Below are 122,809 nucleotides of genomic sequence, written 5' to 3' on the forward strand. Positions count from 1 at the left end.
TGATAAGGGGATAGAATGTTTTACATTTATAATGAGAAAATGTTTGTTTCATTCAAACGGTTTAATAACATTTAATCTAAATTTTGGATGTGGATAAAACAGGTCATTTGAAACATGACTAATGGGATTATTAATAATGCATTATTATCATTATTATGTATATTGATTTACCTTTAGCGAATATAATGTCTGCTTTTCTGACCAAAACATCACCAGTCCCAGTGGTGTCACCATTGCTTGTTTAAATGTTCACTCAAGTTTATTCGGTTCTCAACAATCTAAAACTGTAAAATATAAAAACTATCAAAATATTACGATTTATCAGTCAATCGATTTGCGAATCATTGACGTTTAGAGAAAAAATCAGAAGTTCCAAATTTGTTATCCCTTGCAGAGCCTAACTGCTGTTTTTGAGGCCTAATGATAAAGATTATTCTGAATAAAACCCGTAGTTCACCCCTCGTCATTTACCGTTTTCAAACCACACTTCTCATCCTGCTCACCTTCAGGATCTGAGCACTGTTCACCCCAGGCTAACTTTCTAAACCCCAAATTCATCTCAGATTTCTGTGGATTTTATCGGCACACTCATTGTTCTCTGCACTCTGGCTGCATTCAGGCTTTATCATGTTAAAGCCTCTCCTCAGATCTGAGTTATCGCCTTTGCTCTCAATCATCCTCGCGCCTCAAAACTTTATCCCTGCATCAGGACTTTGGCAGCCTGAATCAACGCTCAGCCGAGGAAGCAGCAGCGATTTATAAATCATCTTCAGTTTTTAATCAGGTTTATAACGCATGAGCGTTTGTAATTTTTTCTCCTCAAATGGCTCCCTATATTTCCAAGTGGCATTTTACATCAACTCCAGGAGAAAGTTGATGCCTTCAGCCTTCAGAGCCCATTAACTTTTGTCATTAGGTTTTCTTTAACTTCATGAATATATTAGGTTTCAAACCAGCTGCTCTGGCCGGCACATGCTCTTAGTCAAGGTTAGCTTGTGCTCATTTGGGTAAAATTAATCATTTTGATGTATCGTTTAGAATTGACTGCTTCCATGGGACTTGTGTGACTGGAGTAACAAAGCAACTTGCCATTAGCAATTCTCCAGCTGTGTATTAGCAGGGCGTTCACCTTTAAGACCGTCCTCATATGTGTTGAATACCTGATTTAAATGGACAAATCTCCAGCTCCATAGACTTTGTTTCCAGACTTCATGTATTAAAACACTTATTTTAAAAGTAAACAGCATTCTGTGTGATAAAAGGAAAGCAAAGCATCACATTTAAAATTTAAAATCTAAATCTGAAAACTGCACTAACTGCCTTTTATTTCTTTATGTCAACACATAACTTACACCTTTTTGCATTTATTAACTTGCAATGTTACAAATGCTAAATTGTCAGTGCTCATCACTAATTTGTCTGACAGCTGCCTGTTGCTTACCACATAGCCTACATAGTGTGAGTTTAATAGATCTACTGTAAACACTGGTGACATACTCGCCCTTTTTATCGCCAACTCTTTTCATAATACACACAGTTGTCGAATCAGCTGTTTATGTAAAATTATTACTAGTGTACTTTTTTATAGAGTACTCTGCACTCTGTATACACTGACACAATATTAATATGAGATAGTAAAAGAAAGAAAAAATAGACATACATTCAATGCAACTGTCATTTTTCTATGTTATCTAATGCAACTCAAACACCAAAAGCTCAGTCAGAGACTCGGGTGTGTTACCCCAGCAGCTCATGATGTAGCCTCAAGCCTGCAGATTTGAGCAGTTAGCGATGTGGTTGTGTTAACCTCACTTCTTCTAACTCCACAACCTTCAGATTTCACTTTCAAAATAGCCTTCAGGCCCACCTGATGCTGACTTAAGTGCCATCACTTAAGAGCTATTTTAAAATACTCCACAATATCTATAAAAATCCTCCCAGAGTGGAGCATGCATCTGAAACTTTCTATATTAAGCACTTTGGTAGAAACCAAAGTGAGGTGAACAGAGAGCACTGAGATAGAGACACAGTTATTCTCCTCACAAGTTATTCTCCTCACAAGTTGTCAGCCTCACAACTTGTGAGGCTGACCACAAGTTGTTCACTCTATTGTGTATCCTTGTATGATCCTGTAGATGCGGCGCACCATGCAGCAGCCAGGGCCGCTCCTCTGAACGGTTTCTGTGGCAGACTTGACATATCGAGGTTGGCAGGTTTGTTTCCTCCCTCTTTCTCAGAACTGGTCTTTGGTTGTGCCCCTCAGGCTGCGGCCCAGCACAAGGGTTCCTATTGTCAAGACCTAATCCAGGGGCTACACAGCTTTAGCAACATGGTGGGATAAAAGCCCATCAAACCACTGCTTTATGGGGGCAAATCTTTCCTAATCCCTCGCTTTATCTAAACAAAAGGAGAGAAACAAGAGGATAGAAAGAAATTGTGCAGACACAGGGCAAGACCGGGAGCTAAGATGCAAAGAAGTAGTTTCACTGGAGAAGCTAACCATTTTTGACAGGCTTTCACTAAAAGACTGACAAAAAACAGACACCAGGATTCCAAAAAGGGCTGTACAGGGTTTTTTTCTTTTCGAAAGTTAAGCTTTAAGATCCTTAGAGGGATATGTTGAAATTAGCTAGATTAAATGCAAAAACCTTAACTATTAAGAGTACTTGGCAGGGGACACCTGTCAGATGGGGACGCTATAAAAATTTGTTCTCGGTTTGCTCGGTTGATGTAAACAAGCGACAACTGTGTGATCTTGAACCTATTCTTTTGCGCTTTTCTCAGACTGCGAAAAGGGAGTATGGGAATTTCTCTTTCCCGCCTCACACACTGCTTAAAACCCCCCAGCTCCATCACACCGACTGGGCGTTTCAAACCATGAAGTATTTACCTTTAAGAACCGAAGTCAGAGAGAATGTATTTCATTTAATGTGTATGGCTTCTTGAGCAGACACTAAAATACAGCAACAAATTAATATTTTTATTCAAAGCCCGTTTTTTAGTTTATCTGCAACATCATTGAAATGGCTACTCATGAATTCCTGAAACTTACATCTTGACATATACATATATATATATATATATATATATATATATATATCGATACGGACATATATGTGTGTGTGTGTGTGTGTGTGTGTGTGTGTGTGTGTGTGTGTGTGTGTGTGTGTGTGTGTGTGTGTGTGTGAGAGAGAGTGTCGGGGGCAAATCCCCTGACCCCATTTCATGTCTGCTGCCAGTTCCAATTTCTATCTTTGCTCTGTGGCAACTCGCTTCGAATCCCAAGTGTCGCATCTGCAAATGACTGTGAGTTAGAGGCTCCATTTTCTGCCACAGCCAAGATGCTCCACAAGAGGACCATTTGGAGCCCGGCGGTCACAGAGCCGAGCAAAGATTGAGAGCAAGCCAGTTCTGGCTCTATGTACATAAACCACGACAGCCGGGGGGCTTTCAATGTCCCGCTCGCTCTCTCAGGTACATGAACAGAAACACGGTGACATACATAATTCACCACCTGACAGTAAATACACTGCCCTCATCCACACACACAACGATGTTCAGGCTTTCGAGCACAAACTATTTTACGCACATTATATTCCTTATTTTTATTTGACTGCCTGCCCCCTGCTGGCCTGTGTTGTTGCCTCTCGAATGGGGTAATTAAGAGATAATGGCTGGGGATGTTCATCAGGGACTGAGTGATTAGTGATTCATTACATGAGCTTAGAACGAGGAATAAGAGAGGAGGGAAGTGGCTGGTCTTGGGTGGGTGGGTTGGGTGGGAATACTGAAACAGCCTGACAAATTGCCGATGGATTTACCCAGTGTAATTAACTATCACCGAGGGAAAGGGCTGGGACTTGGGATATCAGTAACCTACATGGAGCCATCATACGGAGGGGAAATCTCACCTGCCAGCACCTCCACAGCTCACATATTTATACAGTGTCTCACTACTTTTTTAGTGATTCACAGAATTGTAAAGAATTGTTATTTCCCCAAATATGTGCTGCTTCGGTATCTGTATAGCCTGTAGCAGCTGGGTATTTTCCACCTGAGAAAACTGAGTAAAAACTACAATGGGATCATGCTACCCATGATGCCAGTGAGTGGTCATATTGTACCCATCTTTCAATACATTATTTGTTCAGATACTAGATAAAGATACTTAATATGGAGATAAAGCAATGCATTACACAGCTGAAACCATGACACTGATATTGCTTGAAGGAGAACTTCTTTGTGAGTAGGGAGTCATTTATGTCATGTTTTTAATTTAGTAAAACCCGTTCACGTAAGGATGCATTCAAAAGTGGATGTGTTCTGACACGCCATTTTGATTTAACCGTAAGTTTTCATGACTGAAGGTTTGAAAAATCTTCCCACTGGTAAACAGGTGGATGGACATTTGTGGTTTTTCCTGCTGCAGCACGTGTCTCTCAGATAACGTTTTTCCAAGGTGTGGATGTCAAAGGTGAAAACAACACCAGTAACATTGTTACATTCTGCTCTGTGATTCTCTGATTTTGACTTATAACCTTTAAACTGTGAACTATGACAGGCCATTAGAGAATCGGTTAACCAACACAAGAATCTGAACAATACTAATTTTCTATAGTCAAAGAGTATTTTGTTTATAATATGTTATGGAAATATGTTGTCGAGTTACAATGCTGTCTCCTTAGATTCGTATTTATATACAGTACTAGAAATATACAAGAACAAATGAGAACATAACCTTGATAGCGTTGTGGGTAGTGTTTTCCCCTCTTGAGTCAAATGAAATGCTTATGAACATCTGTAAAAACAGTTTTGTGTTCTGCAGATAGTTCTGTAAATACATGGACAGACATCATGAGCATCACAGCCAAGCAAGAAACACGCACAACACTCTACAGTTGTGTAGCTGTGACCAAAACTCAATAATCTGAGGGTGTGGTCGAACCCTTGAGTACTGAGTTTGTATGTTATAATGTAACCATGACTACTGAGTCATATATCAAAAATGCCAGCAGGTTTGCAAAAACCGGCACACAAATTCAATCCAAACTGCTAAAACATTTTTCTTTATTTGAGTCTGTTGATTTTTAATGCATATATACATTTAGTGCTATGTTCAGTAGAAATAAAATAAGAAATAAAATTCTATTCTTTGCATGGCACACACACACGTGTTGCTTCCATCCACTTCTTGACTGTAATGCTAGTATAAAGTAGGAAAGTCTATATTCCTGTCTTCATAGTCCTTCCAAAGCCTGCCTCCCATCCAGGAGTAATCCTCTCTGGTCCATATCAGCCTCACAAAGCAGCACTCACTTACATGGAGAACTTGGTTTTCTCTGTCTGTTTTATCTGATTTGGAAGCACTTAGAAACAGCTCTAAGTCTTTCCTCGATTAAAGGGATGGGGAGAAAAAAAACTCAGCCGGTGTGATAACCACTTCCCTTATACAAGCTACCGCTCAACATCCAACATCTGTCTATTGTTGTTAAATCTGCTTTAAAGCATCTGCGGGTCATCTGGATTCAAACATTTAGTGAATTGAGGCTCATCTGTTGAGCTTATATCACTCTTGAGTTGCTTTCCTCTCCTCTTTACTAGTGAGAGTCCCTCACGAGAATAACGGCTCTGTTTCAAACACCTCTTGAAAGTCTCTACCTAACGACTAATAACTGAGCAGTAATAGCGTATCTGTATGTGTGCAGAATATACCGTTTTTATTAACAGCACTTATTTTTGCTTACTCACAGCTCCTCACTTATCAGCTTGCAGAGAGTGCAAAGAGTGCAGCACACTGGACTTGTTAAGTCAAGCTCTTTCCCCATAAGCTTTATTATATAGTGTTTTATGAAATGAGCATAAGGGATTGTTTTATTGTTATTTCATAATCTGGATTTATGCCTTGTTCGGCCAAAAGCCTTCTTAGAAAGGCTTTGGATTGCCATCAGGACACAGCGACATCCAGCATTAACCCACTGAGTGTCCACAGGGATGCCAACTGAACATGACCACTTACACTGGAGTGAGACAGACTTTGGCAAGAAGAGAAGAGACAATGGTTTAAACTTTGTGGCTAATTATATTTTAATATTTCTCTGTTTGCTCTGAAGGTATAATATATATATATTCACAGTTCCTGTGAATAATTTTTTAATATCCACAGGAATAGAGGTAACAATAAAAGAGCTAAGGAAAATTTAAAGTGTAGATTTTGTCACATTAAACTACCCTTAATTACTGTGTTCCAACAATGGGCAGTAAAGACGGCATAATATTTTATTGGGTTACCTGCAGATCAGCAGGCCTGCTCCCAGACATTTGCCTTCTAATTACAGTCTGGTGCAAAGGCTGCTGCAGAGATAGCAAGCCAGTGTGGAAATAAGTGCTTAAGAAATTACAGTGTGACATGGCCTGAGGCCATCAATCTCTCTGCAGGGAGGCTGCAGTGGACCACTTAACTTACCTGCACACACAGATTGCACCAATCAGGGATGTATGAAGAACACTCACTGCAACACTAAAGTGGTTGAGGTGAGACAGAAAGAGTAAGAATGAAATGAAAGGGCACAAAACATCAACAAATTTTCAAGCATCGGGACATATCGGGTACAAATGGGGAGAGAGGGGCTTTAAGAATAATAAGGTTTCTTGCTGGGCCCAACTGGCCATGTAAAGAGTCGGGCCATCCTGGCTGTCAGATGGCGACTGAGCAGAAACCACAGGAGTGAGAGCCGCAGTCTTCTTGTTAGATAATCCCTCAAGCACACATCGCTCACGGGGGGAGGCCTGAAATAAAGAGGCCATGGATATCTACACATGTTTATCTGTTTCTAATTAGCTGATTCCCAAACTGGAACGTGAGCATGAGAAAACTAAAACATTGGCATGAAGAGGATGCCTTTTTTCAAAATACCTTAAAATAATTTCTCACTTTTTTTTTTATCTCAAGAAATAAACACTTCACAGTGGGACCGACTGTGATGGTTTATGCATGTATTTATTACGACGTGTGTTTTGAGTGCGTTTTCTTGCCTCAGGGTCTTGCATATTATTCACACACACACACACACAAGTATCAGAAGAGCCCTTTGGCAGAGATCTGACTCACATGAATATGAATGAGGAGGTAACACACAGGGGAAAGCTGGAGAATCTGATGACAGTGCAGGAAAAGACCAGAGCATCTACGGGGATGTATGACTTCTCAGCCGGGCCACTGATATGATAAAGTGGCTGAATTTGAATAAATGTGTGTGTGGGTGTGTGCGCCGTGCCTCTGAGCGGGTCCCATCAGATGGATATGAATAATGTATCGATAGCCAGCCCCCTGTGATAGTCCATACAATCCCGCCTGTGTGTGTTGTGTTTAGCCTGCCCAGCTGGCAGGGTCACAGGGGATGCACACACATTATGTCACAGTCCCTGGAGAGGTGTGGGTGCATGTTCCCTTTTCATCATCAATCAGCAGAGCAAACTGTTTAACAACAACAAAGAGGCAGTTAAGAGGCCCCTCAGTTCATGCCAGAAGTGGTGATAATTACCCAAACATGAAGTTGTCAGTCTTCTCCCTCTTCAGCTTCTCTCTGCATCTGCCCCTTTGTGTGCCGAGTCAGGCGTGACTCACTCACAAGTGAGACAGACAGTAATTGGTGAGATTGATTTTTAAAAGCTTATTCATTTGACCTGCCCCTTGTCCATATGGAGCATTTTCTATAAGCTTGATAAATGCCTCAATACATTTCCACGTGCTCTTTGCTTCCCAGAGGTTTTTTTCCACTTTGCAAAACAAATTTAAATCTCTGCGGTTAGCTGTTTTCTGTGCAATCACCCATTTCTGCTAAAAGGAGCAGTCAAACACACCCCCTGTCAAAGGTCTGCTTAAAGATGCCAAATGCATTACACTCCCAGATCTGCCTCCACTTGTGTGTTTGCTCATCTTTCGACATGTTCCACATAGTGACTAACTTGTTTTCACTCTCAGTCTTAGTCCCTTGCAAAAAACAGACGCAAACAGAAATCAAAGAAGAATCATTTGTTAAAAAACTATGAACGAAAATTCATCGTCTAATGTGTTTGGATGTAAAGTTGATAAAAACAATTTTTTATTTGGTAAAAAGCAGGTTTTTATAAGTGAAAGTGGGGAAATTGCCTCAGTAGTGATATCATTTTGTTACAGGCACCAGATTTTGTACATATAGTTATGTTTCTTCTGATTAAAGAAGTGTTTAAACGATTCATATTTAGTCTATTTGTAGCTATCTCGGTTGCTCTTTTCAGCAGTGTGTCTTTTGTCCCGTCTGCCGCCGCTCACACCCAGCTTGGTTGTGGCAGATGGCTGCTCCTCTTTGAGTCTGGTTCTGCTGGAGGTCTCTTCCTGTTAAAAAGGAGTTTTTCCTTCCCACTGTCGCCAAATGCTTGCTCATGAGAGATTGTCTGCTTGCTGGGGGTTTCTCTCTTTGATTGTAGCATCTTTTTCTTACAATACAAAGCCACTTGAGGCGATTATTGTGAGTTGGTGCTATATTAATAAAACTCAATTGAACTAAATTATACTATATATATTATAATATATATAAATGTGTGGCTCAAGCTAAATGCTCCACTGTTTTCTGGTCGTCAGTCTTCTACAGAGCAATGTGTATCTATTTACTACTACTTGAATTAAGTGATTTAAACAGAAAAAATCTCAAAATTATCTTTGATGTAAAATAAAAGGCATAAAAGATTGAAGTGACCCCTTTAAAGTCATATATACTCAGGTTTGCTTTGTTTTCCCCCACAGTACTTCACCAAAACACTTGCACAACTTGAACACAGTGTTAGGAGCAATTTAAAGATCATAGAGAAACAAGCACCCTCGTGATCTCTGCCCTTTGGAGCGCTTGGCCCTCGATTGATTTCTGAATTTTGCTGCCTTCAACACATGATTATGTGTTAGCAACAGTAAAGAAACTCCCTGTTTTGACAGTGTACAGTAAAAGACAAAGCACAGGAGCTGAAGAAGAAACGAAAAAGGAAAGATAATGGATATTTAACTGTATACCACCTGACAAAGAAATAACACCTTATAATATTAATCTATTTTTGTCTTTTTTTACTGTACAGCTGTGATTTTTGTTGATGTTGCGTACAAGTGCGGCTTTACTTAAATTGTAACAGATGACTTTATTTGCACTGAAAATTTTTGCAAAGGCAGACTTGAGAAACGTGCTCTCACAGAGTTGTATAGCCTTGAAACACAGAAACTAATCCATGGTATTGATCAGTGTGTTTCATATTGGCCCCTGTAATCCATCAAGCTAACAAGCTGGGATAGGCCTAATTTATATCATCTGAAAGGTGTAATCAAAGATGAATGAACCCTAGTGTGATAGAAATGTGCGCTGGGTCATAATTTCTACCACTGTGAGTAATGGTAGGAAGGGATAAACACAACGGCCGCTGTGGAAAATAGGTAGAAATAAACCCAAGGTTTGTAAAGCCCTGCTGAGCGTGCATGTGTGGCTGACTTTTTTCTACCACCACCTCTGAAAAACTTTTTTAAAATGAGCATCCTAGTATACAAAGTAAAGCATGAACTGGCCATAACATAAAAAGTGAGTGTATATATATTTATGGATAAGCAAACTTTACTTCTCTGGAATAGCCTACTTCATCTGGGGCTTTCACCTCAGCCAGGCTTATTCAACCCGACCTGAAGTGTTGTCACCAACGCAGCCAACAAAGCTGTAATAATTTAAACTCCTGATGAATTTTGAGCACTTTATGGCAATGTACTCTTTACAGTAATCAAACGCATGAGCCAGTCAAACAGCTCCAGTTTCCCCTAATGGTTCCCTTTATAATAAAACCCAAAGGTACAAAAATACTTGTACAACATGTAAAATAGTTATTTTTTTATTTTATTTTACATGCACCAAATATATTTCTTTATGTATTTATCGGTGTTTGTATCTTATTCTGTATAATCTAAAGTAGCACACAACATAAAATTTACTTAAATTTTTTTTAAACGATACAATAACACCTTTAGGGAGAAAATGTAAGGAGATGACACATATCTACAGTCATCTGCTGTGAATTATTTGAATGTAAATGTTGCCAAAAGCTTCAATAATATCTTTATCCACTGTACAACAAGGATGCTCATGTACATGGCTGACCCGGAGGGTAAAAGATGGCAGTGAGAGAGCCTCAAGCGGCTGCGGAGAGGTAGAGAGAGTAGCAGTAAATATATGTGTAAATATATATAAATGTTTCCTTTTAAAAAGCCACTTAAGAACTCCAACCCTTTAAATAAGGCCAGGAATAATCTGTTTCCTCCTTTGCGGTAGATCCAGCAGGGATTTGCAGAAACATTCGGCAGTGACACAGATCTACATAATCATTTTAAGTTTCTACCCGCTCCTTCCAATGATTCTCCTGCTGTCACTTTAGATACCGCTAAAACTGATTTGGGCTCCCTAATCTCCCAGTATTTCTTAGACTTTAAAAATCTCTAATATTATAAGGAGATTATTTCATTTATAATTGATTGAGTGCATTTGCTGTAGTGCCACTTCAAAGTTGCTGAATTAAAGATGCATTTAAGAAGCCTGGTGCCGGGCGTTGTGAGTCGCAGGGTGGGGTGTGAGGTTATGATGGAGAAGAGGATGGCGGAGGGGGTTTGGGAACAGTGGAGGTGGCGGTGGGGGGGAGGAGGCTTGTGTCTTCTGGGTGGCTGATCCATGGAGATTTCTTAAAAATTGGCTCTTGCAAAGCACCGCGCTTGGAGAAGGCATGAAGGGACGCTACCAGTGGCAGCCCACCAGCCGTGGCAGCAATCTGTCTGAGGTGCCTCTCGTTACATTTGCTTCCTCAGAGATACGGCATCAAGTCCTGTCCATCCTCAGAGTTCTTCTAAGAACACATCAAGAGGATGATTCTCAGGTGAAGTCCGCTTTACCTGTAAGAGATTTTACCTAAATATCTTCCTTTTCTCTCAAGTGAAACCACTTGGGAAGGCCAAAAAAGTGTCTGTTTTTCAAAAGCCTTTTTGCTTAAGCTCTATCTTTGGATTTCCCAGCACACACGACCCTAAAATCTTCACAGGCCCAGGCTGAAATATGAAGTCCCCTGATTCCTCCATCTGCCCCTTTTCCAAGCTGAGTAGGGCTCCCACCTCCTCATTGGCTTACCAATACCACTGGTCTTCATTAAGGCAGAGAAAGAGATAGAGAGTCTTTAAAGAAAATCCTCCCCAGCCCGAAAGAACAGGACGAAGATATGGCCTATTGGAGAGCTCAGGTCTATTGGAGTGCTTAGTTCTGACTAAATGAATCTTGACAGTGAGGAGGATGCTCTCCTCCTGCCCAGTATTGTACCAGCCAATATGTGCCCCCCCCCCCACATCAAGCTGCCTTAGACGCTCTGACTCCCCCTCCCCGACTTTCTCCAGCACCACCACGGCCCAACCAGATCATAATCCTCTTAACGCTTTGCCTTATTAACCACTCATCTAAATGACATGAAAGCAACCGGCTGGAGTGGAGAGGGGAGAGGAAAAAAAGTAAATTATTTCCATTGGAATAAAGTCCTGGCCCTTTCACCATACAGTACTTTGTATTTCACATTTGATTATGTGACAAGTGTATCTAAGTCTGCTCGGGGCTCAAGAGAAATGTATTTTGGAGCCCATCAAGCAAAGCAAATTTAAAAGAGGGTCCGACGTGCTCCGTGATTGTACATGCTCACACACAAGCTGCTACACACACACACACACACACATACACACACCCCTAAATTGAATTCCAATTAAGACCCAGATGATGAATAAATGGATGATCCATTTGGCTCACTCTTTCAATTGCAGAAACTGTGAAATACTGATCCCTCTTACCCCCCGAGGAATCCACTCATTAGGCTCCACTTCTAAATTAAGAATTTACCTCTATTTGCCCCCTTGCCCTTTATCATCAACCCGCCTATACAACCTGGTGAACCTTTATATTACTCAATACCAGCACCTGTAAATGAATTCTTGGTTCAACCATCTGACCCAGTTTTGGCTTCAGAGGTAATAGAGGTTTGTCCCTCTGTGCATTCTGACCAAAGCTTAAGGATAACTAACCATGTGGAAATTACTTGCAGTCACAGAGCTGCACACACACACACACACACACACACACACACACACACACACACACACACACACACACGCAAGCCAACTCTTGGCTGACATATTGCAATCAATATATGAAGTCCTTAGGTCAACTTCATATTTCACTTCATATTTCAGTGCGTGTTCTTTACACCACTTAATACACTACATATTACAAGTGTATGTTCTTCTTAAAAACAAATATATATATATCTTCTGACTACATTTATTGACAGTTTTATAAAAGGCTTTAGGCTGTTTCAGCTGGTTCTTTAAGCACTTTTTCCAGCCATGACTGTAACGGTCAATTCAATTCAATTTAGTTTTATTTATAAAACACCAAATCACAACAACAGTCACTTTAAGGCGCTTTATATTGTAAAGTAAAGACCCTAAAATAATAGAGAGAAAGCCCAACAATCAAATGACCCCTTATGAGCAAGCACTTTGTGACAGTGGGGACAAAAAACTCCCTTTTAATAGGAAGAAACCTGCAGCACAACCAGGCTCAGGGAGGTGCAAAGATCTGCAGAGACCGGTTGAGGGTGATGGGAGGAAGATAGGACAAAAGACACACTGTGGAAGAGAGCCAGAGATTAACAATAACTAATGATTAAATACAGAGTTTTGTTTAAACACAAAGAGAGGGAAAGAGGAGAGTCCTGGTCCTGGGTCTATGAACCAGAGGTTGTGTTTGGACTCTGGCTTATTATTATTACTCTGTTTTGTTTATTATCCGAGTGTTGATAGTGTGAGTTCTTGTTTTAGTGCTTCTTGGTTTCTTTAGTTTAGTTCTTATGCTTTTGCGTGTTTTTGTTACTGATTCCTGGATTTTTAGGTTATCCCTGCTTTTCCTGTGTTTCCCGTTAAGTTTCTGTGTAACATCCTTTGTTAACTACTTCCTGTGTATTCTGATAGCGTATTAAATTGAAGTCCTGAATACTGGATCTGAATCTTACCATTGTGATTCATGACAATAACAAGGAGCTGTTTCCAAATAATTTTCACGTTGTCTTCAAAGTGAATTGGTGGCTTTCAATATTTTGTTCACGACGCGTTGCTGTGTAAAGTTGATACAGATTCAAGAACTATTCCCAGTAGTCACAGAATTAAGTTTGCCTCATCATCAGACAAAGATAACTGCAGTTCAGTAGCAGTCACCAAAAGTCCTTGTGTTATTCACTAATCTCATGTTGTAAATGTAATTACTTAAATGTGAAAAAACAATGTTAATTAGATCAATCAGAAGGAAATCAATAAAAAAAAATCTTAATTTGATTCGCAAACAACAGGCAGAGTTTTAAATATCTGGGGAAAATAAAGCTTCTCGTGTTAAATAAAAGAAACCTGCATATTCTCTAGCAGCTGTCCAGGTTTAAAATTCCTCATACACTTCCTGCCTGCTAAGCCAGTGTGTGGACTATATTATCGTGACTGTGACAGAATCTCACACCATGACCATACATGACACTGCAAGGCCCGAGTCCGTGTTCAGCCAGAATGAACATTCCCGTCATGTCATCAATGGGCAATAAGTAATATATTATATTATTTGATTGCCTCAACTCCCACAGGACGCTAAAAAAAAGTGCTCCCCTCAAATATCATAAAATGCAGAGAGAATATACACGTTGAAATAAATATTGTACACCACTCAGAAAATTGATTTAACAGCTCCTCAGACTTTTCCTCCATTCTCTGTTGCTATCACTCGGGCACTTTTCAGCATGAAATGCAGAGCACTGGTCTGTGTTTGGACCTGCTAAGATAAAACGGAGTTCAAATTCGCCTTTTCATTTTCTCCCCTAAGTGAACACCATACTTCTGTTAAGTTGCCTAAAGACACCATGTCCAGGGGCTTTGTAAGGTCTGTTTGGTTTCCCCACATCTTGTTTTCTTATGGCTCCTCAGCACTCTAAGTCCTTTCAGGGAGTTTATGAGGGCCTGCCTTGTGGAGAGAAAGATCTGGCTATGTTTGCTTTGGGAATAGTCTCCTGACAGGGTGCTAAAGGAGCATGTCAGAGCACGGGTCCCAAAGTGTTTGGGTAAAGAGAGCCGCTACCTCTTGCCACTGAGGAATCCGCCCTTCTTCGGTAATCTGTCACACCTCCTTCCAAATAAAATGGCTCAGAGATTTTCACAGAAGTCTGTCAGGGTTAATATTTACCCCGTGCCCTTTGGTCAAGAGGGAGAGAGAGACAGAGGGATGGAGAGAGTAGGAGTTTTTTACAGGTAGTCCTCACAACAACACAGTTTATCAGGCATTTTTTTATTCTAATGACCAGATAGAATTATGGTTTATGCTGTTAAAATTGACTAAACGTTATATAAAAGGAAATACTGGCATCTAATATGCCTTTACAGAGTTCACATTTCTACACTTAAAATTTAAACCTGGATTCAAATGGTCATTTTTTAGCTAAACATCATGACTGAAAGCTAACCTGACTCTCCCAAACAACAATAACACCCACCCAACAGCATGTGACATCTCATTTTGTTAATTAGTGCAAAAGTAAAGCATGAAAACTACGATTTATTTCTGCCGATAACACACCATAAAACCACAAACTGTCATTCTCACTCTTTGATTTTGTACCTGCATACCAAAGAGCGATCTTTAGGGAGCTAGAAGGTGAATACACTGGACACTGGCAATGTACTGGTATTATTTTTTGTGGATAGACGATTTTAAAACTCCCTTGTATAAGTTCCTCTGTTTTTTTTTTCTGTCTGACTGTCACAGCCTGTCAAACACGTGTGGCGGTGGATGAATTGGGGGAGGAGCTGCAAGAGGGTACAGGAAGAAGGAGCAAGTGGGACGTAGGGGAGGAGGCAGGGGGATTTAGCATGGCCTGTCGGAGGGCTAATTCCTGTGCTGGCGTTGGAGCTCCTCAGCTCCGCCATGGCTCAGATATTCAGATTTGGGCTGGGCTGCCATGTGGGCTCTGAGATACTCTGCAACCGGCTCCTCCCCCGCTCTATTCAGGGCCTGCGAGAAGCCTAGGGATGGCGTTAAAAAAGGAGATTAAGTTTCCTCCAGAGAGCAAAGCTCCTTAAGGGGGTATCTGTGTGCCTCTCAGCCGCCTGGTCAGTGAAGGATGCGTGAGGGGGGCCTCGCCATGAACTCCGCTGAGACAGTGGAGGGTGGCAGGGCGGGATGACACGCAAGAGGTGGGGTAAAGAAACCGAGGGAGGCTGACCTGACTCGCACCCCATAACTCCCACCACTCTGACCCTAAATCCTGGCTCAAATCCTGCTCAAATCCTGGTATCAAATCTGATTCACAGGTTTGGTGATAGCTGAAAGAATCCCCTGATAAATGATGGTATCAGTTCAAAGGATTTGATTTGTCTGGCTTTTACTAGGTAATCATGTCATTTCAGAGTAGATCTCAAAAGTTTGCTGAGCATCTCCAGTAGGGTTGGGCAATATAGCCTCAAAATTATTTCACAAAATTTTTAAAGGAAATTTGCTGTAATGATACCGATACTAATCCTGAAAAATACAGAAAAATGTTTTATTGGGGAAAGCAGCTTTCAGGTAGCAGCTTTTACTAGTGCAAACAAAGGACATTTTCCATCTTTTTCCAACTAATTCAAAGTGTGGATCTATTGCCATAAGATAGAAGCAGCAGCAGCATCATAGTGTAACAGCAGTGAGACAGTATATATCAAATTAAATACAAAGGTAGCGCATTTAGGGTTTTACCTAAAATTTTCTAAGTATAACATAACTGTTTAACACTTTAATAATAACAGTGACTAAAGTAACTTAATTTTGTAACTCGTGATCTGCATAACAGTTATTAAATAAATTAAATTCAATATTTTCTACCTTAAAGCCAATGGGTGTCATATACTTCACCAAACAATATGTAAACACATCAGCGATGGAGTCATATGGAGTGCGGTTAGCGAGTGCTCCCACGTTGCTCAGCTGAGCTGACGGTGTATGTGACAGTGTCCTTTTGCTTCGAGTACTGAAGCAAGTTTGTTGTTTCCACTTTTAGTGGTTTCTTGAATATTTTGCAAAGTACTCTCCTTTGTTGGAGGTGTGACCTCTCACTCTCACTCACTGACATGCAGCTCTCACTCTCAGACATGGTTGGGCTTGTGTTATGGCATTCGTATATCACTGATGTTACAATGTGATACTTTTTATTACATACAGATTTATGCCAGCATTATCGAGGAGATACAGTATCTCTTTATGTAAAGGCCTCTGTCATTGTTAGACCTTTAAAACTGCTCTGTAAGTGTAGTAGATACAATTTGTAACTGAGACTAAACGCTAAAACACACAATATGTTTGTGCACAAAGAATAAGCTAAATGTCAAAACGATAAAGTAGAACCTTTCTTTTTGATGGATGGATGCATGGATTGTGTCAGAATCACTCGAGCATCTGTACTTCAGATATAATCATTCAAGACCACATTTATAGGCATCTCCAATTTAGAAGTAAAAGAAATGAAATCTTCCCTTCAAAAGGCTGCGATTCATCCCTTTGAATGTAAAATTGCATTAAACATCCCTGTAGTTGATTAGCATCAATGCAGACAGGGTGGAAAAAAAGGAAAAATCTAATGGTTTCTTCATCTTTGCAGCATAGCAGGGCTGAAAAAGCCTTATCTGCTCCATTCAGCAGTGGTCTCTCCTGGGAAGGGAGAATCACTGTGCTGTGGGACTGTCAGGTCCTGCCAACAGACGTAATGGGCCCTAATTCCACTTTAATGCAGTCTAAATGAAGTGTCACAGGAAGATTGATCTGGTGAGGGCGTTGTCTTGATGAAGGTTGTTCTGGTGAGTGGGTGTCTCAGTGGACATCTGGTTACTCTCTGCAATGCCCCAAGGGCCTCATCTGAAACCTGCAGAGGAACCTGTCATGCTATGCATGCTTATGTGCATAATTGTACATTCAAATATAGTTGAAATTCTGTAATGTAGTCAAAATGAGAGAGTATTTTTCTCGATAAATGCTAGCAGATGAAGGGACTCATCTGTCCTGTCTCTAATGTTTTGAAAATCGTCTAATATTTGCTCAGCTCCTTTTCATGAAGGTACATTTTTCGTCATGTTCTGTTGTCTGACAGGTGCATAGGCCGGATAATGCTGCCAGTGGGAGACTTTGCAGGAAGCTTAAATACAACCAGTCCTCCTACTGTACATATCTAAAACCCCATTTTACTCCTTTCCATTAATAATTCTTGTCCATAGAAAAGGATTTTACTCACTGTCAAGTTTAAACTGCTACTTTTCCTGTATGTAGCGTATTAGGCTAATCATGCAGTAATTCTCATTCCTCTATGCCTGTCAAAAATGTATATTTAGCTGGGCAGCCAGTTTTGACACGATCAGTTTTTCTTGTTTTTAATCTTTATAGTGGAGGTCCTAGTCAGGTGAAATGATTCACAGATGTTATTGTTTATTTCTGTTGGTACATTTTTATCTTTTGGGCCTAATGGTAAGGGAAACATTTTTGACACATAGTAAAAAATATTTAAAATTGATGAATTATGAAGAACAATAATCATCTTGCACCTGCACACATATATATACCTAGTCCCCATAGAGCATTACCAGGATATCAGATTACGTAATTTTATTGAACTTGGGGAATCTATTTGTTTTTAAAATATTCTGAAGGTTTTGTTCAGAATTTATTTTGCTTTTCTTTATTATAACACAGTCCATTTTCACTTGACCCTAATGATTTGATGTACAGCTTTAAATAACGCCTATAGTTCCTATTTGATGTTTAAATCCCGTTCCTGCGGTGGTAATATTTAGTCACGAGGCTCACAGTACCAGACACACTTCCTTCAGTTAAAGTAGTCCTCTACAGTTAATTGAACTCCAAAAACGATATCTCATGGAGTCAGGGTTGGAGAGCAGGATTGCAACAAGCATGCCAGTTTGTTAGTAAGTGTGTGCAAGAACACGTCAATTTTATTTATTTTTTAAACTGTGCATACTTTGTGTGTATAACTTCGGCATTAGAAGCAGCGGGGCACGGGATGAGCTTCCCAGGTGACCCAGAAGACTGCAGCAAGTGTGTCAGTGTCAGTTTGATTAACTCTAATACCAGGGCTTTTGGCACATGTGGTCAGGTTAATGAAACTCAGTGAGAAGGCACTTTCTCCTGGTTCCCTCCCTGCCAGGAAGCTGTGGGTGACGGGATGAGGTTCAGTAGCTCACCCCGTTTCTCCCTCAGCAGCCTCCCTCTCCACCAACGGGGCGGTCCGATACCCTCTTTAGGTGCCAGAGCTGTTGAGATGTATGACTCTTCAGCTGTACATCCTACCTTCTTCATCATATCCTGCTGATTTTCAATAACCCCTTCAATTTATACTCCACTGATGAGATCATCTGTTTGGTTCTGTTTGCTATGGGGAAATATCAAATATAAAGTTAAGGACATTTAACAAAGAAGACTTCTTTTTTCTCCTTTTTTAATGGTTTTCTCCACATTAACTAGAGAGAAAACTTGATTTTAGAGATGTACATGTGGATTACTCGAATCCTGAAAACTTCCTGCTTCAGAAATTATACCAGTAAAATATTTTTCAAACACTCACACTTGTTTAAGGTTTTCTTGGGGTTGCAGAGGTTATCATGACAACTATTCTCCAAAACCTCAAAGTGTTTCTCCTTGCTCTCTCTTTCTTCAGTGACAGAGAAGTAGGGCACACCGGAGAATAAGCAACACAATTGGAAGGCATCCTGTCGCTTTAAGAGGGGGACCCATCTAATCTCTCCCTATCCACTCAGGCCCTGGATTTATAAATTTCCTGCAATCTCGATACTCAAAGCTGTCTTGATTTTGAGAGTGTGTGTGTGTGTGTGTGTGTGTGTGTGTGTGTGTGTGTGTGTGTGTCTCCTTGTGAGAGAGGAAGTTTAGGACTGGCAAGAGGTACTATTGGGGGGTTGTGGTTTGTTTGTGCTGTCCTTTAGAAAAAGAGCTTACGGGTTCAGCAGAAGAAACGCGGGGAGCTAATGTGAAGATTTAGGACTTTCTCCGAGGCTTGGCCTCTTCTAAGCTGTGTTTGCTTGAGCCGTTTGTGGGGTCCTGCTCACACTAAACCCAGATTAATATTCCCCCCATATCCAACCAGCCCAGACACCGGCTCCCGGCCTCCCTGTCCCCCCCCTTTTCCCTGCCTTTTCTGGCCGTGATCGTCTCCCTTCGCTAATCCAAGTCCGCTGCCTCTCATCTTCCTCTTTATCTCGTCTAAGTAAGCACCTTTCTCACGGCTTCCTTCCACGAGGGGGAAGCAGCAGGAGGAGCATAAATATGTTTTTTCCCTATCACTCCTCATTGCTCACTGACCTCTCTAGAGGTGTTATTATCAGAGTGACTGCTAAGCCCTGAGATTGCTTTTAGTCAGGTTCACCAGGGGAAAGTAAGGCTGGCTTTAATGGCTCTGCATTGGTTTACATGCCACCCAAAAAACACAGAAAGCGTTCTACTTATTGTATCAGGCAATTATTTCCAACACTTATGAAACAATTTACCCAAATAAAAAAGAAATTTATATCCTAACTCCCCTAAATTCTACCTTTGTTTTATTCATGTGGCATCCCAGTTTGCACATTTACCCTTCTGCAAATGCCTCGTGCAAAAATGCTGAGCGTTACTGCTATTTTCCAAAGCTAAATGCTGCTTTGTATCAAGTGTGGACCAATTTATAACTGATATTTTGCACAAAAACAGCAAGTTAGTGACACTTTACTAGTGGTTTCCAAGACTCTTCTTCTCCTCACTTTTTTATTTTTGTTTCTGTCCTTCTTCTTGTTCCCTTTCTTGCATCTGGATAAAGATTGAGGGAAGAATAACAAACGCATTTTGAGCCGAGAGAAAAGGAGATGAATTTGGCGTGCTAAACAGGCAGGCTAAACCCATTACCTAAGTGTTCTTTATCTTCCCCTATGCTTTTGTTGTTTAATCAGCTTTGTATCTCTCTAAATCCTGGATTGAGATAACAAACAAATGGATGAGCTCAATGTGCAGAGTAAGAAAGCCTTTTTGCTGGCACCTTTCAGCATCAGAGACTATCCCGGTGCTGCACAGTGGTCAGAAAGAAAAAAAAGAAAAGAAGAAAAAACAACTTTGTTAGATTCTTTGATTTTTGAACCGGGCCAACGTCAAGTTCTCCATAAAATTATCTTCTGTGCTGCCTTCTTGCTGTTTGGGAATAGCCTTCGGAAGAGGGGGAATGGGGAAGTAAATCTCAAGCTCCCAGATTTGCAATCTTCAGCCACAATTTGTGTCTCCTTCTTCTACATAAGAAAAGACGGATTCTAGATTATCTCTGGCAGTCAAAGCCAGGGAGAGTCAAAGACTCTTTGAATACAGATGGCCATTTTCTGCCAATATGGTTGCATTTGTCGTTCTAAGAGTGATCTGTGGGTCTCTGTGAATATGGTTTATTTCTGTTTCTCTCATTTTATGTTGACCACAGAAGCTTAAAGGTGATAGTAAACTTAAAAACAAATCAAAGTGATTCTTCTTCATTTTTAGGATCATTTGTCTTTGATTAACACGTTAATAGGTTTTTTTTGTGTGTTTATTATATTCTGTTCACAGTCTGTTTAGGTACTGGTCAATCATCTGGCTTTTGTAATATTTAGTTCATTCCTTTTCGCTCTCTTTAGTTACATCAAGCCAGTCATGTCTCAGTGTTTGTTTACCCTTTCCCTGCATAAAGTTGTATGTCTTGAGTCTGGGTATCTGTGTTGATGTTTCCTGTCTGATTTTGATAGTCCCTCATCTTGTGTGTGTGATGTTCTGCTTTGCTTCCCTTGGTTCATTAGTGGATTCTATTCAGCTGTGTACCTCAGGTGTTTCCACTCTTCAGTTTTCCTCATATATCCTCTCGTGCTTTGTGCTGCATCTTTCCTCTGTAGTGTCTAGTTCCAAGTTCCCGGTTCATGCCTTTCTAGTCCAGAGTTTTATATTTTAGTTCTTGTGAATTCCAGCAATAAAACAGTTTTTTGATTTAACATTTTGTCTCCAGATTCCTGCATTAGCGCTAAACAGCAAAACAACTACGAGTTACTCTTAAAGTTTGATCTGGAATAGCTGCCTTTGATAACCTGTCGTCAATGTGGAAGAAAAAGAAAACATTTATGTAACAGTAAGTGTTTATGTCTTATATGTCTCAACTAAGATGTGATTTCCTTTTTTTATTTATAATTTATTATCATTATCATTGCATTTACCTAACAAAGTGAGTTCCTGGTTCAGTTCTGGGAGGGGACACAAATCCCTTTGGGGCTACGTCAGGAAGGGTATCCAAAAAAAACCCCAAACTGCCAGATCAAACATTTGGCACTGCCCCCTGCAGGAACACCTTGGAATGACAATGTGGCCATTAAATATTACAGTGAATGCAACATTCTGAGGAAGGTTTTGGTTGATATCTGAATTATTCTCACCGTGGATTCTGTTCCTCGTGCACAGTCATGGTAATGCTAACAAAGTGGTGTTGCAGAAGGAAAATGCAAATGTGCTTAACTCACATTTTCATTTGACTCTTGACCCTTATTTTATTTTATTAACCTTTATTTAACCAGGAAGATCCCATTGAGATTAAAAACCTCTTTTTCAAGGGAGACCTGGCCAAGATAGGCAGCAGCAAGTGTCTCACAGTTACAGAAATTACTCAATTAAACACAGGCAGCAACAACACACATGCAAAAATAAATGAAAAAATTAAAATTCAATTCAATAAAATTCAATAAAGTTCAAATAAAAATAAAAAATCAGTTAAAATGACAATCAATCTAATTGAAACAGTTGCATGTTATGGACTTAGCCTCAAGGATACTTAGTTTAGATTTAAAAGCACTTAATGAAATTAATTCAGTCATTTTCCAGTCGTTCTGCAGTTTGTTCCAAGCCAAGGGTGCTAAATGGACAAAAGCTCTTTTACCAAATTCAGTTCAGGCAAATGGAACAGAAAGCAACAAGTAACCAAGCGGACGAAGAGAATACCGACCAGCATGTTTCATTACAAGCAGGGAACATATATAAGAAGGCAGCAACCCAAGTATCGCCTTATATATAAAACTGTATAAATGAGAGTTCCTCCGACTTACCAAAGCAGGCCATCCTACCTGAGAGTATAACTCACAGTGGTGAATCTGAAATTTACGGTTAGTGATGAACCTCAGAGAAGCATGATACACAGTATCAACCATTCGAAGACATTGAGCTGAAGCATTCATATATAGAATATCACCATAATCCAGCACAGGCAAGAATGTTGCAGCAACAAGCCGCTTCTTTGTATTAAAAGAGAAACACAACTTATTTTGAAAATAAAATCTCAGTTTTAACTTCAGATTTCCCTTAAAAACGCAATGTGTTTTTGCAGATCAATTCAGCAACCACCAAGACCCACAAGCAATACTGCATTACTTGTTTCGAGAGCTCGGAAGTTCCTCAGAGTGACACCCAAACTCATCTTTGAAAGAAAAAGAAAACATGCACAGAAACAATTCTGTTCAGACCAGTGAAAGTGATGATCAGAGTGGGTGCAGGCGACCTCAATGTGCATCTCACAGTTGAATTCCCCCAGGGTAGAGGGGCTCATCGCCCTGTCTTGTTTCCCCCATCAGCTACACACAAACACACACACGGACACACACATGCACAGAGTCTTGGCATTCTGAGGGAAATAGCCCTCATTTATTATTGCCACACTCCCTCGACTCGTCCCCTCGGTTCAGCGGGTGCGCCGCCAAAGCACGTCTTCCACCGCCAATGTCACACAATTACCTCTTAACTGCTCAAACAAATAGAGCGACCCAGAGAGTGACATCAAATCAAAACTGTCACAGGTGATTGAGTCTAGTCATCAAGGCAGCCCGCCCGCTACCTGTCAGGAGAGTGTGGGAATGAAAGGGAAAGGGAGAGAAGAGGCGGAATGTGATAGCTGCCTTATAATAGACCCCTAATAATGTATAAACACCCCCTCTCTCACTCTCTCTCTCTCTCTCTTTTTTTGCTGTACTCATATTAAAGTTGGGAACAGAGTGCACGATGCCCTCCTTTTCAGCCTCTTGGGACTCAGGATGGAGAGAAATGGTGGTGAATGGAGTAATGATAGGGAAAATGATAGAGGGGAGATTGAAATTTCCATCCGCTCTGAACCATGCCGGCTCTGCTCCTGAAAAGACATTGGCTGCTAATGGGGTTAGATCACACGCATGAGAGTTTGAGGGCTGAGTGATGTTAGCTCTTGATGCTCAAGACGCAGCTAAAAATAAATAAATAAAATCAAATCAAAAGTAAAACTCCCTTTAGATTTGGTCATTGGGTGATAGTAGCCAGACCACAGATTCAGCCAAACTCTTTGGGTTTCACTCTGCGCAGGAAATCACAGGTGGATCCAGAAAACAACCAGGTGCAAAGGACACAGACAGGCAAATGATACAGGAGGGGGAAAAAACACCAAACTAAAGAGCATGAGCAAAGGGTTGAGCAAGAGCAAGCCAAGGGGACATTAGCTATATGATGATGTTGTCAATGTCTGATGTAAATTCGAGAATGACACAGTCAACAGACATGGTTGGCTGCTCACTGCAGCAACGCGCCGGGGCTGTGACACTGACAAATGGAATATTTCACCGGACTTAATCAGAGGAAATGGGGTTTGGTCTGCAGGTGACACAAGTCCCGCTCCAGTGCTTACAAAAAGAAAACTGATTTCTTGCTTTGAGACACCCATCATTTCTGTATATTTCTGTCTTTCTCTTACTGTTTTCCTGTCATTCCAAGAGATGCTTTACCATGAGTGCGCAATATAAGTAGTTTTAATGAATGATGAAACTGTACAAACGAGCTCAAGCAAGAGTATAATAGACATAAAGTGTGCAATTCTGTTGACTGTTAATAGCACTGCAGCAAAAGTAGGAAAGAAAAAAAAGCTTAGAGGCTGTAGTCTAACAACACCATGCTAACAGGTATTGCTGCATGTTTACTATATTCAGGTTAACATGCAAACTAGTGCTAAGCGCTAACTGGCAAAAATAAAGATTTTGTGGTATGCGTCAAGTAAGATTTTTCCGTAAATAAGAGAGTAATTTGATCATAGTTGACATGCTTATAGCCACTTTATTAAGTACACCTCTTCAATTGCTTATCAGTGCAAATGTCCCGATAATCACCCAGTCACATGGAAGCAACTCAATGCATTTAGAGACGTAGACGAGGTCAAGACGACCTGCTGGAGCTCAAACCTAGAATCAGAATGGGAAAGAGAGGTGTGACATGCATGTGAACGTGGCATAGCTGTTGGTGTCAAATGGGCTGGTCTGAGTATTTCAGAAACTGCTGATCTGCTGGGATTTACCTGCACAACCATCTCCAGGGTTTACATAGATTGGTCCAAAAAGGAGAAAATATCAAATGAACAGCAGTTTTCCGGGTGAAAATGCCTTGTTGATGCCACAGGTCAAATAAAAATGGACAGACTGGGTCAATCTGATAGGAACAGTAACTCATGTAACCATTCTTTACAACCAAGCAAGAGCGTCTCTGAATGAAACCTTGAAGCAGATGGGCTACAAGAGCAGAAGACCACCAGCTAAGTACAAGAAACTGAGGCCACAATTAAAATGATCTACTAGAAGATCTTTTTATAAGTGCCTCGTCTGACAAGCAGAATTTAGCACAAACAACATGAAAGCATAAACCCATCCTGTCTTGTATCCATTGTTCAGGCTGCTGCTGATGGTGTAATGGTGTGGCTATATTCTTTGATAAACCTGAGTATTTTTTTTTTTTCTTCTTTTTAAAGAAGAAAAGAAGAAAACCTGAGTATTTTTGCTGGCATCCCTCTGTTACACACTAATGACTTCTTCCAGCATAATACACCATGTCTTGTGATGGAACAATAGATTCACATTATAGATGCACAGCTGACAAATCTGCAGCAACTGTGTGATGCTATCATGTCAATATGCACCAAAATCTCTGTGGAATGTTTCCAGCAACTTGTTGAATTTATGTCATAAAAACAAATACTAGGAAAGTGTAATTAATGAAATAACTTTAAATAAGATGTGAAAACGACCGCCTAGATACCATTCATTGATTTACAAATTCAACCTAAAACCTCAGTTTTTAGCATTATGGTTGTTGTCATCTTGTGAAACGTGAAGTGAGTTTATTTTGGGAAGAGGGGTCATCAGCAAATTCTGCCAAGTTTGGTTATTAAGTTGTATCAACAGACTGTAGGGGCACATCATAGAGATACAGAGCATATACCTGAGCATTGTTGATAAGTAACATACAAATAAAATATTCGAATTTCACTCATCAAAGCTGGATCACAGATTCTTGGATGGTCTAGTAATAAAGTGAAATACAAAGCAAATCATATTATATATCATATTTAGGTATGTTGAAGCCTAGCACACTCAAAGTGAGAAATTAGTACTGTAAATGTATTAATAATGCTAAAGCAACTCAAGGTTCTTGCAAGCATCTTCTCAGACAGAATGCTAATGCTAAGCTAGCCAAGAATCCAGAGGGATAATTTAAAGCTGAGTGCTTGCCTCAGCAGGCAGACCCTGAACACCAGTTTGAATCTTTGCTATGTGTTGTCAGCATTGTGTTCATACCTAAAAACTAAAGAAAGATCTCGTGTGTGTCCTCATTACGAGAGGGATTTGTGTTGGTGCATGGACTGTAGCTTCTAGGTTTAGGCCGTTTCTCAATTCTCAAGTACGCGAGTACGTACTCGCGTTCTCGGCGAGTACGTACTGGCCGAGAACGCACGGGAGTACGGACTCGCCGAGAACGCGAGCACGGACTCGTGATTTGTACAATTGGAACACCAGCGTACGTGATGATGTCACAGGTCCGGAGTTTTTACTGCCGTCCCCTCTTAATTTAACTGTGAGTAACATGTTATGAAGCTTAACTTTAATCACAGCCAAACCAGTTTACTCAGGAACAAATAAAACACTGAAATAAACCAAACATTAACATTTAGAAGTGATCTACGTGACTTATATATCATTGTTAACCTCAGTAGTGAAACCTCTATTAATAAAAATAGTGTACATGTACATACGTGTACATACCTTAATAAAAACAAGCAGGTGAGATGTTAGAACGCTTTTATTTCTATTCTAGTGGACACTCAATACTATAGACAGCTGCTGGGGTTTCTTTAACCTGAGTAGTGAGAAGTCCGCGAGCAGGGGGGGGTTGAAAACGATGTGCCGGGAGTCCGCTGTTGAGTTTTGGACGAAATGCATTCTGGGATATTTAGCTGTACCAAGTCCACACCGATGCATGCTCGATAAAACGGGCGGATCGAGAACACATCCGGGACTTTTTCGCGTTCTCGGCTTGATGCGTACTTCGAATTGGAACAGTACTTGGTCTCCGACTGATGACGTATCACGAGTACACGAGAACGCAAGTACGCACAAGTACGCATATTGAGAAACGCCCTTAACTGATAATCATGTGACTGTGCGTCTCAGGTCATTTTACAGAGTAACAAGAAAGTAATGAAATGAGTAGTTTAATTAATTATTTTCTCCTAGCTTGCAATTATGTAACATTCTAAATCGCTTTCAAGAAGAGTAATACATTGTTTTCTTGAGTAACAACCCCAGCACTGATAGGCATACACCTCAATAGCCTCAAGTGGCCATTTGAGAAAACGCAGCTTCTGGCATTTCTGGAATAATTGTAATTTTTCAGCTCTACTTGAATTAGACAGCTGCAGGTGCTAAATATTAAGTCAGGGGATTACCAAAGTCATTATCTTTGGTCCTCCATAACGTCCAAACAAAACCTTCAGAGAAAACAGTTGAAACGTCTTAAAGCTGCTGAGATACTCCAGTCAAAGACGCAGCGTCCTAAAGCCGTGCTAAACACTTGTGGCTTGTGGCTTGAACAGTTGTGGCTACACAACATAGTACAATAACATTGTGTTCTGACATATTGTGTTTTGCTTCTGTCACTGTGCCGCAGGTTACCACAGAGTTGCATAGGAGCAGTGATTGATTTCCCTGCTTAGAAAGTGGGGAGAGTAGACAGCACATGGCTGCTGCACAAGTAAGAGAGCAACGTGAGGGCAAGAGAAGAAGAAGAAACAATAAAGAGAAGTTGTTGGTTTTTTAACTTCCTGCAGGCGACTTTGTTGTCTGAATAAGAACAGCACAAAGTTAGCATCAGAATTCATGCCATGCGAGACTCTTGCTCACAATTAGCCTTATATAAAATTGCCACCCAGAAAGCAACAAAAAAAAAGCTGACATCCATCTCCTAACTCCTTTGTTTCCAGGACACAGCATGGCAGTGCCACCAGAAGCTGCATGTGGCTTTGAGACTGGTGATTTGGTGCCTCAAGTCCAGCAGTCCCATGTAGGGTATGAATCACAGCAAGGGGCGGCTGCCCTGTCACAGCGGCTACAGATCAATGATAATTACCACCTTGACATGAGTACGCTTATTACTGAACAGGATCAGGGACAGGGGCCCGAGTTGTGGTGGCCGTAGGGCCCAATCGATAGTCCCGGAATAATGGCTCTCTGGGGCCCTAGATTGGACTTTGCCACTAAACAAGCCATTACAGCTGCACGCATGACAGCTTAGGTCTAGATATGCGTCCTAACTCTCCTTCTCCTGAAGGCTTCTCTCTCAGAGCTCGCCTCACTATGGCTCCCACATGCCTCAGTACTCAATCTTGTCATGGACTGTTATGGGCAGGCGAGACACATGCCTCTGGCTTTGAGACGTGTTAACCAGAAGTGAGTGATTATGGGAAGCATGCTGCTACAACACAATGTGCTCCTGTGCAACACACCAGAGAAAGGGGCCTTGCAGTGTGACCTGATGATTGCCACTGAGTACCGAGATCAAACACAGCTGCACCGGAGTGTGTCTACATGTGCATACCAACACACACGCACAAACAAAATACACCACAGACACAAGCAAACACATCAGTGCGTATAAGCGATGCTGATCCGTCTATGGCAGCCCTCATCTTCTTTTCTCTTTGATTTTTACCATTTCCCTCCTCCAGATCCCTTGTTTTTTTTTTCCTCTCCTTTTTTAATCCGGTCATACCTGTAATCGGGCTCTGCGACAGGAAACTTCAGAGAATCAATTAGTCCTCGCCTCATCCGGGAGCCAAGACGATTCCTCTCGACTTGAGCCGCAAACTCCTTCTATCAGGAGTCATTCTGCCTGCCTAACACCCAGACTCCTCTCTCCTGAGCCCGGATAGGTTTGACTCTAAGCCTCTAAAACGTTGACAACCCAAAGCGCCTTTCTCTCGACAAGCCCTAACCGCCTGCCTCACCCCGGCCCCTTCTCCTCTTTCTAACCGTCATTGCTACTAAATAAAGAAGGATTTGGGGTTTTTTTCTCCACAGCAGAACTGTGATAATAGTGCTGCGTTATGGTGCTTCATCCACAATTTAATAAACAGTCCCTTTTACAAAAAAATCCCAACTACATTTTATGCTAGAGTTTGATAAGACTGGAGAAGCTGGTGACTCCGGGCCTTCCTTTGTGCTATCAAAGTTAGCCACTAAAGAGGCAGTGTTGTTTGACGGTGTTGTTTTTAAAATGCCGCCACATGGCATAAAGGAAAATGCAAACCTGGGACTCTGCCGGCTACAGTGGGCCCTTGAGTGGAGTATGGAACAAACAGAACACTGAGGGGTCAGATTTAATACCCCCGCCCCTGCCTTTTGTATTCAGATTAAAGACTAAGGAGGATTTGCAGGAGCCTAGAGTCTCTTGTTTAAAGACTGTGTTCTCCACTTAACCTGCAATTTACCTGTCACTTAAACCAGCAGCAGCAATCATCCACACCTCTGGAAGTGAAAGGAGCTGTTGTTTTTCTCTTGGTTTTTTCACAACTCTGAAGAAAGGCTTTGTGCTCACTCGATCCACTAAAAGTGGCATAATGAATCCTCTGACAGATGCTGATTAAAGGAGCAGCGGCATTTTGTGAAAGATAGGTAATGCTTTGGAAATCAACACAAATGAGATTGCCGCTTGCACACACATAACTCACACGCACACACCTCTACTTCTAATAAACCAGAAATCACTTCTTCACCAGCTGGACTGTTCTGATGAGGTTGACTTCACTGTGTACTCTCTGGAGTGCCATGAAAGAGATGCCTGCAGGACACGACGCAGAAACACACTGGGAAGCCTTTTGACTTGATTTGTATTGCCAAGCTTTCTCATCTGCTCCAGTGAAAAATCCTGCCATGGAAACCTGACCTTCTTTTTCCCTCCATAACCCTCTCACAGAGGCCAAGCATGATTCATCTCCCCCAGACCAAGTCCGGGAAAGAATGAAACTGCCGTCATCTTTCTACCCCACCTCATCCATTTCATCCTCTCCTGTGAGTTGTCTTGCCCTCCGCTGGACGGCCATAATGCCCTTCTAAATCTTCCTCCTGAACAGAACTAGCAAGGTCCACAGCAGCACTAAAGTGGACCATTCGTTTTCACAGCACAGCCAAAAGGAGTAATGGGAGTGATGTTGAGACATTATCAGTCACTCACGGGCTGCCAAAGCTCTGTGAGTCACTTCTGCCCCCTTTTTTTCCAAACTACCGTGTGCAGATGCCCACCAAACTGCCTCGCTCTTGATGGAGCTTTACACAAGTCTTTGATACGTCCCTTAATCTCCACTAAACTATCCCACTGGTTTTAACACCCTTACGCATTAGCCTATGTCTTATAACTTAAGAGTTTATCGTTATGCACTAAATTTAGACGCCCTTACTTAAGACTCAAGGCAGCTTGGAAGCTGTGTGCATACAGCGTGCAAAATTATAAACCTTCTAACTTAACAAAGAAACTTAACAAAGAAAATGGAAAATGTTCATTGTTTTCGAAATCACTACCTTCTGTAATTGAGCCATAACAGATTTGGAAAATCATCTGGATGCTGGAGATGATTTTCCACTCGGTCTGTAAAGACATTTAAAGGAAATTTAAAGGGAAGTAAATCTCTCTTAGTAAGCCCGAAGGGAAGGGCAAACCCGAAAACAAAAGCCACTCGTCTAGTGAAACCTTCTTCCTGATTTCCTTGTGTTAAAGAGGATCACCATGTGGTGCAATTTATTTTTAGAACGTTTCCCGTCCTGTTCTTTCCTTTTCCTCATTCCATTCCCTCTTTCTCGAAGAAGTCAGTTTTCTCCGGTGCCCGTGAGAGTTGCCTTCGTTATTTGGTGGGAACCCACCTGTCCGCCTACACATCAAACCCATCCCCGGTGGGCTTCTGTGTTAAATTCCGAAGTTAAAACCCATTACCGAGCTATCAGCCCACTCGTAATGCTGTCTAACGACCTCATTTCCCTAAGTGTCGGCCCTGTCACTCAGCAGAGACCCTGTCAGCACGGCCTCCCGTGTCCGAGGGTCCCGGCTGCTCTCAGGGCATCACCGCCACTGCCACTGCACGCACCTCAACTCAGCCCATCCTCATCAAAAACAGGATAGAACGCTCAATCTCTAAAAATATGTCAAGGCAAAGTGACTGGGGACACAGGGGGTAAGAGACTTTGGAATGAAAGTGCTGGGTATTTCATTTACCATATCCACTCTATTAGTCGGAGCGGCACAGTCAATCAGAGCCCCATTTTGATTCGAAGGGAGTCAGGGGAGTGAATTGGGACACGGCAAAATGGCTGACGGTCACAGCGTGGCTATTCCTGCTCAGCCGAAATCAGTTTTAGGAGTTGGTGTGTATAAAATGGATTATTACCATACGGATCCAACACATCGCTGCCCGTCCTTGTTAACTCAGGAGGACGCAATGAGCAGGCGCAGTGAGCACAGTGATGAGAGGGGGGTAAGGTTGAGGCTGAGAGGGTCGAAGCCGTAGGTGTAAGTGTGCGTCCGTGTGTGTGTGATTGTGCTGTCTGCTCACTGTCTCCTCTCCAGGTCTCCTAGTGTTCCTTTCTGTGAAAAGATTTGGTAAGTATGGACCGGGGCCCCTAGGCCACACAGGCTCTGCCCTTCTTTTAGGAGTGGATAATTGACTCCTTTTCCTCCTTATAATTCATTGCTTGCATATGCCAGCTAATACAGCAGCTGAAAACTGCACTGGCCCTCATCTCCCTCGACACACACACGCACACGCGCACACACATCGCTGCCCAGAGGAATGAGCGACGGTGGAGACACTGAGCATAAAAAATGGGGATGACAAATGGCAGCACTTCTAGATCTATGAATGAATTATGTCTTCTAAATACCTTGAGCAGAGGCAACTGTCAGCCGTCATCTACACTAATCTGGGACAAAATATGACCAGCTCCACATTAAAAACGGAAAGAGCAGGGCTGCTAGAGAATGAGGCGAGAAATGAACGTGCAATCAGGCCATTAAAATGTGGTGTCTGATTCAGCTTTGGTGGACATTTGCACATTTATCATGAGATGGAAATATCCCCCCTCCCCTTTGTCATTTTAATGCAGTCCCTTCCATTCAAATAGATTAGGATTATGCCAACAGGACAGAGATATCATTTGTTTTACAATAGCAGAGTCAGCACTCACACCAGTCATTAGGAATTAGAAGAAGGCGGCCGCTGTTTGGAGGGACAGTTCGCAAACTGAAAAGAAGGATAAAATTAATGGCACTTCATCTTCAGAGGTGGGATATATTAAACACCCCGTTTCCCCCAACAACAGAAGTGGGATGGAAAGACAAATGGCTTATGCAAGATGGAGGAGGAAACTATTTATGAGCTGTAACAAGTTCGGTGTGTATGAGACACACTGGGTCACTCACCTGGTGATGATTATGTTCACAGAAGGATGCAAAGACACGGTAACCTTGCTATTGTTCTAGCTTCCTGTTATCTGGGAATGTAGTGTATTACCTGTGGGAAATGCATTTTTACAGGCAGCAGCTCTGAGACAACCTGGACGTGGTTCAGAGCCACAGGAGGATCACAGGAGGCCCAAGGACGATGCAGTACAGCCACCAACAGGAAAGCACAGACAGAGGCCGTGGTGCATTCATGGTCCACACACTGTGAATGTGAGAAAAAATAATAATAACTGTGACCACCCATCCAGTGTAATGAAAAGTTCATTATGTTACTAACATGATAACAATATTCTATATTGATTAAAGAAAAAAATCAGCAGTTGGATGGAGTATTTAATTAAAAATAAAGCCTATCGCATTTTATTTATTGGTTTTTAAAGTTTTTTTTTTTTTGCTTGATTCATTTTCTTTATTTCACATTAAACAAATGTGTGAATTAGCAGATTATGCCGTTATGCTTTTAAAATCCAAGCTCTCAAACATGTTTTGTACTGAATTACTTTGTTCCACACAAAGAGGCACAAGAAAAAGATGCAAAAAGAAATCTATGAAAAATGCAGATGAAGGCGTATACAGGCATTAAATGTAAACGTTAGACTTCTGCTATAAATAATTTCACTGTTAGACTGTTAAGATTCAAAGTAAGCGGAGAGAAACTCTGTGGGGATGATACTGACTTTAAATTTTAAATTTTCTGAAAAGGTGCAGTTTAAAACTTCTGCAACACGGACCATTTGGTTTTTTTATTCATACTTGCCCATTACGTTAATATTAGAACGAGACTGTCTTAATTCTGCGGTATTCATTTTGCTAGGTTGAGGACACTTTAATTATGTTCTTCTGGGGTACAAACTAGAAAAAGCGTCAAATTCTTACACTATTTAGAGTTAAATTTTACTTATTACTAATTAAATGTTCTTCACCACCACATTAATCCGAATGACCACCCACCCCTCCAAAAAAAGAAGAAGAAGAAGAAAGAAAGGTTAGTGTACCTTGGATGGTTATCGCACACAGAAACACGGTGAGAACGACGATACTGCCCTCTAGTGTCCCAAAAGAACATTGCATCCCATACTTATACATACAAAAGGCAATAAAAGGAAAGTCCCATCACTTGCTTAGTATATAGCAAAGAATTACTTGGAGAAGTTTTATACAGACTTAATACTTACCGATGAGTCAAAAGATTCAGGGTCTGGGCACAGCAGCACTCTATGTTCGTCCCATGACTTGGAGTAACTATTAAGAAGAGAATAGCAGATAATTTATCACTACACACAGTACAGCTGCTGGCCACAATGCTAGGTTTAGAGTGGATATACGTAATTATTGCATCTGCATTACTGCATTTATCAGCGCTGATTGGTACTCGATCTGGGAAAACGTGCAGATTAGATGTTCGATATAAAAAATATGAGGGCATATTTAAGTGGAAATAAACAGTTTTTCCAACCGTAAAAAATATATTACCAAGAAGCATTGTTACAAAAAGGAAAAATCGCTCAGACTTCCATACGTTTTGCCCCATGTTTATAAAGCAGTGATATATACTGCTTTTCATCCACAGGGTGGAGTCATGAGATCAGATATATCTCCCAGCTGAGCCGAACTCTTTTTAAGCTGATTTTAACTTTGAATCAAGCAATGAACATTCAATTTGAACCATTGCTCAAATTAAACAAACTTGCTACTCTTTAGGTAAATTGTATCCACTTTGGCTAGACTCTGCTTGTATCTCTGTATCCAGAGATAAAAACTGTCAGACATCAATTTTAATGCGGTGAAAGATGATGAGACGATTACTCACTTTTATTTGAATTTTCTTATTTAATATGCTAGCCGTGGTAGGTTTTTTGAGTAGGGAAATATTTTACAGCAATGTTCCTGCAGCAGTGCGTTGATGTGTAGAAAATACATGAAAATAAATATTAAAGTGTTTAATATTTGAATTAAAGAATAAAAAGTAAATGTCAAGATGTTTTGTGCTTGTGTGGAGGAGGAGAGACATGAGATCGTTTACTGTGGAAAAAGTGAAAAAAGACATCAAAGTATCATGAGTAAAAATTAAAATATGTCTGTTGGCTGATATATTGCTTTAAAGGGCATTACACTGTTATTAATGATGATGTATCATTACAGTGCGTAAGTAATATTCTGGTGAAAACAATTAAATGGTTTACTTCAGTGGCTAACGGACCCCAAAGTGTCATTCTTGACTTTTATGATTAGGCTTTACAGGTAGCTGCAAACTTTTTATAGCTTTGCAAAGACAGCTAATTTACAAATAATATATTACCATCAGTTCAACTAGAATAGATTAAAGCTACTTTATAGGTTATTGAGTTTGCATTACTCTTAAATTAAAGTTTAGAGTTGTGGCACGATTGCTCCATTTTTCTAACAAAATAAATTGTTTGCTTTTATGAATAAAACTCATTTTGTTTCTGCTTTACTTGATTTTCTCTCAAACGTCACCCTTTGTGTTAGACAGGGAGTGGGGTGCTCCTTGAGATGATCTTGACCTGTGTCCAGTACAGACAATAAATAATTCCTATTCCTGGAGGCTTCTGTGGGAATACTTCCACTATTATGATCCCAGTGACACCACAGGTCAGAGAAAATTTCCAGTCATTGCTTAGCCTCAGAGCCTGCTTCATGTTCCAGCGTGCCTCAGAAAGCTGCCTGCCATTTACTGCACACTGTGCTCTGGCTCGAGGCTTAGAAATGCCTCGATCCTGAACAGAGAGAATAAGACCAGAGCACCAAACTGGAAATGCACATTCCTGCAAGCCTTCCTAATAACAACAAAAAGAAGATGTAAAGAGAAACTCCACGTGTTACAGTAAAAAGGAGCAGCTGCAAGAGAGTAGTTCAATTTAATTACATTTTATTTATATAGGACAAATTCACAAAAACACTTGCCTTGGTGCTTTATAATGCAAGTTACAGACTACAGTATTCGATAGAAAACAACAATCAGACAACCACCTATGATCCAGCACTTGGCAACAAGGATGGACAATTGGTTATACACAATGGGAGTAAGACCTGGTACACAGGAGGCTTATCTGGTGGTGGTTAGGGTTAGAGATGCTAAGTATTTTGTTAAAGTGACCAGGATGGACAAGATTAGAAGTGAGTATATCAGAGGGACAGCGGTTTGGAAACAAACGTAGAGAGGTGAGGCTGAGATGCTAGGGATAGGCTGGGATGGAGGCAGATGATCTGCTATAGATTAGAGATGGCACGATACCACTTTTTTATGTCCGATACCGATACCGATATCATAAATTTGGATATCTGCCGATACCGATATTAATCCGATATAGTGTGTTTTTTAATCAATAAAACTGTTTTTTTTAATATCTTGCTGCATTTTGTATAAGTTCATACTCAAGTTTAAATAAACAACAACACTAAAGCTATTCTGTTATACCTGTATGTAAAAAATACACTGCACCCAAAATATATCATAGTTCAGCAATACTGATCAATCTAATAAACTTAAACCTACTCCATCCTTCCTATTCTGGTATTTTAAAGAGTACTTAGCAGAAATATTAAGCAACCTAACTAATAGGGTTGCAAACTCCCAGCAAAAAAAAAAAAAAAAGGGAATCACCACCCACCCTCCACCTCATGATGCTTAATCGACGTAATCAACTTTAATTTGATGCAGTGTGGAAAAAATGCACAGAAATAAATTATTTTTCAAGAATAATTAAATATATTCAACATCTTTCTTCTACAGAATTGCAGACTGCACAGATGGTACTTTCCCAAAGGAAAAAGTACTATAGCTTACTAGGGTATATTAGACTTAACAGTTACTATATACAGTAATGGACTTCTATACATTTTACATCAGATTAAAACTTTGGGTGTAAGATTCAGATAATTATTTATTAAAAGCTAGACATTTTAAATGAGAATAAGAAAGATAAGTATGTCTTTGTGCCCCCTTTTCCCTGTTAATGCCCTATCGGCCCCCTTGGCTAAACTTTGCTAGATCCGCCCCTGCACAGTTACCAGCCGTCAGCTACGTAGAAAAGGATCCTGGTCTAGAAAGTAATATTAAATAAATTCTAACAACAGCTTATCAAGGTTAAACGTGCTGCTGTTGTTCAGCTGCTGGTTTCCTCTTTCTGGTGCAAAGTGGGCCAAAAACAAAGAAGAGAGACGGACTCGCGACAGAAAAGCCGATCAGCTGATCATTAATCAGTTTCACGATTGAAGTAGCAGCAAGAGAGGGAGAGAGAGAGAAGAGGCTCCATATATCGGTTGTTAAGCTTAACGTAGGTACGCTTTACAAACATTCAGAGATGAACTTACACACTTGCTTTACTTCTCTCTGGGATAACTTCCTCGGAGATGAAATGCTGGATTGCTAGCGAGGCTACAAATAAACACAGCCGCTCTATCACGTGAGCACACTGCTTCGACGTGCTACGGTTACAAGCCGAGTTACGTCGTGTCGCAAGTTTTGTGAGGTGCTTTTTTGATATTTAATGGATCGGATTACATTTTTTAATTTCTCGCCGATATCCGATCCAGTAATTTAGGTCAGTATCGGACCGATACCGATACTTAATATCGGATCGGTCCATCTCTACTATAGATATTCCTAAAGCAGCCAGCCAAAAGAAGAAAATGATATCTATGGATTAAACAAGTTCAGATGTGCCTTGGAATGGTGATTTGTTCAGGGTTTAGCCCAGCTCTCATCCATGATAGTGGGGTTAGGATCAAGTCTGGATGAATGGATGGAAGTATTTTTTTTTTTTAGATAAAAATTGCTCAGTTACATTAACCTTTGCTGAGTTAAACCCAGCCCTGCACTAAATTAATCCCGCTGTGCCATTCTTCAGAGCAGCATGACCTCATTACTAGTTGAGCTGGGGTTGCCAAGACATGTCACCTTCTTTACAGAAACGAGTCATTGAATAACTACAGACACCCACACAGCCTGCCTGTATCCACTCAAAAAACACTGCAATAACAGTGGGCGTTGGCCACTGTGTTATCTTTTCCTGTGGTTTGATTGTGTGAGGGGATCACGCTGTGTTTGAGGACAGCTGATGTAAAATGATGAGTAAACAGGGCTTTCGCATTTGCTGGCAGCTGTTGGGTCAGACGCCAAATGATGGGCAACGTAGCCGTTTGTACAGTCCCTGCTGGGGTTACTCAGATAACAAATGACTTATCATCACAGCCTGTGCATCTTTCTCATTTAGCCTGACATAAATGCTACTGCAGTTCCAGTGGCTTTGTTTCTGTGTATTCTTCACAAAGGGGGTCAGTAGAAGAATTATTTATTATAATTTGCTCAAGATAATATCCTTAATAGTTTTAGTGAGCTGTCTGAACAGATACACTATATACTTCTATTCAAGTAAAGAGTTATCTATATTTATAAAATATACAGGGGTCCAAGCATGTATTAGCACCTGTAGTAATCACGCACAACGACACAAGTAGAGAAATTCACAAAACACTCCTGAATCTATTTTAACACAGCTCAAGCTTACACCATCACTCAAAGCAGCTGGTGCAGGAAATAAGAAGAAGAAAGAAAAGTTATGTTGAAGTGTGTAGAAAAGCTGTGACTGCATTCACCCGGCTTACACAGGTGCAGCTTTTATAACTCAGAGTAGCTTGCCTGGATGCTTTGATCCTCCTTCACAAAGGTGGCAAGCACTAACCAAAGTCAATCCATAGGAAATTAATACACAATGAATACACAATAACTAGATGTGTTCTACAACAAGAACTACATAAAACAGGCACTTGGATTACGGTATCATCTCCTTCCCTGTTTCATTTCCTGGAAAGATAATGTACATCCTGGGACAGGGCAGTAAAAGTACAACTTCCTGAAACACACTGAATAATTATCAGGGAGTTTGCACAATACATTTACTCTTACAGGCTGAGTCTGCAGGCCTTTTCACTCTTGCATCATATTACCACGCCACCATTCTAGTTACTTAAGCCATGTGTTATTTGAGTTTACCAACTTTGGGATAAATAAAGTACGACTTAGCTTATAACTTATAGTAGCAATTAATCCTGGCAGTCACGCCAGACATATTTATCCAGCAGTGTAAACAGAACAAAGTCCATGCTATGTAGTGATCTGATCAGGCAGTGTCTGTGTGGAAGTGCTCTCCCTGCAGTCGGAGCTCAGAGCGGGTTTATCTCCAATAACACCAGTGCCACAGGTCTCTGATCTGTGCTGCTCAGTGGCTTCATCCTGACAGGAAGGCAGGGCAGTGGCTTCCCCTTGGATGGAGCTGGATTTGTGAGATGAGCTAGGGGAGTTGGTGGGGCTGAGCTGGACAGCTGTTGTGTCCTGAAGCGTGTGCTCGCTTGTCTCCATCTCAAAAGCAACTGCCCCCATCCTCATCAGTGCCCATTTCTCACCTCCTTTGGCCTTATGGGCAGTGTGGGCTTGAGGTCTCCTGCTGATGACACAGCAGGCTGTAAAGAAAGCCAGCGCGATGAGTAAAAGAAGAGGCCCAATGAAGATGGGAGGATTGCTTGTAGGGATGAAGGTACCAAAGGCAAAAGCTCCCACCAGGGTGATGTTGATGCCAGCCAGCATGATGCACAGCCCACAGGCGCAGCACAGGGCTGGAGAGGGCAGGCTCTGGTGCCTCAGAGCATGCTGCTCAGGGGTCTTCTTGGGAGCAGATGAACTGGAGTTTTTTTCAGGTAGCACCATGTCTCAGGAGATCTCAGAGAAGCTGTTGATCAGATAAATGGCTGCAAATAGATCATTTGATCTCTTTAGAAAGAGAGGCTGAAAAGTAACATGACACATTTTAGAAGCAGTGCAAATGTTTTAAAGCCTTTTCATTCTTCTAATATTTAACTCTGGCAACTTTTTTCTTCCAAAGTAATTTCTTAGTTGTTAAAAAAACTGTAAGCATTCCCGTCTAATTAAACGCATTAGTTATGAGACTTTAAACCTGAACAATATTAAAGCGCGGACACAATTCACCTAAGGTAACAACGCTGATAACGCCAAGTGAGAATCTGCAAATATAAAAACACAGTCTTGTTATCTCGCCGATGGTCCACAGACACACACACAAACCTGAAAGCAACACTTGCTGCAAAATTGTTCTGCACCATTCTGTGTCGCTTACCTTAAATCGGACACATGACTCTGGCCGTTTGGGCGCTTTGTCCGTCTGTCATGTTGCACAGGAGCCGCGGGTGTGATCTGCTCCTCCTGCAGGTGAACAGCGGAGTGATCTGCAGCTGATGCACTGCTGAATATCGGCCACTGGCTGCGCTGTGGAGCTGCTTCAAACAATCCCAATCACAGCCATTACCCTCTGAAGTGCTTAAGCTTCTAACGTGTCACATTCAAGGTGCTCTCGGGAAAAGTGGAAACACACCACTGCACTCCTACATCTATCTGATGTTTATTTCCTTAAATCTAAGAATGGGAAAAGTTTGTGAAACCTGGGGGTTATTAAAGTGTAAAAAAAGAAAAAAGGCTCAAGATTATGGCCTCACTCCTCTTTCTCCTTTGCTTTTCAAAGAAGTCTTAGCAAGGACACAGCATCTGTTTCTTACCAGTGTGTGTACAGGTTATTCACCATCTCCTGTCCCCTCCTCATCTGTTTAGTCCAAAACAATGAGTTGTTACCATTTATCACTCCTGACTGAAATAAATCTTTGTAAACTAAAGCACATCTGCTGCAGTGAAAACAAAAATCCATTTGCTCACGTCTCGTGAACAAGACCTTTGAGTGCACAACACAGTAATATTGTCTTGATGTAACACAGCTTAGACAAGAGGAGCTTTTTATTGAGAACACAACATGCCAGTGAAAATACGCTCTACACATGAGAGCTTTATGCATAGGACCCCATATGAGCTTTGACACATTTCAGAGGGACTCTATAATCGCATACCAATTACTGCATCTCATTCTAGGCCATTTCAAGTAGACAGAGGGAAACAAACAGCTTCTTTTATGATTCATACTAGAAGTGTGGGGGCTTTAACATAGCAAGCAGTTGTTTCCTAACATGTGTATTCATTCTGAGCAAATCTCCATCAATTCATGCCAGCCTATGAAGGCCCTTAGTTGCTATAGGGATGGGTTGTCCATGGCAACAGTGTGAAATAAGGGAATGAGTTAGTACTGGCACATAAACTTTGTAAGGTACGGTAAACAGGAGCCTTTGGAGATCCCATTCAAACACAGTCTAAATTATAAGACAACATAAAGAAAAAGTAGCTTCTTCTAAAAACAAAATAAAAATTAAAAAATCAAAGAGTATCAGAAAGAATTCTCAGTTCGTCCATAACAGTTTCCATTGGCACAGACACAAAATCAAAAAACACAGGGACAATTAAAAAAATATTTTTTAACAGTTTTATAAACTCACTTCACAGAATGGAATCACGTATCTCACTAGTGTAACATAAACTATTCTCTAATCCCTTTAAACCAGCCATGCAGGGCTTGTAACAGGTAGATTACACAGATACCATCAACAAGTGCTTGTGATGCAAATCTAGAACACGGAAAGGCTTATCCACTGCTAAATGTTTCTACTCACTGTCAACCGCTTTCCCTCCCAGTGACACTTATCTGAAGCAGCAAAAGATCTCTCGCAGTCCCTTTCTACTTTTTTTAAGCAACACCATTTGCTTTAGCTGCAGCTCTCTTGAGGACTGGCAAACCCAGTCACTGCTGGTTGATCTAAACCAGCATGCCAGCCCAGGAATCAGGAACACTACAAAATACAGAGACCATACCTGCTGCTCATAGGGTGAATAATCTTTGTGTGTACACATTAACATTATATATAAAAGTCCCACGGTTCAGCTTTAAGTCTCATGAACTGCATAAAACAAATGCATTTTTCACATTTCAAGTAATTTAGACTTAAAAATATATATAAGATCACTAAGACAATAAGAAATTAAGCAAAACCTCTTGGAATAATCTGCATCACAACACCAAACATGACCTCCAATAAGAAGTTATAGCAAAAGCACTGAAAAGATAAATACTATTTTTAAGTGTCAAATTCATATCATTGGTGAAGCTTTAAAAACACAAGAACCTCCCATTCTGGGCAAACTAAATAAGATATTTATTTTAAAGTACATCAGTGCTGCAGGTAGCTTGTATTGACATGAAAGAAAGAAAAAATAAAACTTTAAGATCCAGTCTCACTCCATAAATTTCTGCAACCTCCAGCCACACTCTCAGGTAGTCATGAAGACACAGCTCGACAAGAGTCAACAGGTAAAACGGGAAAGGCCCAGTTTAAGTGTTGTCTGTTTTATCACTTAAATCACATACATTCACACATAAAAATCATATGTATATAAAAAAAGAAAAGAAAACATGCTTTAAAAAAGCAACAACAAAAAAAAAATCCCTTTTCTTTAGTCACTAAAAAGCTTTCAAATAAAATAACTAATTCACAGCTGGAAAAACAAGAAAAGTAAAAAAATCTACCTATAAGACGATATTGCATTAAAGCAGCAGCTGCTGCTGCGTAGCTGTCCTGATTCTTAAAATGCTGTTTTTGGTGATGATATGTATTTTAGTAAAAACTGCTGGCACTGAGAGCAGTTTCTGGTGTTTTGGGTAACAATGACTAACCCAACCTGTGAAGACAATACATAAATTTCTTAAAGCCAAAGTTGTTCTGAAACAAAATCAAACCTTGGTTAAAAATACTCAGGCAGGTTAAAGTATCTCCTGGTCAAATCCTGGAAGTTGTACTGTTTTCTATTAGTAGGCGGAAGCTGAGGTTTAACTGCGCACTTGATGTTCAAACTCTCACTGATAAGACTACTGGCCAAGGAGAAGACTTTCAACAACAGAGACACTTTCCATACTGTGTGACCGATCCTACAAGGCTCCCTATAAAAATAAAAATCCACACAGAAGATAACTAAAATTATTCAGATAACATGATAAGGAGGTTAAGGACCCTCAGGCTGTGGCGTCATCTGAAGCGGGTGCAAAGTCTCCATGCCGGAGAGCACTGGACTGTGCCCGTCTGCGAGCCAGCCTGGAGTTAGAAGGAGGAGAAAGCCTCATGGAGCAAACAATGGCTCCGACGTCCTCCCGCTGCTCCTCGTGCTGGGATAGCTGCCGGTTGAAGGCGATGGCTTCTGCTGCAAACTGGGTCAGATCTTTGGTGCTGCTGTTCCTAGAACAAGAAAGAAGGCAGAAAAAGACATGAGAGACATCTAAGCACACTTCTGCCACTTCTCACTTTAATAATGTGATTAGAATAAAGTATCCTAGATCCTTGTTTCATCTATCCAAATTTTTTCCATCTAAAAAAAACAAACAAAAAAAAAAAAAAAACATCTTGAAGCAGAGAGAACCTTAAATTGTTCTCAAAATTTTTTTAAAAAGTTGTTCATAAACAAAGGTATGTGCAGAAACTCTAGTTTCCTATGAAAAACCACAAACACTAAAGGTCTGACTCTACTTCAACCACAGAAACAGAGCTAAAATAAAGACAGACCTCTGCAGAACACGAGGAGTTGGAAGACCTCTCTCTGGAGCATTCTGTAAAAAAGAAAGAAAGAAATAAAAGAAAGAAAAAAACTTACTCAGCTTTAAAATAAGGATAGTAATTCCAGCTGTCTAACATTAGACAAGTAGTGCTCAAATGTAATTATACCCACCCCCTGCACCCAAGGGTGCTTGAGGACCTGAGCAGCACTGAGGCGCAGAGTGGCGTCCCGAACCAACAGCTTTGATATGAGGTCCTTGGCGCCCACTGTGATGTGGGCCCAGTCCTTGTCTGGAAATTCATATTTGCCCTGCTGGATGCTCTCAAACAGGTGACTCTGAGGGGAGAAGATCAAATAACATCACCTGCTGATAAGTACATGCTATTTGCGCGCACACACATATAGTGCATTATTGTGCTGCATTCATTTTTTGTAATGGTGTTGTCATTCTGTTGTGCATTATAAATTCAGACCTCCCACCTTCTTTACAGAAGTAAAGCTTTTTCTCCACGCAGCACAAAATTCAATAAACCAAACCAAAACTCAGCTCAAGCCAAGATAATGGAAGAAGAACCGACGACATCCATCTAGATGAAGTGAAAGCTAAAACAAGGTTTTGCCTGGTAAATCTACGGAACCTCTTCCCATTTCTTCTCAGCCCTAATACTCTACTACTTAAAAAAAATACCCAAAACTCTGTACTGAAAGTGTTTGGCTTTTCTGAATAATTCACATAAGAGCATTTGACATATGGGTCAACAGCTAAAGCCAAATCAGCCGTAGTGTTCCTATGCATCTGCTTTTCTAATTGTTTCATTTTTAAAAAGAGATTTCAACCTACATCTAAGCCTAACTTAACCTACAACCTACATCACTAATTATGTTTCTTAATTAAGCCAGTATACAGCAAAAAAAGAAAAAAAAAATCTTATATTTCCCAGAATCCAAGTTCAGATACTAAAATGTGTCATCTCGTCACAACCAGACTATACAAAACAGAAAATATTACGTGTAAAATAATAATTTTAGTTATTTTATTTGAACTGTCTACCATGGACATGATAATCAAAGAGGTCAGCATTAAGATGAACAAGCTGTAACGCCAGCTAAAGGAGACAAACTACAAAATTACTATTAGTTTTATTTTTGTTCTTTTAACACCCCAGGTCTGTAGTTTTATATTGTTTATAATGTCTTCATTTCAGAATAATAAGCAGGGACACACTGTGAATCTCTGTGGTGCAAACACTGCTGAGCTGAGCAATTATCCATGGGATGGACGCTAAACAACAGTGCTTATTGGAGGGGGCATACCTGGCATGTTCTGCATCTTTCTCCCCGATCCCAGCCACAGTCAGAGCCACAGTGTCCTGTGAAGGGTGGGCTGCCGCTCAGTAAGATGTAGAGGATGACCCCGAGGCTCCACAGATCACAGCGTTTGTCGTAGAAGGAGGCCTCATCAGTGAACACCTCAACTACTTCTGGTGCCATGTACTCTGCCGAGCCACACTGAGAGAGGGCGAAGATCAAAAACAAAAAAAAGAGGCAAGTCAGTGTAATCCCTTATTAGTTAATTGGACAATATTATGTGTCTATACTTGGCCGTTAATTTAGAATTAGACACTTACTGGTGTTGTGAGCTCTGGGGTTGTTATGGGTGTACAGGCACTGCTGAGCTTTACTCCACTTCCTAGATCAAAGTCACAGATCTTTACTGGCGACACCTAAGTAGAAAGAGAGTAAATATATTATTATGTTGTTAAATTATAAACCTTAAGGGATAATTAATGCCTTTCTCAACTCATTAAATGCCAATTACCTGATCAGTGTATTCACAGAGTATGTTTTCTAGCTTAAGGTCTCTATGGGCAATGCCTGCAAACAAAAACCAAAAACACTGTCACCTTTACACTCAAAAAAGAAAACGAAACATCTATTTCCTTTGGATTTCAGCAGAACTACCTTTTTTGACCTACCCTTTGTGTGTAAAAAGTCGAGAGCTTGGGCAATGTCTTTCACTACCTTACTAGCCTCCAGTTCATCAAAGTGCTTTCGGTTTTGGATATGTGTAAGAATAGAACCTGCAGAAAGAGAAGAGGATCACTCACGGGTATATTTGTGCGCTCATAATGAGCCATCTGGCAAAAGCTCTGTTTGCATTACATAACTGTTGTGTTAATTATTCACACTTACCACCACGCAGCTTTTCAAATACCAAATAAAAGCAGTTGTTGTCCTCAAAGAATTCGATCAATTCCAAAATATTCCTGAACAACGATATGTTTAGGTGATTAGAATTTTTTTTTAAATTCTGGATATGTTTTCTTTTCTTTCTCTCTTTTTTTTTTAAATATTAATCAGATAAAAATCAACTCACTTATTTCCTTGACACTGATAAAGAGTCTCCACTTCTCGAAAGACTCTGCTGCGGCTGTGTCCTGCACTCTTTTCTATGATCTATAGATCATAGAGCAGCAGAAATTGTGATTCAATGGACATTTTGATTGACTTTAAAAAAAAAAAAAATGTAGTACAGCTTTAAAGAAAATGTTGCCATTAAAGAGCAACCCAACCTGTTCAAATGACATTTAAATTTGGCAAAACTGTCCTTACTTACCTTCACGGCATACTCATGTCCATTCTGCAGGCTGATACATCCTTGAACTTTAGCATATGCTCCCTGGCCGAGCACCTCATGAGTCAATTTGTAGAGATCTGAAGAAAATATGAAGTGTTGGTCAATTTTCTTGCTTTCACACGTACTGCATGTGTTTCAGTTTTAGCCTACTTACCATCAAAAGTGCCAGTGGAGCTGTCTGTCGCTCTAGTTCTTTTCTTCTTCTTTCGTTTACCTGTATCTGGGATGTTCACTGGCTTGCTTTTTTCACACTCTGTAGAGGCAGAAATGAATCCATACACACAAATTAAAACATTGCAATTTTTTTGCACAGCGCTCTCGCTTTGTAAAGTTTACAAAGCTATAGAAATGCTATAAAAAGTAAAGCATTTGTACCTGCTGGGTCTTGGGAAAGATTCTGTCTTTCCTCTGAGGTATTTCTGTTCTCCTGAATGCTCCCACAGTTTTGCCCTACTTGGCCCAAAGCCAGGGAGTTACCCTGTTACAGAGAAGGAGGCCACACGGGAGACAGGGTGAGGGAATAGTGCAAAATCAGCCAGAGTGATCAGATGTTGGTACAGTAGAGAAAAAGCAAATGAAAAAAGCAAAAAAGGAAAAATTTACTTTGGCCTTGATAATAAATACTAAAAATAAACACTAATCCATAATATAATAAAATGTTCTATCCATATCATAGGTTTGCAACTTTAAAATGACTAACTGCAGTTATAGGGATGCATCACCACTACTTTGATCATTACAACCACCTATGGCAATCTGCCAAAACAGTGGTCAATGTGATAATACTGGAAACCCCGTGACAGGCCTTATCTGGACGTTACCAGAAACATTCAAACAACAGGGCATAGTGCTTTGATGAAACTACTGTGCACTATTTTCTGGTCCTTTTATCTTATCAGACATGTTTCAGGAAGTCAGCTTTTGGAATCACCACTAATCATAGAGTAGATCAAAGTTACCTGGAGGGAGGGCTGAAAGGGCTGCAACTCCGTCATCACGCTGTGCCTCACCATATCTGCCAGCTGCCACATACAAATACAGTTAGTCACGCAAACATACGTAACAACTAAATACAATGCAGTGATAAGGCAAAAGGCTAGAGCAATGGAGAAGACACCACCCAGCGTTAGCTTATGTGTTCCAGTTTCCTCTTTCTTTGGTATTACATTGTGTATCGCTCTGAGTTTGCGGTTACTGTTCATCTAAATGACCACAGAATATTCACTTACAGCAAAATTTATTGAATTACTTAGTTCACACTAGTTAAATGCTATGTTTCGGTTAGAAAAAACATAAAACTGATAATTAGCTGTTAGCTAATGGAGTTATACCAGCAGTTTGTACCGATACTAAAGTTAACAACTATGTGTACGGACAGCCAAAACGACAGTCAACAACGTCCACTTAGATAATTACTTAACATTAGCAACGTTGTCCTAGTTACCAGGAGGGAATTCTGTATAAAAGATCATTACGGCATTACAAAAGCCAGAGCTAGCGGTGGCTGCCTACTACAGCTGTTGTTAGCCCCAGCTAGCAAGAAAGAACTCATAGCTTGCTAAACCGATTTACATGACCAGTTGCTAACTGTATTCAGAGACTGTTTAAGCAACGTTAAAATAAAACCACAAATGCAACAAACCCTTCAAACGTGGACTCCACGCCAGCCAAATCCCTGCAGTCAAAGCCTGTGACAGCTGATGTAAGGTCCCATTGCTTTCTGTTATCAATCAGTCCAAACAGCTGATGACGTACCGGGCGGGAAAACGCGAGAGCAGACGTTTGCCCCGCCCATTTCCGGATTAACTCCTCTCCCATTGGTAGCGTGACCGCACTGATGCAACGTCACTTGGCAGGGTTCGTCACCACTCCTCAGTCCACGTAGTGGGGATTTTTGGTGCATGATGATGGCCCTTATTTATCCATGTAACAGGTTTGGCAAGTGAGCAATGATAATAAGTATGCTATATCTATTGTTGTTGTTGTTGTTGTTGTTGTGTTTTTCTTTTTCCATCCTGCTGCGAAAATGAAAGCAGACGCGATTGACTGATGGGAAGAACTTTTATGCCCTTAAATCAGATTTTAAACAGTAAAAACACATCGTACAAAATACAAACTCTGGTCAACAAGAAAACAAACAATGCATCAAAACTTACACGAAGATAAAACATATACATGCACAAGAGGAAAGACAGAGTACAGGAGATGCAGTGTATAAAAAAATACAGAATAATAACGAGGAAACTCACAGCACCATAATGAATGTGAAGTGAAAAGTTCTGTAAAGGAACTTTGCCACCATCTGCAGAAGTCTACTGAGTTTATGGGCCATGTCGTATATGCTTGGAAACCACTCATACAAGTGTACACAAAGCAGTTCTCTGTCTGGAGTGTTTTGATGCGGAAGTTTTCTCAAGGGGCTCAGATAAAGTCATAATGTAAACTCCTTTGTCCATGTGGCTTTGTCTAATTGCATATCTTCTCTGTCATCTCTTTCTGCAGGAAAAGAAAAAGAGGAGATGTTAATAGATCACGTCTAATATATTGTTTGAGAAAATGAATATTTACACCGTCATAATGGAGAACACCGATTCTGCGAAAGAAAGCAGTTGCTCCTTGAAGACTAAAAACAAACATAATTTCCTGGGGCACAAAAGGTGGGGCAATAAAACGAGGTCTATTCAAAAGATTTATCTTTTATGCAGCGTGTTGACATTAATGTCTTGTCCCTGTTTTCACATTGCAGGGGGAATTATGCAGCCCAAGCCTGGTAATGATGATAACTGCAGCTTTTTATTGACACTTGGAACACCATTCCCCATCAGCTCACATGCGATAGAGGCTGCTTAGTTGGAAAACAGCAACAAGTACAATTGTTAATCACATGACTATCCAAAGTCAGCAGATTCTCTTATGAGTCTTTTCTCATCAGACCTAGCCATTTCCTGGATACATTTTGTTCATGATGGAAAACTGAGTGAAAACTAATTAAATTTGTGTGTCATACGGAATATATTATCTTAGTGAGAACACTATGAGCTTCAGACTGAGTGATTTTATTGTCGGTGCCTTCTATTTGTGTATGCTAAACTGGAAAACACACCTACTCAAAGATGAACAATAAGCACATCAAACATTCACGCAGCTGGGATAAAGCTGGCAAGATGGTAGATATTCTCTGCTAGACTGACAGTTCCTCCGTTACAAAACCTCCATCTGATTCTTTTTCATATGCATCCTCACTTCACACTCATACATCTGATGTCTCACCAGAGGCTCCAGCTCAGAGTGATCAATGAGGTTGAACTCTGAGATGAAATAATAATAGTGTTTGTAGCAGGTATTGATGTGGGCCTCTGCACCCATACTGCAGATGCTGTCAAAGTGATGGATGTAAACGTGCACAAACACCCGGAAGAGACGGCTCAGGATCTTCTTGCACACCTGCTGGAAGTTCTTGGGGAAAGGTACTCCTAGGATGAAGAAGGAAAACAATAAGAAATAAAAGGACTTCTATTCAGAAGCTGGTTTAATAAAATAATAGATTTGGTAAAGGAAACTGTAGGACTCAATTGTAAATGGATTTACCATGTATGCAGATTTAAAGTGCATTATTAATCATGCTTATCTACAATAGGGCTATTAATCTACTGAATTTCCTAAATAATCTATTGAGTAGTTTGTGTTTCAATCCCAAAAGACTTTATAAAAAATATCTGTGTTTTGTGCTGAAGAGCTGAAAAGGCCCCGCGAAGAACAATCTAATTATTCGTATTAAATTTCTAAGCAAAGGTGCAGCGAAGACAGCATTGCTGTCTTATTCTCCCTCAGGTCCATGGGGGATTGTGATAACTGAGCAAAGGGAGGGACAGAAACACCCTGAAGGAGTTGTCAAGCACTAACACACAACCAAAACCCATTCACACTCGTGGGAAATGTTTTCATCATACCTGACTAGCATGTCTAGGCTTGATATAAGAAAAGAGAAGTCCCAGAATGTCAGTGCTAACCACTGCGCCACAGAGAGGCTCTGAGCTCACGCTGCTGTGACGCATAAAGTTCTCACCTCTAATTTAACACTATGATCACCTAGTCAACAATCCCCTCTAAATGTCAACATTTTATTGTCTAATTAACCTCTCCTTGAACTCAATCATTGCATTCGTGAGCTTAATGAAGAAGAGCACCTCTGCACTCTGCACTGACACTTTAGTATAAAATCTCTGCAGCCAGCACTCAGTCATGTATTAGCTTACACACTCAAGAGCAGTCCGATGGTTTCATTTGTAAACTCCTCACACACCTACTCTTGTGGGGAAGATTTCCTCATTATTGATCAGTGACTCTATCCAGTCCATCAGCAGATTCATGTACTTGAGAGCAGGCAGCTTGGTGGGTCTCTTGTAGTCTTTACCATCCTGCCATCTGTACTCATATCTCAGTCCCCCAGACATGATAGGGCACGTGCGCTCGCTGCAGTACTCGCTCACTGTGCCATAGATTAGGTTAATTCTGTTAAAGAAATCCACCACGTGAACAGCAATCCAGTCATTGAGGTTCTCGCCTTCTGGGAGCTGAACTACTTTCCTCAGGTCCAAGCCAGATTTGAGCGAAGCCTGGGCCTTCTTGTACAGTTCAAACCGCTGCGTACCGGGCTCAAAGCGCTTCTTTGGCCTAAATGTTTTGTCTTTGCTAAACACTTGACCAAGACACAATGCCATTGACTCAGTTATTTCCCCTGAGATAAGGGGAGAGTGCGCAACGGTGAAAAATAATTAGGTTGGAGTATGAGAACGTGTAGCCTTCCTGGGAGAGGGGAACCAGTCTGATTTCAGCTCTTGGAATCAGGTCACAGGTGGTCAGCGTCTGTCGTGTAAAGACTGCAAGGAGCTCTTGTTTTCATTTGGTGCGATGACACTGTGAAGACAATAACAGGCATGTTTTGGGGTGAATAAAACATAAAAGGTAAAACAATTCATGCAATATTTAATTACAACAATTGTTATAGCTACCATAAAGTAAAAAAAAACAAACAAAAAAACTACATTTTCCTAAAGAAGACCAGCTAAAATGTTCTTTTATAGTCACAGCTGCTCTTTGTGACCCAAATGACCTTAAAGCAAAGTTTTCAGTTGCAGCTACCAGTAAAAATAGCAACATTTTCAGTCTGCTGTACCAAAAGTCAGGCCACTTGAGTCAAGCATAACTGGGAAAATGAATGGTATGCTGTGATCCACTAAAGATTAAACTGTCCTCAAGAGGACTGTGAGAGAAAATGTCCTGAGTGAAATAGTTTTAATGCTCTTAAAGGCAGAACTACGACTTTAATTTGGGGGGGGGGGGGGACACTAAATATGGATAGAAAACTGCCCATTCTTCCTTGAGAAAGTGGATATGAAACTAAATTAAGAGTTTTTGGATATTTTTTGTGCAAAACTATTGTCCATCTGTCTGGTGATTTGCTTGTATTGGGAGCATGACCTCACAGGTTTTGAATGTCATGGTAATGAAGCAGTAATGATGGCGCATTTTATTTGATATAATATTAAGTTGGAGGAGTTATTTTAAAACAAGAAGATGGACGGTTACATTTTATAGTCTCAAATATGTTTTTTAAACGTGTTAATGTGGCAAAACTGAATTGAATTGTACATTTCTATTCACCGTTTGAAGGATGTGGGAAGAATGTCCAGAGATCTGACACCTAGATTAAAGCAGCTGTGATTGCAACACATGATACTGCAGCAGCATTGAGTCCTGAGTCCCATTGTTAACTGCCGTATTCAGAATTTCCCACGGTTGTAACTGAGGCTCTGGTGACTTGAATTAGCAGATATTTCTGTCACTTCATGCCAGTCTGTACTCCCATCACGTGATATTGATATGGATGTTGTTATCTTTCTATTGACAAAATAACCTCAAAAATCACAACTCACAGGCCTCTCACATGTTTGTAAAGCTTTTGGAGGACTGGGGTCCCTCCTGTCTTAATCTGAGGAAAAGGCAATGGCTAAAAATAAAAACAGATGTGATCATATCCATTGGCTCTTTCCACTAGCTTTCATAGTTTGCCTGATCTCAGTTCAAAACTCACCACTGGGGGAACTTGAATACGTGGTCAGTCGATAGCTCTGAATATGTCCATAACAAACGAGAGTTAGACAGAGCTTCATTCACTCCTAAACTCTGAGAGACACTGGTTTAGTTAAAGATTCAGCTCAGACATCTCTGGGATATGAAAACAGTTATGATTTATAAAAAAAAAAAAGTGACAGTATGAAGGAGGAAGTGACTGTTGACCAATTTCTGTCCCTACTTGCCTGAGCAGTCACACTGAAGCATGTTAGAGCATGTAATGTGGCATGCATACTTTTTTTTTTCTTTTCCATCAGACACTGCAATTTCTTGAAACTCTTTCATTTCGTGGTGCAGCAACAACAAGAAACAAATTGTCAGTGGGAAAGCAAAACAAAACATTACAGAATGGAAAAATCTCTGTGCACTGTACCTGGCCGAAATCCTGCAGCGGAGTGTTTGGAATGTGGTGGAAAGTTGTGGGAAGTTCAGGGAGGATTCGAGTGTCTGGATCCTTTGATTCTAAACTCCCTGTGAAAGCCTGCTTCAGTGACTCTGCCCCCTCTAGGTCCTCTGAATTTTCTCTCTGCTAGTTGCTAACGGTCTTAAGGGGCTCCAACTTCCCTCAGGAAAACAGACAACACACTAAAAGAGAAAAAAAAAATATTTGCCTTCTCTTCCTGTAGGTGATGTCACTTCCTGACTTTGTCTAGTAGGTTCTGCTATCTATGTGTGTGTCAGTATGTGGGTGGGTGTTTGGAGGACCTATAAAGTGAAAGAGAAGAAGGGCTGAAAAAGGCCTTCCCCAAACACTGACTCTGCCCTCCCTCTTTTCCATTTTTTTTTCTTTCTTGTCATTCTGCAGGCAAAGCAGCCAACCCTCTTATCCAACCAAAGCCCAGCCCTCTGGTAAAGGTCCTGAGAAAACATCCCTTCTCTTGAGCCACTTATAGGACACAGGGAAAAGAATAATCCCACAAACATTTCTGGATGCCTGGCAGTCCACGACCATGATGCCTGGCTATTTTTTATGAAGTCTCAATAACATATTATTTAAATTCTTTGCCTTTTAAAGAAGTTGCTTTGGAATTCAGTGCGTTCCCTACATGGAAAAACTGCTCTTTGAAAGACACAATTTCTCTTTAAACGACTAAAAAAGCTCTGTGTTCAAATCATGAACAAACAAGCCACGTGTGACTTTAACAGTCGAATTCTTTGTGACCTTAGAAGGCTACCTTTTTTTGTGATAGCTGCTCTGTTTGTCTTGTGGAAAAATGGTGATACTAAAGTGCACAGGCTGTCTACACCATGCAAAAAGAAGCTGTCTATACTTTTTGTGAAATTGTTCCCTCCCAGCTGATAAAAATGTACATGTTTGTGTGTCTGTACATACATATTAATCCATATATATGTGAAAATATATTGATATGTCTATTTGACAATACAGTCAAAACTTTATGTTGGGCGGGGAGTGGGGGAAGGTAGATCTAAATTGCAGTACTCCAACATATCCACCTGAGGTCAGCATGACTGTAATGATGACGTGTGGCTGGGGATAACGAGAGGCTAGTCAGAGCTATCAGTCAGTTATCAGCAAGGGAAATTCCCTATTTACTGATGAGCAGCTGATTATCTTTTTAAATAACTAAATCATGATTACATGTCAGTTGATAAAAAAGAACTGACAGGTGAGATTGTTTTTGTTGTTGGTGGTGGTTTTTTAATGCCATACATTTAACAATAAAATATAAAGTCACTAAAATAAAACATAAGTTTACTGTAACATTCATAAAGAAAGTACATAGCCTGGTTAATGGTTGTGCAAAACACGAATAGACTGAACTGCTTAAGCAATTATTGAATTATTGTGTAAGTTGGTCTTGGTTCATTTTCTAGTTTGAAGATTAACTATAAAATATTAAGCTGCTCCAATAACTGAATCTGTGTAATGGTTAACATTTTTTCCAATATTGTGAAAAGAAATGTCCATGTATTAAAGAATCAGTAACCTTCTGGCACAATTGAATTATCAGTGTATGCTTATTACATTTATATTATTATAGTTTACTTTTTCAACTGATTATTGTGTGTCAAATGACCAAAAGCATTCGAACAACTCATTTATCTGAGTTACTCAAAAAATATATTCATCAATATAAATAAATAATAAAGCAGAACGTTAAAGAGAAATAATTCAAACTCAAATTTATATCCTTCCCTTAAGTTGAAATAGATTCCGATGTAATGATTGTTTACAATGTTATTCATATTTTTTCCGTGACATACACAGAAAAGAATGGATGAATCACGCAGGTGTGCATTTATGATTATTCCTTGCCCTATGCTCTAGTTTTCCATGTCAGAGTGACTGTCATCATCCAGATATGTGACAGATGAGGAAGATGAGGAACCAGTCGGGCATTTCCTCACCTACCTCATACCATCACTTAGTGTAATACTCTGCTATTATTCTCTTAAAAACCCACCACCTTGAGCACCATATACTTTTCCACTCCTTGAATGTAGCAGGTAGATTTTCTTTAAAAAAACAAAAAAGAACAATTTTTTCACATGCATATGATGAAAGACATTTAACCTTTAAAAAAATAAAGCAAAAATAAATGCCTTAAATGTATAAAACGCACAATTTCGTAGAGTTACAGTTTAGTACAGCTGTTGGTGTTACGTATCTTGAACTATTGCTGGATAAACCTACATGCTCTAAGTTTGTGGTTAATATTAATTCAGTTTTAACAGCAGTATTTGTACACAGTGTCATCAGTTTAATTGATTTCATCATGGAATTTCACTCATGTTGGCATGAAGCACCCAGTTGTTCTGGAGCTCAAAAGCTCAAAAAACTGTACATTCAAGCATATATAGATTATACATTTTACAATATTATTCTCAAACATGGTCAAACATGAGTTTTCACTGTTTTGGATTACTAACCTGCAGGGTTGAGAAGACCTTTTCAAATCCTTCAGAACTGTATAAACTCTGTTTATGTTTATGTCTCTTATACTGTATTCTCTGTTTCCAACTGCTGACTGTTTTGTAATGGTGTCCCTTCTTGGCCACATTCACCTTAAAAAAGAGATTTTAATCTTAAGTGAGTTTCCGATTAAATAAAGGATAAATTTAAAAAAAATTAAACAATCCCAAATTAACACACACACGCACATAAATGTTATAGTTATGGTTATGACCATAACATTAGTTTCATTGTTGTTTATTTATAATGTTTTCTTGCGCTTTACTCAATTTCTTCAATTCATTACATAATTTGCTTTATGATGTTTTATATGATGATGTAATGTTGGCTTGTATGGACCCCAGTAAGAACAAAGGTCATCAGTTTGTGACTACAGCTTTAGGCAAGGTGGTGAGCCTACTACAGGTGATTTGCAGGTTATTCATTACACCACAAGTAGAGCACATGTCTGATATGTGGTGTCATGGCTTGACTGGAAGCCTACAGATCTTCCACAATGGTCATTATAGTTAAATCTCACCACCAGGACTCTGCTGCCCAGGAGATTTGAATGCATCTACTGTTTTCACTTTGAAAGGCCAGGAGTGTGTAACAGCTTTGGGCAAATAGAACCAGCTCAACTAAAAAAAAACAAGCAAACAAATAAAAAAATTTAAAAATCGTAATGTGTTATATAAACTGACACATGTCTGGCCTGGCACACCACGTTTATGTAAAACACGTTGCTTCTACTTGTTTAACAGACAAGCCGACTTTTATCGCTTCTTTCCATCATTTCCATCATAAGAACACCAGCCTGTTATGCCACATGTTATATCCTGCAGTACACTTCGAAAAAAGTCAACACTGTTAAAGCAATAAAAGGCACAGCCGGGTTGCTGAACTGTGTTTCGGGCCTACTATATATGTGTAATTATTATATACGCACGGACTGCTTTGGTGTGATTATTTGGGTAGCTTATTAATTGTATTTTAGTTTTTCCCTAAAGATATGGCAACTTGCCTATACTCTGCATACTTTTATTCACATATGAGAGGAACCAAACCGAGTCATTTCTGTGTGTCAGTCGTTTTTTTTACAGTTGTAACCAGTAGTAGTTACAAAGAGCAGAAAATGAGCTCTAAACTGTACAGAATTTACATTACAAACTGTTACAATGAAACATCTGTGAGTGACCGCGGAATGGAGACGAAATGACATTTGATACACTGAGATGATTACGTCCATATTAAGCGACTGACTCACGCCAGTGTAGAGATGACTCCACCTTTTTCCGCCTCCATCAAAGGGTTGGGTCAGGAGGAAGATTTAAGCCGAGAGGAAGAGGAAGCACAGCTAACTACAGCCACGCTTTGCGTCTTATCTCCAGCATTTATTCGACAGACTCCACAGGTTTACTTCAGTAAAAGTGAGTAGCTTTTGGACATTGTTGTCAAACTGTTTAACAGTGAGTTAAATGTTGACTCAGTGAGTTACTTTAAGGTGCTGCAGTTTTTTTTTCTCCCTCAGTGGGGAGGGGGTGGGGATGGGGGTGGGGGCCAGATGTCAATTTAAACAATGTCAAATGCAAGGCTATCTTTTGTTGTTTGTCTTTAAAGGCTCTTTTTTTTCTTACGCCTACAGTAAAGTTTAAAAAACTAGAATTTTTGTGTATATAATCTTTTTTTCTTTTTTTTAAAGAAAAAACAAAAACCCTCAAAGTTAGGCGTTACCCCTAACCAGATATCCGGTGTTGACTGGACTAATTGTTTGAGCTGATGATGGTATCGCCTGTGTACCTGTGCTCCGGACAAAGGGGAACACCCTTCCCCACAGTGGGACACCTATTGTTGTTCTGCACTTTGAAGGGTTTTGCTGTCATTTGCCATTTTGTAGCTGTCATGCATCTAAAGGGAGGCAATCGAGACAGCATATTAATGTGCGTACTGCAAGCTCCAAATGTGCTTCCGCGAGAAGTGAAATGTAGTTTACCTGCTGGTCAAATGTCACAACGGTTTCTAACGGTTAACGCTAAGCCAGAGCGACGCGGAAGCGCACACTCAGCTTTCTCCAGCTCAGAAACATACTCGCCTTTAGCTAATCTGTCAGGTGAAACATGGTTACAAAGTCAAGTTGTTTGATATATGAAGGGGCAAAACAACAGCAACAACCAAAAACAAGTTTCACACCACTAGCAAAATTTAGATTCTCCAAAAAACTAAATGATGTGTGATCTCTTATAGTGGCGAGGCGGAGAACTACATCAAACATCACATCTGTTATGTAACATGTGATTGAGAAAGAATAGGCGTGTGCGTGTATTTTTAATTAGTGTAACTTATTATTGTGTAATGTTAACATCCATAAGTGCATTTAATGTATGGAAAGTCTGACTGTAGGAGAAAGGGATGCCATGCAAGATATTTAATGGCATTGGTATGCATTTGATTGCCCACAGTCTCTGCAGCCTCTGCATTATTTGAATTGCCACAATTTTCCACTGTTTAGCTGGAGAGATTACACTGACGCAAGAAGTAGTTTGGTTAAATAATTTAAGCTTTATACAGTTTTGATTAGTTCATGAAAGTGTTTGAATGCCCCCACACCCCCGCCACCTATTTATGTCCCTGTGAAAGTAGCCTTTGATGGTTTCCAAATTGTGTGCCAAGATAGATTATGGGCTACTAACTGAAAGTTACGACAAATGTTTACAATGTCAACAAACAATTGTGTGACTTAGACAAAAGACCTCAAGGTCAACCAGCCCAGCCGTATCTCTGATAGCAATGTAAACACTACAGCAGTGCTGTGGCTGTTAACAGTTCAGCATCATACGCTTATCACTTCACCTTCAAATGTCAACACCTTCTCCGATGGCCTTGGGTAGTTTAAAATATAATCTTCAACCAGTAGAAATGACACTGGGTATTTTTAAACAGTGTGTTTCTGACAATGCTTCTAGCCAGCAGTGCCGAGTGTGGTGGTGGTGCAACCACACTTCACGTGTCTCTCCTGTTCATCAGCGAGCATGTGTAGTGGGGGGATGTGTCATTTTACTTCACCTCATGTTAAAACCTGTTTTGGTCTTTTTTGTTTTTCGTTTTTTAAATGGGGAAGCAACCTTAAAATCCTGCTTCCCCAACTGGGTTAGTTCACTGACATTTTTATGATCTGCCCTGACATGATTTTTTTTTTTTTTTTTTTTTCTTTAACTCAGTGTGTGAACTTGGCAGATCTGACTGCTGTCAGTTAACTTAAGGCTTCTATTGGCTCTTTAAATGTTTTCCATAAACTCTCTGAACTCCTATTTATTTAGACAAATGCCTTCATATTCTCTATTTATGGACCGACTTGTTCTAAAACAACTTCCTTGGAAAATACTCCAAATGGGAGTAAGTTGCACGTTCAAGGAACTTGCAGTATATTTGAACTCTGTCTATAAACAAGTATTTTAGAAGGCCCATTTCATGTTTCTCCATTAGGGTGGAGAAGCTACCGTACCTGATATTCAGCATTTCATTTAGTCAAATGTCTGAATGTCACTTAAGTGCTTACATGCTGATAGGGAACTTTGTCGAGGGGAAGAAGTGTGACGTTGTCAATTAACTGTTATCTCTTTTGTTTGGGGTGCGGCCATAATCCACACGAACAGCAGCAGTAGACAGTGTGGGTTTCAGTTTGAGGCCTTTTAAGTGAACAGATCTAAACAGTTGATCTAGTTGGACTAGAAGTAATTAAAGCTCAATGTTTGATATGCACTTCAGTCTGTATAAGCATCTAATATTTGAATTCCTATGTTATAATTTAAATTCTTCAATTCCAAGAAGAGGAAGTAAAGTCAGTTTAAGTACTGGTTTTATGTCCTTCAGTATGCTATGACTGGTTCTGTGTTTTGACCAGCATGTTTAGTTAGGGTGGCTAAATGGAAGTCAATTTTCCATTCGCTTGTATCGTTTTATGGAAATGTGTGCCAAAGGTCAAATGATAAAAATACTGTAAATTAAAAACTGACAGACTGATTTGTAATGCTTAAACCCTTTTTTTTCTTTTTTTTTTGGGGGGGGGGGGTTGCCCTTAAGAATTTTATTTATTTTTTTATTTTTTTTGGTGTGTGTAGTAGGCATTTAGATGCATGCAAGCCTAGGTTCCTGTTATAGCAGTTCCACAGGTATCCAGACAGACACCAAGTCTCATTCCAGTCATGTTAAAGTCTTGCCTAATCTCAACATCTGTTTCAATATCAAGTCTGAGTTTTTAGGTGCTGTAAACTGACTTGCATGTTCACTTCTGTTTTTAATGAGGGATTATTGCAGACATTACAGTGTGCTCACGTTTGGCTTTGTCTCTTAAATGGTTTAGATGGCTTATTACTAATCTGAAGAGTCAAGTTCCTGTGTTATAATAGCTGAATGAGGAAACACGCCCAACTTTTCATATTATTAATGACTCTGTCTGGTTTAAAGTCTCAGTCCTAAGAAAATAAAACTCTTATGCACAGTCATATGCATCCTCCAGCTTTGCTTGTTTATGTTTTTAAAGATTTTTTTTTTTCCCAAATAATTCCTTTATGCATGACCACAGATTAAATGATGGCACCGTGCAAATTTACTTCATGCTTCCTGCACCTGCTAAAGTGCAGTGGGGTTTTTTTGCTTTTCTTTTGGGGTTTTTTTTTTTTTTTGTTTGTTTGTTTTGTTTTTGTTTTTTGGTTACCCCTCCCCCCATTTCTCTCTCTCTCACTCACACACGCACGCACGCACATGCACTCACCATGAAGTCAGGTGGGTTCGTAGAGGTGCAGTGGACTATCGGCTGTGGAAAGTTTCAGAAATCTGAGACCTGTACTCTGACAGAAGGAAGGAGGGAGGTGCTTTAAGAGAATGGGAGCAGTGTTGAACGTCCAGCCAGCAGGTAGGGGAGATGCAGCCCCCTCCCCCCACAGCATACGCACCCAAATACAATTGAGGGGAGGTGTTGTGAACATGCCAGTCCTGAGACAAGTTCAGCAACATTCCTGTACCGGGGAGTAGTGGTTACTACAACTTCAGCATTTGGTTGTTTGTTTTGCATTAAAGCATGTTCTTTAGTCTCACCAAGTGACAAGTTTTCAGTCTTATCATATGTAAAATCTGCTATGGCTGCTTGATAATATGCTAATGTGCATTCAGATCTGAGGGTTTTGACTAGTCACTGTTCCAATATCACACAAGTTCATGACAAAGGTTCTTTAGACAAAGGATATGTAATCCAGAATAAAACCAGATTATGCAACTCGTATTATGTCACCAGTCTGTGTATTTTTGCCAGCAATCAAAGCCTGTAGAGTAAATGCTGTGGTTTTTGTTCCTTAAAGATGCCTTGCTCTATAGATTGAATCTTCAGAGGGTCTGTTGGAAGGGTGGGCGAGTATATTCATAATTTTTTTTTTTTTTTAAATTAGGCTTATATAAGAGTAAAATTCTTAGACTACATCTTAGGAAAATAAAAACAAAATGTTTAACTTGAGCATGCATGGAAAAAACGTAAATATTTACATAACTGCTGAGCATTCTTTCAATAGCATTACTGTTATGTAGTATACACTACGACGAACATGTGTTTTAAATTTGACACGTGCACTCAGGCGTTCATCCAGATACATACTTTCACATTCACACACTTTCTCAGCCACGCTGCATGTAAGCCCCTAAATGGTTCAGCACAATCATCATTTGATTTCCAAGATGCTAAATCAAACTGGAACTTCAGTCCTTATTATGCAATAGTAGTTTAAGTAGTCCTCACGTGGCTAGTCTCGTTTTTTTGCAAGTATGTGAGAGCACATACCTGTCCAAACGGTATATGTGCTTTCCCAGCACACCTGGGGTCCCAGGTGACAGTTCTGTCCCTGAGGACATGAACATACTACTAATACCTTTTCTGTTTTCTCTGGAGTCTGTCATCCAGCTGGCTTGACTGGATTGTGTGCCGGCGTTTTGCCACGTGAGGTTCGCGTTCATTTAGCTGACTTTATGTAGGCAGTCAGTGTGCTGTCAGGTTTTTGATGTTGCTGCCTTTAGGACTTTCTACCTGGGGCGAGACTGCAGACTCTCAGGAATGCAGTTTGCGTGAAACAATTGTCTGCAAATTGCCAGTAGCATGCCTTCAGAGGTGAAGTTCATACACTCTATAGAGTAATGGAAGTTTTTGCTTTATGTAATTTGACCAGTTATTTTTACCCTGGCGGGAGAGCCTGATTTGTCACACCACTTTGTGACATTCTAGTGGAAATTCTGGGAGACTTGTGCTTCCTGCCATAAAGCATTTGCAGCACACAGTTTGCTCACTATGCTCTTTACATCTCAATCTATTGAGATTATAAAGTTTAATTCTGAGCTATTGATAAATATAAAATTTGCATCAGTGTCAACAGTTGAAGGTGTATACCTTTTTAAGTGAATTGATTTACCATGTAAAACGGGCTTTTTGTGTGTGTCTGACACTGAGGTTAACACAATGTATGATGTGTGGAATATTACCAGCTGTCTCTGAAAGCATGTACATGCTTTTACTTGGAAGATTTTCACGCAGTTTGACATCTGAAGCATGACATCTGTCAAGCAACTTTTGATTTTTAAAAAATAAAAATATCTTGGTACCTTTATCAAGCTGTTGCTTTTACTTTCCCTTAGATCAAACCAAAATACACTGAATATTTATCTGTCAGTCATATGCAGATAATGGTCTGAGTGGAAGTGAGATAAACATCAAAACTGTTCTCAGTGTCAAGTTTATCAGTACGGGCGTAAAGTGGCTACTCTTGTAAACCACCATTTGTGGCACTTCCACTTCTGTCATATTCTGTATTTTGTTCAATGGGAACAAAAAGGGTTGCTGGTTTCACTGAGGAGCATGACTATCATATTTGAAAGGGCTTTGTCAGCACCTCAAACTGCAGCTGATCTCGTTTTTGTTGTCAGGTGTGTTTTGGTATTTGGAGGAAGGGCTGAAATGCACTGGAGCGCTACCTCCACTCCCCCATGTTGCCCCCAGGGCCAGAACAACAGGCAAAGCTGGCTTGGTCGGATACTGTCTCACTAAAGAGGGCCTTTTCCATTATAAGCTCATTTGTGTCATGCTTGCAGCTGGCTTGAGCTGAATGGCCAAGTTCAACTATTATCTGTCAAAGCCAGTATTTTTATCAGTACTACAGGCATTTTATGGGCTCTTGTTTCTGTGTGTCCTTTACTTATCGGCCTCTTTAAACAAAGTTTAGAGTGTGTGTGTGTGTGTGCGCGCACGCGCGTGTGCTGCAAATCTTTAGAAAGCTGTCTAGTAGACTGATAATAAATGTGTGGAATTTTAGAAACAACTTTTTTTTCTTTTTTTAAAAATAATGATTGCTTGTAGTTTTGACTAGAACACATTAAAGAAAAAAACTCAAATCCACTTTTTGTTACTTATAACTAATATGTTTATTAGATCCCAGTGTTTCTGTCCTATTGAACTTTAGCGTGTACAAAATCTGTGTTGCCAAGGCTGAAATGATCCATAACCGGGTTTTTCCTGGAAGCTCTAGATGTGCCTTTAAGGGACAAATGAGTGTCTCTTATCTTAATAGATGTTAGATGTGTTTTCCTTTCATTTTTTTGACCATGTAATAAGATTAAATTACATTTATAATACTTACAATTTTTTTTTTTTTAATGACTCAATCACAGTCTTGGTCTTTGGGAAAGGCCAAAAACTCCTTGGATGCCAAAGTTGTTATGTGCAAAAGCAGGTGGTGTAACTCGTACTACAAATTTTTTGTTTCTCCTTAAGCATGGTTGGGTGTGGCAGTGGGATCAGAATAAGAAGTTTCCTATTGGAGAAAAAAAACCTCCTTTCACAACGCTGAAGAATTTTAAGCATTGCCGTATGAGTCACTTCTTCCCATTGCGGCAATTAATTTCATCTGCCTTTTGCTTTGCTATCCAACCCTGAGCAAACATCATCTTTATAGCTCTCTTATCTTGCCTTGTAGTTTAAATTTATCCAACGCTTTTTTCCTCTTTTTCCATGAACCTACCAGGAGAGGCTTCTTGGATTTTTCCTTTTTAAACTGGACTTGCATGTGTACCTAATGAAGCTGAACTATTTCCAAGTATTTCCAGTTGGACAATACAGGCCAAACACAACTATAGGAGGAGGCTAGTATGCCTTATTGAGGCATTTTAGTCATGCCATGGATTGTCCAGCAGTGCAGGAGAAGAAATGGAGGCTAGTTTTGCTTTATGGGTGTTGGCCGGGCCGAGGACCAGTAAAGGCGTAACAATGGCTCCCTTCATGATAACAGAGTCTCTACTGATTTCTCGCCCGCTCCCTGTGAATAATATTATCAGCCCACCCCTGAGAGAAGCCGTACAGGGTGACTTCAGAGTAGGGTTTCTGGTGTTTCAAGTGAGTGAAGGGTGTGACAAGGAGAGCAAAGTAAGGAGGGGGTAGGCAGGCGGGTGGGTGGGTTTTGACGGCAGCTTGGTGAAACCTGGGGGCGGTCACAGAATACATACATCAAGGTAGTGTGGGATTTAAATAGGGGTAATCTCTCACCTCAGTTGTGTTCTCTCTCTCTCTCTCAGCCGCTCGGTTACAGAGCAGCCACTCTCTTCCCTCGCTCGCTCTCTTTCAGGCTCAGCCTCTTTCCCTCCCTCTCCTTGTGTGAACTAGTTATTCATCCACTGTATGAGTCAGGGAGGGTGGAGTTTTGGAAGACTGCTGTACCAGTCACACTTTGTCAGTTTACTTTCTCAATCCCATCTCTTTCTGTCACTTCTCTGCTGCTGCTGTCTGCCGTCTGCCCTTGTAGTTTACACTTAGGCTTTATCGTGCTGTGCAAGAGGAGTCCACTTCGGCTTTTGTGCTTTTTAAGTGGAAAATTTTTGTCTCAACAAGGGTAAGTTGCTCAATGTTACGTCGAAGGTGAACTAACTTGTGTGTGGAGTCTGTCAACACTTCGAGCAGTTCAAGGTTGTTTTAAGCTTCTTTACTCAAAGGTTTCGGTTCCTTTCGGTCAGGCTGCTTTTTGTCACTGTTGTTATGAGATAATTGACTGTATGTTTAACAAATGGGTTCCTGGTTTGCTCCCCCTCCCCCATCTCCTGAATTTTTTTTTTTTTTTTTCTCCCATCATCTCTGCTGCTCCAGTTTGTTCATCATTAACTCTTAACTCGTGAGCTCCCTTTTTCCATCCCTATGATTCATTGACATGGCTCTCTTAAGAAAATGTTTCCCCTCCTTTTTCACTGTATCTCTGCTGCGAACCAGCCACACCATTTAAGTCAAGGTCATTTAGTAATGAATAGGTGGTTGTAGTGGGACTGGTCTTTTAGGACTTCACTCGAAGTGTAAAAGTGTAAATTGGAATTCTAAAAAGCTTTTAATGACTTTTTACTTTTATTTAAAGTAGAAAGAGCCTTCAATGGCCACATGCCAGCTTGCATGACATCATTGGAATCTAACTTTTTTTTTTTTCTGGACCCTTTTCAACTATAAGAGGAAGTTGGTGTTGACCTGTGGAATTACTGATAAGCAATGAAAAGTGGCGATTGCTCGGGCTTCAGTATACTGCTAGTCCATATCCTGTGGTGATGCTGATGTTTAACTGGTGGACAGTTAGGTGGCGTCATGTGTCGGTTAATTGATAACTGGATGCAATAAATTATACTTTATTATCCAGGTGAGGCAAACTGACTGTTGTTAGACAAACATTATTGGTGGTAATAATTCTAGTTTCTCTAATGGAGAAAGGGGGGGGGGGGTTCTTTGACCTTCTACTTTCATCCTGTTCTGAGAACAAAAATATTCATTCTTGGTTGTTTTGTCATGAATCACAAGACTATCCTTCTGACTTGTACAGTCAGATTTATTCTAAGTATCCATTCTAGGGAGTCACATGTTGCCTATTCATATTTGAAAATGGGATGTTTTTGGATTACTTTCATCTTGTTGTGGTGGGATTTCCTTAAACCTGCACTTTTTAACAGTGGTGATGCTGCATTAGTGTATATTTTTTATGAAAAGCATTATCACTTGCTATACCAGAATGTGATCAATTTAACTTTTCAGCATTTTCCCTCAGAACAAGACTCTGCACAACAGACATGATGATACTCTTGTTGAAATGTAAGGTGCCTGACCAAAGGCCTCATCCGTCAATTCAAAAAAACACTTTGTGTAAGAGGCGTCTGAAATACACTGATTGTCATACACGACGCAGGAATTTTCATGTCACAAATAAACAGCTCTTTGGTTTCACAATGTCATCGGAAGGAAGCGATGTGGCTATCACAAGAAGTGGTCTGGAATGCTGCAGTAAATTTGGAAGCTTAACAAGAAAGACAACTATGAAAACAGTGGTGTTGACACAGTGCTTAGGTTAACAATTTCTTGAATGTAGTGTGTACAAAGCGACGAGGAAGGAGGATGCGTTTGACACAAGACTCTAATCCTGTGATGTTTCAATTATTTTTAACTTTTAATATTGCTTGAAATAAAGTTTATCACAAACTGTTTTGAAATGCATTTGACTTTTGGATTGTGCAACAGTCACTTTCTCTTCTGTTTTCACTGTGACTTGGTTTTTGACTGAAATCCCATTTGGGGGGGGAAAGCAGAAGAGAAAGTGACTTTTGCACAAATTCCCCAATGTGATTTCTAACTTTTCTTTTAAAGAAATGGATTTCCTGCTTGTCAAATCGATCTAGCTCATTGTTCACAAAATGCATAACCTGAATCCACATGTACTTTTCTTTTTCCTTGCCCCTCTAGGCACCCGTGTGAGCTCGGGGTCACCTGACCTTCATTCCACAGGCTTAAATTATTAGCTTTTAATTATATTGACTTTAGGAGGGCTGTACTTTTTGGCAGTGAAAGAGCATTGTAGACTGATATCAAACAATGGATCCTCTGGGTCCAGTGTGGCTTGCACTGACCGCACCCTGCGTATAAATATGTTTTGTAGTTTACATTTGAAATCTGCTTTAAACAACAGAAAATGTCCAGTTTCGAAAGCAGAGCAGTTTTCTTGTGTGCCGACTGCTTTTAGTGGTCTCTATAAAACTGCCATGTCACAAGAAGGAGCAGTCGTCAGTTTAATGGGTTCAGTGACCAGGAGCTTAAACTGCTGGGTTTATTGGTGGAGGCAGTATTGTGCCTTAACTCGTGGCCTGACTCTTGTACACAAACAGCCAGCCTCAGTGTGGGATGAGGGATGCCCTCAGTTCCTTGTAGCACCTCCTCTCAGATATCAGGCCATGTCTGATGAGTGGTTCGAACCGGGGCAAAGCATCTTGGGAATTTCTGTTGGGAGTGTTTTGTTTGGTGAGGGATGAGCTACTCTGCTCCAGTAACTGCGTTTCAGACCTGCTAAATCAGGAAATGTAAGAATGCGCCTCCCTGAGGACATCAGCAAGACATAGAGGGGGGGTGTATTTTTTTTTTTTTTTCTTTAGAAAATTATTTTGCATGTTTTAATTTTTCTAGAAATGTAACTGTTTAAAAAATTATCTGTTCAGGGTTCTGTTTGAACAGGAAAAATGATCCCGGCATGACAGGTTTGACCTTAAACCTATGTGTTTTTGACACAGTTTAAAACAAATACTGTTTTGCTTTGAGTCAAATTTCAGCCCTTGAGATATTCTCATGGAGCTCTGGAAGGATTGTTGCAGTGTTTTCCTTTCAGCTAAAACTAACAATGAGCTTTTTGTGTATTTGTTTGCAGATAATTGGGTCATAACAATACAAGAGCCAATATGCTTCAGGAGATTCAGGAGATGGGCTCACATGCCAAGGATATCTATGATTTCCTTCTGTCGGGACTTGGTAGGTTTAGTTTTTTTGTTTTTTGTTTTTTTTTAAACACTGAGAAAATACAGACTTGTGTTTGTTTGTCTAAATATATTTCCCCTTTCCCCCTCTAGATCCACGGATCAGCAATTATCCTCTGATGCAGAGTCCCATAACCATGACGACAATACTGCTGGGCTACCTGTTCTTTGTACTGTACCTCGGACCTCGCATAATGGCCAATCGCAAACCTTTCCAGCTCAAGGAGCCTATGATAGTTTACAACTTCTTGCTTGTGGCCTTGTCAATATTCATCGTTTATGAAGTAAGAATCTGTTATCTAGCTTTTTAAAATATTAAAAGAATAAAGTTAATGCACATTGTTAACATTTCATCATTTATTCAAGACTGCTTTCCTCAATGGATATTGTTGGATATATTTATTTGGTTGAACCTGCATCTGTAAGGATCAATGCCCTTAGCAAAGATAAAGTCCTGATAAACTTGTGTTTTTATTTGCAGTTTTTGATGTCTGGTTGGGCCACAACGTATACTTGGAGATGTGATGCAATTGATACCTCTAACAGTCCTCAAGCACTACGAGTAAGTCGCCCTAACTCTATAACAATTACTATTATTAAAGAAAATGAATATAAAAACGGACTTTCCTTCCACTGAGTCACAAACTAAAAAGTCTCTCATTGTTAGATGGTCCAAGTGGCGTGGCTGTTCTGGTTCTCAAAGATTATTGAGCTGATGGACACAGTAAGTTCACATATTCTGATGCCATGGTTTATAAAATGTGCCTTAATGTTCAGTTTTAGTAAACGGTGTTCTGACCAGAATCCCCTCTGTTAGATCTTCTTTGTGTTGAGGAAAAAGCACGGCCAGATTACCTTCCTACACATCTTCCACCATTCCTTCATGCCCTGGACCTGGTGGTGGGGAGTTGGGTATGCTCCAGGTAAGTACATAACCTTAAGTTGTCAATGGTTAATGGAGAAGGGAGGGGGGAGGGGGAGCATTGCGGAAGTGTTATGTAGTTACCTCATCCTGCATACCAATCTTGAAGATAAGATGGTCTTTTTAAAGCCTTTCAAGAAGCTTTGTGCAGATGACCTGACTATCGATATGAAAATGATTAACCAAGGGAATTCGGTGTAATGTTGTGGTTATCACTTCAGGTGGAATGGGATCTTTCCATGCCATGGTAAACTCTTCCGTCCACGTTGTTATGTATTTCTACTATGGCCTTTCTGCTGCTGGACCTCGCTTCCAGAAATTTTTGTGGTGGAAGAAATACATGACTGCAATTCAGTTGGTACGTATAGCCTATACTGACTCAGTGGTGTTACCAGTAGAGCACATTTTTGTGTATTTGGCTAATTTCTCATTTTTCTTCTCAATAGATCCAGTTTGTGCTGGTATCTCTCCATGCTACCCAGTATTACTTCATGAACAGCTGTGATTACCAGTTCCCTGTGGTCATCCACCTCATCTGGATGTATGGTACCTTCTTCTTTGTTCTGTTCTCCAACTTCTGGTTCCAGGCTTACATTAAGGGCAAGCGATTGCCGAAACAGTGTCAGAACGGCACAGCTGTGCACACAAATGGCAAATACTATGAGAATGGCAACAGTGTGAAAAACGGTACTACCAATGGTGTATCACACGAGGTTACCAATGGGATGAAAAATGGCACCACCAATGGCTCGGTCCACCACGAGAATGGCAGCTCTTACATGGGTAAGATGAAGAAGGCCTAGGAAGTCTGGAAGGAAAAGCCCAAGATGTATGGCCCTGTGAACCTGATAAAACTACTAGAGATTCCAAATAATTTGTTCCTTTCCTTTTCTGTTTTTAGTTTTCTATGTAAAGTGTGGGAGAATGATGTGGTCAGTGACTTCCACAGGTGGGGTCCCAAATTTGGTTGTTTGGTTTGTTAGTTTCTTTGCATTGTGTTCCATAGATGGTTCCCCAATGTATGAAGAGAAGATGTTTTGACCCATGTTGTCTTCACTGATGTTGCAAACAACCTCCTAGTTCGGTATCACTCTGGTGGCCTTTCACCACACTTGTCTTCACTTCTTATCTGACCCCCATGTCCTCCTGACACACTGTGGACAGATGACTGTACAGTTTCTATCAAACTTGAAGATGCTTTTTGTAAATAGTTTTACAAACAAAAAAAAAAAAAAGAAACTAATTGTATTGGTATGCTTTAGACTTTCTAAAATTTGTTACTTTGTATTTAATTAATATGCAAATAAATTCCATTTTAAATGATCAACGTTGACTTTTTTTTTTTTTTCTTTCTTTTTTTTCAAACTCTGACAACAGTTTATTGTATATGTAACTTGATTTCACTTAGCAGATCTTTGGGCTCCAACATCTTGCTGTTGCAGCAAAAGTATTTGCATTGACTGCATGTGCTTCTTGTCTCTGCCATCCCAAATATGTGCAGCAAGTAGGAGGTCAACAAGGGCTCTATTCTTCATGGCACAAGGCAGAAATGGCATCCCGCAGACCGGAACCACCAGAACAATTCCCGCTCAAATCAGTTCATCAGGGTCAGGAATGGGGTGATTGTAAAAAGGTTTACTTTGCCTGTGTTAGTCAAACAAGATAAATTATCTGCCTATCCAAAATATAAAATGATATTAAAATCATTAAATTACACTGCAGAATTTTTTTTTTTTCCCTTATTCTGCAAAGGCAGCCATAAATGAACTTAAAATTGTTATAAATTGGATAACAATTCAGAACTTTTTTGTTGTTGGTGTGTGGGGTGTTGTTTTTTTTTTTTGTTTGTTTTTTTTTTGTTTTTTTTTTGGGGGGGGGTTAAATGGTGGAAGATCTAAATCGTTTATAGCTGCAATATAATGCCTTTTGATGGTTGTATTAACAACTGTAATTTTCCAAAAGCAACCTAAGGAGGTCACAAGTACATGTTTCTAGGTCTTACAGGAGCAAAGTCAAATCTCTAGGAATGAGTTTGGGGGGGGCGGTTAACGGTAAAAAGCATAACCTTCCTTTTGATGAAAAATGGCAATATTTCAGTAAAACCGCTCAGGATCCTTGGGCAATAGGCAAGAACTCGGTCACTGTTGCAAGTTTAATTCCAAGCTAACATTACATTTCATGAGCAGTCAGTTAAAATTCATCAAATATTAAAACATTCTCCAGGCATTCATTCAGTGTGCATGAAGCTGCTATTTGGATTTGATACATAACTTCAAGTCATTCTCTTAGCTTTAAGGTTGTGAGCTATCACTTTAAAGGTATTGACTGTAAAATATGTATTAAACATTGTGACATTGATGATTTCAAGCCATGAAATTGCTACTACAGTGCGAGAGCTGCACCCTTATCTAATGGTCCATCGTAGGTTTCATGCGTAGCCTGATTGATTGTGGCTGGTGAGATCAGAAAACCACAAAGAGTCAGATCTCTTGGATGAGATGGATGCAGACCTTGGATATGATCCGCTTTGCCTTTGGAATGCTTTTATTGCCCTGAAACTGGTGAGAAGTGCTGGAGATGAAGCGGTGGTCAGGGTTAAGAAGATGAATTAGTGGAAAGTCTGAGTTCTCTAAGTGATGTTCTCAAGGATGTAAAAAATGAGCTCCATCACTATGGGCTCGCCGTCCCTCTTGCGCCCCCTGCTGTGGATGACAGGAATCAGCACGCTATTCAGCGCATTGAGGTACTGAGCTGGGAGAGGCTGCCCATTGCTCCCTGCCACAAATCCAGCCTGAAATAACAAATAAGCCACTTATTAGTTTTTTAAAAAGCCACAGTGGTGTTCTAAACTTTGTTCAAAGGTTTCTTTACTAATGAAATAACATTCTAGGCTAGGTTTTCTATTTTTTTTCCACAAGAGAACGACGTGTTGCTGTAGTCAAAGTTCATATTCGGAAGTAACACAAGCTGTTTTATTTCACAACAAAGCTTGTGTTACTTGCAGAAGTGGGTGTAGCACATTAAGTAACACATTATCTCAGATAATCTGTCTATAGACCACAGTCTGCATACACGTACAGCCTATGATATGCAAGCTTGGGTAAATCCGTCTTAATCACCACATACTGTATGCGATCTGGTTCACAGTCATTACTGTTCATGTTCTTATGAATGGAAGGTTTTGCTACTATAAATCACTGGCTGCTGCTCCAATACACATTCAATTTAGCTAAAAACATTTTTGCATTAGTGTCTTTTTTTCTTATTTTTCCGTCACTTAAAAAAATTGTTTTTTAATTAGTCTCGACTAGTGAACAAATTTTAAATAGTTAAAAATGAACTCTGCTCTCCATTTAAATTACTAGTGCAGTGCTACGTTTTTACCATAAAGAACCCTGACTATTTTTTGTATTTTATTTTAGATTATTATTGTTGATGTAACCTTACATGGCTCAGGTCTGATGCTTACAAGGCCAGTTTAACCAGACAAATTGGCAGAAATAGATTACACATTAGTTAGTTAGTTATATATCTCTCTCTCTGGCTACAAGAAGCCAAATTCTTTAAAGACCTCTTGGGAGTCAAAAGTGACACGCAGTCCCAGTTTGGCCATCCCGTCCTCTTTCAGCAGTTTAAGGTGTGGACACAGTGCCAAGCAAAATGCCCGGGCGATTCTCTCCGTGAGCCGGTTGTGTTCAGCAGAGTCAGTCACTGCTCCTTTGGGATTATCACCTGTCTGCAGGAAAAACACCTGCACAAAATATTCACGCAAATGTAAAGACGGGTGGCTGTGCACATGGACATGCTGACTTTTTTAGCAGATCATTATATATACTTCTGTCCAGCGGATGATCTTTCCATTTTCTTTGTATTCGGACTTCTGGAACATCTTGGTACTGCTGATAGACTCCATTGATTTCCCATCGATAGGGCTGATGATGCTGGAGAACACAAATATTGATAGGTGGTTACATGTACATACAGTTTAAAACAGACTGAAAAGGATGTGTATAGATTTAAACTCCAGCCCTCCTGTTTACACAGGAGTTTTTTGCAGCTCTTTGTTAGGGTGTTCCAAATTCTAATCAACTAATGGCCCACCGTTAGTTTTTCACAGCTACCTTTTGAATGGATGTTATATTGTTCTACTGGACTGAACACAAAAGCCTTCCTGCACTTCAAACAGTTGGACACACTCACCCCTTATTCACAGTGCATTTCTCCTCTATCCACTGTACACAAACAAGCTCCTGGCTCTCTGATTGGTCCAGCCGTCCACAGGTGACAGTGTGGTCTTTCATCTCCCGTAGTGATCGACGGAGCTCCGCCATGGTTTCCACGGTGATCTGCACCATTAGCCCATCTGCGAAGAGGGGACAGCGATACAGGAGAAACACACACAAACACACACCAATGGGGAGACACACGCCTAGACAAACAGTCTGTTAAAATGTACACAGACACACACATACAAAGATCAACAAATTCTGAATAAACCAGTTTAGGCAGGGGCGCTCTACTTAAAATGTAAATGATGGCTATCCTCAGAGGTGAGGAAAAAGTAATGGTTAACCTGGCTTCTCTGGTCAGAGAGTATCCTACCTTCTACAATGCTGGATTTGGCCAGGTATCCTGCTGACGCTTTCAGCGCACTACTGAATATAATAAAGCATGATCCAGTAACTAGGAAGGAAGGAAGGAAGGAAGGAAGGGAGGGAGGAAGGAATGTCATTTTAATCAGTGTTTACAGTGACAAGGCAAAAACTACAAGTGCATGCACTGCCACCTAGAGTCACATAACTGTAACTGGCCGCGATTAACATCTCGAACCACTGTTGTTCTTTCATTTTCGAATTCCCTCCTACTTTTGCTCCGCTGCACTTAAGTTCAAACTCAAACATAGTTTTGTTTTATATGCAGTTCCATGAGCTACATATGTTTAGATGCACTGTAATAATATTCAGTGGGTTTGCACAATGTTTTTGTTGTGCAGAATCCATTCAGTTTGTGCAGCAAATTTACTTGAATGCCTTCTAAATTTGAAATGTGTAAAATGAAATGTGTTAAATCTATTCTTTGCTTTCAGCGTTCTCTGGAGTATATTCAGCTAAAGATTTACTGTTAGCGATTAGATTTCATTGATCATTTATCGATCACGTTTAGCTGTTTCAAGCTTATGCATATCTTTTAGCTGATTTAGTAGATCCTCATCGTTTAACAAAACTGGAGAAGTATTAGCCATTCTTTTAGCTGCTGTTTTAGTCTCATTTGTTCAGCTTAAATAAAGTAATTTCAGATTTTCATATTAGCTGAGCAAAACTTTCCATGTGTCCCTTCCTACCCCAACAGTAACCCCTGGGTGCTCTTGTATCCCATGCTGGGAGAAACCTGAGTCCTGTGTTGTTACCTTTACATGGTTGATTGTGGATGCTGATGGCTTGGGTCTGATACTGGCCATCATCTGCTTGGACACAGATGAGGTGGGAGTCTGCAGTCTCATTGAAGCATGCCCCTATTGCCAGCACATGCTCATTGGACTTATTCACAGCCTTCATTAGCTAACATGGGAGATAACACAGGTAAACGATGGAGAAAGAAACTATATGTAAGAGGGTTAACTCTGTGAGGCTTAGTGTTACCTCATTATAGCCAGTGGTCGGTATTTTTATGCAAGTCCTATGAGCTTCTAAGTCCACAGTGAGCCCCGATACCATTGGTAGGCTGTAACGGTAATTCCTAAAGTCCTGAAACAAAGCAGAATGGTAAAAAGATCCAGTGTCTGTTACACCATGTTTAATAAAAGTTGTGACACCAAACTTCTGCTGCTGACAGGAAGGGTGGTTTTGCAACAACACAAAAAAATGTTACAAAATGCCATACTCACCACTAACAGTCGCATTATTGTGTGACCTATATCCCCAAACAAGGGCTTCCTAAAGCGTACACTGTACAGAGGGCATGGGTAAACTGGAACAAGAGACAGAAAGTGGGTAACTGGGGAAGAAACATTATAACTCAGAGAGCTTACATGGTTGCCTGGCTTACATCTGTACTCAGCCCCCAGTCGCAGCATGAGGCGCAAGGGAAAGGCTTTGGCCCAGGCCACCTCTGCTCTGTGGACCAGCAGGCCAAAGAGGTAGGGCTGGTTTGGCAGAGGTAGACCTTGAAGGGACTGGAGAGTGGAGCGAACGTACAGGAAGCCTGCATGATCCTGACTGCCAAAGAAGCTGCTGCCAAACAGGGAGAGTGACAGGTGTTTCACAACCTTCCCTACAGAAACATAAAGATATTGAAACATGTGTAATTATAAGAAGGAAAAAATACTACAGTCATTAAGTAGAGACTGATAATATTCTGTATATGGGCTTGTAATGTCTCTGACCTGTGAAAGTGTCTCTGTACAGCTGAATGAAGTGCCTAAAAATGTCTTTGGGGAAACTTTTTTCTTCAGGTAGGCACTGCAGCAGCACCACCAGCTCCACCTGCCCTACAGCATGCATTCCCTTTGTTGTCACACACCAGCACTTCCTGTTAACGTCTATCAGGCAAATCAAGCACAAGCTGGCAGTCACATGTGGACATTTTAAACAACAAATACAAGATGTAAGAGGTAGAAATATATACTCAGAAATTCTATTTAAATTTTTAAAAAATGATCAAAATATTTTCTGCATAGTGATATAATTCTTAACACTGCTCAATTTTAAATGTGTACATTAAGTTCTGTATGCAGTTCATAATGCACAGTAAAAGGTAAGAGGGGAAAGATACACACAGTTGACCAGCTTCACCATAGTGAGCAGGTTAGCATTGAGAACAAACACCAGAGGCTTGGGTCTGCCGCTCTCCAACTCCTGAATAAGGAGCATCTCGGAGGGCTGCTCCTCCACAGTGTAGTCTGGGGGGTAGATTAGAACAGAAGGTTTTTTTCTAATCTACTCTTACTCACCACAAAAAACAGCCCAGTATTAGATTAAAGATTAATATTAGAGTGTGGCTCTAAATAAGATGACAAGCAGCTGGTAGCTGTTATTAATAACAGATCAGTTTTATTAATGCCTTGGGACTGCCCCATTTAACCAGGCATTACAGTGTCCACGTAATAAATTAAAGTAGCAGCATTCGAGTGTAGTAAGTCAGAACACCCAACACATAAATATGAATCACACATGTGGAAGGATTGCCTGGTTCTCTTAAACAGTGCAATCACAAAGAGCAGCAAAGAGGTATCGGAGCATGTGCACGAGCAGCTGAGTGAGCATGAAAAAATATTTGGAATTATTTACAGCAAAGTAGTCAAATGTGGCTCAAGTTGTTGGTAACATAAAGACATATACAGATTCATCATGCAGATTTGATATTGTGAAATTATAAACTGGCTCTTTAGATTAATGGGTGGAAATCATGCAGATATGTAATACTTGCTGTAGTTGTCCCTTCTGGTTAGTGCTTAAACCAAAATAAAGGTGCTAATTTCTGGTCAGTGGTTCCCATCCATGTGGATAAGAGTTATAAAAGGGGAGGGGCAGTGAAGCTAAATTATAATTACAACATTTGCCCTGAAAGCAATCCATGGACAGGTCTGTGAAAGGTATTGTTGGTTAATGCTTAAATAAGATTGAAAAAAAAACTGCACTAACCATCCAAACATCAAAGCCTGGAAAAAATGTCGAGGCAAATCTTGGCTTCACCATAGTGGGCTATGGAGAGAGATCACTGGGTTTTTCTTCTCATAAAATAGTAGCTTCTGACAGCAAGTAGCGGAACAAGATGGACACTTTACAGAGTCACTTGCTCCTCATTTCCTTTTTTGCACGCTGAAGTTGTTTTTCTGTATTAACTATGGGGAATGTTATGGGTAAAGGAGGGTGAGCAGAAAAAAATTGAGGAACCACTAATTTATTCAGTGTGAATCTGTAATTGCTGCTTTCACTTTACTCCATCTGCTCTTCATCGCTAAACTATTAACTGCTCAAAATCAGAGACCATTTTTTTCCCTTTGCCATGGGCTGCCGAATTTGCATAGAACTCCTATTTCTTTGTGAGCCGCCATCAATATTTGCACCATGCACTATGCAAGACATGAAAGCATTAACAAAAGGGGAGGAATATAATGAAAAACAAGAAATATCTGGACCTGAGGAGGAAACACAATAAGTTTGCCTTTCACTTTTAAACTCTAAATTCGAGCTAGCCCTACCTCCTTTGACTCCTGTGGAGGTGAGTATGGGTGGCAAGCCATCCAAGGGAATGAGGTTAGCAGAGCTGCTCACTAAAGCTGTGGTTCCCCAGCCGTAGGGACCACAGGCCTCCTGGAGTTGAAGGGAGGTAGAGGAGTGAGACTACATATATCATTCATTTTCCTCTAAATCACAGAACAACAACAACATTTTCCCTGTAGTCGATTTTTAGTGGCACGTTTTGGGTGAACCTACACCAATCATTGTTCCATGTGGCCTCAAAGTTCTCCTGATCTGGGGTGAACCCACAGGACTTTTAACAGGCCCACCTAGCACTCGACTCATCAGCGGTGAGAACGCGGGCCCCCTGATGGGTGTGGTCGGGGCAGACTCTGAATGCTTATTGGTGAGGATTTCGTCTGCAAACCACACCTTTCTTTTTCCTTTTGGAGACATCCCTGAAGAGAAGATAAAAGAATGATTTCTGCATGATTTAAAAATACAACTACAGCAATACCTAAAAAACAATTTAAAAAAAATTGTGCTCACTTTTAATGAGTGCTGAATGACAGGAAATGCATACTCGTCCCTCCTTCCCATCCAGGTGTGTAAGTTTGAACTTCAAACTGGAGCAAAGTGCACAAAAAACCTGACGACACACACATGCACACACACCACACATGAACAGAGACACACACATACACTTCACTTATAAACTATCAAGTTGCTAATTTTATTTCACTTCAGATTTAATTACACAGAAAGTGAACTTTTAAAACCTTTTTTACCTTCCCACAGGCACGGCAGTGGTGCCTCCTCTTGGTGAATGTAAACTTGATACCACACTTCATGCAGACCTGCGCTTCGGCATCGGGGACCCACACAGGAGCCACCTCACCAAGGACAGTGACTCGATCCTTGGACAGAATGCCAACGGGGCTCGTCTCAGACATGTTATCGAGATCCACAGGAGAAGCAGCGCACTCACCCATCGCTTCCTCCTCGCGGCCTGCCCCAGCCTTATTGGTGTTTGTCTGATCTCCTCGAGATGGTCCCTCCAAGCTGCAAGAATCATCCTGCTGCTCCAGCCCACTTTCCTCCCGCTCCTTCTCCTCAATCACAGAGTCTTCCTTTGATGGGAGAACCGGAGACTTCTGGTTCTTCTCTTCCTCCTCCTCTGCCCACGCGGCATCTGCTGGGCCCAACACTAGAGGGCCGGGGCACTCCTTTTCACCCCATGTGGAGATGGAAGTCACAGTGCAGCTGCCATTCTCCACTTGGGAAGCAGATTCAGTGGGATGTTCAATAGGTTTCTGCTCACATGGTCCACATTTGCTTCTGAGCGTCGCATCCGATGTGGCTTTAGATGGAGATTGCGGTCTGATTTCTCTACAGTCCAGTGCAGGTTTTGACACATCTCCATCTTTGAGCACCAGCAGACAGGGTCTGTTCAGCCAGTGGTGCTTGGTGTCCTGAAGAGACGTACTGTCCCCTTCATCTGTTTCGATGATAATGATATCACCAGCAAGAAGGGAAAGTCAACATCTCCATCTCTCAAACATACACACACTAGCATATACAATGATGCATCCACTGCCTGCTCATTAAGGTGAAAAAGCTGTTCACATGAAGTGTCTATTAAATAGACATCTTCTAGATTTCAGTCCTCACTAATGGCAGCATTAGTGTGGTTGCCCTTGAGAGGCGTATCTGATGATCAAAATAGCCAGTGGTAGTTGTACAAGAGATTAATGATACCACATAGCAGCTGGTTCCCTAGAGAACAAAAAGTTGAGCAGTAATTTTGTGTTTAAACGTGTCTGTTCAGCACCTCACACGTGCTTATGTGGTAAAGATGCCCAGATATGACAGATGTAACCTGATCAAAACCTTTGCTGCTTCCTTATATTGAGCCATATTGTTACACACACACAAATACACACACAGAGGCGGATGTTAAATATGTGTAATGAACAAATAAAAGATATTTCAAGTGAGAGTACGCTGTTTATTGCATGTTTCAGAATAAAAATATGCAAGTAAGCCGCTTGATTCTGCAATCACTCCATTCAAGGTTTCTACATCAGCCTCTACATTAAGAATACCTCCCGTAATTACAGCCAATTACTGATTCAATGCCCTTCCCAGCACATTAGCAGCCGGCAGCGCAAAGGGAGTTAATGTATGCACAACTGATGTTTTATTGAGCTACCAGCGTTTCCTGAATGCTAGGCCGGTTTAAGGGGATGAGCCTCTTATAGGTTTAAATGCAGATCGTCATGTATTTGAGTATTCGATTGAAAGTCTCGTCAAAACATTGGTTACTACTGACTAATTGTACACGTTAAACTGCACTGCAGCTCATTTACAACAGAAACCCATCCTTAAAAAACATGAAGAAAAAATAAAAAGCTGGCGGCGTCATTTCTACCGAAGGCAACAAAGTGAAGACTTCCCGAAACAGCGGCGTGCCTGCCTGCACCGATCCGGCTCACTGAGCGCTCACTTCCCGGGACAGTGACGCATTCAACACACGTGCAAATGTTTAATGTGCTCGCAGGCACAGAGGCCGGAGGCAATGCGACATTCATCCCGCACCCCGGTACACCAGATCAGCCGGGACACTTTACTGAGGTGACGCTGACTGAGGCTACAGTGGAGTATGTATGCAAGCAGCCCGTGTTCACGCGAAAGTGCGCAACACGCACACATACGCGCACGCGCTTTTCAGATGATGCGGTCTATGCGCGCAGCCAAGTGTTATATCAGCGTTTTTTTTTCAGTGGCACACACACACACACCCAAGCGCGCGCGCACAAGCAATGAATGGGAGTAAAAGCATTCCCACCCCGGTATTTTCAGAGCAATCAAACGTCTTACCCTCAGTTATTGCTCCCAAAAGGCTTTCATTCTCATCATCCCGCGCTGTGAAGAACTTCAGCATTTTATCCAGTTACATCTGAGCGCAGAGGAAAATGGATTCAAGCAGCAGTGCCTTGCTCACAAGCGAAAGATGGGATGATTTCGCCTCTCTCTTACCCCCCCTTCTGTGTGATCTCCCTCCTCCCCCGTGCCTCTCTGCAGCTCTTTGAAGAAACTCAAGAGGTGTGCAGAAATGTCCCTCCCCAGTTTGCTGTCCACACAGCCCGCAGGACGGTGTACAAGCCAAGACAGCAGAGCTAAGGTGCCAAATATAAAAATCCAGCCTTATGCAGGACCTGTCATGCTGTAGGAAACTGACAAGGCTTCTTTTCACATGAATCTACACAAAATTCTTATTGATTTATTGATAAAAACATTCAGAACATTCAGTCAATGATCACAGCATCATTAAAAAATGTTAAATGTCTTTATTTCATAAACAAAACACAAAAAAAATCTCTTAAGACTGGCTTTAAAGACCACAGTAATCTGATAATGACTGAGTGTGGAAGGGATTCACCGTTTACCAGATGAGCATTGGGTTCTTATTCTTTTCTCTCTCTCTCTTTTTTAAATACACAACCTAGTAGTGCTAGTGTGTGACTCAGACATCTGTAGGTCATTGGAACACGTAAAAGTCTGTGGGATATATGTGGAGATAGTGTCTGATATGCCCTGATAACTAGACTCAAAAAGACAGATGGAGGCTTCACTTCAGTCCAGTGAATTTTTCTGTCAGTTTGCCTCGTTCTTTGATGCTTCATCAAAGTTCTCCACGAGATCTACAGAACAGCAAAAGCACAGCATTAAATAGTTAAACTAGAGGAAAAATCTAAACTCTAAAGTCACATACGTGAGTTCAACTGTAGTAACTTTTAAGGGCTGCAGAAAAATATTCAAAAGAGCAAATTGACTTAAATTGAGTAAAAAGAGCAATCTTCTATAGTACAATGAAAATTTAACAGAGTGTAGCTGTGTTGTAAGTTTTCATTCTGATCATTCTTCTTTTTATACATGTGACACTGCATACCTGGCACATCATCATCCTCTTCCTCAATGTCCTCTGGCTTTGGAGCCTTGCTTTCAAGAGCTAAGACGAAATGCACAAAAAACACATTTTAGCTGGAAAGTGATAGAAAGTTGCCTCGAATAATGACTTTTAACCTATGACGAAGCATATCTGTATAAGAGTTTTCTCTTCCAGTATGACAGTACTCTATTCACAAACCATGAGCGATGGATCATCGGCAGTGGCCTTTGGCATCACCATGTTAGCATTCTCCACAATAAGGGAATAGCTTTCAGAACAATGAGGCCCATCCCTCTAACAGAGTCCCAGAGACTTGAAGAATCAATGAAAGGAGCACTGAAGCTGCACTGGTGGCATGTGGAGACACCACTTGTCTCTGTATTTGGCAAACAGAGCTGAGAGTGTTTTTGAGCTGAGAGTTTTCTATCATATATGCTGGTATTGATCTCTATGATATGCCAGTATTGGCTCATATCACTTAAAATTGAGACTTATTAGACCAGGCAACATTTCTTCCAGTCATTTATTGCCTTAGCTTGTTTGAATTGTAGTCTCAGTTTCCTGCTGTTAGCTGACAGGTTGCTGGTTCAGAGATGTTTTTTTTGCAAAACTTGATTCTAACAAGTTACTGTTGCCTTTCTGTTTGCTTGAAGCAGTCTGGCTAGTCTCCTCTGATCTCTGGCATTAACAAGGCATTTTCATCCTGAGAACTACCACTCACTGGATATATTCTCTTTTTCAGACCACTCTCTGTAAACCCTTAGAGATTACCTTCTTGTGTGGGAAAATCCCAGTAGATCTGCAGCCTCTGAAATGTTCATACAAACGTTTTCATGGCATGGCACCAAAAACCATGCCATGTTCAAAATCACTTTTACCTTTCTTCTCCACTCTGATGCTTGGTTCTGTGCCTAAATGCACTGACTTGCTCTCAAGTGATTGGCCGCTTAGATATGTTTGTTAAAGACTAGATGAACATATGTACCTAATAAAGTGGCCAGTACATGTTTATACCATCTTGGCTCATCTGGAAAAACTAATCTTTAAAAGATTTGCTTCACCTTGAAAAGTAAATATTAAGTATAAAGTGGATTTTGCATATTTAACTGTGTTGTAGCTCTTCTTTGAAATTGACAACATTTACATTTTCCTGTCAATCTATTATCAATCAACCAAAATGTGAGACGTGCCTAGAACTTGACTGGGGTTCAAATGGAGCAAACTGAACTGACGGGGCATGCAGCAGCTTAGGAAGTCAGAAACCTCCATATACACTGAATGTTAACACAAAAAAAAGAAGAAGCCGCCGCCACAAGGTCACACAGCTCTCAATCGGCCTCTGTGATGTTGATGTGGCTTTAACTGTTCCAAGAAGCACTTGACCACCTGAACCGTTCCTAGAATCAGGCGTCTATCAGGAAGAACTGGATAAACTGCACATTTCCAGGTGGACAAAGATTGTAGAGCCTTACCCAAGAAAACTAGAAGCTGTAAATGCTTTTGAAAGAGGGTGTGAATATTTTGCACATGAGCTGCTGCAAGAATTTCTTTCCCATGAATCAAAGTATAATCAACCTGTGGTGTCAACTACAAATTATCCTCCCAAAAAGGAAGCGAGTGAAAATGAATCCCAACTAAAAGGAAAAAGTTTAGGCGTCTACTTAACAGGTAAACTTAGCTTTGTGTCCCTTACCTCTTTTATCCCTTTTTGGTATAAACAAGTTAAGCTGATACCAAAAATGAACATAAAATCAATGAAATAATAAAAATCAAAGCCCTGAAGGGCGACCCACCTTGCCGAGGGAACTGTTCTGCGAGCTTGCGCAGGCTGCTGAGGCTGTCTGCTCCAAGCTGACTGAGGATGGCGGGCAGCATCTCTGTCATCTGTTTGGTCTCAGCGTGGCCGGTGATCGCAAAGGTGTTGGCGGATAGAGAGGCCTGAACTTTGGGGTTGTTAAAGTGAATCACAGTCCCGTCATCCTTGATCATGTTCACCTGAGGAGAAAAGATCACCCAAGTTCTCTCAAGTCCATGCAGGTTATTGATACCTTTGAAAAACTAAACAGCGGTCTGCTCTACACGACCGCACATTCACCTATGTCAGTTTACCTCCTCAATTCCAGCAATATTGTTGACAGCAAACTTCTTCAGTGAACTCTGAAGCTTTTTGTCATCAGCTGTTGCAGTTCTGTGAACCACCTTCTTCTTCCTGCGTGCAGTGCCCTGAGAACATAAAATATACAATCAGATCAACACTTTTCTAAGTCATAGGCTGTGACAGAAACAGAAGAAAGGAGAAAAATACAGCGACAGAAAATGTTTGGCTAGTTACAAAATATTGTGTTTAAATCCTCTGTCTGGTTTTGATTGCTTACCATTTACCCTTTCACTAATAATTTTAGTCATCATTTAACCTTTTACAGAGTGAAACGATGTCTTCAGTTTTCTTCCCTGTCTAGCCAGTCACCCTGAAGCCAAAAGTAAACTACTGTGCAACTAGAGAGATCAGAGACTGTTGCATAAAAACACCATCGTGAGTTAATCAGTTATAAAAAGACTTTAGCTTTAATCACTAGGAAGTGCGTGGGCTGATCTTTTTTCTCAGTTTGCATGTGTGTGTGTGTGTGTGGGAGAGAGAGAGAGAGAGAGAGAGAGAGGAGGGGGATAAAGAAGGTATATACAGCATCAACTCAAATGTTTTATCACCTAAAAACAAAACATGTCAACACCAATAACAGCAGACAACTTTGAAACTGGTTTTCAATTCACACCCCTAATAAGGGCATAAAGGTGCCATTCACTATAATATAAATGGTAAAAGATTAGAAGAAATAATGGGTTAGAGAATAAATCACATACTGAATCCAAATCATGCCGTTAGATACAAAACAAATAATGGATTAATCCATTTGTTGATTGACAGAATTTTATGAATTAATCATTCGAGGATTAAAAGTAAAGCCTAATCGATATAAGAGTGATACTGGTGGTCATTTAAAAATCTAATATTCTATTATATCAGCTGATATTTTTTTTCTTTCAGACAGAAAAAATACCAGTAGTGGCCAGTGGTACCCCTCAACCTCCTAGTAGAGACACCTGTCAATAAATCAATTTTAAAGTCCGACATACGACCTTAACCTTGAGGTCGACGTCACCGATATTCAAACTCGTCCAAGTTTTTTAGTAGGTACACATGGTATCAATTTAAATCCTACGTTGCTTGGTACTCAAGTTCACAAACTTGACAACTTGGTGACAACAATACCACACATAAGCCGTGAAAGGCTGATGGACTTCCCTAACATGTGCCCTCATATGACGGCAGGGGTTTTCTCTGTTTCCTGTCTATTACTGTAAGGTCTGTACAATATAAAGCGCCTTGATTCAACTCTTGTTATGATCTGGTGTTATATTAACCTCCTAGGACCTGGGGTCCACATATGTGGACATCACATTTTGGGTTGTCTAGACCAAAATACTAAATTGGTAAAGAGTTTGGGTCTTAGGAGGTTAATAATGAATTTGAATTGAATCAAATTTAATTGAACTCTGATGGTCAAACTGTGGAACGTCAAAACTCATAACATGGTTAAAAAGTATTTCTCTATGGAAGCTTCCTGACTGCCTGAGCTAAGTTAACATTTCAGTTAGTTATTATATCAGAAGTTTGAGTTAGTAGCTCAAAATTTTGAGTTTGTTAGGTCTAATTGTTGAATGTTGCCATTGTGTTTCTTAAATTTGTACAGTCTTAGTTCAAGCAGTAGGATCAAAGCCATTCCTTTGATCCTAACCACCTCTAACCACTTTGTGCTGGGGGAGGTTTTTTTGCAGATACATCCTATCTGGAAGATCTGCTTCTTTTGATGTAAACTTCCTGCGTTTACGACCCTTTGGTCAGCAGGAGGTAACACACACACACACACATTCTTACCTACATACAGAAGTTCACACATATACATATAATGCCTTAGAACCATGTGGGCGTTGCTTTGCTGTGTTTTGTGTGAACTGTCTCTCAATAAAAGCCAGCGAGAGGAGGCCGGATTTGGGGTCATTCGTGATGAGCTAAGATACCAACGAGGCCTCCCTTGCGCAAGTAATCGATCGATCGACTGTCTTGTTTCCTTTCATGATGAATAAGTCTCTAGAACTAGCGGGGTTTGTGGGAACAGACCCAACAGAGTTAATAATAAAAAATGTGTTTTCCCCTTTTCAGTGATGAAAAAAAGCTTCCAAATTTCTTCCATCTCTTCTTTACTCTTTTAATTTTCACCTATCGGTCATCATAAATACTGATACAGATATCACTGATATCAGACGATAATTTCAATTCTATCGATCAGTTCAGGTTCAAATATATATATATATATATATATATATATATATATATATATATATATATATATATATATATATATATATATATATATACATATATATATATATAGTCCCAATTCACAACAACAGTTTCGTCTAGATACTTTATTCTGTAAAGTGTCTAGAGGCAGAACTGGAGAAAACCCCAACAATCAAGTGACTCCCTTTGAGCGAGCACTTAATGACAGTGAGAAGGAAAACCTCCCTTTAATTAGGAAGAAACCTCCAGCAGGTCCAGTCTCAGAGAGGGCCAGCCATCTGCCACAAGCAATAGGGAGGGTGAGAGGAAAGAGAAGAGAACAGAAAAGGAGAGCACAGGGAGACCGGACAGAAACCAGACTGAGGGAGAGGAAATAAAAATATAATGACATGTTGCAGTGGTGTATAAACACAAAGAGATGAAGCACGCAGCAGTCTGACCTATAGCAGCATTACTTAAGGATGGTTTACTGTCCCCTGAGCCATCCCTAACTAAGTTTTATCAAAAAGGAAAGTTTTGAGTCTAACCTTAAAGGCAGAGAGAGTCTGTCTATGAATCCAAACTGGGAGCTGGAAGGAGATCTGCCTCCCATTCTACTTTCAGAAACTCCAGGAACCACAAGTAAGCCTGCAGTCCTGCGGTCTTTAAGAGATGATGGGCCAGACTATTAAAAACTTTGCATGTGAGGAGAATGAGGCAACTTTTTTAAAAGGATTGATTATTGTTTAAAATGAGGAAAAACTGTAATAAAATACATAAATAAATAAAATTATCATATATCAGAACTTTAATACACCACTTAATGGGCACTTTAATGAATACTTGATTCATTTTTTTCTTTTGTTTTTAATCAACCAATTAGATTGTCCAATCAGTGCTTATTTTCTGCAGGCAACGCAATTAAATGAAGACGTTAAAAAAAGGGCAGTAACTGGTAATTATAACCACGAACTGCAGAACTACAATAACCACCCTGCTTATTGTGTCCTAGGTGATGCTGTACCAGCTCAACAATCAAAATCCCTTCATTTTTGCAACTTACCTTTCCTCCTATCCGCACCTGGGCTTGAAGTTTTGCCAGTTTTTCCTGATTCATGTTCTCAACTATAGGAGGGAAAAAAATAAAGACAAAATACATTTATTTTAAAACAACAAGAGTATTTGAATGCTGCTGCAAAATTAGCTGGAGCAACAATATGAGCAAAATTACAAAAATACGGAAAAATATCATTATTATTATTATTATTATCATAAAAACAAGGCGAGAGAATAGAGATATTAAAGAGACAGGAAAGCTAGATGTAGCAGATAGAACTGTAACTGGAGCTGACACTAACTTGACAGCAGACGTGTGTGTGTGTGTGTGTGTGTGTGTGTGTGTGTGTGTGTGTGTGTGTGTGTGTGTGTGTGCGCGCGCGCGTCTCAGAGAGCTGCTGAGACGAAAACACAACACTCGGCCCACAGTGAACACACACCGTATCGCTGCTCCGCTCGCGCCGGCAGTTGCGCTCCGTCCGCAAACCAACAACCGCACGGGCCGCAAAAACCGCACCTCTCTCACAAAAGCCAACATCTACGGGAACGAGCCTGCTCCATTAAGCACAGAGGCATGCGGCACCGAAAGATGGAGGTGATGAGGAAGAGATGACGTCACACATCATATGGCTGATCTCCCCCCACCGTCCCACCCCTTCTTCGTCTCCGACCAGCGGGAGGGATTTGGTGTCGTGCTGCCACCTATGGGATGCTGTTTAAAACTACACTAATAACTGTAAAGCGACACTGTCAGCGGATTGGACCACAGTGTGGGAAACCGAATCCACTCTGGTTATTGTACATGTCCCCTTATAGTCAATATTACAGAACAAACACAAACGTATGACGAGTGTGGGAACAATGTGTTAGTATGTGTGTGGGACTGTTCACTGAAAGCCTGATAAATCTAACTTTTAAAAACTCACTCAGTCACAAACTGCACAGTTTTCCCAGTGAACAGTGCTACGTTAAGCATGGATGGAAGCAAAAGTCTGTTTTTTATGGCCTTCTGTAGCAGGCTTATTTATTCATGTATCCCCTGTTTTCATCTGCTGTTCTGTCTCACTTGTAAGTTTGTCTATAGACTAACTGAGCTCGTTTTGAACCACAGGTTTAGTGAGAGACTTAAACATGTTGAGGTGGGTGCTGTTGTGGTGCACTGGTTCCTGGTTTAAACCCCAACTAGGGCCTTTCTGTCTGGAGTTTTCATGTTCTCACTCATGGGTTTCTTCCAAGTACCCTGTCTTCCATCCACTGTCCTAAAACATGCAAACATGCATGTTAATGTTAATTCAAACCCAAATGTAGAGAATAAGCGCTGTGTGAATGTGTGACTAAATGTCACTTATATGGAAGTACAGTACTATGTAATGTTAGTCCATTTCCAGTTCTGCTTTTGAAAACAATTGTTAATCAAACAATGTGTGCCAATATGTAAAGTTCTGCATGAAGTGACACCTGGTCACCCAATCACACAGAGAGCTTGGAGTGGAATGTAAGTAGACTTCTACAGTGCTTAAAGCAATGTTGTATGACTACAGTTCAGGACACTCAAAGTAAAGATTTTATCTCATATTGTCAACAGATGGAATGTAATAACTAACTAAATATAACATGCAGTTTTAAAATTACACTCACAAAAGCAGCAAAATCCATTCTTTTTCAAAATACATAATTTATAATAAGAAATCACCAATTTCTTGCCTATTCTAGTCTCATATTTCAGACTCCTTGGGGCTCTGTCCTCGAAAGATGTTTTAGGTGGAGAAAACCTTGCTGTGAACTCACATTATCTTGACTACAACGCATTAAAAAAAGAACATTTTCACCATTTTCTCTTTAATGTTTATGGTTTGTTTTTCCATTTTCCGTTTTATTACACAGTACAGGACAAACACATTGGAAAGTTTTTTGTTGTTTTGTAAAAAAAAATATGGCATGATACAGAAGCACCGGTGCAAAAAAATCACATTTACAAAGTAATAATGCACCTACCAGCAGACTACTTATCTGCTGAAAGACTAGCCTCTCAAAACATCCGATTTCATTCTGATCATGATCACACTTGAATGCAGCGTTATATACTTCAATCAGAAACTTCTTACTCTGATCATTCTTTACAACATTTTGAAAGAAAAGCACAACACACACCCGAACCATTTAAAACATCAAACTTATGTACTAATACAGGCAAAACTCATGTTTTCAATTGGTCCACGTTATAACATAATGCAGGCTTAAATTGTTTAAAGGCTGGTACAGTATAGACCATCACGTTAACAGCTCACACACTATAAAAAAGAAAACACTTGATGACATTCAAAACACTCAGTGAGCAAAAGTTTTCTGTTGTGGTGAAATTGTTGCTCGTTTTAAACATCAACTAGACTTTCAACACAAAATATTTGCTTCAGGTAAAACAGTCCTGTGAAAAACTAAGTACCAGTATACCCTTACTGCTTCTGGTCCTGCTAAATGCCAGGGTTGCTTCTCTTTAAAAGCATGAAAGCAACATGGCTGAAGTTTGCAAAGTCGCATTTGAACAAACCACAAGACCTCTTGAATAATGTGCTTTGGACAGACAACACCAAAGTAGAGATGTTTGGCATTAATGCACAGCCATGTTTGATGAAATATAAGTATAGCACAATATTAGCACAAAGACATCATACTGACTGTCAGCATGGAGGATGATAATTTGTTTTTTCAATCGCGCCTTGCAGTCTATCTATCTATAAATTTTTTGCACGCTTATCATGTCATGCACATCTGTGCAAACCAAATGATTAACACATTATACTGGAATCCATATAATAAAAAGTTAACATGTAAGGTCAAAGAAGACTCAGTCACAATCAATAAATATTAGTGCAAAGATACAGGCTGGAGCTGCATGTGGAACAAAGCCAGGAATGAATAAAACAATGACTGTTAGTTCATCTCTAACACTCTGACAGTTTTTGATAGAACTTGTCTAGTGCCCCTGATTCAGAAAGCGGGGCTAAAAGTTTAGAACAAAAAGTCAATACCACAATATACAGTAATAGTGACAATTTATGGTGATCATTTTGCAAATGTTACAAGAAAACATTTGTGGTTTGTGTAAGTGCATTTTTGATAGTCTTCTAGTGTCTCAGTGTGTCTTATTCATCTGGAAGAGACTACCAAGCTGAAATGGGATTAAACTGCAAAGAGGAAGAGCGCATGCAAAGGAAGAATCAAGGGAATTTTGTTTTAGACCTGGGTCACTTTAAAATTGAAAATTGGACAGTGACCTTAGGATAAGCGTTCTTTAGAAATGTCCTTCTAGTATTCCAAATGATTTTCTTTCCTTTTGTTTTTCAGCACCTTGGCGTTCTCAGATAAAAGACTCAGGACAGGGTTCAGGTGATGGATTTGATGACAACATTACGCACAGGTGTTTTACCGAGGCAGCGGCAATCAGATGAACCACCACTGGAGCTGCTGGTCTCCACTGAGCTGTGGAGCATACTGCGCTGCCACCGATGGAGGGTGTAAAATTTCGAGCCACAACAGCTGTGAAGCAACACGAAGATTTTCCTGAGAACAGCCTTCCTCAGCAGGATGTAGACCCACGGGTCCAGGATCTGGTTCCACGTAGCCATGCGTATAGTCAGCAGACTAAAAGACGGAGACTCATCCGTGGCTCTGGTACTCAGAATGGTGACATGGATCTATTGGAGTGGTAGAAAAACAGTTATTCTAAATATTTATCAAATACTTTAATAGAAAACAATTTTAGACTGGTTGTGTTAGACTGGTTGGGAAGTTACAGGAAAAGCGAGGTAAGATTAGTGTGTGCAATTTTGCATCTTTGTTGTTATTAAGAGATCTCTAATTCAAAGCATTTACTTTTTTTTTTAATTATTAGAATTGCTTAATTTGAATAATAATTCAAAACCATGATTATTTGGAAGTCTTCAAAGCAGCTGCCATATTTTTCAGCTTGTCTGGCATCAATTACTTGGCATCACAAGTCCTTAATTAATACATTTACTGATTTCCACCAATGTACAACAATTAAACATCAGACATCTTTTACATGATGATGACAAGGATAGAAAAGAACAGTGATGGACGTGGAGAAAAACCTGTTTGTATCAACCCCTTTAAAATGCAAAGACAGACAAACAGAGCTTGCTTAGAACACCACAGACATGCTCGGGTATGTTATTACCGGAGTAAAGTAGGATCTGTTTTCTCACATTCTGTCTCCGTTCCTCTTGGTGATAACAGCTATTATTTCTGCTTATTTTTTTCATCACCTCTGTTTCGTTTTCCTCCTTCTCATCTCCATATCCTTGTCATTTTTAAAGACCTCTCGATTGAAAACCCCCGTCACCTATCACACTCAGCTCCATCACCGCTCGCTTATAGGGGTCATGTTACTCTCCACCACCTTCATCTGGGAGTCTGCATTATGATGACTCTTCTCTCTGTCTTCATGCTCATGCTTCTGCAATCGATTTTCTTCCAAATGGTTTCATCTTATTGCACTTTTTTAATTTCATTTTGACTTTTTGTTTTTAATTCAGTTTGCTCCAGAGTGTTTTTTTTAATTTAAATTTCAGTTTAAATGTTCAGTTTTAGTTTAGTTTTCATTTGTTTCAGTGTTACTTTTATTTTTTTTATTGTTATTAGTGTATGGAGGCCATATGTCAGAAGCAAGATTTATGGAAATCAATATAGGTGCTAAAATAAAAACACCTTTTGAAAGCAGTTGACTCACAGTCTTGCAGACATGCAGAGTGTCAGTAAACAAATCTATCAAAGTCTCATCAGGGAAGCTGTAATATTTTTATTCTTTTTTCAGTGTAAGGCAGTTTCAAAGATCTGGTTTTTATTTTTAATTTAGCTCACTAAAATGTTTGCTCACATCTGGTTTTGGTTTTAGTTAACTATGATAACACTGTTATTAAACTACTGTGAAAATGCAAACATTACTTAAATTTGTGTGTTTAATCTAATTGACATTAACCTTTTAATCTTACTTGGTTACACTGACTTTAATGTAATTTAATTTATTGTTTTATTTGGGTTTTTTAATTAAATAAATACTAATGCTGCAAAGAATCAGATGACTGGTAATATTTAATCTCAAGGCATTCATTTAGTATTGCTGTCATTAATATTTCAGCTACGCTCAGTTAGGCTTTTATTGTTGTGGGAGTGTGATGTGGTTTCTTGTTCTGACCTCCAGTAAGCAGCTGTTAAGTTTGCTAACAATTCTAGTATTTAAAAAAAACTCCCATTATTGCTGTAATGTCGATACTATGTACTTACTCATCTTCAAAATGCATCATGGACACACTATCAACAGCAGTAGTTTAATGATCAGAAATGCAGTGTATGAGGGAACATAACATTGCTTTAAGAAAGATATATGGAAAGACTTTTAACTCAAGGCTTCAGGTAGCAGGGAACAAATCCAGCTTAGCTTCCTCAGTGTCACTCTACGCTCTGTAATTTTTCATTTTTCCCTGTAATTTTTAACTGTCAGTTAAAGGTGTGCTGAGGAGGTCTTACCAGTAATGGGCCCCAGCATACGCAGGACACCAGCATGATAGCCAGGAGCTGGCAAATCATCTCTATGTGATAAGGCGTGCTTCTGCAGTGATGCTTGTGGCGCAGTTTGGCCTGTATTAGGGCACAGCTTGTTAGTGTGTTGCAGACAATGGAGATCAGCAGTGCCAGCAGCCCCAGCAATGAAAATAGCAGCGGCAGGAGAACATCCAGCCAGTCTTTGGGTTGCTCGATAAGGAAAAAGCACCAGCTCCTGGAGCTTTGAACCTTGTAGGGCCTCGACAGCATTACAGGCAGAGCAGCCACCAGTGCAGCAAGCAGCCAGGTGACCCCAAGGAGCCTTTTCATGTGGTGTGAGGCCAACACTGTGGAGTGGAAGATAGGCCTGGTGACTCCAATGCAGCGCTCCACAGCCATAGCACTTCCCAGGAACAAGGGGCTCAAGCCAAAGAACACCATACATGCCCCAAAGATGGTGCATATGATTTGATAAGGATCAAAATTCTCCCATTTCTTTTCAGCACTGTACACAAAAAGCACCAGGGATCCATTAATGAGGTGACCCAGCAGATCTGTGATCACCAGGCTGCTGGCAAACAGCAGGAAGGATGCCCTGGACTTGGTGCGGATGCTGCTGTAGGATTTCAGCAGAATGAACAGAGCAAGGCTGTTGGAGAAGATGCCAACAGTCATAGAGATTACTGATGCAGTGATAGACAGTTCCTTCTGGAAACAGGTGTTATTGGTGGGTCTAACCTCTGACCTGCAGCTGGACTCTGAACTCCCATTAGCTGACATGGCTGGAATTAAGTCTGAAAGAGAAGGTAAATGGAAAATATCGGTGTGATTCAATTCGACCAAAATAATGGTTTGGATGAAATCTACTAATAAAATTGACTTGGAAGCAAGTAAGACACAAGTTTAATATTATTAATATTTTCAAGAATAAAGCTTATATACACTTTAAACTCCTATTACGATTGCTTTTGTAGTAATTCCCACTCATCCATCCGTCCACTTTCAGGGTCCCCGTTCAAACATTTAGATTACTTTCTCTTTCCAATAGGAACAATCAGATCACATCAGAGTGCAGTGAACGCTTCTTTCCTCAAATTCATGACCTTTGTCTGACTATTGAAGATTCCTCGGTTTGGTTAATTACAATAAATAATTCCTTACCTCGGGTTTGGGCTTCGCTGGGATAACTCTCCATAAGTTAAAAGCCTCCTCGTTCTCTGTCTTTAAAAAAGAAGAGACGTCAGCGCGGCAGTTAATGTTGTTCCAGTCCTTGTTCCGTCTGCGTACAGCAGGTGCCAAGTCTCGATGAGAGCGCATAGGCGAGCTGTGAGCTCAGACGCAACTCAAGAGGCTGCACACCAAGAAAGAATCTGCTTTAGTCCTCTTCTATGTGCGTCAACACTCTGGTTGGGGATTGCACCGACTGATAAAATGTTGCCAAGCTAACATGATATTAATTATTGTTATTAATAATTGTAATTATCCATGGAACGAAAGCGTCTCCACGTGTGAGCAAATATATCGAAAAGTCTTCCTCTCTTTTCTGTATTGTTCTGTGTATGTAGTCGCCCGCACTACTTACGCAGCAGTGTCGGTCCCGTCTCATGAATTGAATATTCGATAACAAATGTCTACATAAAGTTGAACCCAAACGCCCTAAGACCACATCAGTCTTCTCTGGTGGACGTGCCCAGGCGTCAGGCTCGTCAGGGCAGTGTCCTTTTATTTGTTGCACTCCAGATTATTAGTCAACCCCGCCTTTTTTTCTCCACATGGTAAAGAATGCAGCCGGACATTAAGTCATTTTTGTTCATCTGCCATCAGGCGTCTCGTTTTCCATGGAGGTCTGCTAAAGAAAGAAGCCATGACCTTAAGAAATGTGAACAAACTAAAGGCTGGTGAACTGAGCGCAACAAAAGTCCCATATAAGGATCAGGAAAGGCCAGCGACCTTCTAAGTAAGTGCGCATTTCTGTCAGAAGAAACAACCCATTTTAGATGTTTTTTTTTCTCAGAAGTTTTAAAAGTCATTTGAAGGACATGCTGTGCTTAACATTATTATCTATTTTAAAGAAGTACTAAACCAAATCATCACTGCAGTCTGTGGAGACGATGGAGGGTTTGATCGAAATCGATTCAGTGTTCAGAGCCAAAAAAGCAAATGTCATCTTATCATCACTGGCCTCACTTTTCTTCTTACTGCTCATCATAATTCCACTGGCGACTGCTGGACCGGAGATTTGTTTGTGTTGGGTGACAAGCACCATATGTAGTTTTGAGCCATCAGCCTCAATCGGATATAAGAAAAGGGTTTTAGAGGTTCGAGGCATTACTTGATCCAGTGCATGAGATTTCTTTCAGGTACTCCTGAAGTCACAAAATAATTTAAATAATTTTTCCCCTACATTTGCAAAACTAACTTAAACCTATTTTGATATGTAAAATCTGTAGAGTTACTTATTTAAATAACGCTTTAAGCTAAAACTGCAGCTGTTTTATGGCTTATTGAAAGCTGACATATCTGGAGACTGGTAGGTCAGCAGCAATTAAGAATTTATACTCTTCCATAGCTACAGCTCACTTCCCCACAGTCTTTCTCACAGACTGACTCTTCTCCTGACTCAGTGTGGTTCAACTCCACACATTACCCAATCCACATCTCTCCTTCTATCACATTTGTACGTTTTTCTTTGTCTACTAAGTCTAATTCTAGAGATTCTCGCTTCTGACAAAATACAAAAAATCTGTTAGGAGTGCTGTTTATACACACTGCACATGATTCTAGCACTGCCTACAAACCAGATGGAATATGTTGAAGTGCAGTTTTGTCTGCTCCGGGAGCAAAGTTCAACCTTTTTGATCCTTTGTAATTTATCTGATGAGGGAGGACAAATTGCTTTCATACTCCACATGCTCCACACTTACTTGCTCACAACAAGGAGCAAAGGTTTCTGAGAGGAAATATTTATTGCAGGGGAATAGTAGAAGAAGAAGAAACTAGTTGCACACATACTGCTGATGCTCACGTGATTATAATTACTTGTGAATCATATGATTATTTGGAAATGAAAAAGAGGTTTGGGTGTTAAATGACTGAAAACAATGAAACCGTAACAATGATGGTGTTTTTACTTAAAAACAAGATTTTTCTCATAATTTTATATATTAAGAACAGTAAAGTTGTATTTTTTTAGCATTTTACCAGTCTTCAAAGTGACCCGATAATCTCTGTTACCTCAGCCACACAGAAGTTATAGCTTCTGGATCAAAGCCTTTATTGATTTGTATCAGTAGCTTTAAGTATTAATAACAGCACAACATCCTTTGAATAAAATAAGGCAAACCATTAAGCAAAAAAAAGATAAAAATGCTAAAGACTTTCATTCAGGAATAATAATGATATATTTTGCCAGAACAATCAATTAGTAATAAAAGAAACATACCTACTCTTATAAAATTAGATTGTATAACATTTTTCTGAAATTATATTTTCATAAAATACAAACCGGATTCCAAAAAAGTTGGGACACTAAACAAATTGTGAATAAAAACTGAATGCAATGATGTGGAGATGGCAAATGTCAATATTTTATTCAGAATAGAACATAGATGACAGATCAAAAGTTTAATCTGAGAAAATGTATCATTTTTAAGGAAAAATATGTTGATTCAAAATTTCACGGTCTCAACAAATCCCAAAAAAGTTGGGACAAGTAGCAATAAGAGGCTGGAAAAAGTAAATTTGAGCATAACGAAGAGCTGGAAGACCAATTAACACTAATTAGGTTAATTGGCAACATGATTGGGTATAAAAAGAGCTTCTCAGAGTGGCAGTGTCTCTCAGAAGCCAAGATGGGTAGAAGATCACCAATTCCCACAATGTTGCGCAGAAAGATAGTGGAGCAATATCAGAAAGGTGTTACCCAGCGAAAAATTGCAAAGACTTTGCAGTTATCATCATTAACTGTGCATAACATCATCCAAAGATTCAGAGAATCTGGAACAATCTCTGTGCGTAAGGGTCAAGGGCGTAAACGCCGTGATCTCCGGGCCCTTAAACGACACTGCACCACAAACAGGAATGCTACTGTAAAGGAAATTACAGAATGGGCTCAGGAATACTTCCAGAAACCACTGTCAGTGAACACAATCCACCGTGCCATCCGCCGTTGCCAGCTGAAACTCTACAGTGCAAAGAAGAAGCCATTTCTAAGCATATCCACTAGCTCAGGCGTTTTCACTGGGCCAGGGATCATGTAAAATGGAGTGTGGCAAAATGGAAGACTGTTCTGTGGTCAGACGAGTCACGATTCCAAGTTCTTTTTGGAAATGTGGGACGCCATGTCATCCGGACCAAGGAGGACAAGGACAACCCAAGTTGTTATCAACGCTCAGTTCAGAAGCCTGCGTCTCTGATGGTATGGGGTTGCATGAGTGCGTGTGGCATGGGCAGCTTGCATGTCTGGAAAGGCACCATCAATGCAGAAAAATATATTCAGGTTCTAGAACAACATATGCTCCCATCCAGACGTCATCTCTTTCAGGGAAGACCCTGCATTTTTCAACAAGATAATGCCAGACCACATTCTGCATCAATCACAACATCATGGCTGCGTAGGAGAAGGATCCGGGTACTGAAATGGCCAGTCTGCAGTCCAGATCTTTCCCCTATAGAGAACATTTGGCGCATCATAAAGAGGAAGGTGCGACAAAGAAGGCCCAAGATGATTGAACAGTTAGAGGCCTGTATTAGACACAAATGGGAGAGCATTCCTATTGCTAAACTTGAGAAACTGGTCTCCTCGGTCCCCAGACGTCTGTTGCGTGTTGTAAGAAGAAGGGGAGATGCCACACAGTGGTGAAAATGGCCTTGTCCCAACTTTTTTGGGATTTGTTGACACCATGACATTTTGAATCACCATATTTTTCCCTTAAGATGATAAATTTTCTCAGTTTCAACTTTTGTTCCGTGATTTATGTTCTATTCTGAATAAAATATTGACATTTGCCATCTCCACATCATTGCATTCAGTTTTTATGCACAATTTGTTTAGTGTCCCAACTTTTTTGGAATCCGGTTTGTAAATTGCCAGTGAAAGCGCAGTCTGAACAATGAAAATGCAGGTGGGAGATGATCCAGCAGCCTCCCTAGTTGCGTGTCATAATACAGCTTTCAATGACCACAAGAAAAGATGAAGGAAAAGGAGAAAAGGTACTTTTCTTTTCCATTCACACGGATTTTATCTCCTGCGTCTGTAATTACTGCTGTCTGTTCTCATTGCGAAAACAGAATGCCTTGTCATCTTGAAGTGGTAATGGAACCTTTCTCTTTGCTGTCTTATGAGGCCCGGTGGTCACTAATTATCTGAAAAGGTGACTCCTGATGCAGTCATCTGAGGTGACATTACACCTTCTACTGTAGTGTTGACAAGTAGCAGAACCAGCATAAGCACAGGCATGGGAGCACAATCGCGTTCTTTTGTTGGGTGTATCTAATGGGGCTGTTCTAATAGTCAGGCTGACTCAGCAGGGTTCAGATGGAACTGTGAGCAGATGGGGCAGAATGGGAAAATAACCCATAATGCAGGCTTTTTGCCAGTGGTGCTGTTACTTCTTCTTCACATCTCCCATCATCTCAGAAAACCACTCCAGAGCAAAGACTCACAGGTAACGTACTTTCTGTTCTCACTCGTCTTCTCTCTACCGTCATTACTTTGCCCCATTTGTCACTCAGTCTCTGCAACCCTGCCCAGCAAATATCCTTCAGTTTGAAATTGTTAATTCAGCAGAGTTGGTGCAAAGTGGGAGAAGTAGCGAAATGTGCTCAAAATGGAGTCACTGGCAAAACTGCTGAAAATCCTCAGCAGTTTGGACACAGGTTGGATGAAGGCCAAATATCTCACGTTAACCTTGTTTTCAGATACAGCACAAATTTGATCATGCAAGTACTTAACACTTGAGAGAGAAGTGGATTATCTGACAATAACAACAGCCTACAGCTGTCAGGTCCTGGCTCACCTTCCAGATCCACATTGTAATTTTGTTTCATAGTCCCTCTTCCCTGACCTTGGATACAAGCTGCAGCACGACAGAGATCTGTAGGGACATAACTTATATTGTGATAAAGGATTTATGGTCTCATCTTACATCTGGTGTCGTTGCAGTGAAGTTAAAATACTAATTAACTAAACCTACTAAAAACACAAGCGTTTCTAACTCCTCATCAGTGGCGGTCCTAGCCTATTTGGCGCCCTGGGCGAACACTCCCTCTGGCGCCCCCCCCCCCCCCCCCCCCCCGGTCCTAAAGTGTATATTAATTTTTTTACTCTTAAATATTTAGTGTTTGTTTACTTGCGCTGCTGTAACTGGAGCCTCGTCGTCTCGTCTCTCTATATACTGGACTGTATGTAGCGGAGATGACAATAAAGTTTACTTTGACTTCAGCAGCAAGCAGGCGCACCGAGGGCTCTCACGCTCACTTTTCGTGTATAGAAAAACATCGGTGCAAATTATAAGTCTGTATCATAATGTCTGGTGTTTTCGTGTTGTTGGTTTGTTTTTATTTTGTTTTATTTTGCGAGTTGGTTATTAGATGCTGCTCCAGCCAGCCAGAGAATCCCCCGCCGCCCCGCCCTCTCCTCCCTGTGCCGCAAGCAGCAGGCGCACCTCGCAAACGGAGGGCGCCCTTACTCCCAGCAAATGGGCGATAGAAAACCGATCGGTGCCTATGCCATCCCCAATATGCGCTGGCTGATGTCGGGGCAGCATGAGTACGAGCAATTTTTTATTTTTTTTGCCGGTGCCCGTGATGCCGCCCCCCACCACGATGCCGCCCCGGGCAACCGCCCGTGTCGCCCGTATCTAAAACCGCTACTGCTTCTCATATCACTTGCTTCTGTCTTTGCTGTTTTGCTAAGTCTTTTCTTTCTGTCTTTTTGTCATTACTTTTCTATTTTTGAAATGATCATGTCAGATTCTCATAAATAACTAATAAAGTTTCCACTCTGTGCCATGCAAATAAACAAGCACAACTATCTGGCTCTGAGGACTCACAAATGGATACTGCTATATGTAGTTTTGTGAAGCTGCAGGTATCAAATAAGCTCAGAGGAAAGACTCCTACAAACAGCTTGAAGCAACAAACAAGCTCAGCTCCTGTTGGTATTTACTCAGATCTGGAACACATTCTCTTGAGTCTCATTAAGCTAATGACCTTTGTGCGCTCCTCCAGCATGTTAAACAAGTACGCCTTTGTCTTTTGTGTTTTTTCATGTTCAGACTTTCTTTAACTCTGTAATCAATGAGAAAGTTGAGGCTTCTTTTTCATTGGCAGGAGTTTTTTTTATTATTATGAATTAGAAATAGTGTAAGAAAAGTATTATGATTGCAGGCAGTGTTAGGGCAGCCAGCTCTAATACTCTCCAGGCAGTGCAGATTATTTATGTGTTCTGTCACTTTTTCTCTGCCTTGACTCATTGGAAAAGCTCCCTGTCTGTGTTCCAAGAACTCCTGTTTTTATAAATCAAGCACTGGGTAAGAATATGAATAATGAGAATAAAGAAACAGATGAAAAGTAGCTGCTGCTGCTGTTTGTCTTTTAGCAACATGTAGAGTAGCAAGAAAAGAAAGAGATTGTTTCTTTTGTTTTTGTTTTTTTGTTTTTTACAGACATGTACAAGGCAGCACTGGAGGCTGTTGTTGTTAACAAGGACCCCCAACTGATCCTGTAAGGAAAACTCTTTCTTGATGAGTTTAGAATAATGTTCCTCAATGTAAAATTGTGAAGAATTGAATATCTCATCATCTACAGTACATAATGTCTTCAAAAGATTCTGAGAATCTGGCAAAATCTTTGTGTGCCCGGGGCCAGGGGCAACCACTACTGGATTTCTGTCATCTTCGAGCCCTCTGGGCAGACTGTATTAAAAACAGCCATGATACTGTTATGGAAATGACTGTATGGGCTGAGGAACAGCTCCAGAAAGGTGCACACAGTTTAAAGTGCCATTGACAAGTGTAGGTTAAAGCTCTATCACCCAAAGAAGAAACCAGTGCTTGTGGAATTGTCAGTTTACACATCTGGAAGGGCGCTATTGGTGCTGCAAGGTTTTAGAGCAACAGATGCTCCCATCCAGATGTCTTTTCAGGCAAAGCCTTGCATATTTCATCAAGACAATGTGTATACTGAGTCTATTATAATAGCGTGCGTGCAGTACGGACTTTTCACCAACTGAAAACATTTCATGCGTCATGAAATGAAAAATATGAGAAAGAAGTCCTGAGACTGGTGAGCAGTTAGAATCCTATATCAGGCACAAATGGGACAACCTTCCTCTAACAAAAGTTCAGCAATAACATCCTCAGTTCTCAAGATGTTTGCAGGACTATTCCTAAAGGAAAAGGGAATGCTGCTGAGTGGTAAACTTGACCCTCTCCCAACTTTTTTGAGTCATGTTGCTGTCCTCATATTCAAATTGCCCTTTTATTTTTACTTGAAACTACATTTGATGCTTTTTTTTATGTTTTATTGTGAATAAAATATGGGTTTATGAGATTTGCATTCTGTTTTTATTTACATTTTATACACCGTCTCAGTGTTTCTGAGTTTGAGTTTGAACATTCCTCCTAGCTCATGTCTGGTTCACCCTCTGGCTCAGGGGGTTCAGTATTCTTCCCACAGTCCTGAAGGACACGTTGGAGAACTCAGGAGTGGACCATCACCTCACTACATGGATTTTGGACTACCTCACCGACCGACCACAGTATGTGAGGACTCAGGGCTGTGTGTCGGACAGGGTCGTCTGCAGTACAGGGGCCCCACAGGGAACGGTTCTGGCTCCGTTCCTCTTCAACATCTACACTGCAGACTTCTCCCACAACTCCACCCAGTGCTTCCTGCAGAAGTCCTCTGACGACTCTGCAATAGTCGGCCTCATCACTGATGGGGACGACAGGGAGTACAGAGAACTGACCCAAGACTTTGTGGACTGGTGCCAGCAGAACTACCTCCAGATCAACACTAGTAAAATCTGAGCTGGAGCTGGTGGTAGACTTCTGCAGGCACAAACATCCTCCATTGCAACCACTGAACATCCAAGGTATGGACATTGAGGCTGTGGACTGCTACAGGTACCTTGGTGTTCATCTGAACAACAAACTGGACTGGACTCATAACTCAGACGCCCTCTACAGGAAAGGGCAGAGCAGGCTGTACCTGCTGCAGAGACTCAGGTCTTTTGGAGTGGAGGGCCCACTCCTGAAGACCTTCTATGACTCTGTGGTGGCCTCAACCATCTTTTACGGTGCAGTCTGCTGGGGCAGCAGCATCTCTTCTGGGGACAGGAAGAGACTGAACAGGCTGATCCGGAGGGCCAGCTCTGTTCTAGGATGCCCTCTGGACCCAGTGGAGGTGGTGAGTGACAGGAGAATGGTGGCTAAGCTGTCATCCCTGTTGGACAACATCTCCCACCCCATGCAGGAGACTGTGACAGCACTGAGCAGCTCCTTCAGTGGCTGCGGCACCCACGGTGTGGGACGGAGAGATTTCGCAGGTCTTTCCTCCCCACTGCTGTCAGACTGCACAACAAAGACTTTAACTGATCAAACACACACATCCACACATGTGCAATAACACTAAGTGCAATAATCTTTCTGGCATCGTTGTATTATACTCAATTGTATATAGCATTTGTATTCTATTTTATTCTATTCTATTGTATATAGTATTTTATTTTATTCTATTCTATTGTGTACAGTTGTGTACAGCATCTTATTCTTATCTTATTCCAGTGTTTTTTTTCTAATTTTTCTATGTAACTTTGAACTGTCCACTTTCTGCTGTAACAAAACAAATTTCCCACGTGTTGGACTAATAAAGGTTATCTTATCTTATGTTTACATGTGCACAGAAATAGATTTTTTTCTGCAGGATTTAGTTAAATGTGACCTCTCCATAGAATTATAATGACTATTTAGTAAAAAATAAATATGCTCATTCATGGTAGATCATAGGAGCACTTTACACTCTTTGCCTTTGACTAAAGTGAGCGATGGCACATTGACACTAATCTTAACCTACTGATTAACAGAAAATAAGCTTTCTAAAATTTCTGCAGATAGTGCTGGTAGTGACTCATATATTGTAACAGATTTATGTTTCATTTGTAACAAAAGTGTGACTTAATAGAGAATTATTGTCAAGTCTTGTTTGCATACAGCCAAGCCTCGGGCACTTCTCTCTTTCTGCCCCAACTGGTTTACCGCTTCAACCACACACTCCCAAGCCGTGGATTTTACTTAACTTTGCTTCACTGTCCGGGTTGAATCTACTCATTGCTGTGAATGTGTCTTCCAAACAGATAGCTTTTATCTTTTGAAATGTTTATGACTAAACTTACACATGCTGTAAAAGTTGAGATTGAGAGCTTACTGCTTGAGCAAGTTTTCATGCAATTTGTCTCATATAAATTGAAGGACAATATTTACTAGGTTAAAATATAAATCTAAGAACATTTAATAAATGAGATCCCTGAGCACACTGTTACACACATAGCACCTCCTGACACAAGAGTTACACGAAGAAAACAGCCTGTTGTGTCTTCATCTGCTGGGTTTAAGATGAAAAGATTAATTACATCTTAATGTCTTGTACAATGCATTTAAGTTTACAGGGATTATTAACATAAACAAAGATTAATATGTGTTTTTCTCTGATAATATCTGACAGAGCTTTAAAAATCCAGAACTATGTAATGATAATCTGAAACAACTGTTTAAGGTATCAGAATTCAATTTTTAAAAATATTGTAAAGGTATTTTTTGTTTAGACTATCTTTTAGTTAAATGATGCACATTCAATGTGCACATTCATATCAAGTATATCAAGGAGTCATTAAAGGTGTACACAAAATAAGTCACATCAACATGTACTGAGTATATTTTCTACCTTTTCCCCAAAAAACAGTAAGATGACCAAACTTTTCTTGGATGAATTCAGATTTCATCATTACAACATTTACTTTAAAGAAAAAATTTGCATGGTAGAAAAAAGGCAACAATGATTTTAGTGTGTTGTAATCAATCAGATTCTCTAATCTTACTTTCATGGAAAACAGTAACATTTTATCAAATTGTATCTTACATTTGGGGATGCTGTTGCAGAAAGCTTTCAAATGACAAAGCACTTAAATTTATTGAGATGTGAAACATTCCAAAACCATTTTAGTACATTTTGGTTGATTTAAATCTAACGTGTACTTCGCACAGCAGTCTTCACATCTTTTGTGCAGACAAGTGTAAGCTGTCTGGCTTTTCTCTTCAAACCTCTGGCATTAACAGTTCATTTTTACCCAGAGAACTGCTGCTCACTGGATATCTTTTCTCTCTTATTTGGACTATAATACCAGTAAATCAGCCATTTTTGAAATACTCAGATTAGCTAATCTGAAAAAAATTAAAAAAATTAAAAAAATCCACATTCAAAGTACTTTAAATCACCCTTTTTCCCCATTCTGATGGTCAGTTTGAACTTCAACAGGCCATCGTGACCATGTTCACAGGTATAAATACAGCCTGACACATTTCTCATATATAGTACTAAGATGTTATCAGAGGAATTTACCGTGTGAAAAAAAAATGCTGATAATCTGTGAAGCCACCAGGTGTCAGTGTAGACTCAGAACATACAGACCTGAATGGAAATTACCATTACAATATTCGATTTAAGCACTTGTTTAAATATTTCTCTTTAAACATAATTGACAGTTTTTTAGGCATTAAGAGCCTTGATGATGTGTAGTCTGAGAAAACTAAACACCATGAATTCTTATCTCTAACATGCCTTGGCTCCATATAGGATGATGGTATTTTGCAGACTTGCTGATAAAACTCAGCTGTCATGAATAGGACATATTTGTCACTAGCCAATTTCTGTGCTTCCACAGAGTATATGTGATATGTACCATAATGGAAAATACTCCTGGAGAGAGGAAATTGTGACTTTATCCTGCTGCTGTTTCAATTACTCCTACAGAGACCTCACAGCCAAGCACAGAGGGAATATCAAACTCAGATTGGAGCACTGCTAATGGAAATGATAGATTTGGGGATTTGTTGGATGTTTTGCACTGTCTCTGGTAGTGACTCAGAGAAAACATAGCTGTTAAATTGGATTAAACCTTTACTACCAGGGCAACAAACACTGTGGTACTACTTTATATCTTTGACCATTGTTTATGATGATAATTCTTATATGAATTTAAAAAGGAGACATAAAGCAAAGTCTACATGTTCTTGCTAATGGGAAATGTACAGAATAACATTATTGTTTGATATGGCATAAATATATATGTGCGTACATTTTGTGATTAATTTCCTATATAATCAGTTTTGTTTGAAGGGTCTTAATCCAGAAGAGGTTACATGATTTATATTTCAGTGTAATCCAACATAATAGTAAAGACACTCACAGTTTGCCTATTTTTTGTCAGGGAGTAGTGATCAACAAAAACAGCCCAGCAAAGAAAACAAAGGCATTTTACACACTAGTATTATTAGTGAATGTGTTATTATTAATGTTATAATGTTTCTATAGTATGTTTGTCACATGAAATGTGCTATATCGATAAACTCAGCTTGGCTTGGCTTATTGCTTCCCTCTGTTTCCAGTGATTTTCTTGGAATAAGCTCTGGGTCATTTTTACTTACAGAGATAATGATGGTAATGGTCTTTTTATCTAACTCAGAATATTTTAGTCAAACTATTTATCTAATAAAGTATTATTACGTTTAAATGATGTTTTAAATGCCATTTGGCATCCAAGATGTATGCTCTGATCATTTTTTCAAATTGCCTACATCACAGCTTTGATGTTATCCTTTTTTTTTCTTTGAACGGTTCCAAATTTAATGGAAATGATTATGCGGCCTCAAGGAGGTGTTTAAGATAGCAACAGCAGGCTCATTTGCAGCCAACTTGTCCTTTCAGGTCTTTAAAATTCAACCTTTCTACCTGAAGAGCCAGTAATTGGTGCACAGTGCACACTGTTCAGATCTAAGGAGCAGTGAGTCCACTTAGCATGACACCGCAGCACAGCATGGGCTTTTCTCAGAGCACCTGAGAGCCTTACAATATTAAGATTCAACCTGAGTGCTGGTCCTTCTGGTAAAAAGTGAATGAACACAGAAACAGGCAGCACTCTGCCTTTTTTTTTGCAGCCCGCCTCTGCGGGATGAAACACCTTGAATTCTGCAGTAGTCATGCTGCTCCCCCTAACCCCGGAGATATGGTTGGATAGGTCAATATCATGCCCAGCTAGAATCCAGTTTCCCTCTATTGGTATGCTGAACAGAAAGAAGACAGAAGCCCGTGGGTCAAGACCGAAGCGGCTGCTCAGGACACTTTGATATAATCATTTTTATCTGTGGTAGAGTAGCTGACTTGGCTGGAAGTCAAGGAAAAAGCCTTTGAGGACTTGTTCTGACATTTGGATTTAATCACAGAACAAATCATGGCCTCGAGTATCAGACACATGGGCTGGCAGGGCTTTCTTGAGGGCAATCTGTTACAGAGAGCTAGAGAGCAAAATGAGACCTAATTATCATGTCTCTATAAACTGGACTGTGTCTAAATATGATTACATTTACACATGATGTACTGTGCCATGTTTGTGACAAGAATTTTATTTCCATCACATTTAATGCCAAATATTGGCAAACCATACATGACTTTCTTACAGGAATGTGGAAATACAGACATTAAGAGCATAAATGATCCAACCCAGTAATATAAAAATCCAGTCCAGCCGTGCGTTGTTACTTGGTTGGTCCTCCACTTTCATTCAGACTGCACCTATCGGATAAATTCCCATGAAATTTGTCACAGACATTTATATCCCAGAAGGATACGCTTTTACATCCACCATGAAGCTGACATTTGTGCTTGTGAGTGAAGTGTCTCATGAATTCCAATCACTTTAGTCGAAAATCATAAAGCTAGGTTTATTATTCATGAAAATGATGAATATAGTCCCTTCTTTTTTCGCCACGCGTGAATGGACCTGTGCATAAAAAATAGCAGTCTAAGCATGGCATTTCACAATTTCAGATGCGTGGTGAATCTGAAGACATAATCATCAGTGAACACCAGCAGTAAAGTGGTCTGTTAGCCTACTACTATCCTATGCGTCATCAGCACAACACTGAAGGCATGACGTTAGCGTCATATGGAAGAGTTTTTATTCCATTTTAATTGATAGAATAGATGAGACATGCACCCATTTTTTCAGTGTTTACTGTTTTCCTTTTGCCTGTTTCCTCTCTGACAGCTCAAGTGTTACTAAAGCGGCTCTATTTTGTGTAAAAAGCACACTTGAGACAACCTTCATGGCTTTGATTCCAGTATGAAATTCATCCTTTTAGAGTTACACTTCCAAAGCATTGTTGAGGCTTTGTGCTGCTGTTACGCAATGATCCCATTCTGCCAAGCTGCTTAGACAGTCGGCTAACAGCCACAAGCAGCTCGCTCTGTCCTGCTGCTGTCTTGTGTATTCATACTGGCCAGAGAGGGAATCTGAACACTGAAAACCATCCACACACATATTTCACATTTCTGGGGATTGTCTCTGGGGTGCATTTCAGGATCCGGCTGGATTTGCAGTGTACGAGCCATTCACGGTGGTGACGATGGGAGAGGGCTTCCAGTCTGGCTGGTAAAAGTGGATGTCACGGGTTCGAGCCCAGTTTGCAAATACCGCCTTCTCTGTGATGAAACGGTGGTGGCTTCCTCGTCGATTTCTCTCGTGAGAAAGATACATGGAGCACTCGTTGGGCCCCGAGGGCTCATAGTAATGATATGGTACAGTAGGATGGGAGGAGGATCTACACAGGCGAGAAGCGAGAGGAGGAAGCCATGAAATAGCATGAAAGCCAATGCGCACAGGAGGGATGTCGAAATAGTGTGTAATTATGAGATTCATGGTTGGGGAGGGGGAAAGAAACAAGTCGGAGAGGGGAATAAAGAGAAGAAGGAACAAAGAAAAACAGAAAGATCAGAAGAATCTGCACTAACAGAAATGTTCATTATACACTCTCCTATTCATCTGACACTCACGCTTACACAAAGCTCAGTGGAGGAGCTTTCTGTGACACGTGAGAGTGCCATGAATTTTTCAAAGTGTTCTTTGTGTTCTTGTCCTTGTGGCCAAATGTCAGAAAATAAAATCAACAAATTTTCCAGTGTCTCTTAAATGCTAAAAACACATGGTAAAAACCTGTACAGTATATTTTCAGTAGCGCTATTTCACTGTAAAATGTGAAGATATTTTCAGTGGTGCTGTCGTCCACTGCAGGGAGTAAATGCTATATTACCATTACAAGTTGGAAGACATCATTAAAGATGCACTACACAAGATTTTATGTGGAAACATCAGTGGTGTCGGCACACACTAAATCACAGAGTGAGGCTGCAGCACAAAACAGAAGAAGTGTTCCATTTGCTTCATGCACTATTTGGCCCACTGGCTCAAACAGGAAGTGACAAACTGAACCTACCGTGAGGACAAAGCATCTCAATGCATATTTTAACAGACAAAACTCCATGCTAAGGAGAAAATAACATTCACAAACCAGTGAATAAGGGTTAAAAGTGTGTGCACGTGTGACACGCTCTTTCTCAGTACAATTATTTAATTCTAATAACATTCGGCGGATTGGTGTGTCTTGTTTTCTGCTGCATTGTGCAGCTCCGAACCCACTGCACCCATTAGACAAAGCTAGTTAGTAGATGTTAAATATGGTGGAACATTATTATATTTCTTTTGGGAGTTGGTGGAGAGCAAAATGCTGCAAAATGCAAAATGCTCAGATGATTAAGGAGCTGATCTAAATATTTTTTTAATAAACATTGCTGTAAAGACACAAGAGTTAACCTTGGGATCATTTAAATATGTGGTCCCTGGCTACATCTTAAAAGGCACCTAAAACAGTAAAAGGTAAAAGGAGAAGAAGAAAAAGAAAACATACCGAAAGCCAATAGTGAAGGGAAACAAGCTGGCAATAGGAGAACAACCAACTCACTGCTTTATATCTGCTTATCAGTCAACTGATTATTAATTTATTTAACTGGCATTTCAAAGTATTACTCTGCTCTCTGACGCTGACGGGTACAGTGCTCCACTCTTACATACCTTTACATTTAATGCAGACTGACCCAAAGAACTCGTCCTCAAAGAAATAATGCAGTCCTGTAACGTCAGACTTCTTTCCATTTGTTTTTTGTTTATCCTTGTAGTAATAAACCGACTAAATAGTGGAGGAACCATATTGTGTAAAATCTGACAAATATGACAAAAATTCATGTATTTAACAAGATTTTCAAGACTAAATAACTGTACGTCTGTAAAATTAAACATTGCCAATAATAATATGTCATTTCATCATAGGTTTTCAATGCTCTATCATACAGTAATTACATAATAGTTTGTAGTCTATTAAAATTCCCATCACACGCCTTGGTACTAAAAAACATATCATATTTTAGAATGGTAGGGTCTTTACTTTATAACATCAAATAAAAACCCTGCTGGCCTTTTACCCAATTATAATCTGACACAATATTACTAAAAACCAAAATATTTAAATTGCATGGAACTATGTTTTGGCCATGGTGGTTTATCAATAAATATCTACAAGTCATATTAATCTTCCAACAGTTAAGGAATGCTAAGTTTAAAAAAAATGAAGCAAAGCTAATAAATATTTGGAGAAGAAAAAGAAACTGCAGGAATCTACCTGCAGAAATCAGGAGGCACCATGCCATAGACGTTGATCCTATCACACAGCTCCAGGGCTATAGCCATAGTAAACCAGCCGGTGCTCAACCAGGAGTTGGAACTCTTCCTGGAAGAAAAGAGAAGCTTACCATTTTTACAAAAATATACTGAGCGCACTTCCTTCTTACTGCCTGTTCAGAAAAGATTAAAGACGGTAAAACCGTAGTTTTTAGATTTCATCTGATCTGTCGCTTAAGAGGAAACCCTGTAGCCGACTGTGTGACAGTTGATACATGGGCTGTTAAAAAAAAGAAATAGAATAGAATAGAAAATAAAATAAAGATAAATACATAAAAACATTCATTCTGACACCGGCTATTGCTACATGAGAGCAGAAGTCACTGGATTGCCATTCAAATGCAACATTTTTCATTCAGTTTTTCATTCTGTTGGCTTATTGTTCACATGCAAATGAGTTTAGATGAATAGCTGCATTCACGACAGTGAGGTGTCTTTGTCTGCCTTTGTCTTTTTTGCAAGGTCACATTCAGCCATTTTTCACTTTGCCTGTCCCGCGTATGCAAAGAGACAATTACCATGTGTTAAAAGTCAGGAAACGTGCCTCCGCTTCATATTCTCTATAAAAGCAAAGAACGTGTATACCTCTTTGGTGACCCAGCTTGAGATGTTTGATGATAAAATGTATTCTTTTTTCCAGCCGAGACTTTTGTGAGCTGTTTCTTTAGAATGTTATTATTTTTTAATGCAATATTAAAGATAATTTTATTTGAGATGCAGGATTGGGACTACCATGCAAGCATTTCACTTCCTGATGCCTACCAGCTGCATACACCTGTTAGCCTTTCCCATAGGAAAATTATACCTTTGCATAAAATGTACACTGGAGGTATGTTATATCTGTAGATCCCTCTGAAACCTTACACTGGTGATGAAATGATGTGCTGCTCCCTGGAAATGTAACTACATGTCACATTAACACAGCCTGCAATGGTTGTGATTGGCCAGTTTAGTAGCATGGATTCTTCCCATACATTCCTTTTTTTTTCCAGTTTTCAGATCAGTGAGTGAATGATGATCATAGCCTCAATATAAGGACTCACAGATGTCCTGAGGGGAGATTGCCAAAACTATCACGAATGCTGGCAAAGGTGTCGGCCACTCACGTAGTTACATCTACAAAGATTGAGTCACATGTATCAAAGGGTTCTGGCATGTCTGGGAGCTGCTGCAGCTCTTCATCCAAATCGCAGCCTCTCGCTCAGCTCATATATCAGTCACATCCTGTTTGCACAATCAGGGTAGGTTTGGAGTTTGTTCACAATTTGTATTTTACATCTCGAAGGTAATATCAGTGTCTGGTGCATCCTGTTGTTTTTGCATTCTTTAAACTGTGTTTACGTTTATGCGTCAAAACAAAAAATAATGAATAATGAATCCCTTACTCCTGCCTTTGCTTATGAAAAACATCTGCTGTGTACCTCTGTACATAAAAAAATAGAAAGCACTAACTTCTTACCTATCTTTGTAATATATTCCTCTAAAATGTAAACACTAATGACAGCTCTTTTGTGTGTTGTGTGTCTCTTGATTTCCTTTCACCTCTCCATCTTGTCTCATTCAAGTCCCAAAAATATAAAACTCACTCATCATGTGAATATTTACCTGTCAATCCCAGTTTCCTTTTTAAATAGCTCATCAAACTTCAGCATCTTGATCCTGGAAATAATGTAGATTTTAAGTTTGGGTAGCAGCTGGTTTAAAAGCTTTAGGTTGTTGTAAACATGGCCTTTTCCATCACGTCTCATGCAACTGCTTGGTCCCCAGAAGATGAACACTGTGTCTTGGCTCATGTTGAGGAGCTCCTGCCTGCTCCGCAGCACCCTTTGCAGGCTGGAGTGAGCTATAACACGCAGGCTTGTGCCCCAACCGACGTCCTGCTGATACCCGAGGCTGGGAGCATCGTTCATACGAATAACACACTCAGAGCGGTCGATTTCTTCGCCCCTCTTGCTCGCTGTCAGTTGCCCAGAGCTGGTCACCAGGGCACAAGTCCTGCAGTGCATTTTCAGCGGCTGTGAAGTTCAAAGTTAAAAAGTCAGACATTGTTGCAGTTTCATTCACATTATGTAATGAGACAAAGTGGTGGAAGAGAAAAATCCAACCACAAGTCGCATATGGACTTAACAGTTTCAGATAAATAAGTTTAAATCTCTCTGGCACGCCGTAAAACCAGATGTAGCTTCAGTCCTAACTTGATGTGCAAGATACTGTATTATTTTTACTTACATGATTGAAAATGTATCTTAAACACATGAAGATAAAAAGTGTGTTAAAAAGTGTTTTTTAGCCTTTGAGAACCAGAAACCAACAATATTTGCGTTCAGTAGTTGTTGACATATTTAAATGTGGGAAATGAGATACTATCAAGTCAAATCTTATTTTTTCTGAGATGCTCTGCTTGATTTTAAAATGTGGCAACCATGAAAAGCTTAAGCAAGCTTGAAGCATATAAAGCATCTCTGAGATTGGGGCAAAAGTGAGGATTTTAACACTGGAGTTTAAAGCAAATTCATGTAGTGCCCTTTCAATCATTGATTATGATTCAGCTGCATCCAGACAGGGCTTGAATCAAGCAGTTAGACTTGTATTGGGCTACTCTGTCTGTTATTTAAATAGTGCTTTCATTTTCTATCAACATCACACATTTATTCAGCAGTTTTCACTTAAAATAAAAAAATACATAAAACAGGGACGACATGCACTGGTCAAAATCCTGTTCATGCAAGCTTTTTTGTGCAGCATTGGAGTGAAGAGTGCTTGTTTGGGCTTGAATTGTATGAACCAGGTATTCATGTTGTGGCATCCAACCAGGTTTTTCAAACTTGAAAAATGCGAGCTCAGACTGAATGATCCGACAGCAAACACCCAGAGACTCTTCACATGAATTATTCCCCACCCTAATAGAGAGCTACATTGGCATTCTGAACTGTGCTCGGTACTTCACACTCCATCAGGTTCTGAGGTGGGAACGTGTGTGTGTGTGTGTGTGTGTGTGTGTGTGTGTGTGTGTGTGTGTGTGTGTGTGTGTGTGTGTGTGTGTGTGTGTGTGTGTGCAGACAGGTGATTTTACCAGCGCCAGAGGCTGCACTGCTACCACAGCTATATTTATAATACACCCCCACTATCTCTGTGACCCCACGCTGAATGATTGCCTTGTGTGCATGTGTGTCTCTTTGTAAATGTGTGTATGAGTGCAATGTCTGGGGATGTCTGTAAATCTGTGTGGCGAGTTCAATGTAGCCCCAAAATATGTAATGAAATCACGTTTCTCTGGCAAGAATTTGCAAGAGTCTGAAAAACATCTAGATCCAAAACTAGTTGGAATTCCTTCAAACGAACACACTCAAAGTCTTTGTTCGCAGAGGAACACTCATCACATTTCCATTCTCCAGCAGATTTCCCCCCTGAAAATCATCCCTGTTGGGATGTGCACGCTCTCTCAATATCAGGTAGGTTGGAGCAAATTACACACTTGGTTGCACAAACACACCCTCCCCGTCTTGGCTGGGAGGAATCACGGTCCTGTTAGGTCTTTCTTTCTCTGCAGACAACAGAGAGAGAGAAAGTGCATTTTCCCCTAAGCACTGTCCAAGCAATTACTCCAAAGCATAATCCAAATTATAATAATGTTAAAAGTCAGGAAGGTGTGTTAAACAAGTGAAAGTCAATTGAAGGTTGCCAGGCTGGTGTCATAGTTTAAAGTGCCTGTGAAATAATAAAAGTGTCCTTGACAGTGATGCTGAAGTTCCAGCTTCGGCTCCCAGAGCTTCTGACAGCTTGATGTTGCTGGGAAATAGGCACTTATAAATCCTGTATCACAGCGAGACTGGCTTTCAAAATCACAAGCAGAATATTTCAGAGGCCAGGCAGCTGAAGGTGCAACCCACAGACTAGTGACTGGATAAATAAATGAATGGAATTCATTACAAGTAGTTTTCACTCATAATCAGCCTTGAATTACCTTTGATTTGTCCTTTGATTCGTGAAACAACCATCACTTTAACACTTGCTGACTCCTACGCACCCATATTCAGACTTTATTATGCAGACAGAAGGTTGTCTACCTTGATCAATAGTGCACAACCTTTAAATCAATACGCTTTCCTGAATTAACGTGACCTAAAAAGACACTAATTTCAACCGAGGCTGTTCACTGAAACATGATGTGAAGCTGACTGGATTAATGAGGTCCATATTGTTAAGAGCAGGACAAGAAGATGCAGTTCGGAGTACGGCTCTGGTTCCAGTCCCAGTCAATTACCGCCCACTCACTGACTCCAGACTAATCAGTATGATCCTGATTATACACTTCCCAGGGGAACCCAAGATCATAATTGCTTTCAGAGCAAACCCCATCAGTCAACCTTTGATATTGAACAAGAGCTTCTTCTATTGTGCCTCCAGTCTCCAAATTCATGTCTGCAAACCTACTCGGTTTAAAAAGGTTACATCGCACAGACTCACAGGAAGAAGTCTTGGGATGAGATATCTAGAGGTCAGACAGAAGTGATGAAGAAAACCTGGGAAAGAAACGTCTCTTGCTGTCGTAATTAACCACAGATTAAACCCCAGATAAGAAATGTGAAGATTTACACCCGCTTGTCTCTCACCACCAGTTTCTGACTTATCTTTTGGACTAAGTTATTTTTTTAGATTTAGGTAAAGCTACCTGTTAGGTTTATGATCAACATGTAGGGTTAAGGTTGGAAAAAGAGTATGTTTTAGCCAAGGACATTACGAAACTGAATTACCTTCAATCAGAGATTTTTTGTCCACTTGTTCATATGACTGTTAGATATCCAGGTTCTTTGGTATCTGTTTAGCACTGATTATAATGGTATTAGTCTACAGAGACTGCTAGAAGGTAATGTGTCTGCTGGCATCTATGGCAATAGGTTGACAACAACAGGAATGAGTGGGCTCACTCCATATTGTATCTCAGTTGACTCTTAGACTCAAGCCCAGTGGTCTCCATAGAGACATTTTCAGAAACAATTTCAGAACAATAATTGGGGCTTTATTTATTTTATTTTCAGCTGCAAATTGGAAGTTCACTTATGGAAGCTTAACTGTAGAAACATGCTATCTACAGTGTGCCTCAATAATTAGTTTGTAATCATTTTCAGATAATAACAAAGCTCTCTGCATACACAGAAAGAATGCACAGACAATAATTGTTTGATTTGGTTTTAGACTTTTTTTTTTATTGGATTTCTGATTATAGTGAGCAATAGAAAGACTTATCCTGTCACGGTAACATCCTGTGATAGGAGCAGTAGTGGGAAAAAAACAAGATGCGTTTTCTAGAAATGAATTAAAATCATTTAGATGTTGAACACTGTCACTGAATACTTTCCAAAGTGCACAGAATTGGGCTAGTGGCTCAGCTGAGAGCAGGAGGAGATGGAAAAAGCCCCTCTTCTGTGGCATGAGGGATTCACGATCAGTGCTGCTTTCTTTTCCCAGAGACCAATTAATTACAATGAAATCCTCCCGACAGTTCCTCTAGACATCTCATTAAGCTCCTGCCAATGACACACAATCAGGTCGCAATTCCAAATCTGTTCTCAATTTGAGGAAATAGTTAAGACAATAACAGCACCTGTCTTCTTCTTCTGCTCAAGTCAACTAAGAGAGAGAGAAGAGCAAAAAATCATTTTCTGATGTTTATGATTTCCTCTTGACTATTGCTATTCGCCTAATTTTTCAGTAAAAACTAGACAACAAATTAGGCTTTGTATTATCATTCTGAGTGTTACAGCTGATAATACAACGCCTGTTTTACCAGGAGTGCTCCCTTACCTTGAGCTGAATTTAAATGTGTATATCCTAAGTCATCCATTAAGTGAGCTCAAAGAGCTGAATTTATTTTGTTCCTGCTTTTTTCCACACGCTGACTGTTAATATAAGCTGCCTTTGTACACTATGAGACGGCTTTAAATTGAACGTCAGACAGGTAAAGATAGAATAAGTTTGCAGCATTATAATGGCACCCATTCCTCCCAGGCTGGCTGCATTAAAAGCTGTCAGAGCACAAAGAGGCATTGCCCATAATAAGTAGGTACATCATAAAGTTGCGCTGGCACACAGTCCACACTCGTGCTTTCACACCGGCTTTGTGATTAGAGACTATAAAGGCCAATGTAGATTGGCTCTGCTGACAGTTCTTCAAAGGTCAACATCTCTTTAACTCGAATCGGCAAAACATCAGTGAGGCTGCGAAGATGAGGGGCCAAGCAGAAGAATGGAGCGAGAGTGTGTTAACCTGTGTGTGTGTGAAAGAATCTGTTCAAGTCAGCAGCTCTAATCACTGCAACACGTCAGAGAAAAGAAACACATACTAGAGGCAGAAATCTCCCCAAAAGAAAACCTGCAGACGCTGCAGAAGTCATACAGAGAGAAATACAATGAGAAACTATTCCACAAAAATATGCACCATAACTCTGATGTGTGATCTCGCAGTACGGAGATTTGTGGGTTTCAGAGCTGCTGTTTTCTTTTCACACATTTAAGCAATGAAATGAGAAGAGAGGAAAGCCAAATGTTAAGCCTATAACCCTCTGCTACATGAGGCAGCACAGTCTTAGTGATTAATGTGTGCTGGGTGTTTTGCCACCTCTTGGGTGATGCATAAATGAGCAAAGCTGCCACAGACCACCACCCACCTTAGTGAAATCACAGCCCATGTGAACAAGATATGCACATAAGTTAATACAGGCAATAATCAGGGTCCAGCAGGCACACCAGATAGAGCTTTTCTCACATTCCCAAGCATCTCTGGCTCTGATGGGGGCATAAAATTTTAACAGCGTGTCTGCGTGAGTGTACTCGTGCTGTGTGATGGTGTGTGTCTCTGTGTCTGCACACACACTTGTGTCAAAGCCAAGATTCCCCCCACCAGAAGCAGCAGCAGACCTGAGATGACCCTAAAAGGAACTATACGCAAGGATCCACCCACTCCACTGATCCTGCAGCAGGTCTGCTCTGGTTAGTCATTCTTGGGCTCTGACAGAGGATGAAGCAGCAGCACCAGCAGAGCTTGAATCTCCCCCAATGGGAGGGAGGTACAGAGTGACACTAAGCAGTATGAAACTGTCGCAGTGTGGATCCATCACAAATCACCTGTCAGCTAGGAGGGGTTGGATGAACGGGAGAGACCATGAATAATAAAGTGCCCACGCGCAAAGTCCAAAGTGAAGCAGCTTGCGTTCATTTCTCCTAAGACTACCTGCAAAATCTGAGATAAATGATTCTTTTTCATTTGCTTTAAAGGGATATGATTACTGTTTCAACATCTCAGAGGAGCGCTGATCTTAGAATCAAGCTTACTCAAGACAGCACAGAGACGAATCCAACAGGCCTAAGCAGGATCAATCCTCTCTTCAAAGCAGCATGACTCTCACACTCTCGTTCATTGATCGCTGAGCAGTGTAAGGTGAACACTAAGCAAAACTTTTTTTCTCCAAATCCGTTCCTGTCCAGTGCTGCCTGAGCATTGCAGCATGCTTTCCACTCTGCTGGGTCCTGCTGTATATCGTTCTCACCGAGGGGAGACATAATGCTGTGTGAATGCTCCATCTATCTCAAAGACGAGCCTGTGATAATGCAGTGGGTCAGAGAATTGGGCCTTTGTACTATATTACTGTTGAAGGTGCCGCTTACACGACCAAAAGATTACAGTGGTCATGTCTTGAGTAGACGTTATAGTTGAAATGCACCCTGTTTTAAGTGCTTTTGTCACTAAATATTTTATGCCGAAGACATTAATTATGAATTAAGCAACAGAGTGAACTATAAAGAGAACTTTGAGGTCATGCTTAAGAGATGAGATGGTATTATAAAAGCCTTTGAGGGCAAAATAAACCTTTAATAGACTCGTGCTGCTTTCTTAATGGAAATTGTTAAGCAGTTTTAATTAACTGGTTTTTAGAACTTTTTTATTGTTGTGAAAAGTTAAAATGAAAAGACCTCACTGCTGCTGCTGCTGCTGCTGCTGCAAAAAGAAAAAAAGAAAAACTGTCTGGCACATAAAGTAGTACAAAAATTAAATACACAAATGAGTTTTCAGTCACTGGGGGGGATTTTAAAAAAGACATTTTTAGTGCACACCTGAACTCTACATGCTACTCTCTGCTTTACCTGGATGACAGCAGAATACAAATTAGGTACAGCTGCTAAAAAAAAAAAAAAAAAAAAAAAGCAATCAGCGCAATCAATGTTCTTTCTGAGGGATAGATGTTTATAATATGCCCATCCGATAACAAAGATGTCCAAATGCATAGGGTGAATTCACCTTCCTTTGTGTAGAGTCTGATGTAGATGGTTGGAGCACTGTTAATTTGTCAAAAACATCATAAAGATGCTGAATTCAAATTTCTTGCTCTTTTCCAAACATTGTCACTCTGCAGTATGTTATGACCCATGAGTTTCTGCCGTGTCACTGGTTTCTGTGCATCCATGTGCCTAAATCAAAACACATTTAGCCACCAGACACTTCACTTCACCTCCAAACATATATTTTCCAGGACTAAACCTCCTCCTCCTCCTCTCTGTGCAGGCACCTAATGCAATGGCAAGGACCCAAACACTCCAAACAAACACTGCCATTGTGTGTTATGTTATATCTTGGATATCTTTGAAAATGGAAACAGTTTCATTATTGATTTTCAGGTGAGATAACATTACTGCCAAACATCTGAGATGATCTATATCCTGCACATTTTCAATTCCTAAGCAGCTTTTATAAAAAACAAAAAGACAAAAACAAATGTGGGCCATAATATCTCTGTTTGTAATATGCATGCAAGTGCTCTGGAGTTTCAAAGAACCAGGTGCAGCATCATTACCGCCTATAACAGGACTTGACTTGTTTCACAGGGCACAGATGGTCCGTATTTACCTTATGATCCATGACACCTGAGTACCCCTCCAGAGATGTTGTTTGGAGTCTCTGTGATCTGTCCGGTACTTTAGTGGACTGAACTCGCGCATCCAAACGGTAAGAGGACGATGAGGAGGAAGAACTTGACGAGGAAGCTGATCTGTCACCAGAGCTGCTGTTGTACACCAACAAAAAGCCGGTAACCATGGTAACGATGATGATGCCACTAACCCCTTGGCACTGCAGGGACACGTGAAACACCAGAAAGACAAATCTCAACATCACGCCAGAGCACTTGATCTGAAAGGTTCAGTCAGTTCAGGACCAACACAGCCATAAGCTTGAGGATGAAATCTGCACCTTTGGTCAGGATTGTTTTTCGTTCTTTCTTTCTTTTTGACTAATTAACTGCCAGCTTTCAAAGCAAATGCAACATAACAAACACAGCGGCGCTTTCCTCGTGCAAGGCTGAAAGCGTAATGCCAGCTATTCTTCTCAAATGCGCTCAACATGCTCTGTCAACAAGGAAACACGTTTTAAAACGAGGCTGCAAAAATACTGTTAGGTTGCCCAGTTCAGACGTGTCATATTTAACCCCATCCCCACTCCCAACCCACGCAGGAAAAAAAAACTTTAAACGGCCGAGCTGTTGTAGGATTATTCTCTGTGAATATTACGCGTATGTGGCAAAGTGCAACTGGGTCACATTTGGTGAAAGAGCTCAGTCTGCAACTCCACTTCTGCGAGGCAGAAACATTAAAAAAAAAAAAAAGCTCCCCACAGTGGAATATTACAGTGATACTTCCGACGGCTTTCATTCATAATTACCACTTTTATCTTCATCTTCATTTCCCCTTTTGTCCAAGCGCAGAGCGGTTCTTCATGCTAGGCGTCGGGACTCTTCAGCATGCAACACTTGAGCGGCGGCATTACTGAGATCACCGCGCAGCTAAAGAAAACGACACTCCACTACTCTTCTCCCGTTCTCTCCTGGAAGCCCTCATTCAACAGCGCGCTCCTCATGGTCCTAAACAACTCAACTTCCCGACTTTCTTCCGTCTCCTTAGAGGGTTTCAGGTGTTACTTGGAGACATACAGCCTTTTCTAAACAGTAATTCTCCTGCACCGTTTCTCTGTCAATATAAATTCACATGTATTAATCTCTGGTGTTATAGACATGTGAATTTATTAAAAAAAAACAATACTTCAAATGATTAAGAAAAAAACAGGTAAAAAAAAACAAAAACAAAAAAAACATCTGTCCCCCATGTTTCTCCAAAGCTCTCAGAAATTAGTTTAGTTAGATATATTAAAGCATCAACTGGGCAATAACTGATTCCATGGCGGATGGGCTGCTCTGAGCATTTCTGCTGTTCTCTGGGTGAAAATGTGTTGATGCCAGAGGAGAATGGCTCGATTTCTGTGAGGCGATAACAAGACAACAGCAACTCAAATAACCACTCGTTGCCACCAAGGTATGCAGAAGAGCACCTCTGTTCCTTGTTGAACCTTAAAACAGATGAACAGCAACAGAAGACCATGCTACGTGTCATTAATGTCAACTAAGAATGGGAAACATGAATCCATCCAGTTTTGGCTCACTGTTTCTGGTATAATACCATAGGGGGTCTCATTTTGGCACGCCATGGGCTCCATGGCACCAACTGAGCATTGTTTAAACACCACAGTATTGTTGCTGACCATGTCATTCCTTTATGACCACAGTGTACCCATCTTCTGATGGCTGTACAATGTCTCAAAACTCAAATACTCTCATACTGGTTTCTTGAGTTTGACAATGACTTCACTGCACTCAAATGCCCTCGGCAGTCAATCTCAAACCAATCTCAATCCAACAGAGCATCTTTGGGATATGGTGGAGTGGGAGATTTACATCATGGATGTGTAGATGACAAATCTACAACTACAATCAATATGGACCAAACCCTCTTAGGGATGTTTCCAGAACCTTGTTTAATCCATGAACAATTAAAGCCGAAGGAACTGTACTAGCAAGATGTAACTGCAGCGTCCGGTATCTCCTCAAGAAATAAAAGATGCGTGTTGCACTGTTTTTTCTAGATGTAAGGCATTTGGTAAAATAGAAAAACAAATGAGGTAATATTCTGATTATATTCTAAACTTTTAACTTTACCTGGATTTTAACAGTAAATAAAAATATTCAATACCTTTACACATATTTCATTTTGTGTCTCCCTCCTGATGGATCCAATGGTTTCCTACCACAATGTAAAGACAATGATTTCTGCAGGTGTGAGATAGAGCTTTAGTTAGTAAGCACTATGCAATGTTTCCAAATGTATCAGTTAATATATAAATAACTGAATTGGTATTTCTAATCAATTTAGATTTTTTTTCCTTAGATTTCCAGAGGTCTACCAGCCTTCTTCCTAATGCACAATGTTACAAATAAGTACCCCTTGTTGGAAAACCTTAGATGGTACCACCCTACTGACAGTGTGTTGAATAAGGTGCTTTTTTTCTGAAAGTGTATCTGTATATACTTAGACAGTCAGAAAAGGAAATGTAATTTTGGCTGTAGTCATGTACTGGCTTTTTATCATGAATTAAATATGTCGAGGGAGTGAAAGCCTTTTGTATTTGAAATGAATCTTGTGCTGCACAGTATAAGCTGAAGGAACAGAAGGAGTGATTTCAGAAAATGGTTTTTGAGTTATTTGAAGAAACCTAAATGTTTTCTTGCTTATGTCCTTATGTCAGTGATAAAAGACAAAAATGATGACAATTGTTTGGTGCAACACAATTTTTATTAGTAAAGTAGATTTTTGAATATCCCATTTAAGGACAGGGATATATATTTTTTATTTCTCATCGCAACATGAGCTACTAAAGCTCCTCATGGGAGATGGATTTGCTAGAAGCTGGAATCAAGCCAGGAGCCATCTTTTTATAGGCTTCTTCTAGTATAAACTCTAGTATAAACTAGTCATTGTATATGTATATACAGTAATGATAAGAAATGTATGTGGAAAAAACAGCACAAAGTACAAGAATTAGAAGATGATCTTTAAAAAAAGAGAAAAAAATCCGAATAGCCTCCTTAAAAGCGATGGGAACAGCATGTCTCCTCTTTTATGTTTTTGGCCCGGACTTACAAAACTGCCTTGTTGAACTAATTAGCTCAGACATTCTCTGCGTGAAAGAGAGACGCGTTGATTCATATAGAATATAAAAAGATACAAGATGACACAAGATAATGCAATATATTACAACATAGTGCAATGTGTCATATGGTTCAATGTGTTACCACAAAATTTGATAGCATAGGACACAAGAAAAAGTAATATTTCAAAAGACAGAGTGATATTGCATAACCACATTATAATTTTATGTTCCAGTTTTATTTGACATCAAATGTTTTCTATAACCTCTCAGTTGCTCATTTATTCCCGAGCTGGGATTCTGCTTCAAACGTGCAAAAGATGACAAGATTAATCTAAAGGGTCTCAAGATGACTTACACCAAATGTGAGAAGATTCACAAAAACATGGTTACTTTTCCTGACTTTTTTTTGTGTGAAACACTCACTGAGATTTTGTCTGCTGACACCTTCAAAATGAAACAGTGAGAGAAGACGCATGTAACGACATAAGATCCATGTTGAAAGAGTCATGGTTGCTTTGTGTTAGGTATTAAGGTCTCATAGACCAGAAAGGAAAAGGGTCAGTGCTTCAAGACATCCAAAAAATAGATGCAGCTATTTAATAAAAGTGATTTGATTTGATTTGATTTGATTTGATTTGATTTGATTTGATTTGATTTGATTTGATTTGATTTGATTTGATTTGATTTGAAAAAGCAGATTCAGTTTAGGCCAAGCTTTAGCTCTTGGACAGATGGTCTCACATTTGACTCAAGAATAGTTTGGTACACGGTGGACTTTACAGTCGACTCGATGATTTCAAAGAGACCAGGTCCCGTGGCTGCAAAACAAGCCCAAATCATTAACCCTCCACTTCTGTGTTTGACATTCAGTAGATGTGAGCCCTTTGTGCTGAGGTGCTGTTTTTACTTTTGCTGTGATGCTGTGCGTTATGGCCAAGCATCTCCACTTCAGTCTCAGAAGCAAGTCCTCTGATCTATTTACATCCAACTTTACAAATCTTTGCCGTTGTGTTCGTTGTAAAGAGATTATGTTTTCTCCTGGCAACCCTTCCAAGTGAGCAATACTTGTTCAGAATTCCTCTAATTGTACAGTGTTGAACTGTAACACTTACAATGCTAATAGAGGCTCGTAGTGTCTAAGGGAACCTGATGGAACGTCCACTTCTAGGAATATTGTGGTCTGAATGATCCAGACCAACATATTGTCAAAACTTCTGCTTTTATAGATGTGCTCACACTTGCTCGAGGTCAGTTAACCAAACGCATTTGATTAGCACCTGGCTGCTACTTATCCTCTTAACTCCTATGGAAGCAATAAGAGTATATTTAGTTTTTGACAGACATTGGTATTTCAACATAAGCGAATACTGTACAACTTAGACAGATACAACTGTTTTTGAAAACCAATGTAAAAAGGCTTGATTTACTTTGTTATATAGTGTACTTCAGCCATAGACGTTCAAAGCAATCATTTACTAACCTAAGCATCTGAGAACAACACTGTCAGGTCATGTTTGTTGATTTCATCAGTATAATTTAAATTAAGTCCTACATAGATTTCCAAAGTTAAGATACTATCATGTGTGTACATTTGTGTTTAACAAAAGATCAGCTTAAAGAAGTGAGTTATATTATAGTGGAGTTGGCCAGTAAGAGATGAAAAACCTATGATATCGTATGACCTACCACCCTTAGTTTAGAGCAGTGCCAAAGTTAAAATGAATTATATAACAGAAACAACAACAGCTTGCAGGTTGAGGCAATAATGATTACCTGCAATGGATATGCAGTATAACATTCACACCTTAGTTTTGTAAAGAGTTTTTCTTATTGACTTTTTTTGCTGTGGCACTAGACGATAGAAGCCTACACCACCAGTAGACTATTTGTAATCGCCAAATTATCTGCAACACCAAGGAGCAGTGTCTCATACAGCACCTTGTTATCGTGAATTCAGAGGATTAGGTGGCTAGCAGTCTGTGTGTTTTGATTAGACGAGTCCCCGAGGTCTCAAACGCATCTCAAAACACAGCCTCGGGGAGCACACGGCAAGCAAAGCAAGGCAAATGTCTGTGGAACAAAACCTTTTTTAATTAACTCCAACCTCCTATCCGGTGAGGCGCCAGGCAGCTGTCTGGCTGTGTTGAGCCAAAAACAATATGAAGGAAATAATCTGCTCTCTTTGCACCTGTTTGCTGTGCCAATAGCAATTACTCGTTATATTGTCCCCAGTTTGAAGAGTACACGGGTGACATCTAAAAAGCTAAAAGTCGAGACAGTGCACTTACCTCCCCAGTTAACAAAGTTGTTTATGTTAAAGAGTAAAATGCTGAAAAGTTTGACAACAGTGTAAATGAATCAGAGCTGAGCATCTTCATGTATATTCACTGGTTTAATTAAAAGTGATATGACATTTTATTTTCTCTCCAGCAGAGCTGCCTAGACAAAAACATACTTCTGGACCGTACAATTATTAACATTTTAATTATTGCCTTATTGTTGCAAAGTGATGAATAATAGTGAAGAAAGTGAAATACCCAGTAGTATCCTTATAAATGATTTGAAAAACCAATGCACCAGTTTAGCTGTATTACCAAAATAAGTCTGTAATGCACCTGAAGATAAGAATGGTGCAGGTGTTGGTGTGGCAATTAAAATGTTATTGCACTCTCTCTCTTCCAGACAAACACTGGAGCCTATACTTATCACACAAAAGAGAGAGTATCAAAAGCTGGATACAAGCTCTGGCATTGTGAAACCCAGGAAATACAAAGTGTCCATTCTCTTTGTAAATTGTCTCCCCTTACACAAAGATCATTGACTCCTCGGCCGGCATCCTCACCAATCACAGATGCAATTTCCTGTTACCCATTGTGCAATGTATGTCTCTCAGATTTGTTGTGTTTATCCAACTGATTGAAAAAAACACTATACCAATGACCTGCTGCACTCTATACTTGTTTTGCTCATCAGTACGGTGATGCTCGGTCTGTACATTGGCACTAAATTACCCTTTATGAATGAACTCATGGAGGGTTTCAATTTGTAAGTGTCAGAGTTGATTGAAACTGCAGCAATTGTAACCACTGAAAGAAAAAGACAAAGGGTGATTGTGTTAAAAGCATCGCCTTCTGCCTCTGATTATAAAAGTAAAAAAAAACAAAACCCAACTCACTCTCCGAGCTGCAAGAGGAGAGCTGATGTGGATAAAGAAATTACCTGTTTTTCATAAGGTGGGAAAAAAACAGATAGAAAACAGCGTAAAATGTGACTGCATCTGTTGTGTACCCTCATGATTATGCAATAAGCAAGCTGGTGGCATCCATCTCTTTCACTGAATGACAGTGGAGGAGATGGATGCAAATGGAAACTCTGGATAATACAGTTAGCAGGAAGCCACAGTCTACCTACTGTACGAATCATGTTATTGTTCTTATTCAACCCTCGCAGGGTTCATGAGCTTTCCCAGTGCTGGCAATAAACTGATTCTTTGTTTGATTCGATAACGTCTTCATAGCTCTATCATTAAACACATAGCAAGTTAGATTAAAGATTCACTTTCGTTATTAAGACCATTTTTCTTTCTTTTTTCAGATTTACTAATGCACAAATATTGATACCATTCGATTCTTTTTGGGGCGACCGTGGTTCAGGGGGTTGGGAAGCTCATCTTGTAACCGGAAGGTTGCTGGTTTGATCACCAGCTCTATCTGTCCTGGTCGTTGTGTCCTTGGGCAAGACACTTCACCCTACCGCCTACTGGTGATGGCCAGAGGGGCCGATGGCAGCCTCGCTTCTGTCAGTCTGCCCCAGGGCAGCTGTGGCTGCAACTGTAGTTTGCCTCCACCAGTGTGTGAATGTGAGAGTGAATGAATAGTGGAATTGTAAA

The 122,809-nt window shown here is 40.2% G+C and overlaps 8 protein-coding genes across 11 annotated transcripts; 1 reads left to right on the forward strand and 7 right to left on the reverse strand.

The window, feature by feature from the left end:
• Window positions 1-38,109: 38,109 nt before the first annotated feature.
• On the reverse strand, window positions 38,110-38,709 carry LOC134621299 (transmembrane protein 275-like). The gene has a single exon (XM_063467723.1). The coding sequence runs from the start codon at window positions 38,707-38,709 to the stop codon at window positions 38,110-38,112; it is 600 nt and encodes a 199-aa protein (XP_063323793.1).
• Window positions 38,710-39,791: 1,082 nt separating this feature from the next.
• Window positions 39,792-46,888, reverse strand: mknk1 (MAPK interacting serine/threonine kinase 1). Its single transcript, XM_063467276.1, has 14 exons — window positions 46,779-46,888; window positions 46,096-46,158; window positions 45,512-45,614; window positions 45,291-45,389; window positions 45,116-45,213; window positions 44,876-44,955; window positions 44,692-44,765; window positions 44,475-44,579; window positions 44,318-44,373; window positions 44,127-44,222; window positions 43,813-44,007; window positions 42,670-42,834; window positions 42,507-42,550; window positions 39,792-42,182 (listed from the first exon to the last, which is right to left on the reverse strand). Exons 2-14 carry the CDS (start codon window positions 46,147-46,149, stop codon window positions 41,963-41,965), a joined length of 1,389 nt encoding a protein of 462 aa, XP_063323346.1. The 5' UTR covers window positions 46,150-46,158; window positions 46,779-46,888; the 3' UTR covers window positions 39,792-41,962.
• A 307-nt stretch (window positions 46,889-47,195) lies between these two features.
• On the reverse strand, window positions 47,196-51,840 carry mob3c (MOB kinase activator 3C). Its single transcript, XM_063466765.1, has 4 exons — window positions 51,645-51,840; window positions 49,440-50,053; window positions 48,407-48,609; window positions 47,196-47,632 (listed from the first exon to the last, which is right to left on the reverse strand). The coding sequence occupies exons 2-4, from the start codon at window positions 49,855-49,857 to the stop codon at window positions 47,603-47,605; spliced, it is 651 nt and encodes a 216-aa protein (XP_063322835.1). The 5' UTR covers window positions 49,858-50,053; window positions 51,645-51,840; the 3' UTR covers window positions 47,196-47,602.
• Window positions 51,841-55,507: 3,667 nt separating this feature from the next.
• elovl1b (ELOVL fatty acid elongase 1b) lies at window positions 55,508-68,281 on the forward strand. 2 transcript variants are annotated; one of them, XM_063467076.1, is made up of 8 exons: window positions 55,508-55,615; window positions 65,927-66,027; window positions 66,126-66,316; window positions 66,514-66,594; window positions 66,700-66,756; window positions 66,850-66,955; window positions 67,176-67,312; window positions 67,401-68,281. In XM_063467076.1, the coding sequence occupies exons 2-8, from the start codon at window positions 65,958-65,960 to the stop codon at window positions 67,755-67,757; spliced, it is 999 nt and encodes a 332-aa protein (XP_063323146.1). In that variant the 5' UTR covers window positions 55,508-55,615; window positions 65,927-65,957; the 3' UTR covers window positions 67,758-68,281. The 2 variants fall into 2 exon arrangements, with proteins under 2 accessions (XP_063323146.1, XP_063323145.1); XM_063467075.1 differs by lacking the exon at window positions 55,508-55,615 and adding an exon at window positions 62,907-63,100.
• Window positions 68,282-69,105: 824 nt separating this feature from the next.
• zfyve9b (zinc finger, FYVE domain containing 9b) lies at window positions 69,106-78,135 on the reverse strand. 3 transcript variants are annotated; one of them, XM_063466782.1, is made up of 16 exons: window positions 78,015-78,135; window positions 75,923-76,632; window positions 75,684-75,783; window positions 75,390-75,592; window positions 75,155-75,266; window positions 73,730-73,852; window positions 73,337-73,492; window positions 73,000-73,224; window positions 72,839-72,921; window positions 72,594-72,698; window positions 72,362-72,512; window positions 71,557-71,637; window positions 71,155-71,317; window positions 70,790-70,895; window positions 70,526-70,705; window positions 69,106-69,745 (listed from the first exon to the last, which is right to left on the reverse strand). In XM_063466782.1, the coding sequence occupies exons 1-16, from the start codon at window positions 78,076-78,078 to the stop codon at window positions 69,584-69,586; spliced, it is 2,724 nt and encodes a 907-aa protein (XP_063322852.1). In that variant the 5' UTR covers window positions 78,079-78,135; the 3' UTR covers window positions 69,106-69,583. The 3 variants fall into 3 exon arrangements, with proteins under 3 accessions (XP_063322852.1, XP_063322854.1, XP_063322855.1); XM_063466784.1 differs by lacking the exons at window positions 73,337-73,492; window positions 73,730-73,852; XM_063466785.1 differs by lacking the exons at window positions 69,106-69,745; window positions 70,526-70,705 and having other exon boundaries at window positions 70,794-70,895; window positions 71,155-71,396.
• Window positions 78,136-78,486: 351 nt separating this feature from the next.
• Window positions 78,487-85,097, reverse strand: btf3l4 (basic transcription factor 3-like 4). The gene is made up of 6 exons (XM_063466216.1): window positions 84,922-85,097; window positions 84,489-84,550; window positions 81,196-81,309; window positions 80,880-81,081; window positions 79,087-79,146; window positions 78,487-78,838 (listed from the first exon to the last, which is right to left on the reverse strand). The coding sequence occupies exons 2-6, from the start codon at window positions 84,540-84,542 to the stop codon at window positions 78,792-78,794; spliced, it is 477 nt and encodes a 158-aa protein (XP_063322286.1). The 5' UTR covers window positions 84,543-84,550; window positions 84,922-85,097; the 3' UTR covers window positions 78,487-78,791.
• A 2,716-nt stretch (window positions 85,098-87,813) lies between these two features.
• Window positions 87,814-90,823, reverse strand: ptgfr (prostaglandin F receptor (FP)). Its single transcript, XM_063467438.1, has 2 exons — window positions 90,029-90,823; window positions 87,814-88,176 (listed from the first exon to the last, which is right to left on the reverse strand). Exons 1-2 carry the CDS (start codon window positions 90,821-90,823, stop codon window positions 87,865-87,867), a joined length of 1,107 nt encoding a protein of 368 aa, XP_063323508.1. The 3' UTR covers window positions 87,814-87,864.
• A 12,720-nt stretch (window positions 90,824-103,543) lies between these two features.
• Window positions 103,544-116,727, reverse strand: st6galnac5b (ST6 (alpha-N-acetyl-neuraminyl-2,3-beta-galactosyl-1,3)-N-acetylgalactosaminide alpha-2,6-sialyltransferase 5b). The gene is made up of 5 exons (XM_063466378.1): window positions 116,602-116,727; window positions 115,792-116,013; window positions 108,495-108,904; window positions 106,831-106,938; window positions 103,544-104,919 (listed from the first exon to the last, which is right to left on the reverse strand). The coding sequence occupies exons 1-5, from the start codon at window positions 116,620-116,622 to the stop codon at window positions 104,676-104,678; spliced, it is 1,005 nt and encodes a 334-aa protein (XP_063322448.1). The 5' UTR covers window positions 116,623-116,727; the 3' UTR covers window positions 103,544-104,675.
• Window positions 116,728-122,809: the final 6,082 nt, after the last annotated feature.

This window comes from Pelmatolapia mariae, linkage group LG23 (genome assembly GCF_036321145.2).
Source record: "Pelmatolapia mariae isolate MD_Pm_ZW linkage group LG23, Pm_UMD_F_2, whole genome shotgun sequence".
In the NCBI taxonomy this organism is placed as follows: Eukaryota; Metazoa; Chordata; class Actinopteri; order Cichliformes; family Cichlidae; genus Pelmatolapia; species Pelmatolapia mariae.

Coding starts and splice junctions, on each gene's coding strand:
- LOC134621299 (XM_063467723.1), bottom strand. CDS start 38,709: ATGGTGCTACCTGAAAAAAACTCCAGTTCATCTGCTCCCAAGAAGACC.
- mknk1 (XM_063467276.1), bottom strand. CDS start 46,149: ATGGTGAGGCACAGCGTGATGACGGAGTTGCAGCCCTTTCAGCCCTCC. Junction 44,580..44,691: donor ATTTGAAAAGCTGCGTGGTG/GTAAGTGTGAAT, acceptor CTCTTTCTGCAG/GTTCTATTCTTACACATATC. Junction 44,223..44,317: donor TCTGTGAATACACTGATCAG/GTAATTGGCATT, acceptor CTTTCTACTTAG/GTGTCGCCAGTAAAGATCTG.
- mob3c (XM_063466765.1), bottom strand. CDS start 49,857: ATGGCATTGTGTCTTGGTCAAGTGTTTAGCAAAGACAAAACATTTAGG. Junction 48,610..49,439: donor AATCTTCCCCACAAGAGTAG/GTGTGTGAGGAG, acceptor TCTTCATCCTAG/GAGTACCTTTCCCCAAGAAC. Junction 47,633..48,406: donor ACTCTGAGCTGGAGCCTCTG/GTGAGACATCAG, acceptor CTTTTCCTGCAG/AAAGAGATGACAGAGAAGAT.
- elovl1b (XM_063467076.1), top strand. CDS start 65,958: ATGCTTCAGGAGATTCAGGAGATGGGCTCACATGCCAAGGATATCTAT. Junction 66,956..67,175: donor GGGAGTTGGGTATGCTCCAG/GTAAGTACATAA, acceptor TTATCACTTCAG/GTGGAATGGGATCTTTCCAT. Junction 67,313..67,400: donor ACATGACTGCAATTCAGTTG/GTACGTATAGCC, acceptor TCTTCTCAATAG/ATCCAGTTTGTGCTGGTATC.
- zfyve9b (XM_063466782.1), bottom strand. CDS start 78,078: ATGCTGAAGTTCTTCACAGCGCGGGATGATGAGAATGAAAGCCTTTTG. Junction 73,493..73,729: donor TATGGTGAAGCTGGTCAACT/GTGTGTATCTTT, acceptor TTTGCCTGATAG/ACGTTAACAGGAAGTGCTGG. Junction 71,318..71,556: donor CAAATCCAGCATTGTAGAAG/GTAGGATACTCT, acceptor CCCTCTTCGCAG/ATGGGCTAATGGTGCAGATC.
- btf3l4 (XM_063466216.1), bottom strand. CDS start 84,542: ATGAATCAGGAAAAACTGGCAAAACTTCAAGCCCAGGTGCGGATAGGA. Junction 81,082..81,195: donor ATATTGCTGGAATTGAGGAG/GTAAACTGACAT, acceptor TTTTCTCCTCAG/GTGAACATGATCAAGGATGA. Junction 78,839..79,086: donor AGAGGATGATGATGTGCCAG/GTATGCAGTGTC, acceptor GCTGTTCTGTAG/ATCTCGTGGAGAACTTTGAT.
- ptgfr (XM_063467438.1), bottom strand. CDS start 90,823: ATGTCAGCTAATGGGAGTTCAGAGTCCAGCTGCAGGTCAGAGGTTAGA. Junction 88,177..90,028: donor TATGCTGGGGCCCATTACTG/GTAAGACCTCCT, acceptor CCACTCCAATAG/ATCCATGTCACCATTCTGAG.
- st6galnac5b (XM_063466378.1), bottom strand. CDS start 116,622: ATGAAGATGAAGATAAAAGTG. Junction 116,014..116,601: donor TGAAGATGAAGATAAAAGTG/GTAATTATGAAT, acceptor GTGTCCCTGCAG/TGCCAAGGGGTTAGTGGCAT. Junction 104,920..106,830: donor GTGCCTCCTGATTTCTGCAG/GTAGATTCCTGC, acceptor TCGCCTGTGTAG/ATCCTCCTCCCATCCTACTG.